This window comes from Panthera pardus, unplaced genomic scaffold, assembly GCF_024362965.1.
Source record: "Panthera pardus isolate Hobbes unplaced genomic scaffold, ASM2436296v1 HiC_scaffold_13, whole genome shotgun sequence".
NCBI lineage: Eukaryota > Metazoa > Chordata > Mammalia > Carnivora > Felidae > Panthera > Panthera pardus.
In genome coordinates, this window is record NW_026526688.1 from 30,921,816 (window position 1) to 31,065,994 (window position 144,179).

Here is a 144,179-nt window from a genome sequence, read left to right on the forward strand (position 1 = left end):
ATGTCTGGAGAGGATAAATCAAAGTATAGAGAAAACAGTAGAATAAAACAGAAAAGCCAGTGTTTGTTTAGAATGGGTAAATGCTACTCTCAGAGGCCCGAGGTAAAAGTCCTAGCTGCACATTCAGTTACTTTCTGTCACAAGAATTAATAAGAATGAACATAAGAATTAATAATCATCATAATATTTGTTATAATTACTATCTAAATTCCATCGATCTAAGTGTTCTATTGTCAAAAGCAAGCCTAAATTGATGACAGAATAAGTATCCTTCTCTGAGTTAAACCTAAAATTATTTTGGCATTGTCAAACTACTCAGCTTCCTTTCAAATCCATGTTTAATCCAAAAAAAAAAAAAAAAAAAAGTAAAAGAAAACAAAACAAAACAAATCCATGTTTAATCTTGTCATTGATATACTTATCTAAGCTCTTTTGGAATCCACTTATCTCACAAAGAGTTCAGGTAATTCAATTGAGAACACAAATATGTTTAGCTTTTTTGATAAAAATTTCTCACTGATATTTTGTTGTTCTCAGAGCGTATGTATACTGTCCAGTTGCCACAGCTGAATTATTTTCCTTACAGAGATGATTACTTTCAAGTGAGAGCTAAACATTGTCTCTAGATAGCTTTATGTTGCTGCTACCTTTAGTTTATATTCAAACAAAAGGAACAAATAACTTTCCTAAAGATAGTGCTACTATCACTAACTTCCATTTACTAATATCTTTCCTTAACTAATTAGTATTTAACTGGTGAATAAATACCTAGTTAAAACAATTACAATAGGCTCATCGTGCCATCTAGTGGACAATCTTCAAAATATCGTCCCATGGGCCATTTTCTTTCTATCCTTCAAAATGTCATCATTATTCTTGAAGAAGTAATCCAAACTACTAGCTAAGAATTATTGGTTAGTATCGCTGAACCCTCAGACAGAGCCATGATAGCATTTCCAACACTGGTGAAGTCTTAGGGAAAATTAACTTACCATCTTGTGTGCTCCGCTCCTTATCTGTTCAATGGATGGAACCAATGCCACTGGCAAAAAGGAGAGTTGCCCCAGTAGTAATTCAATGCACTGAGTTCATCCTCAGTAACAACAGTATCTTAGGTAGCTCCTGCTTCCCATCTGGAAGATAAAAGCATAATCTCTGTTGGCTTGAATATAAATTATATATATAACTTTTTTATATAAAAATTTTACAATTTCATCTAATCTTAACAGCTACTTTGTGAATATGGGGGAATGTACTCATATTACACTTGAAGGAATTAAAGTTATTGAAAAGTGGGGCGCTTGGGTGGCTCAGTCAGTTAAGGTTCTGATTCTTGATTTGGCTCAGGTCATGATCTCATGGTTTGTGGGTTCAAGCCCCGCCATCAGGCTCTGTGCTGGCAGTGCAGAGCCTGCTTGGGACTCTTTCTCTCTCTCCCTCTCTCTCTGCCCCTCCCCTGCTCATGATCTCTCTCTCTCTCTAAAAACAGATAAATAAACATTAAAAAAAATTGTAAATAAAGTTAATCAAAAGTAAGTGACTTGACCAGAGTCAAATACCTACAGAAAGCTCAAATTCAATCACAGATTTTCAAAATCTCAATGACTCTTTCAATAAGCCAGCAGTATATTAGAAGAGTGGCATTTTATGACAAAGGAGACCTTTTCTCAGAAATGAAGGTTAAATACATGCTTATCGATTAACGTGATTGATTCACAACTTTAGCAGATACAAAAGGAAAAATATGTGGTTATCTCAACAGATGCTTAAAAAGCATTTGATCAAATCCAACTCACATTCTCAATGATAACAGAAGTCTTAAGAGGTAGGAAGAGAATGCTTCCATAGCTTGATAAAGATTACATATAAGAATCCTACCATTATCGTCATATTTAATGGTGAAGCATCATAATTCTTTCCAATTACATTCAGTAATAAGGCTAGTGTTTCTGCTATTATTGCTTTAATTCATCAATGTACTTGAAGCCTGAGGCTATGCCATAAGACAAGATAAAGATATAATATATTGGTTGTTTGCCATGAAAACCCAAAAGAATTTAAAAAAATCAGGATTTATAAAATAGTTATGAAACAGTGCCAAATGCAAGATAAACATAAAGTAATAACCTTCCTATACAATTAGAAAATGTAATAGGAAAAAAAAACTATGACATGTATAACAGGAAAATAAAAACACACAGAAAGCAAATAAAACAAAGTGAACAAACTGAAAATACTTAGAGTAAACCAAATGAGAAATGTGCAAGGTTTATATAAATAGGAGTTGATTTTATTGAACGCTTTTTTAGCATCTATTGATATGATTATATATATTTTTTTAAATTTTGGATTTGCTTATGCAAATGTAGGGAAGTTTTATGACCATATACAATTTTGAAATGGAATACCATATAAATTTTACAAGAAAGAGACTGAGAAAAGTATTTGCAACTATTTAGTTCAAATATAATTTCCTCAAAGAAGCCACCTTTTATATCCCTATCTTCATGATATTTCTTCATTATTCCCTATTAATTATTATTCTCATTATTCAGAATCTTACTTTGGAATAATACGTTAATTACTGTGATTATTCTGTTAATTTTTCAGTCAATCTTTCCTCCTTTAGGAAAATATGAGTTCCATGAAAACATGAATCCTGTTTTTCTCACCAAGCACATATTTTAGAAAATAACGGGCTCAATAAGTGTTTGTTAAGTGAATAAATGAAAATAAATCTATGTAGAACAATTACAATTAAGAAGAAAAAGTAAAGAACTCCACAAGCATATGAAAAGACTATGAACATGTAATTCCTAGAAGAAGGATATCAACCAATAAACCCATGAAAAATTTTTGTCTCAATATAAGAGAAATAACATTTTTAGATCTCTTCATTTCTTTCCTGGTATCTCATGATCCCAGAAAAGGGAGTGGTCAGGCAAATGACAATGTTGTAGAAAGGAAGTGAATTACCATGTCAAGAAAACAGTCAGATAAGAAGAGAAATGGAATGGAATGCCCATTTTTGCCATTCCCATGTGGTAAGGCAGGAGTAGACTGGACAGGAGGAAGCAAGCCCCAGAAAAGTATGTTATACTGAAATCCTACTGAAATCCCAGAAGTCATAATGCTAGTTTACCTGAAAAGTAGAACTAAAGCAGAAGAGCTTTTGTGTCCCATACACAATTTGGAAATCTATATATGGTGGTAATAAGGGCAGGTCAAGTGTAATGAGGAATATTTTCTCACAAGGCAATATTGCTTGATCATATCAGAGTTCAAATAGTTACAGAGATAGAGACAGAGACAGAGACAGAGAAACAGAGCACCAGAGTTACAACACTGAATTACTCTCTGATCCCATGAGACTAGGAAATCTTACAGATGTGCTGACATAGTTGTAAAAGGTTGTTGATAAGGCATGTTGGAGATCTTGATGGTATGGGTTGGAGTTGTTGTGGCCAGAAGGGAGTTCTGGGTTGCAAGGCAACAACCCAGGGCAGGGATCTCTTGGGGGATCTCAGAAAACCTCGGGAATATTGATTAAGTTCCAGGCAGAGCTGTGGTGGGGCTGAATTATCTGTGAAGAAGTACAGACCATGACAAAATCAAGAAAACAGACTACATGCATTCATGAGTTGCCAAATTCATCCTCAGTCCATGAGTCAGAGTAGTCAGTCTTAAGCAGAGATCAATGAGAATTTAGAAGATAATGCAAGGGTCCAAAGACCTTTCTCTCCACTACTGTGAGGTTGGGTAAGCCTATCTCTGTAGCTTTTATTTACGGAAAACTATCTTTTGTCAGAGAAGGGGAAAGAGGAAAAATAGCCCTGCTAGAGACTTAACATTTTAATTTCCCAGATAACTGTTACCTAAAATTAGAATGTCTTCAACCAGAAAATACATTAATTTGCAAATTTGAGTTAGGTTTCTCATAAGGAACATAAAATATGTTATAGAAAATAAAGGAGTATAAAGAGAAGTTACATTATTATATTATATTTCACCCAGCAGATTGGCAAAGATGAAAAAGATTGTTATTATTTGTTGTTGGTTAAAGTGCAAAGAAACAGGTAATCTAAAATACTCAATTGAAGTAACGTACATCACAAAGTGTTTCTGAGGGCAGTTTGACACTATTGACCCCAATTTAAATAATATACCCCACATCCAGCAATTCCATTTCTGGATATCAAATTCAATTATTAGAAAATCTACATCAGAAAATCTACATTAGAAAATCTACAAATTAAGATTAGAAAATCTTAAATTGAATTAGATACTAAGAATAACTTATTGGCACAATCAAGGACAAGTCCACAGATAGTTCAGGCTTCAGGCAGGGTACAATCAAGACTCTAAAATTGTTTCTTTCCAAGTACCAGCTTTCTATTTGTTCTGGTGTTCCTAATCTTCAAAAAAATGGCTACAAGCAGAAACCAGGATTACCAGCTTCTTCATTTACATCCAGGGGAGAGAAAGTGTTTCCCCATTCAAAAAAGAACAAAAAAAATTATTTTAAGTTTATTTTGAGAGAGACAAAGATAGCACAAATGGGGGAGGGTCAGAAGGGGAGACAGAGAATCCCAAGAAGGCTCAACGCTGCCAGCATGGAGCCTGATGCAGGGTTCGAACTCATGAAATTATGAGGTCATGATCTGAGCCGAAACCAAGAGTCAGATGCTTAACTGACTGACCCATTCAGGTGCCCCAAAAAGGAATAAAATTCTTGACCCTACTCCACTTGGACCATTTTAGGCTACATAGGTGTATCAGTAGCAATCACTTAGCATAAGAAAAGGAGGATTCTGATAGGCTAAGCCAAATTAAAACTGACTCAAAGGGTTAGAAGTAGAGTCAACCCTACCAATAATACATGGCTGCTATAAAAAGTACATTTGAATATGTACCTACATGTGAATAGTGGGATGCTATTTTGAGATATTAAGCTATTTCCCCCCATTGTTTCTGTACCCCACTGACCTTCTCCCTGCCTAGGCTGCTAGGGCATCTCATCTTCACTGCCACAAGGGAGGAATGATGTGACAGAGCACAGGCTAAAAGAGTGAAATCTTCTTGGCTTTTGAGTTCAGAAGATTTGGTGGAACACGATTAGCTAGAGAAATATTCCTCCTGAAGTGGGAGAATAGAAGTATCAGAGAAACAAGGTAACCAGGTTACATATTCGCTGAGACAAGAACCTTTTGCCACATCAGAGCTGAAGGAGAGAGGAGAACAGAAATGATAGACACTCTAGCAATAACTGAGGAATTCAAGAGCAGAGTAATCCTGGTCTACTTTCTACAGACCTTCCCAAGTAGTTCCTAAAGCAAGTCCACTGAGCTCCCCCTGATTCAAGAGGGTGCTGGAAATGCTTGGGTGGTAAAGGGCCTTAAGGAACTCCACCTGAGTTCCTGCTGCATCCCAAGGGATGCTCAGGAATTGTGGAATGATTTTAAATCTGCTTTTGAGGAATGCAGGAGTACCTAAGAGAGACCCAGATCTGGAGAGGCCTAGCTGTCAGTAACAGTAATCCTTACAAATAAGGATTAGATGGAGCATGGATATCTTTGGATGGAGGTCCTTATAGGTCCCCATAATGTAGTACCTGGGATCCTCTGTGGAACCTACATACAACTCAAGAAAAGGTGTCAAGAAAATGTGGAATTAAAAAATGAATGTTTCTGCCATCCTAAAAACCACGACCCATTAAGTTCAGTTATAGAAAAAAAAATGTATGGGGCACTTGGGTGGCTCAGTCGGTTGAGCGTCCGACTTCGGCTCAGATCATGACCTCACGGTTCCTGAGTTCGAGCCCCGCCACGGGCTCTGTGCTGACAGCTCAGAGCCTGGAGCCCGCTTCAGATTCTGTGTCCCCCTCTTTCTCTGCCCCACCCCTGCTTGTGCTCTGTCTCTCTCTGTCTTTCAAAAATGAATAAACATCAAAAAAATTTAAAAAAAAATGGACACTTCATGGAGTAAGACTCACACCTGCTACTTATGCATGTGAATGAACATGCAAATGATCGGATAAAGTTCTGGACAGATAAATGAACAAAGGTTAACAGAGGCAGGGATGTCTCATATAATTGTACCATTCACATAGATATTTTAATTCTGTATTATTCTATATTAATGAGAAATACTATAATATAGAGGTTAAGAGTTCCAGCTCTGGGGACAGTTTGGGCAAGTTCCTTAACTTCTTTGTACCCTGGTTTCCTAAGCAAAATGCAAATAATAATATTATCTACCTCATGGAATTATTATAAGTATTAAATACATGTAAAGCTCTTTTTTAAATACTTAACATATAACAAGTACGCAACAATGTTTTTATTATTTTGCATTTTGATGAAAATGTATTTGTATGTTACTTGTATCAATTTTTAAATGATCTTATAATAAAAGCGAAAAGAAAATTAACAACCCAAAGTAGAATATTGAAGATACCAATGCAAAGTAATACACAAATGGTATCAAATATATAGCTGGCCCTTACGTTAAGAGGACAAGAATGTGTCAATGAGGATACTTAGATTTGCTGTGATTAGAGAGAATTTCAGAAGGATATAGAATTTGGATTGAGTCTTGAAGATTAGGTAGGATTTGGATTCGGGTGAAACATGCTTTATTGTTAAAAGAATGTGGCTGGTGAAGAAAGAGGTCCAAATGTCAAAGTTGTGTTTGGGAGATGGATGTCAATTGTTTGTAGTGAATGTTTTTAGATACTAGCTTGAGTTTACTGTTGGAAGAGTAGATTCTGCTAGATCACTCACTGAAAGTATATATCCAGAAGATTAGCTAGATGATAGATAGATAGATACATACATACATACATACATACATACATACATACATACACAGATATTCTGGAGGTGATGCGTGAGCCACTGATGGTCTTTGAGCAGGGTTTACCAAGAATAATCAGCAGTTGGGGCACCTGGGTGGCTCAGTCACTTAAGCATCTGACTTTAGCTCAGGTCATGATCTTGCAGTTCATGAGTTCAAGCCCCACGCTGGGTTCTGTGCTGACAGCTCAGAGCCTGGAACCTGCTTCAGATTCTGTGTCTCCCTCTCTCTCTGCCCCTCCCCCACTTACACTCTGTCTCTCTCTCGCTCAAGAATAAATAAACACTAAAAAAAAATTTTTTTTAAAAAGAATGATCAGCAGTGAAGCAGCAATGGCTCAGAAGTGAGCAGACATGGGTCTAGAAGGAACTTTATCAAGCTTGAAGACGAATCACATGGTTTTCTATTAACATAAGAATAAAAACAAAGGCAGAAGTTCATTTTCTTCAGAAAAAACAACAAAAAAATTAAATCTCTACGGACTCTTCATGCCCAGGATCTCTGTGCCAATGTCTGTTTGTGGTTGGGCTCTTCTGTAAGGGCTCCTGATGGCTTCCGTCTTTGTCTGTGTTCTCTCTCTCCCTCAAGACAGGGACTGTGTCTACTGTTGACAGGTCACCATTTCACTTAACGTCCTGCCCAAACTGGACACACAATAACTCTGAAGGCCTTACTGACTTAAAACCCAGTGAAATAATGTGGGGATTTGAAATGTAGTTTTACCTTGGTAGATCTTTTACCCTGGGTCTCACGCCTTTTGATTTTATCCAGGTTCCCAGGACCTTGTTTTCATTTGCTATCAGAGGTGATAACCTCACTGTTAGTTCTTCTGTATTTACTCCAAAGTATAACTGAAAAGCTGAACAATAGCCTATAGGAAGAAGGGATGCAACAAATCTCACAGATGGCTGGGCTCACAAACTGAAATTGTATTCAGAAAGGGAATATTTGAGTATAATTGTCTGTTCCTTGGGAAGAACAGTGAGGACTCATATAAACTCACTTTGCGTGGTTATTTTTGGAAAACATAAACCAAGCCAAGTGGATACTGTGCAATTGCTTTAGTATTTAATATTGTATTTAATATGATCTAAAAAAAATTTTTTTTAGTGTCTTATTTATTCTTGAGAGAGACAGAGACAGAGCACAGGGGAGGGGCAGAGAGAGGGAGACACAGAATCTGAAGCAGGTTTCAGGCTCTGAGCTGTCAGCACAGAGCCCGACAGGCGGGACTCAAACTCATGAGCCTGTGAGACCATGAACTGAGCTGAAGCCAGACGCTTAACCGACTGAGCCATCCAGGTGCCCCTATTTAATATGATTTTAGTACATTAATAATGCTTGTTTATTAAAAAGTTTTGAAAAGACAACCAAGAAAAAGAAACCATAATATTAGTAACCATAATACAACCATTATTAACATACTGTTATATATCCTTTCAGAATTTTTATGCATAATTTTGCAAAAAGAAAAGTATACATAACTTGTACATATACTATTTATATTCTCCTCTTTAGACTACTTTTGCCACTTCAAATAGGTGAAGACCTTTCAAATATTATTATTCTTTAAAATTGCAGTGTATGGGCACCTGGGTGGTTCAGTTGGTTGAGCATCCAACTTCGGCTCAGGTCATGATCTCACAGTTCATGAGTTCAAGCCCCACGTCGGGCTCTGTGCTGACAGCTCAGAGCCTGGAACGTGCTTTGGATTCTGTGTGTGTCTCTCTCTCTCTGCCCCCCCTCCTCTGTTTGCACACTGTCTCTCTGTCTCTGTCTCTAACTCTGTCTCTCCCTCAAAAATAAAATAAACATTAGAAAAAAACTTAAAAAAAATAAATAATAACTGCAGTGTAATTTATTATCCCTCTAAATAAATCTTTCTGGCAAATACACAATTATTCCTAATTTTTTATTTGTATGCAAAATATACATTGAACATTTTTTTGTGTGAAGGTGTTCACACTTATTAAAATTTATGCTTGAGGTAGATACTTCAAAATCAGAATTACTGAATCCATGGCATACATATTTTATAGCTTATACCTAGAAAGGTTATACCAATTAGCAGTGCCAACAATACTACGTGAGAGTCATTTTGTTGATGTCGGGGCTGCTCTATGCAGAATTTATGGATATTTCTACACGCTGCCTTCACAATGTCGAGTCAACTGGGACTCTGGAATAAGCCAGTGATTTTTACTCTTGTATATGAAACACAACCACCTATGAATTTCCTCTCTTCTTCCTTCCATCCTAAATACAGACTTCAACAAACTCCCAGGCTACTTAGGATCCCTAACTGAAGTGTTGAGCCATGGTGGAAGATGGCTTCCAAAGATGGCCACCAGCAATTCCTCCTCTCATTCTGCGCATCTGCCACACCTACCATACAAAGGTAGAATCTACTTCCCCTGCTTTTGTATCTGGGGTAACTTTGTGACTTGCTTTGACCAGTAGTGTGGTAGAAGTAGCACTGTGAGTTCTAGGTCTCGGCTTTAGAGGCCTGGCAGTTCGTACCCACCCTCTTGGAACTGGGAGTCACCATACAGAGACTTGGCTATCCTGAAGGAGGAAGGGGAGACTGCAGCCTTCTAGACATCTCAGTGTTCCCTACCAAGACGTGTGTGCAAAGCTTTCTTGGATATTCCAGTGCCAACCAAGCTCTCATCTGAAATCAGCCTCATGGGTGATCCCAGCAGACACCATATAGATCAGAAAAACAATCTAACTGAGTATAACCAAGCATGGAATTGTGGGAAATGAGAAAATATTGTTATTTCAAATCACTAAGTCTTGGGGTGGTTGTTACATGGCAATAGGTAATTGAAACACCGGTTATCAGTAGTTTTAAAAGCTATAGATTTGACTTGCATGCATAGCTGTGGAAAAGATTACTACACTCCTACCTTAATGTCTATTCCTAATTATTTTCTTAGTAATAGACCCCCTGCTTTTTAGCGGGTTATATGGCTATCCAGAATAAAAAGTATATTCCCCAGTCTTCCTTGTGTCCAGTGTGACAATGTGACTAAGTTCTAGCCAAGAAACATAAGCAGCATTATCATGTGGGACTTCTAAAGAAGTTTCTTAAGTATCTTTAAAGGGAGGGGTACATTCTTCTCTCTTCCCTGCTTCAATATTTTTTTTTTCCTGCTTGCTGGAATACTAAAATAATGACTGAGGCTCAAGCACCATGTGAGACCCTAAGGCACATAAAAATGCTGTAAAGCAAAAAATAAAAAATAATTTGGCCCTTGATGATACTGGAGCAGCCATGAAAGGCCTGGACTGACTACATTCTGACTTTTATTGGAGAGCGAAACAAACTTCTACTTTTTTTCAATCTACTGGGTCTTGTTGTGTTGTTGTTGTTGTTGTTGTTGCTGCTGCTGTTTAATCCATTCAGTCATTCTTTATCTTTTGGTGGGCATTTAATCTATTTACATTTAGAGTAATTACTGATAGGGAAGGATATACAATTGCCATTTTGTTTTCTCTTAGTCCTGTTCTTTTTTTTTTTCTGCTATTCCTTCTCCTAGTATCTTCTGTGTTTTGTTAAATTTTTGTATTGATTTGCTTTGATTCTCTTCTCTTTTTTTCTTTTATGTAGCTTCTATAGAGGGTGTGTGTGTGTGGGGGGGGGCGTGTATATGGTTACCCTGGGGTTTATTTTAAGCTAATTATCGCTTAAATTCAATCACAAAGACTATACATTTTAACACTCCCCCCCCACACACACACACACACACTTCGTTATCATTGTCATAATTTATATTTTCTGATTCTCACTAAGGGAACTGTCCTTGAGCTATTGCTGAATTGCGTTTGTGGGAGGGTCTGGGGCTGCCTACTTAGCCATCTTGTTGATGTTACTTCAAGCCAGTTCTCATCTTTATTCAAATATTTATCATTTATTTTCTCTTAACCCTATTGTAACATGACTATAGTTTTCTTGGAGTGTTCTGATATTTAATATAGCACAATAGGATTTTTTTAGGCAGCACTTTAGCCATTAAATTTGCTGCAAATGCACCTAAATGTATACACTTAAAAGAACTGGAAGTCAAGAAAAGTACTAAAGGGGGGGCGCCTGGGTGGATCAGTCAGTTAAGCATCCCACTTCCCCTCAGGTCATGATCTCGCAGTTCATGAGTTCGAGCCAGCTCAGAGCCTGGAGTCCGCTTCAGATTCTGTGTCTCCCTCTCTCTCCACCCCTCCCCTACTTGTGTGCGCTCGCACTCTGTCTCTCTCCTCGCTCAAGAATAAATAAACATTAAAAAAAAAAAAAGATAAGAAAAGTACTAAAGGAAGTCTATCTGTCCATAATATAAATTAAGGAGTCTTGACAACTGACCAAGGCTTGAAAAAGTCCTCCTTGGGTTCTTCAGGATGTTAGCCCATGGTGTTCTGATTCATATTTAATGATCAGCTCTCCAAGCTTGGGGAAACAATTCTTGAGGGTGTTTGCTAATTCCTATTGCATAAATAGTCCCACCTAGGTTGACTCAAACTACTAATGTGTTGTCACTGAACAGGAGTTTGGAAGATCTGTGAAGGTTTGTACATGACTTGTTCTCAAGGAATCCCCTCAGTACGCTTCAATCCCACCACCCTCTTTTTTTTTTTCCTTTTACTCTCTGATTCAGCCAGTTAGAAATATATTTCTTTGTGCAAATGTTTTGCTCTTAATATTATTATTTACACCTTTATGTGTGTTTATACATGCGTTTATCTTTCTGTTTATTGAAAACAATGGACAAAACCTTTTAAAGAACACAAGATGTTTTGCAAAGCCAAACTTATATATTAATGTGCATCTGACCTATGTTTCTCTCAATGTTTATTTAGACAGGTATGGGCATGTTAGATAGGAAATGATATAAGGTTTTGACGGGATATTTGGGTATAAAAGGATACATTCCTTAGAAAATATTTATCAATACCCATCAACATATAGTAATCCATTGGCTCAAAGGAGAACAAGAGGAGAAATTCACCTACATTCATTTTAGGTGAAATCAGCATAACAGAAAGGTAAGGCACTGAGAAAATGTTTCTACTGTCCTCTGGTCTCCATGTATATAATTAATAGATATTTGAGAATGATCTGTGCCTTTATTTCTCCTTCTTCTCCTCCTCACAGTGCTGCTGTAAAACTCAGCAGGTATTTAAAAAAAAAAAAAAAACACAACTCAGCAGGTATAGCTAAGTGGATAAACATTATTTTATATTAAAATTAATTTATAATTTTAAATACAAGAGGAAAGGCAAAATAAAAAGTGAAATGCTAGAGATTATCCCATTTTATGTAAAATATGAGACTGCAATTAATTTTTGTGTTTGCCACTAGTCACATCAAATTATACACTAGGTTGGTGGTTAAGGGACAAGGGCTAATATATTCCCATTTCTCTCCTGCTAGAGGTACTTCCATGGAAAATTTTTAACAGCACTGCTGTGGTAAAACATTGCCCTCCTGCAATTGCTCCGTTCTGCTTTTAAGGACCACTCCACTGCAGACGCCCAGAGGGACGGGGGGTCTCTCTTAGTGTTTGCTTTCTTTGAAGTGTCTCTTAGTCCCTTTGTTCTGTTTGATTTTCTGTAGCTGAATCCTTTGGTGATTTCTGGGGGATTTCCCCTGGAGTCATTTTGTAGAAATAAAAGTGTCCTGTAGAAGATTTGTTCTTCCTTTGCCTGTTTTAATATCTCCTAGCATCTTTCCTGTTTTAGGACAAGAAAGCATCAATTCAAAGAGGTCAACTGATGTGTTCGAGGTTACAGACCCAAATCAGTAGCTCAGTGTGACGAGAGAGCAGGACCCTGGATATCCAGAGAAAGAGTTTGCCGTCATCTTATCACTGAACTTGGGGTGGGGTCCCGGTCTCAAGTGGGGAAATGAGTGACTATGATGAGACCGTGTATTTTAACATGTTTGAGCCTCTGTCTCCTCATGTGTAAAATGGGAAGGATGTGGACTACACATTGCTTTTCAACCTGCAGTGGTATTTCAGTAACCTCAGAGACAAGGGAAGAAGGGGTTCTAGGCTCTTTACTCCCAATTCAACCACAGTTGGGAAAATGTTTGTATTACTTTTAACTGTGATGTGCATTGAGGTCATGAAAATATGAAAAGAATAATTGCATATATATACATGCATACATATGTATGTGTATATGTATGTGTATACCTGTGTGCATGCACATATATATATATGTACATATATAAATACACACACTCACACACATATGCAAATGCTCTACTCCCTGAGCTATACCCCCATCACACACATATATACTGTACTGTACCATTACATTTCTTAAATTTGATACATTTATCAATAAAATTATGAAACTTGCTTGCATTTGCTTTTAGGAAGACTTTAAATCCCCCCAATAATAGTTACTTTGATGGCCATGGTAGTATAATTCAATACTAGATGTGAAAGACAAAAAAATGCTGGCATGTCAGTTATATCGGAAAAATGTCATTATTAATCTATATGTGTGCATCATCATTAAAACCTGAAAAAGCAGTGATACGGAATTTTTAATAAATGACCCAAGGAAAGTCCTCACCAGAATTTTTCCCTTCATTTAAGTCAAAGTGTCCCAATCACGGCAATCAGTGAGTTCTAGACTCCTCCATTCCTTTTAAGCCCTTTTCAGACCTCGTGGCTGGAAGTACTTCATGCAACTGAAGAGAATCTAGTCCACGTTCGAGTTCAGCTCTAGTGAGAAGGAGCAAGGTCTATAGAGCTCCTCAAAAGCTTCTCCAAGAGCTAGGCAACACAAGGAACGTTTTTTTAAAATTTATTACATAGATTGTTTTCTTTTCTTTCTCTTTGCAAATGTTTTTCTGGATTAAAAAAACAAACAAAAAAAAAACAGTCACTTGTTTCTCTACTGGATTGTATTCAGTTTTAATCCTTGAGACCAACTGTCCCCATATACCAAAAAAAAAAAAAAAAAAAAGGTAAATCTTAACAAAAGCTTATATTGCTTTCTGCACTTAAGTTAGTTTATGACAAATTAAAGTGAACGTTTCTTTCTCTACTTGGAATTTTTCATCTACTACGTAGATCATTTGTAGATCTGTCTCTGGAATCTTCTTCCCCTTCACTAATGACATTTTATATGCCAGACAATTCACATTACTGTAAACAACAGGGATGGATCTCTACTCCATCCATCTCTTAATTATTGTGTTTTGCCTATTTAAATTATTCCTGTTATGTATGATACGTGTCAAAAGAAATTTTTTAGGTCTGGGGAAAAATTAATGGTTAATATTATTGCAAGTATGATCTGCAAATTTTCTACATTAGTTTCAAGAAAAGAGGTCATCAAAACACTGTTTGCAAAGATTCAAAAGACAAGTACTGCACAGTGTGCTCATATTACTAAAAACATCATCACTCGTACAAAATATACCATAGGACAATGGCTAGGACATTATGGTGTGATTTCATCAATAATTAATACTACAGTACTCTTGCCGAGATACAAAGTTAATTTGGAGAAGCCTGGAATCACAGATCTCATATCTAGAAATGAGCTTCAAGCCACTGAAACAACGGCTTGTTATTACAACTAATTTTATAGTTGAGGACGCTGAAGCCCGCACAGGCAACTTTGGAGGTCATACAGAAATTTACTGGTAGATCTGGGGCAATGATCCAGGGATATGTTTTTGCTTAAAAGTATTCAATCGGAAGAAAGGACATAATTACATTACTTCCTTGCATTGTTGTGAGGATCATTGGAAGTTAAGTTGACCCTTGAACAGCATGAGGGTTTGGGGCATTGACCCGTGTGCAGTTGAAAATCCGCATGTAGGGGCACTTGGGTGCCTTAGTCGGTTAAGCTTCTGGCTCTTGGTTTTGGCTCAGGTCATGATCTCACAGGTTGTGAGTTCAAGCCTCACACTGGACTCCATAATGACAGCAGAGCCTGCTTGAGATTCTCTCTCTTTCCCTCTCTCTCTGCCCCAACCCTTCTGTCTCTCACTCTCTCTCAAAAATATATAAATAAACTTAAAAAAAAAAAAAAAGAATATCCACATACAACTTTTGAACTCTCCCCCAAATTTAACTACTAATAGCCTACGGTCGACTGGAAGCCTCGTCATTAACATAAACAATTAACACATATTTCTATGTTACATGTATTATATACTGCATTCTTACAATTTAAAGTAAGCTACCCAAAAGAAAATGTTATTAAGAAAATCATAAGAAAGAGAAAATACATTTACAACACTGAGCCGTATTTATATATATAAAAAAAAAAAATCTGCGTGTAAGTGCACCTGCGCAGATCAATTCTGTGTTGTTCAAGGGTCGATGTAATTGTGTGAAAGCACTCTACAAATATAGTGACTGCGGTGTAACTAGCAGAATACTAATATATGTTCTGGTATCTAAAACGGAGCTGCTGCTAATGAGCTCTGCAAGAAACCAGCATGTCGTGGTGCCCCTATTAGGGAGCACTTACTTTACTTCTTACCAAGATTAAAAATGACTGATACGGATATCCCCTTGGTTCCTCGGATTGCCTTAAAAACAGGAAATTGGTTCTTGCAAATCAATACTTACTCTAGCTCTAACTATAACTTTAACAGCTGTTTCATCTATCTTAAATAGAGCTAGCTATACCACTGAAATCTGAGCATACTCCATGTGACTGACAGTTTTTTCCTAAAGCTATAACTGAGCATGTTGGATAAAGGTTAATTGCTAACTGCGGAGTGCTAATGATACCATATTGATGAAATTACGGGATCACTGATAGAGAAACGGCTCCTAAAGCAGTGGAAGCTAGAGGGAAACTCTAAATAATAGTTATTGATTTGTTTCTCTGAAAGCAACTAAGTAGCACGAACTACTCAGAAGAATAAAAATTATCCACAGAGTTTCCATTCTTTTATAATGCATTTCTTTGCTTCCAATTTTCGACCTGCCAATAGCCAATTACAATCTTAATAATTATGTGGCTCAAAATAAATACTTTATACCTTGGAGAAAGAAATACTACAAATTACTTTATTCTCTTTTATTGAGTTTCATCTCTTCTGTTGAGTGTGTTGTAAAGCATAACAATCAGGCAGTAGCTCTTAAACCTATGGCTTTCGGACAAATGAAGCACCAAAGGAGTGGTGGATTGAAAGTACTTAAAAATAGTTAACTTCAGAAAATGCCTCATGACCCTTTATTCCCAACCTAGGCCCCGCTCTTGCCTGAATACGGCCCTAGAATTTATTTCCATGGTTTGTCCCAAATGTCAGTAGATCAACTGCCTCCCCAGAGGGTGCTCCCCTCCCACATCATTTTCACTGTTGTTGGCATATGTTGACAGAGTTCTCAAAACGGACTCTGTTGGATTTTATATGCATGTGGTATTTAATTGTCTACCTTAAGAACTTGGTATTACCTCCTTTTGAGAGCAGAAAAAACTGGAAATCAGGAGGTTAATAAGGTCCCTTAAGCTCATAGAGTTGTCAGTGTCAGAGCCGGAAGTGGACTTCTCCATCCATTCAGGATATACAGGGCTGCAGTATGGGAAATTCCTGCTTTCCATCTGTCTAGCTCCTTCTCCAGGCATCCCAGACTTCTCAGAGCAAGACAGTCATTTTCCTATGAAACTTGTTTCATCCAACAGCGAGATCCCTACCAAGTTCTCTATGTGCTTTTATTTTTTGATAATTTTTTAAATGTTTATTTATTTTTGAGAGGGAGAGAGCATGCGCGCGCGCGCGCACACACACACACACACACACACACACACACACACACGTGGGGGAGGGGCAGAGAAAGAGGGAGACAGAGGACTCCAAGCAGGCTCCGCACTGACAGCACAAAGCCCAACGTGGGGCTCGAACCCAGGAACTGTGAGATAATGACCTTAGCCGAAGTCGGACACCTAACTGACTGAGCCACCCGAGCACCCCTCTGTGTGCTTTTAGTACATATTTTAATCTACCCAATAATTTCAGTGGTATAAATTTAGATCACATATTATCTAAGATTGCTCATTTACACCTAGAAATATGCTAAAGGATGATGGCGAAAAGAGCAATGATTTTTTAGGATCAAAAAAATAAGAAATAGTTGTGATTTAAGAGAATCAAAGCGTTCTTCACAAAGGAGGTGAGGTTTAAACTTCGGACATATGTATCCAAAGGATCCAAATCTTTTCTATCGTCTAACTCACTCCCGAGCTCCAGAATTGAAAGATTAAAAAAAAAAAAAAAAAAAAAAAAGTTTGTAGGGAAACAAAAAGGGTGCCTGGGTGGCTCAGTTGGTTGAACATATGACTTCGGCTCAGGTCATGATCTCACTGTTCATGGGCTCGAACCCCACGTTGGGCTCTGTGCTGACAGCTCAGAGCCTGGAGCTTGCTTCGGATTCTGTGTTTCCCTCTCTCTCTGCCCTTCCCCTACTCACGTTCTGTCTCTCTCTTTCTCAAAAATAAATAAACATTAAAAAAATTTTTTTAAAAACCCACCAAAATGATCTGAACATTCCAAACAAACAAACCAAAAAAGTCTATGTCAAATTAATTAAAAGGTCACTGTAAAAAGGAGCCAAATTTCATCAATTTATTTTTGATCTGAGACTTCAGTGGTCTAGAAGAACAGAGATGTGGTCTGTGGCAATGACTGGAGCAGAAAGAGTAGAAAACAAAAGTCAGAGTTCTCAAGGTGAAGGCATTTTATAATGTAGAGCTTCACCCTAATGAAATTAGACAATAGGTAACTAAGTCTACACACGCGCAGTCACATACATACACTTTAGCGAACTAATGGTTTCTAAGGGTCTCCCCTGTTCTTCTCAGTCATTGTGGCACCAGTGAGCAGAACACAATCACTGCAGGCATGGAAACACAGAATTCCCGCACTAGGTGGGGCTTTATGTTTAACCTAGTTTAACGCCATTCTCGTATGTGACAAAGGACACGAAGGCCTAGTGACTTTACACACTCAGTGCTCCTTCACCTTGCTCTCCATCACCTTCTGTCCTCTTGTAGTTCAGGACAGGAAACTGAAACCGTGTCTTCCCTTTCTCCTGCAAGACGTCATCTAAGCAAGGTGAGCAGGAGATCGTTTTTGTACCATGGGTCAATTTTATTCACCTTCATATTGCCACTTTTATAGCCGATGCTTCACCGAAAAACACGCGTCTCGCAAAATGATCTCTGCCTGTAGACTGAGAAACCTGGCTGGTGAGTTTCCATAGAAACCATTTCTGAAAACGAAAAATATGACTTAAAGTATGGCTGTCAGACTGCATGTATCCTCATACTTCTCACAGGGCTGCCGGGCCCTCCAGGCACTACTGTAAATGCCCTTTTCCTGGGGTCTCAGGTGCCAGTTATCATCATCCTCAGCTTGCTCCTCCTTCTACCACATCCCAGGTCCTTCAGAAGGAAATTACAAGGGGTGTGATCAGAAGAGATTTGAGACTCCTTTTCCCGCCCAGCAATGCAGAAGCCCCATGTGAGTGCCACCATTAGCTTTATCTTATTTTGCTGAATTTAGAGGCTGGACTCTCACTGACTTTTATATTCTTCTCCACTTAAAGAAACCTCTAACTAAGACTTTATTGGTTCCAAAGGCTGCGTCCTGGCCCGGCTGAGCATACCTGGCTACTTTGGGTCACCGCCGTGCTTCCCCTAAGTCATTTCTTAGAGAATGGCCTCTGGGAACAGCTGAGGTACTTATTAGAAAAGCAAATATCAGGTCTACCAAATCAAACTTTGCATTTTTTCCACGTTCCTTGGGTGATTCTAATGCGGCCCAAACTTTGAGACCCTCTGCTCCAAAGATAGCAAGTGCAGAAGTGGGCCAAGCTTTGTGGGTAAAGCCTCACTTCTGAATCTGTGGTCAGCGTCAACTGGGAGCTCCTTAGAAATGCAGAATCTTCCGTCCCCACCCAAAACCTACTAAATTAGAACCTGCATTTTAACAGGACCCCCGGGCGATTCTCTGCATGAGAAAAATTGAGAAGCACTGCTGTAAGAAATTTTTGCCTGAAAAGTTAGGTAATGAAGATCAAATTCATTTCTCTTGCTTGAATCACTTGGATAATTGCCACTATCTTCCTTGCCTTTATAAGAGAGAGCTTTAGGCAAAAGCTATCTTTGATTAGAGGATTTCAAGAGATGCCAGGTTCCCTAGGGCTGCCCAAGGAGCTTCTGTTTTAAGGCAAATTCTCGAGTGAGCTGACAAAGAAGACGGCCTCCGGCCATTGCAGATAGCAGCTGCAGGAAAGAGAGTTTGCCTGCAGAAAGGCCAAGCACTAACTCCTTACTGAAAATCCTTGACTCTGGTTGAAGGTTGACGAGGTAAAACTCTATTCTGTTTTATTTTCCTGTTTAATTCATTGAAAATCTTGGGTAGATTCTGAGTATTAATCCCAATTAAGAGTCATGAATGGATCTAAGGTAGATCTAGATCCTGTTGTGCAACACAGCATGCCCAGGCTTGGGTGTTCTCCTGTTAAGAAGCAATTTCACATTCTTCCGTGAAATCAGTCAGTAACCACCTTGGCCAACTGCATTTCCTTTGACTCTTCCTATTTTCTATCGTATGGTGGAGATAACTGGACTTTGGATCATATATCCTATCTTATTTATTGGTTTCATTGAGAGGACCTGAGCAAATAATTTAACTTCTGTAGGTCTTTTGTTTTTTGTTGTGAGGGCGATAATAACTATCAGGGATTGATGATTGATTCATTGATTGATGGATTGATTTTAAGGAGAAAGGGAAAATCTTTCTGAAGTCACATTTTAAAGCTCCAAGGTGTTTCATAAATGTGATTTTTTTTTAATGCCCAATTGATGAGCTTCGAGTCATAGCTCACAGATTTCTATTTTTCAAATATTCCTGGACTTTCTGCTTTTCCCCTTCCTGTGATCCACTAATATCAAATGTGGACCTTAGGCTAGCTAGCACCTGTGGTGCCCCTCCAGACCCCACTCCTGCCGTCCTTTATCTTGCATCTTCCAAGCGGACTTCTGAAACACAACACCACTTGTGCCAATGCAGTCACCGACAGGGCGTTTTGCACATGAGATCCTTTGGGATGCTAAATCAGATATCGCCCTGAAGTCTAGACATATTCCAGGGAGGCTGCCCTTTCATTATTTATGTATGGGTCTGCCAGTTAGTCACCCAAGCTTCTGAAGATAAAAGCTTGCTTTTCCACCCCCTTTAGGTGGCATAGATGAACAAACAGGCAGGATCTCATTTTGATTTTCATGAAAAACAAACAAACAAACAAACAAACAAACAAACAAACAAACGAGATCTACAGGGTAGGGATGTTTGAACCATTATGTAAACCTAGAAACAACTTGCCCCCAAATCACCAGCTAATAAATAATAGATGGGGATTAAACCCAAATCAAGCTCTGACCATGATCTCTGAATATCTTACAGCCTGAAGGAGAGCCAGGTGAGTTGTCGAGCAGAAAGTGGAGTAGAAAGAGGGACCCCTACCCCTCAGTATCAACTCTTTCCAAACGTTCTCTCTCTTTCTCCCTCCCTCCTTCTCTGCCTCCCCCCTCCCCCACTCCTTCTCCCAGTCTCCCCTCACCTTGCTCCCAGAATGCTATTTTTATATTTTCAGTTTTGTACTTAACACACTTTGTAATCTCTTCTGATGGATCTTTTCTGGTATCTTGGCTCCTGGAGGGAAGGTAACATAGCCTCTTTATAACTCGTAGCTCCAGAACCTTACAATATCTGGCACTTAGTTTCATGCAATACATGTTTGCTGAACGAATTTCAAGAGTTCATGTGTAGGCACTGAAAATAGAACAAAGACACTATACATGATGTTCTTCATTGTACTCTCGTACAGGAATCCACTGTAAAGGTGGACCTGCTGCATTAACATCAATTACCACCCCAAGTCCTTAGAAAGGGCATCCTTTCATCTAGACAAATCACGGAAGCTAAGACTGCAGATGAACCCAGACTACCTGGATTTGAACCCTGGCTCCACTAGCTAAGTGTCCCTGAACAAGTTACCTTGCCTCTCTGTGCCTGAGTTTCCTTAGGTATAAAATGAGAAGAAATGATATTACTTCTTGGGATGAGGAGGATTAAATGATCTCATATTTATAGAGCAATTAAGCATACTAATACGTATTTATTAATATCACTGGAGTCACCATTTCTCATTTCATTTTGGCATTAGGGCCAACAACTTTCAAACTGGTCCATTTTTAATATTAATATTATATGTAAGATAATACCAAATTTTATCTCTGTTCTTTCCCCATTGTCATCAAATGATGCCAAATCAGCAAATAATTTTGTCTATGCATCCATACATCATACAAATTTTTTTTAATTTTATTTATTTTTGAGAGAGACAGAGACAGCATAGAGGAGGAGGGGCAGAGAGAGAGGGAGAGAAAGAGAATCCCAAGCAGGCTCCACACTGTCAGCACAGAGCCTGACATGTGACTCAAAACCCACAAATGATGAGATCCTGACTTAAGCTGAAACCAAGAGCTGTATGCTCAACCAACTGAGCCGCCCAGGCACCCCCAACTGTTTATTTAGCACCTACTATTTGCCTGACACTATTCTGGACTCTAGTATTACACTTTCTAATACAGTGTGTGACTATATCAATTTACATTTTAAATTAATTAAAAGTAAATTGTTGGGAAAATGATAAAGTTTTATACCATAAAATGGCCCACGGGACTAAAACAAGCTCTGGTCTCTTGGAGACCCCTCTTCTGGGTTCTTCTTGCCCTGTTTGCCGCGCGTGTGAAAACCTGCCACAAATATGGAAGCTGACAACTATAAATTACCCTTCCCCCCTTCATTCGGGGCTCAGATCTTTGGAGAAATGGTCTCCTCTGAGCCCACCGGTATTGAATAAATCTCCGATCCACCAAGATCTCTGAGTGCCACTTGGTTTTTCCGCCTGGTTCCGTAACAAAGTAAATTTTAAAATTCAGTTCTTCAGTTGCACTGGCCACATTTTAAGTACTCAATCACTACCTGTGGCTAGTGGCTACAATATTGGACAGTACAAATACAAAAAACTTCCTTCAGGGCAGAACGTTCTTTACATAGAGTGTCACTACAGAAATAGAAGTAGAAGCTAACATTCTACTAGGGGAGATAGATAAGAGATAAATACATAATAATTACTAATTAGTGTTTTTCTATGAAGAAACACATTATGTTCAGTTACTGAAACGTAGTGTTAGAAAAATTAATTCTGATACAAAATTCCTGAATGAACTGCTATGTAATTCTATTAAAATTATAACTAGTTCAGGGGCGCCTGGATGGCTCAGTCTGTTAAATGTCTGACTCTTGATTTCCGCTCAAGTCACCATCTCGCCGTGCATGAATTTAAGCCTGGCACCGGGTTTGTGCTGACAGCATGGAGTCTGCTTAGGATTCTCTCTTTCCGTCTCTCCTACTTGTGTGTGCATGCTCTAAATAAATAAATAAATAAATAAATAAATAATCATAACTGCTTTACCAATTATAAAAGTAAAATATATTTATTGTAGAAAATTTAGAAAACACAGAAAATTATAAAAAAGAGAATACACATAATAGCATTTCATGAAAGATCCAGACACATATGTACTCTGACTTTTTAATGTCCTATTTCTAGATCAAGCATTTTATCATGTTAGTCTTCAAAATACTATTTTCACTGTCTATGTAATAGTCCAAGGTGAATGTACTGTTATTTATTTTATCACTGCCTCATTGGAATTCAAGTTGTTTTAAATTCTTTTATTCTAATATCTAAATGGGGGTGCCTAGGTGGCTCAGTCGGTTGGGCGGCTGACTTCAGCTCAGGCCATGATCTCACAGTCTGTGGGTTCGAGCCCCACATCGGGCTCTGTGCTGGCAGCTCAGAGCCTGGAGCCTGCTTCCGATTCTGTGTCTCCCTCTCTCTCTCTGCCCCTCCCCTGCTTGCTCTCTGTCTCTTTCTCAAATAATAAACATTAAAAAAAATTTAATATCTATATTAACATTCACATATATAACTTCTTGTCTGCCTTTTTATTATTTCATCACAAATCCTTAAGATACCATTTCTAGAACAAAGTTATTAAACATTTTTAGACTCTTAACTCATACTGAGAAAAGACATTTCAATTCTAGTGTAAGCTCTGCACTCTGCATTTGGAAGAATGCCTGACGTACAATGAATGCTCAACAAATATTTGATAAATAAAAGGGTGAATTAATGAAATATTTGACTAATACTGATAAGCAATAGCCTCATTCTTTTTCCTGCAGATGGAAGTCATTCCTCCCAATCATTTGAATATAACCTGGAGCTAGAAGAAAAATTTGGCATTAGTATTGATTTTTCTGATGGTAGCACACTCTTTATCTGGGGAATTCCCACAGCATAGTGGCTTCCTGAATGAAGCCTCTAACAAAGCCCATGATTCTGTATTTTCCACATCCACATCCCTCCCACAGATTCAATGCTTTTTGTTAGTTGGATTTTTTTTTTTAATGGTGACTTTACCCATTAGTTAGTAAGTGGTTAAAATCCATATCCCCCTCTTAGTATCTACCTGGTCTCTTCTGTCCTTTTTCTTCTATATTAATTTTGAGCATACATGACAAAAAGGATAGTTGAAGGTCTGTGGCATGAGGCATAAGAAATAAAAAAAAATGTTTCCTGCTTCTCAATATTTTATCATTAAATCATAATGATACAAATTATATTTGGGAGGAAAGGAATAAGTCTATGTATACATAGGCAAATAAACCTGTTTCCCTTAAATATCTGTAGAGGTGGCCACGTGCGTTCATTACACCTGCTGCTCCCCAACGGTATCCACATATCCTGTTCACAATGAACCACATGCCATTGCCCAGATGGGTTCTTCTCTCCTGTTTTCCTCTTTAGGGCACATACAATTCCATAATCCTGGTATGTCCTGGCCAGCTTTGAGCTTTGCCTGCCAAACACTTGTCCTTCAAATTTCACTGGCAACGTTACCTCCTCTGTCAAGTTGTCCTGATTTATTTATGTTGAATTAGGCCCTTATGTCTCTTCCTCACCATAACACTGTGCAAATTTACTTGATAACGTTTAAAACGTTGTTTTCAATAACTTCTTTTTCTGACCTTTTCATTTTTTTAACAAAACCAGCAAGCTTTATTTTATAGGGAGAGAACATTGTACCTCATAAACAATTATGTATAGTCTTTTAAAAATTTATTTATTTGAATTCAAGTTAGTTAACATACAGCTACTGGTTTCAGGAGGAGAACCCAGTGCTTCATCACTTACATATAACACCCGGTGCTCATCCCAACAAGTGCCCTCCTTAATGCCCGTCCCCACCATGCACCTCCCCTCCAGCAACCCGCAGTCTGTTCTCTGTATTTAGGAGTCTCTTATGGTTTGCCTCCCTCTCTGTTTTTATCTTATTTATCCTTCCCTTCCCCCATGTTCATCTGTTCTTTTTCTTAAATTCCACATACAAGTGAAATCATATGATATTTGTCTTCCTCTGACTTAGTTTTGCTTAGCAGAACACACTCTAGTTCCAACTAATGTTGTTGCAAATGGTAAGATTTCATTTTTTTTTTTTTTTTTGATTGCCGGGTAGTATTCCATTGTGTGTGTGTGTGTGTGTGTGTGTGTGTGTGTGTGTACCACATTTTCTTTAACCATTCATCAGTGGATGGACATTTGGGCCTTTTCCATAATGTGTCTGTTGTTGATAATGCTGCTATAAACATTGCAGTGCATGTGCCTCTTCAAATCACCATTTTTGCATCCTTTGGATAAATACCTAGTAGTGCATTTGCTGGGTCATAGGGTAGTTCTATTTTTCATTTTTTGAGGAACCTCCACCCTGTTTGCCAGAGTGGCTGCAGCAGTTTGCATTCCCACCAAAAGTGCAGAAGGGTTTCCCTTTCTCTGCACCCTCACCAACATCTGTTGTTTCCTGAATTGTTAATTTATGCCATTCTGACTGGTGTGAGGTGGTATCTCATTGTGGTTTTGATTTGTATTTCCCTGATGATGAGTGATGTTGAGCCTCTTTTCATGTTTGTTAGCCATCTGGATGCCTTCTTTGAAAAAATTTCTATTCATCTCTTCTGCCCATTTCTTCACTGGATTATTTGTTTTTTGGGTGTTGAGTTTAATTAGTTCTTTATAGACTTTGGATACTAACTCTTTATCTGATATGTCATTTGCAAATATCTTCTCCCATTCCATCAGTTGCCTTTTACTTTCGTTGATTGTTTCCTTCGCTGTGCAGAAACTTTTTATCTAGATGAGGTCCCAAAAGTTCATTTTTGCTTTTATTTTCCTTGCTTCCAGAAACATGTCAAGTAAGAAGTTGCTGTGGCTGTTCTCTCCTGTACGATTTTGATGGTTTCCTATCTCACTTTTAGGTCTTTCATCCATTTTGAATTTATTTCTGTGTATGGTGTTAAGAAAGTAGTCCAATTTCATTCTTCTGCTTGTTGCTGTCCAGCTTTCCCAGTGCCATTTGCTGAAGAGACTGTCTTTTTTCCATTTGATATTCTTTCCACTCTGTCGAAGATTAGTTGCCCATACATTTGTGGGTCCATTTCTGGGTTCTCTATTCTGTTCCACTGACCTACGTGTCTATTTTTGTGCCAGTACCATATTGTCTTGATGATTACAGCTTTGTAATACAGCTTACGGTCCAGAATTGTGATGCCTTCAGCCTTGGTTTTCTTTTTCAACGTTACTTTGGCCTTGGGGGGGGGGGGGGTAGGGAGGGGTCTTTTGTGGTTCCATACAAATTTTACATTTTTTTAATTTTTCGCAAAAAAATTTTTTTAATGTTTTTATTTATTTGAGAGAGAGAGAGAGAGAGAGAGAGAGACCGAGCAAGTAGGAGAGGGCAGAGAGAGAGAGAGGGAGACACAGAATCTGAAGCAGGCTCCAGGCTCCAAGCTGTCAGCACAGAGCCCAGCACAGGGCTCAAACTTACAAGCTGTGAGATCATGACCTGAGCCGAAGTCAGACACTCAATCAACTGAGCCACCCAGGTACCCCTAAAAAAATTTTTTTTAACGTTTACTTATTTTTGAGAGAGAGAAAGAGTGTGAGCAGGGGAGGAGCAGAGAGAGAGAGGGAGACACAGAATCCAAGGCAGGCGCCAGGCTCTGAGCTGTCAGTACAAATAAGGTAAGGAAACAGGCATCCAATTCCAAGAGGTACAGAGAACTCCCTTCAAAATCAATAAAAACAGGTCAATACCATGGCATATCATAGTGAAACTGGAAAAATATAAAGATAAAAAGAATTCTGAAAGCAGCTAGGGACAAAAGGTCCTTAACCTACAAGGGTAGACACATAAGGTTAGTAGCAGACCTCTCCACTGAAACTTGGCAGGCCAGAAGCAAGTGGTAGGAAATATTCAATGTGCTGAATAGGAAAAATATGCAGCCAAGAATCCTTTATCCAGCAAGGCTCTCATTCCCAGATTAGGGAAGTTCTTAGCTATAATTTGCTCAAATAAACCTGCCCCTTTCTTGTTCTTCTTCTTCCAGGACTCCTATGATACAGATACTGTTTCATTTCATAGAACCACTTAATTCTCTAATTTTCCTCTCATGATCTAGTAATTTTTTCCCTCTTTTTTTCAGCTTCAGTATTTTCCATAGTTTTATCTTCTATTTCACCTATTCTCTCCTCTGCTTCTTCAATCCTTACTGTAACTGTATCCAGTTTATTTTGCATCTCAGTTATAGCATTTTTTAAATTCTTTGGGACTATTTCTTAGGTCTTTGATCTCTGCAGCAAGGCTTTCTCTGGTGTCTCCTATGCTTTTTTCAAGCTCAGCTAGTAGTCTTATGACTGTTATTCTAAATTCTTGTTCAGATATATGGTTTTTGTGTTTTGAGCAATTCTCTGGCTGTGATTCCTTCTTGACCTTTCTTTTGGGAAGAATTCCTCTATCTTGTCATTTTGGCTAAGTTTCTGTCTTTTGCATGTTTTAAAAGCTTGTTGTTTCCTGCACCTGACAGCACCACTGTCCAGGGCCTGGCATTCCAAGAAGTGTTTCTGGTGTGTGCTGTGTGCCCTCTGCTGTTGTGTTTTGGCTGCTCTATCCCACTGGTCAGTCCTCTGCAGAGCTCTTCCTTGCTTGCAGTGGGGAGTGTTTGGACTTTTAACTGGTTGTGCTTTGATTTGTTTGTTGAAATAACCCTGGATAAAAAGGGGAGGGGAGCCTGATCCCATAAAAAAAAAGAAAAGGAAAGGGAACAAAAAAAGAGAGAATCAAAACACTATAAGGCTGATTCCACAGAGAAAGAAAGGGGGAAAAAAAGAAAAAAGAAAGCAGAAGAAAAAAGAAGGAAAAAGAAGTTAAAAAAAGCCTGATCAATGGGGTGCCTGGGTGGCTCAGTTGGTTGAGTGTCTGGCTTCGGTTCAGGTCATGATCTCACCATTCGTGAGTTCGAGCCCCACGTCGGGCTCTGTGCTGACAGCTCAGAGCCTGGAGCCGGCTTCGGCTTCTGTGTCCCCCTCTCTCTCCACCCCACCCCTGCTTGTGCTCTGTCTCTGTCTTTCAAAAATGAATAAACATAAAAAAAATTTTTTAATAATTAAAAAATGCCTTATCAAAAAAAAGAGAGAGAGAGAGAAAAGGAAATGACAAGAAAGAAAGAAAGAAAGAAAGAAAGAAAGAAAGAAAGAAAGAAAGAAAAAGAAACTATGAGACTGATTCCAAAAGAATAAAAGAAGAAGGAGTTAAAAAAGAAAAAAAGAGTTGTCTTTTGGTGTCTGAGAGTGCTGGCTGTGCTGGACTGGAGGAGAGGTTGGCTACATTGTCTCAGCATCAGTCTTTCCGCAGTGAATAAGCAGTTGCCAGGCATGAGGGGCGGGGTTTGGTGTAAGCTTGTCCTGTCTCCACTGGGGGCCATTGTATGCTCTCTGAAGTCCCACCATGTTGGTGCTGGGGGGAGAATGGTGCCACCTCACTCTCATTCCCAGACTGGGGATCTCAACCACTGCTGTTCATGTAGCCCTCACAAAATAGCGAGGGCCATCAGTTAACCCTGCACCACAACTCTCCTGTGTTTTTTCTTTGGTGCATGGCTGGAATTCCAAACCTGAAGTCTTAAGGACTCAGCACAGTATGGATCCTCTCCCCTCCTCCAGAGTAGAGCCTCTTCACCCTGCTTATGAAAGGCCTTTGGCTGCCACCTGCAGGGTCTTTTGTCCTTGGAGAGGCAATAAACCCCTTTACAAAAGTACTCCAGGAAGGAGAATGTTCTTTTGCAGTGTGCCCCAGAGACCTCTACACAATGCTATGCACTCTGGGGCCAGCTCCTTCCTCCCCAGGAGCATGGGCCACAGCTCCACTCTGGACAAAGTCATGCATTTCCGAAACCTCAGAGTTTGAGCTGCAAACGCTGTTTGCAAAAATGAACTGGGACACTCAATACTTCTTACTTCCCAGTCCATGGTCCAGAGAGGTTTTCCTCTTGTGCTAACTCAATGCTGATGCTGCATTATCTCAACACCTCTCTCTTTCCCTTTTGTCTCTCCACAGAAGGGGTTCCTTCCCCTCCAGGGTGCCACCATTTTTCTCTCCCCCAATTCACATCCACATACCTTGCACCTACCAAGATGTCTCCCTCCAACTTTGGAGATCCTTCTGCTGCTCTGCAGTTCGATTCCCTGAGTGTTCCAAGTAATCTGACCTTAATACAGCTGTGTTTGAGGGACATGGAAAGCCCAGGGTGCCCCTATTCCTCTGCCTTCTTAACTCTTCCCCTACCTTTTAATTTTTAATTATACATTCATAGGAACGTTCAAAGGTAGTGCAGAGGAGCTTCTTGTAACCTTCATCCAGTTTCTCCCAATGGTTACATCTTATATAATTATGGTATAATATCAACAAAGGAAACTGACATTGATACAACGTCTATGCTATTTTATCACATCTGTAGACTCATGAAACCATCACCTAGTCAAATTACATATCAATTCTAGCACCACAATGACTTCCTTCATGCTACGCATTTGTATAGTCACACCCACCCACCACCCCTACCATCCTGAAGCCATGGCAACCACTACTTTCCTGTTCATCACTATAAATTTTCATTTTGAAAATGTTATATAAATGGAATTATACAGTATGTGACCTTTCAAGATAAGCTTTTTTCCCCACTCAGCATAATGCTTTTGAAATATCATTGGTATACCAGGGATTGTGTCTGCCATTTTGCTTTTTAATTTTCTGTTTATCTGTGGTTTTGCTTGTTTGTTTCAGTTTTCATTTATTTTTTTCCTGAATTCGTAAAGGTTACTTGTACATTTTTTGAGTTCCATTTTGGTTTACCTAGAGTGTTTTTAGGTATATACCTTTGTATGGTTTTTTGTAATTGCTTTAGGTACTATATTATATTTACATTAATCACAATCTACCACTGTCAACATTTTGCCATCAAATGATGTATAGAAATCTTACCTCTCTTTACATTCCTTACCCTCTCCCATTCATAATATAACTGTCTAAAACATTTCCTCTACATACATTGAGAACTACATCATATAGTGTTATAAATTTTGTTTTAGCCATGAAATACAATCTAGAAAACTAAAGAGCAGAAAAGCCTACTATATTTACCCTCAGTTCTACTCTTTCTTTTTTATAACACTTTTTTGTTTTTGTTTTTGTTTTTTGGGTTTTTTTTTTAATTTATTTTTGAGACAGGGAGAGACAGAGCATGAACAGGGGAGGGTCAGAGAGAGGGAGACACAGAATCGGAAACAGGCTCCAGGCTCTGAGCTGTCAGCACAGAGCCCGATGCGGGGCTCGAACTCACGGACCGCGAGATCATGACCTGAGCCGAAGTCGGCCGCCCAACCAACTGAGCCACCCAGGCGACCCAGTTTTACTCTTTCTATTGTGCTTTCTTCCTTCCAACTTTTCTTCTTTTTAATTTCCTTTCTGTTTCCAGAACTCCCTGAAGCCATTATTTCAGGGTAGATCTGCTGGCAACAAATTCTTTTAGTTTTCCTTCTGAGAATGTCTTGATTTCCCCTTTATTCCCCAAGGTTATTTCCACTGGTTACAGAGCTCTGGGCTGACAGTTCTTCTCTTTCAGCCTTTGAAAAACATTGTGCCACTTTCTTCTGGCCTCCATGTTTCTAATAAATCTTGTATCATTTGAATTGTTTTCCTCCTATAGCTAAGGTATGATTTTTCTCTGCTTGTTTTCAAGAGTTTTCTTTGTCTTTAGCTTTCAGAAGTTTGATTATGCTGTGTCTTGGCATGAATTTCTTTGGGTTCATCCTGTATGGGTTTTTCCCAGCTTCTTGAATCTGTAGGTTTATATCTTTCACCAAATTTGGAAATTTTTCAGCCATTCTTTATTTTTTCAAGCCTGCACTCTTCCTCCTCTTTCTGGCAAATGAACATCAGATATTTTGTTAGATTCCCCTACATTTCTCAAGCTGTGTCTTTTTTTTTTTTTTTCCTTCCACTCTATTTTCTCTCTGTCATTCAGACTGGGTAATTTCTATTTTTCTGTATTCAAATTTGCTGAAACATTCCTTCGTCCTTTTCATTTTGCTTTGGAGCTCATCAATTGAGTTTTTAAGTTGTAGCATTTCCATTTCTTATTTATTATATATTCAACTTCTTTGCCGAGATTATTTTTTTTTCCAATTGCACTCATAAATGCTCATTAAAGCATTTTTATCGTGGCCACTTTAGAATCCCTGTCAGATAATTATAGTGTCTGTGTCATCTTGGTGTTAGCATCTGTTAATTGTCTTTACTTATTCAAGTTGAGATTTCCATGGTTCTTTTTTTTTTTTTTTTTTTTTGGTAAGATGAGCTTTTTTATTTGAAACTTAGATATTTGGGGAATTGTGTTGCAATACAACATAATGCCAGACCTCCTACAAATCCCTCTGTAAGAATTCTTAATCTATCCTAAAAGATAACTCTTTGTGTGTAAAAATCATAAACATAATACCATCATTACAGGTTAATGATATAAACTTTCCTTTATATTCCTTAAAATCCTGGTAATATTTACATTTATATAATTGTCTTAAACATTCTTTTTAAGTATTTGACTCAGGATTTAAGTAAGATCCATATGTTTCTTTTTTTTTTTTTTTAATTTTTTTTTTAACGTTTATTTACTTTCAAGACAGAGAGACACAGAGCATGAATGGGGGAGGGTCAGAGAGAGAGGGAGACACAGAATCCGAAACAGGCTCCAGGCTCTGAGCTGTCAGCACAGAGCCCGACGTGGGGCTCGAACTCACGGACCGGGAGATCATGACCTGAACCAAAGTCGGCCGCTTAACTGACTGAGCCACCCAGGCGCCCCAAGATCCATATGTTTCAAGTAATCGAAGTATCTATTTTAGTTTATTAATTGCCCCTCCATCTTTCTCCCCTTCCTTGTAATGTTTTGTTGAAAAAAAAAAAAAAACACAATCTGCTAGTTGCATCCATACTATAATCCATAGGATCCTTTAAAACAATCTTCTTTCTGTGTCTTATGTAAATTGATAGATCTAGAGATTTGACCAGATTCAAGTACAATGTTTTTATAAGCTGATAAAGCTATAAACTGATTTACTACCTGACATTCGTTCTGAATAGGTAAGGCAGCAAAAATGCTTGGCTCTATCTATTTATTACTAGTTTCAGAGTTATAATTTGGATATCATTTAGCAAAGGTGGTCAATGGGGCCAATGGGTTTGATTGATTGATTGATTGATATCACATGAACTCATTTAACGTAATATGTTTTAATTCATCGTGATTGTTATCTTTATTGGTAACTAAACTGTCCCATCTTTGGGTGGTGGAAACCTATCCAAGTTGGCTTCTATGTCACTTTGACATGATACATGTAGTCATTGATAATTTTTTTGCTTTCTCTTATGGCAAGATATTCTAGGTTCATATTGTGCATTTCCAGCCTCAGACCTGAAATCTGAATTTTCCCACAGAGTTTGGATATTTTTTTTAGCAGAAAATGATATTTAGAAACTACTACTTAGGCACAAGGAGTTCACTGCTAGTAGTTTGTCATGATTTCCAGGCCTTTTCAAGATACCAGATAGGAAATATGTTATTTTTCTTAAAACTACATCATGATTTCACACTTTCAGTCAAATTCAAGATTGTATCTGTATTTTTCTCCCATACTGAAAATCTTGGTTCACTGACTTAAACGTTTATTCAGTGTATCCCGCATCACATTCACAGAAATGTTAGAAAATACGACCACTACCACTAACAATATGTTTACCTAAAACAGTGTAAGATTTTGGGAGGGAGAGTTGGAGGGGCAGGTTTTTGTGTTTTATTTTTGTACCAAGCTACATATTGTTTTCCCTCTAGGGATGTACAAATGACTTGTTTTAAAGCTTCGTGAGTTATTCTATGTAGTTATGCCACCAATAGGCTGTACGTTTAAACTTAGCTCTTTTATTTCACTTTTGATTTTTTAGGACTTGGTTTTTTATTTAATTTTGACTTTTAATTATGTAAAATATTTAATGGATTGTCAATCAAAGGTATATTCATAGAAATCTAACTTCAATATCTACCCCTTCCATACTTCTTCCTTTATAGGTAACAATTTTTTTAAAAAGCACAGGTTATAGGGGCGCCTGGGTGGCTCAGTCGGTTGGGTGTCCAACTTCAGCTTAGGTCATGATCTCATGGCTGGTGAGTTTGAGCCCCATGTCGGGCTCTGTGCTGACAGCTCAGAGCCTGGAGCCTGCTTCAGATTCTGTGTCTCCCTCTCTCTCTCTGCCCCTCTCCCACTCATGTTCGGTCTGTCTCTCTCTCTCTCAAAAATAAATAAACATTAAAAAAAATTTAAAAAGCATAGGTTATGCATTTAAAAAAATATAAACAAATATTCATATAACCTCCTTCTTAGTCAATTGCTTGCCTCTTATATACATTTTCTCCACTCTGCCTTTTCACTTATTATGTTGGATATATTAAGATATAGAGATATTCCTCACTCCCTTTTCTAGCTGTGTGATACTCTATTGAGTATATGTATTATGGTTTATATTCAACAAGGCCAATCTATAGCCTTGTCTGTATAATCTTTTTTTGTACTTTTTGCCAGTATAGCTTTGGGCTAGAGTGTGCAAAGGAAAATTCATATGTAAATTTGCTAGATACCACCAACTACTCTCCATGAGTGGTGTAACAATTTGTAATCTCTACAGAAATGTATTAAAGTACTTGTTAACCCAGAATTTCATCAAATGCATTGTTGAATATGTAGATTTTAGTCAATCTAATGGTTGAGATATTGTATCTCAACATAGATTTAATTTGTGTATCCTTTAATCTGAGCAAGTTGAAGCATTTTTAACATTTTGGCTAAGAGCCATTTGCATTTATTTTTTGGTGAACTATCTATGCTCTGCTTGTTTTTCTGTCAGGTTGGCTTTTCTACACTGTTTTCAATAGTGTTTTATATATTGGGGTTATTAAACTATTTTATGTAAAATAAGCTACAAAATTCTTCTTCATAACAAGTATTTATTGGACATTTACTGCATCAGGACTTTTTGTGTTACAAGTTACAACAGCAACAAAAAAGTAACATATACTGATTCTTAAAAAGGTAGGAAATATATAACTGAAGAGTCCAGAAGTAGAACTGGCTTCAGATAAGACTCGGACTGTGGGCCTTTCATATATGGCCTTTATGATGTTGAGGTATGTTCCTACCATCCTTACCTTCTTGAGGGTTGCTGGAGGGCAGGTGGGTGGGGGGATGGGGAAACTGAGAGATGGGCATTAAAGGGGCACTTGCTGGGTGAGCACTGGGTGTTACATGTAAGAGATGCATCACTGGGTTCTATTCCTGAAACCAACGCTACACTGTATGTTAACTAACTTGAATTTAAATAAATAAAAACAAAAATAAACAAACAAGAAAGACAGGACTCAGGCCATGGGCTCACACAAAAACGAGTTGATGTCACAAAGACTAGTTCCCCTCTCTCCCTTCATGCTCTCCTAATAATAGCAAAGTGGCTGCAGCAGTTCCAGCCTTCACATCCTCACAGGGCCCCATCCAAGACAAGTGTAAGTGCATCTACTGGTAGTTCCAAGAGGAAATAAAATTTCCTCCTGCCAAATCCTAGCAAATTTCTCCCTGGTTTTCTTTAGCTTCGATTGACTTACATGCCCATTCATGGCCACTTGCCCTGACAAGGGAAATAGGATACTGAAAAGATAAATCATGAGCATCTACCCCTGGAGCAAAAGGGTGGTTGGGACTCCTTCTCACCCAAATAATATGGCTGAGAGGGGGTTAGGGGTGGTTTCCCAAAGACCATTTGGAGCCCTCCTTTTAAATGGGGAATGATTAGTAAATGGCCAAAAAGGAATAATTCCATTTAGGCTAGGAGGTGTTGAGCACAGTACCAAGCTCTGAGGAACAAAGCTAAAACAGCTCTTCTAGCCTCTTTAGCTACACCCATTAACAAATTTACCTTACCTGAGGACTCTCCTCCCCGTGGATGTCTCAAGCTTGTTTTCACATTCTTTACATTTACTTCCATTCTTTACATTTACGATTCTAACATCTCACTATCTCCAAAAACAAATTTAAACAAAGCAATATGCAATGTGTTCTCAAAAAGCGTGGGGACTGGAGTAAGAATCCAGCTTTGAGTTTTCAACATGAGTAATTACATGACCTTGATCAAGCACATAACTTCTCAAAACCTCAGTGTCTTCACCAGAAAAGGAAACAATGACTATCATCATCATTATTATTACAGATAACATTAAAAGGCCCTTGCTATGTGCCAGGCTCTGTTTTAAGTACTTAAAATGTCCTAATTCATTTAGGCCTCACAGCAACCCTTTCAACAAGAACTATTAATAGATCCACTGTATATGTGAGGAAACTTGCCCAAGGCCTCCTAGCTTATAAGCAGCAGGGCCGAGATCTGAACCAGGCACTCTGGCTCCAATTAAATTGTATAAACAGGTAAAAGTTCTTAGCATAGAGAAATTGCTTTATATATGTTACTCTCCCTGAATCTAAATAATAATTTTACTTCAAAGGATGGGTATAAAGCTCAAATTTGATAAAGTCTGTAGAAGTGTTTCATAAAAGGTAATTTGTCGTACAAATATAATAGATTATAATTCTTACTATCCTGTTTCCTTTTTTCCTAAATCTTTCCAGACCTTTGGTTAATGTCTCATATAGATATTCTGTAGGGATATTCAGTCAGTCTCATATTTAACTAGAGCTTCTGTATCTCCAATTAACACAGCTTGTCTTTTGTAAACCTTTTTTCATGTTAAATCCTTTAGAATCCCCTTCTTAATTCTTCCTTAATGCTCATTTCTACTCTTGCTGTCAACCTTTTCTCTGAGGAGGCAGGCATTCCCAGATTTTATGATAATTAGCACATCCTGGCCATATTTGCTGTATTCCATTACTTTATTAAGATGGTATATGTCACTTTCAGACCTGGGTTAATAGTTTCAGGAAACTTCTTTCATTTTTTTTTCCCTTCTAGAAATGGTATAATCTTCCAATGCTTCTGCAAGTCTCTAAGTTGTTGTATAGGGCTTTAGTTTCCTTTTTGTAGGTATGATTTGGGGTGGTTTTACAATTTTCTTTAGCATGGTTATTAAGAATTAGTTCAACAAATATTTATTTAATTCATGCTACATGACAAATGCTATACAAGATGCTGAGTTTAACAGATTAGTTTCATAAACCTCTCAAAATTATCAGTAGTAACTTTTATGGTTGCTACCGAGCTGTCAGTCCTTGCAAAAGAAACTTGAGTTGGTAACTCTCCTGCATCTTTTTTTCTTTTCTTCATTTTAGAGACCAGACTTTGAAGAGTTTGTGTGTCTGTGCGAATGCAGCCTGCAACTTAATATTATGAAACATTTCAGGGCACCTGAGTGGCTCCGTCGGTTAAGCGTCCAACTCCTGGTTTCAGCTCAGGTCATAATTTCATGGTTCATGAGATTGAGCCCCACATCAGGCTCTGCACTGACAGTACAGAGCCTGGTTAGGATTCTATCTCTCTCTCTCTCTCTCTCTCTCTGCACCTACCTCTCTCTCTCTCTCTCAAAATAAATAAATAAACATTAAAAAATATTATAAAACATTAGAAGAATTCCAGCTAAAAAAAGGCATTGTAATCAATAATCAAAACAGGTATTTGCTCATATGAGTATTTTATTGAAGAACTTAGTAAAAAGTTTAAAATATGAAAAAAAGAGCTAAAAAAAGTTTAAAATATGTACATTGAGTAGTTTAAGGAAATAAACAAAAGCATAACTGCCATCTTAAAAAAAAATTTTTAATGTTTATTTATTTTCAGAGAGATAGAGAGAGACACAGAGTGAGCAGGGGAGAGGCAGAGAGAGGGAGACACAGAATCCAAAGCAGACTCCAGGCTCTGAGCTGTCAGCACAGAGCCTGATGAGGGGCTTGAACCCATGAGCTATGAGATCATGACCTGAGCCAAAGTTGGACGCTTAACTGACTGAGCCACTCAGGCACCCCCATAATTGCCATCTTGAAAAGAACATAACATTTTGAAACAGAGGCAGAAATGAAACAAAATCATGTGAATCAATTGATTTCAACAATAAGTTAAATAATTTAAACATCAAACTTATAGTAATCATTGAAAATTTAAAATTGCAGGGGCGCCTGGGTGGCTCAGGCGGTTGAGCGTCCAACTTCGGCTCAGGTCATGATCTCACAGTTTGTGGGTTCAAGCCCCGCATCAGGCTCTGTGCTGACTGCTTGCTCAGAGCCTGGAGCCTGCTTCAGATTCTGTCTCCTTCTCTCTCTGCCCCTCCCCTGCTCACGCTTTGTCTCACTCTGTTTCTCAAAAATGAATAAAATGTAAAAAAAAAAAAAAAAATTAAAAAAAAAAATTTAAAATTGCAAAAGATGGGATAAATGCTAGGTTGGATTCCATAAAGGAGATCATTGGTGAATTTGGAAAATACCTCTGAGATGCCGATCCAGAATGCAGTATAGAAAGTAAAGAGAAAAAAATAGAGATGAGACACAAAGGAAAGATTGAAAGCCCAATATCTAATGCTTAATAGAAACTGCAGAAGGAGAGAATGAAAGGAATGGTAGTAGGCTACATTTGAAGAGTTAATTGGCAAAAAACATTCCAGAATATCGATTAAAAGAATCAAGCAGGAAATAAAAATAAATTAAAATATAATAAAAAATAGATTCACACCTGATCACATAGTGAAAATGCATAACATCAAGAATAAAGAGAAAGCATAAAAACCAGGGGCACTTGGGGGGCTCAGTCGGTTAAGCATTTGACTCTTGATTTAGGCTCAGGTTCGGCTCAGGTTGATATCACAGTTCACGGGTTCAAGCCCCAGGTCAGGCTCTGTGCTGACAGCTTGGAGCCTGCTTGGGATTCTCTCTCTCTCTCAAAGTAAAAAAATAAAATATATATTTTATATAATATATATTTATATTATATATATATGTTTATATATAAATATATATATTATTTATATAATATAAATATATATATAAAACAGCAAGGAAAAGCATGGCTACAATGATAGCAAACTTATCAACAACAAAGGCCAGAAAACAACAGAGTGGAATCACCCAACTGCTGCATGAGAATAACTGCCAATCTAGAATTTTATATTCAGTCAATGTTCTTTAATATATAGAGCAAAATCTCATGCAAAAAAAACCCAGAAAAACTATACACTGACATTTTGGCTTTTTCAGTAGATACCACATTCATATGATAACAAATTCCCAGTGTATACAGGGTTTACCACAAGTAGTCTTCTTGTCACCCCTGTTCATTTGGTTCCTTCCCAAGATACCAGTGTTTCCAGCTTCTTGTTTTCCAAGGACAGATTTATGATGAGTGCATATGTATATTTAGAAAGAGATTTTCTGCAGATGGTCAGAGCACACTATATGTCCTTTTCTACACTTTTTTTTCCCCAAGCACACATGACCTGAGCATGGATAGGAGGTGATATTTTACACTCAATTTTTCTTTCAATGAGTCCTACATATAGGAGAGACTAAAAAATTGGAAAGTACCTAACCTAAATGACCTTGAAAGTTACTTCAACTTCTGCTCACCTCCCAACTAACTGGTCTTCCATGTACAGCCCCTTATGTTCAAGTAAACTACTCCAGAGGTTAAAAAATAACTATCAGGGTAGTCCCTAGGTGATGTTATAATAATAGATAATCATAATTTATCCATTTTATACGGTCATTTTTAAATCAACAAATCATTTTTTTTTGACACAATTGTTAACCTAACAGAATAATCTCTAGTGATTGGCAATATTCAGAGGCTAAATTTTCTGAAGAAAAGTTGAAAAACTGCAGGGAGTGGGGGAATGTTAATTTTTTTCGTATGAGAGTTGGAAAACCATGTTATCTTCCACTATAAAAGGGAAAGGGTCTTGGTTTCAGAAATGGAGCTCATTCCTTTTTCCAAAAAAATCTCAGAAGCTGGAGACACATGGCTGGCAATGTAGTCACAGCAAACTAGTGTGCTGAGTATCTCAGGGTGTTGTTTTGTCATTTCGTTTTCTGAGGGCTTTTCCCCTTCTTTTCCCACCTGTACAGAACCTCAAAGGGCCAATTTACTATGGGATACACATTGCTTACCTTAGCTGAGGACTTCCAGTTAATTTGAGGGAGAATTTTTGTGGGAACCCAGAGGCCCTGCGAACTCAAATATCTGTGAGATTCCTTCTTTTTGACACAAACTCAACCATTTCTGTTGGCTGTAAGTGTCTGTCGGGCTTTCTGAATAAAAGGTTCTTAACATTGCTGATTCTTACTGATAAAACTCTGGAAAATAAGCCTACTGAGAGTTTTGTCTGCCAATAGTGTCCTAATCTTCCCTAGTTAGTCATATCTAGGAACTGAGTTGGCCAACTTGGTTCTGGAAAATTTGGAGTATCTCTTAGTTAAAGAAATAGATTTCCCCCCCACTGTTTGCAAAGCAATGTCTAAAATTCAAAAGAAGAAAAACAAAAAGGCATCTCTATGTATGGTGGGCTTTAAGTAAGCAACAACAAATCAGTAATGGTCTCTAAAACCTAGGTGGTCTCCAAGGACTTGGAGATGGCAAATTGTTTGAATCTCCCATGCCAGCCCCTATTGGTTAGCAGTGACTCCCTGGAATGCTGTGCTAAAAATAACCGTGGAACTTCACGCATGCTCCATGGAAAACAGTGTGAGTATTCATAAGCAATGTCTGCCATGAGCAGAGAAAGAGGAATCGTGGCTTGTATGTCATGAAGTTACCATTCCCATGCGTAGGGTTCAATTTTAGCAATAACTGCTGAAGAAACTCACTACACTGGAAACTTCATGTCTGAAACTATGACTATAGTAGCTCCAAATAAATATATAACAATAAAAATAAGGAGAAAATTTGCTCATTTTAATAGGTAGTATTTATAAGGTGACATTCCTGTAATGATTTTTTTAATGAATATTGTTGTTCTTAATTGATGACTGATTAATTAAAAAATGAGCTTTTTAAGCCCAAACCAACAATGTCAGGGCTGGTGTGGCTGACTGCTGATCATCCTTCAAAGCCTGTTTCTCCTTCCATAGTAGAAATTTAGCACAGCATGGCTCAGCTCAACTATACTTTTCATAGCCTCCCTTGTGACTAGTTGTGGTAATATGACTAATTCCATTTCTTTCCAGTGGAATGTGAATGAAAATTGTATGTGCAAATTCTGTATCACTTGCTTCAAAGGCAATTGTTTGCCCCCACTTCTGCTGTTTCTCCTTCACGTGGGCTGGAATGTCAATATGACAGTGATGTTGCTTCAACTCTACAGTCAAGAGCAATTGGGGCGCCTGGGTGGCTCAGTCGGTTGAGCATCCGACTTCGGCTCGGGTCATGATCTCGCAGTCCATGGGTTTGAGCCCAGCTTCAGGCTCTGTGCTGACAGCTCAGAGCCTGGAGCCTGCTTCAGATTCTCTCTCTCTCTCTCTCTCTCTCTGGCCCTCTCCCACTCATGCTCTGTCTCTATCTGTCAAAAATAAACATTAAACAAAAAAAGAGCAATACCCAGAAGGTGTTAGTTAATTAACATAATTAATTAATATAAATGGAACAGGCACAGATCCCTGAATGGGTGCATAGAGAAGAGCTGTCCTACCATTCTGGACCATTTCCTCCTGGGCTGTTATTTTAGAGTGAAATAAAATTCTATTTTGCTTAAGCCTCTATGTTTTGGGGTCTCTTTATTATAAGAGCTTTAGCCCAAAGTTAACTTGAGTGGTAATCAACAGGCAATAGGGTGTGTATGCAAATGGTCAAGCAGATGGTAACGGAGACGTCTAGTATACCTAGCAAGGTCCCCCTGTGGCCCCTGGGGCCCAGGAGCAAGATGCAAAGCCCTGTCTGGCCTTAAGGGATAAAAAGGACCCGCATCTGAAATAATGTTAAACACAAGTCAAGTAACTAACTCAGAACCTTGAGGAAAGAAGATGAGAAATGGAACCAATTACTTGCTCAGAGTAGGAGAAGCAGGGAGGCTGACTTGGGGCTGCCTAAATCATTTTTAAAATTCTTCCCTACTTAAAACATGCACTGGTCTCAGAGATTGGGCACGGATAAAGCTACACGTGGGAGTTAAGATATCTCAACTGCAAAGGTTGCAGGATCTTGTGTCAGGGAGTCAAGCATGGTACTATGTACATTCTTCTGGAATTTCCACTTTTGTCCATATCCTTAAATCCTCTGTCTTAACTTCTCAGCCCACCACTACTGGGCCTGCCCTCTGACTTCTAGTTCAAATATCCTTTCCAGTCCCAGGACCTTTTGAGCCAACATGGACCCAAAGTTAATCAACCCAAAGTTTCTTCAGATGGTCCCGTAAGTTAACTTTCCCTTAGCTTCTACCTTAATTTCAGTTAGAAACTCTCTATGAAAGAATTTCCATTGAAAAAATATTTTTAGGGGCTCCTGGGTGGCCCAGTCGGTTAAGCGTCTGACTTCAGCCCAGGTCGTGATCTCACGGTTCGTGAGTCTGAGCCCGCATCAGGCTCGGTGCTGACAGTGCAGAGCTCACTTTGGATCCTCTGTCTCCCTTGCTCTCTGTCCCTCTCCTGCTCTCTCTCTGTCTCTCAAAAGTAAATAAACACTGTCGGGGCACCTGGGTGGCTCAGTTGGTTGAATGTCTGACTTCAGCTCAGGTCATGATCTCACGGTTCATGAATTCATGCCCTGCATCAGGCTCTGTGCTGACAGCTCAGAGCCTGGAGCCTGCTTCACATTCTGTGTCTCCCTCTCTTTCTGCCCCTCGCCCACTCACACTCTGTCTCTGTCTCTCTCAAAAATAAATAAAAAACATTTAAAAAATTTTAAATAAATCAACATTTTTTAAAAAAAGAAAAATGTTTTTAAGCATGTATTTCATTGCAAACATGCTTCTTCTATCCCGTTTTATTTCTCTCAATGACATCATACATTCCAGAGTCTTCCTTCTTTTTTTCCCCTGACCCTATTATTCCACTTCGAAAATAACCTCTCAAGCAATCCTCTCTGACCCTATTTAGATCAGACTTTATAAGAACTCTTAATTTTTCTCCCTGGCTCAAGTCCCTCCGTAGTCTAGCTTATTTTATACCTACCAGATAATTCTTCATAAAATACAGATCTGGTCCTACTACTGCTAATCACCTCTCCCCCTCCCCCCCCCCCCCCCGAAACCTCACATAACTGCCCATTGATTTCAGAAGTATAGAGTCAAAAGTTTAAAACCTGGATTTCAAGGCCTCCAAAGACCTTTCTAGCTTTGGTTCCCATCATTTACTCACAAGATGGACACAAAGGGCAGTGTCGGCCAGTCTCCTGACTTCAGACTCCAAACAAGGGAGAAAAGAATTAGGTTGGCTTCATTTTCTGGCCTTCTGGAGAGCTCACTGTAGCCTTAATATTTTACAAGGAAGTTCTTCTATTGTTAGATACGAAATTATAAGAAATAATGGCAGAGACTTCTGCCTTGTATTATATTAGTAAATGTGCCCAAAGCCTATGAAGAAATTTGATACTTGCAATAATATTCTCCATTACTGCACAGAGTTATTTTCCTAAGGCTTTATAGCAGGGAGTCTTTTATTGGATATTTTCAGTGTCACAGGGTGTTATGATATTATTCTGCCATGTTGGCTGTATCATATACTGTTTTCAGGCTCCTCTTTCTATCACTTCTCTTATCTTTATGGCTCTTAATCTTTGTAACCAGTCTCCATCAATGAAATCAAGCTGCAGAAAATAAACTACAGATAAAGCTCACTGATGTGATAATGGGGTTTTCACTGTTTCCCTTGAATTTTCTTTTTCAATAATTCTTGCTGCCAGAAATTTCCTTTTGATCCTTAAGTCAGAAAATCCTTTGATGTGAATGGCAACTTATGACATTAAAATATAAACAGTAGCAACTTATTAGCACCTAATTCTTCCTTTGGATTTTACTGCCTTTCACATATCAGTAATTTTTATCTTGCAATTACTCTTTGTACTTATGTAGTTAAGGTGTATTCTTTGTTCTATTATTTGTTCTTATCAATAACTTATTTCACCTGTTTGAAGGCTCATTACGTTTTTCTTCCCGCCATACTATCAAGAACACACTATAAATTGAATCCAAAATGTATGCAGTAGGACAATGCTGGTTCCTTTTTATTAATAGCTTCAATAAATTTAAGCTTGGTCTTAAATTTTCCATCTACTCTCACTTCCTATGTCACCTGTATTCCCTTAGATGGCTAAGGATTGAGATAAGCAACAGAATTGCTAAGTTTGTGTGTTTACAAAAGTCTTCCTCGGCTGAAGTTGGCCGTTGCTTGATGTCAGGTACAGCCGAGGGAACTACACCTGTCAGGTTACCTCACCTCCAATATCACCAATTCCGAGTCCTCTCTAGCAATCCAGTGTGAAGGCCCTCGATTCACTTCAAATCCACTAAGTCCCTCATCAAACTTTCTGTTCTCTTCCATTATATATCTGTTCTACCTCTTAGCCTCTCTATTCTTATTAATCTCACCCTAAACTCCAATCTCCAGAGAATAAGTGCTCCTTAGACTGGTATTCAAACCCATCTCCAATCTGGTCACACCTGCATTTGCAACCTCATTTCCCATTCTGCCCCTCATATACCATGCGCTCCAGTCAAACCAAACCATTTAGTTTTCTCCTTTCACATCTATTTCTTAGTTCTAGTCTCTTGCTACACCTTTAGAAAGTAATGATGTTGTCTTTCCCCCATTTTTATATGTCGAAATCTTATTCATTCTTAAAATGTGAGTTCAAATGCCTCATGAAAAATAATGTGTCCTGTAATCCTAAAAGTATTCTCTGTCCTCCAAACTCCCATGGCATTTTATCTGTGTTTCCTACATGCATGCCTCTTTCTTCTTTAACTTTGGGCGATTTTATGAAAGTACCTTACATCTCTTACCTGACTGCAACTTCTTGTGGACCTGATCCACTTCCTTATAAAGTCATCTTTTTTTTTTTTTTATGATGCACAATTTCTGACAAGTGCCTTACACAGAGAAGGGAGGTGTTTTCATACATTTTCTTAATTACTTCATGTCATGACGCTATAAGGTCATATTATTTGGGGTAAGGAAATTATCATCAGAGAAGTAACTTGCCCTTGAATGCTTTAATAGATACTTAACTATACTGAATAATGACAGAGCAAATAGGTCACCTCACATGAGGTTTAGAGGGATTTTATACTGAAGGAAAGATGTGCCTCATCAGCCAAGTGTTCACAGACACAACTGAGAAAAGGGTCTGAGAAAAGGGAACTGCTTCCATGAAGTGGGGAAATGAAGTCACCATGCTTGCCTATCACTTGCTCCTGTGAGGAGACAAGTGTCACAAAAACACCTACTGTGCCAGTAGGGACTGGTAGAGGCATAAGTTTACATTTGCAACCATGCTTCCAGGAATGGTTAGATACCATTCTTTTCAGCCATGGTCTTCTGGGGAAGCACGAACGGCCAGTACAAAAAAGAGGCAAACTCTGTTTTTCTGGAAAAATGGATGAATCTTCCTACAATGACTTAGGAACCTTCCAGATGATTGCAGGGGGTGAATTTACTGATGATGAGGCTTGAATTCAACTTGACGAATGGGAAGCTGATGTTTACCATCACACCTGGCTTTCTGTGTACATATGCCAAACAGGGAAGTTTCCCCACTTTCACCTTAAAAAAAAAAAAAAAAGAGTTGCCTACAGTGACGGAAGAAGTGAAGGGCCTGTTACCTAGCAAGGGAAAATACTGTCTTCTTAGCTACCCCAGTGAGGAGTGTGGCCAAGAGGATGGCCCATCTGGTCCTGGTCCTTGGGCTGGTTGTCGCAGCTACAAGAGATCTGTGAATTTGTTTGGTCTGATCCTATCATTTTACCACCGGAGAAGCTAAGATAAACTGATGTACCCAAGATTATAAGGAACACAGGCTCCAATGTTGCCTCCAAGAATATAAAGTGGAGGAAAGTTGAAGAAGCTGCTATGTTAACTGTAAGAGGAAGAGCAGGAAATCAGCCAAGCTCAAACCCAATGTCAGGGATCCTTACCATGTCTTCTAAGGAAAACAGCATGAATTTTGACCTGAGAAATATAATAAATTTTCTGGTTCTGCCATTTACTAGCTGTGTATACTTAAGCAAAGCAGCTTCCTCATTTGTGGAATGTGAGTTTTATAATTATTTCCTTTACAGGGTTGTAATGAGGATTGCAAGAGACAAAATATTTAGATAAAGTCTGGCACATAGTAAACAATCATTAAGTGTTGGTTCTACGTTCAGTAAGTTTAACACTGAAATTCAAAAAAATAAAATTAGGGAATTAAAAGGGAAAAGTAAAGCCAAGAAATGTCTATTTCAATCAGTAGAGGCCTGTAAAGACAATCTGAATCATATTTAGTCTCTTGGACAAGTAACAGAGGATATAAGGAATTAATATAATGTAATTTTTCATTAAGTGTTTAAGACATATGGACAATCCAAACCTGGACGTTTTCCCTTTGCCCAGAAAACATTCTAGCCACAATAAAACTTGGAGCATGATCAATCTAATATCTTCAATAGAGTTTCTGGTGTGTGCATACTTTCACATAACTTCGTCTGAAGGGCTCTCCGTGGAGTCTCTCACCACCTTCCCTAATGGGCAGCAGCTGCCTGGAAGCAATCCTTCCATATTACTCACCTTATCAGGCCACAGTAAAACATCTTTCCTCATTCTACCCTGGGAAGACTATCTGTTCTTCTTGCTATTTGTAATGTTGACAGTCCCTTGTAGGGTAGTTTTTCCTACACCAGGTGGTTCTGCCTTTTTAGCGTTTTTCACCGAATAGCTAATTCCTTTCTCAGTCTATTTGAACTTTGGTTTGTTTCTTTATGAACACCACATTTGGATTTTCTACTCTCTCCTGGACTCCTAGTTGGCAGCAATAACGAGAAACAGCTGTCCACCCTGGGAATTGGCATGAAGATACTGGTGTCATCATCATGGTTCAAAGCTTGTCATACCCACCCAGATCAACCCTCTCCTTATGTTGTTTTGCAGTTGGATTTCTGATTCAAAGTCCAATTTTTGTACTGACAGGTACCATTGTTTTTTTCTTCTGCTGTTCTCCCATTGTATATCCTTTATAAGATATAGAGGAAAAGAGGTAAATGATGTGGGCCTGATCTCCATAGTTTTTTAATTTCTAGAAACTTCACCTTCCATCATATCTATTGACCAACTGATCTATCTATGGATATAGCTATGCCTCTTTCCAATTCCTCAAGTTCCAGAATGATTATAATAAATCTCTGAGCCAATCTGATAAATAAATAATGCTAGAAGAAAAATTTGGAAGAAGTGGCAGAGGTGATTATAAAGAGATCTGAATATCTGATGTCTTTATGGCTCTAACTGAAGTGTTTTTTTGAGATATTCACTACCCACTATGGGAATTTTTTTTTTTTAATTTTTTTTAACGTTTACTTATTTTTGAGACAGAGAGAGACCGAGCATGAACAGGGGAGGGGCAGAGAGAGAGGGAGACACAGAATCTGAAACAGGCTTCAGTCTCTGAGCTGTCAGCACAGAGCCCGACACGGGGCTCGAACTCACGGACCATGAGATCATGACCTGAGCCGAAGTCAGACGCTTAACCGACCAAGCCACCCAGGCGCCCCCCCACTATTGGAATTTAAAGTAGAGATGATAATAGGGGCTTCTGGGTGGCTCAGTCAGTTAAGCGTTTGACTCTTGGTTTCCGCTCAGATCATGATCTCATGGTTTTGTGAGTTCAAGCCCCACATGGGGCTCTGTGCAGATGGCATGGAGCCTGCTTGGGATTTTCTCTCTCTCCCTCTCTCTCTGCCCCTCCCCCACTCATGCTGTCTCTGTCCCTCTCAAAAATAAACTTAAAAAAATTTTAAAGTAGAGATGATAATGATCAACGTGTTGACTCATGGACCTTTTGTCTTCTCTGTAAATTGGAGGTTGAAGTACAGATCTTCCTTGACTTCAGTGGGTTTACATCTTAATACACCCATCATAAGGTAAAGATATCATAAGCCAAAAATGTATTTAATATACCTAATCCACCAGAGACCATAATTTAGTCTAGCCTATCTTAAATGTGCTCAGAACACTTACATTAGCCTACAGAGGGGTGAAACCATCTACCACAAAGCGTATTTATAATAAAGTGTTAAATATCTCATGTAACGTATGACTACTGTACTGAAAGTCAAAAACAGAATTGTGAGTGCACAGTTGTTGTAGAACTATTGGCTGTTTGCCCAAATGATCACATCGCTGACTGGGACTGGAGGCAGCTGCTATCCAGCATCATCAGAGTCATCGTGCATATCACTATCCCAAGAAAAGATCCAAACTCAAAATTCTAAGCACAGTTTCTACTGAATGCATATTGCTTTTACACCGTTATAAAGCTAAAATGTTGTAAGTTGAGAAACCATCATAAGTCGAGGACTGCCTGTATAATAAAATGAAATCATTTAGTGGACTCAAAGTTATAAATCCTGGTTTCAAGTTCTGGATATGCTTCTCTGTGACCTTGAATTACACACACATATATATACACACATGTTTTATGTGTGTGTGCGTGTGTGTGTGTGTGTATGTATAATACACAAACAAATTTAAGAAAGATATTTTAGATATAAATTGGAATAATTTAAGAAACGCACATGTGAGAAATCACAAGTAATGCAATAAAGGCAAAAGTAATAAAAAAAATTTTAATACTATTAAAAGAGTTGGATAGCGGCACTTGGGTGGCTCAGTCGGTTGAGCATCTGACTCTGGACTTCAACTCAGGTTATGGTATCAGGGTCATGGAATTGAGCCCTGCGTCAGGCTCCATGCTAAAGACGGAGCCTGCTTAAGATTCTCTCTCTCTCTCTGCCCTTCTCTCCCACTCACACTCCCTCTCTTTCTCTCTCAAATATTAAAAAATAAATAAAAACTTAAAATTAAAATAAAATAAAATAGTTGGACCGTTGTATGTGTGGAGAGACTACCTAGCTAGTCACCAAGTCCAATTTCTCCTCTTCTTGCACTCAAAGACAGACTGTATCTCCCACCTTCCTGCAGTTAGATATGCTGTGTGACTGAGTTGAGGCCAATAGCCTGTGAATGGAGGGGAGGTGCTGCACTTCCAGGCTTGACCCATAAAAACGTATTCGTGAATCCTTTATTCTCATATCCCTTGCAGTGAGGACAGCCAACTTGGAAAGCACATGTTGCAGATCCAGGAAGCCTGAGTCCTAGCAACAACGCCTATGAGATACTACCTGTCACAGCACTGTTCAGAGCGACATGGACAAGAAATATACTTCTTATTGGATTAAGCCTAAAATTTTGAGATGTATCTATTAAAGCAGTGAAAGTGACAGATGGCAGACTCAAGGGGCAGGTTGCTGAGCTGCTGGAAGTGAAATTAGTCTCATTTTAATTGGGAAGAGCCCAATGCTGACAGTTAACTATGAAAACAGGGTCTGTATGAGGCCCAGTCAATGACTGGTCAAAACATAATCTGGTCAAATTAGCAGTGCCAGCAGGAACAAATTTTGAAGTCCTTAAAGGAGACTTCTGCCAATCCTGCCAATTAAAGTTTTCTGAACCATAGGCAAGTATCTCAGAGGGTCCTGCTTATCCCTTTCCAAAATGTTTGCTCATCGATATGTCCACTGTGGAAATACATTCCTGTGAATTCCAAATTAGATGAAATTTGAATACCTGGAACTATCAAGAATAGCGGGTCTCACACAGTCTCCTTTGATTTGGACTCAATTTTTATTTATATTTCTGTGAAGCCTTAATTAACCACGGAACTGAAATCATATACAGCTACTGGTCAGCCTTTTGGTTTACATTCTAAAACCATTGATAATAAATTGAAAAACTCCAAGACAAAAATTGTAAAAATAATGTCCAGTTTAAATGGTATTCACATGGCAGCTAGTGGTCATAAGTCTAAACAGAAACCTGAGATGAGAAAATAGTCTTCTCCAAAATAAACTCTTCCAGATCTGGTTCCCTGTGTCGCAACACTGTAAAATGCTCTTTCATATTTTCCACCTCATTATAGCCAAATGTGAGGCCCACAGAACTTGTATTCAGTGAATTCCTAGGAAGTTATTTGTTTTATTACAAATTCAGCAGCTGGAGGTGGAGCTCTTTTCTTCCTCTGTCTAAGCTGTTGTATGTTTTAATAACTCATGCATCATTCCCCATGCCAGATTATTAGAGATCTGAGCCTCTGGCAGGGACAAGCCCATAAAGATTATAGCTAAATTAACGGAAAGACCAGAGACACAACCTAGTGCTTCTGGTATGGCTGTCTGGTTATTGCACAGACCCTCTACCTAATGTTGCTGAAACATCACACTACCCACAGGCATAAAGTAACAGCAATGAAACCCAATTAATAAGATCAGAGAAAATTGAGGCATACCAAATATGTAATTAGTAGCATAACTAATAACACCCAGGTCTCACTTGTTTACTCAAAAACTAGTCCAATTGGAGAATCTGAAATTATTCTAACCATACCTTATTATTACTGCCATACATATTCTGTCTGCTAAAGTCACAACTCCAGTAAGGACATTGGCAATGAGACCTGTCCCGACATCTCTCTGCATCACACCCCGCCCCATACACACAGAGTCGATATGTATTTTAGAGTTCATTGGACTTCCTAAGGTTAAATGTGAGGCATATATTATTTAGTGTTTTTATGTTTCCTAAATAAGTTACTGTGCATCTATATAAAAAAATCATTTCATTTTACTCCCTAAGAATCATTTTTGTAACAAGTGCCCCAAACTGGGAAATGTTTTTTCTCCATCAAGGTAAAAAGGAGCATACATTTTTGACTCAGATTACAACAGGCCCAAACTTTACACTGAACAAATTCTGGATAACAAGTAACTTTTACTTTTTGATCAAGGCAAGACTTATTTTAAATAGCACCCCTAAAAGAAAAAAAAAGACAGTATGTGCTATAAGAAAGCATACAAAAAAGATCCTCCCTCATCTTTTTAAACTCAAAAAAAAACTGGCCACATAATCAGATCTCCAAACAATGCATGATATATGCACAACGTTCACCTCTAAAACAGTTTTTTTTGTAAATTTAACAAATCATCTCTTGCCAACGTCCCCATTTGTGATTCAAGTTTTCTAAAAAGAAGTTCAGGTTAGAATAAATACATCCTACTGAATTACATGATTAAGTGATTAAAACAATCTTATATCTGAAACAAATAATGTCTTACATTTGCAGAGCTGATCGAGACAGTCTGCCACTTAATGTCAGTTCTTCACAGATTTAAAATTTTTGTGGCCATAGTGGATATACATTTACATGATCACAGGATCTCTTTCCTGAAGAACCTTCTAATTTGTAAGAGTTCTTCATTTTGCTATATACAAATTGTTTTAAATGAATATGATAAAAAGAAAACTCTATTCTAAGCCTTATTATCCTTTCAAATATTTTCTATGTTAATACCACAGGTTAAATTCAATGTTCATACAACATCTATTATTCCACATGTACTCTACTTCTGATTAAGATAGAGAAAGTTGTGAAAGAGTATTGTTTCCATGGTAAATACTCCTTTGCAGCTCCCCATTTATCTGCAACCTAGAATTCAGGTTGAGGTCCACCCAAGAGAAACTTGGCTGGTCTGTGTTAAACAGAATCTCACTAGGATCTCCGGTCAACTCTGAATTCACAAATGACCAAGCTGAGGACCATGTTCTTGCAACTATGGCGTGGTCTTCTACTCTTAGACATGGATCCTGACTATGGCATTACCATTGTCCTTTTATTCCTGACAATTCTCTGCCTACTCCCTCTTCCTCTGAGTCCCTTTTCTCAGTATGGTTCAACTTCCAGCATATAGGCCAAAAGAACCAATCAAGGCACAGAAATTGGTAGGTATTTGTGCCTTTAGGACCTGTAGATACCCAGCTCAGGTACAATGCTTTCTGAGATTTCCTCACCAAATCCCACTCGTTTTTATTAGTAACATCAGCAAGTCCACTGGAACATTTCCACTAACTGAGCACTGGAGACAGATCCATATCTTCCATGTAGTTCTTCCCAACTCAGTACCCTGAAGTCAATTCTCAAACCTGAGGGACATGATCAGCACTAGTCTTTTGATGGGAACATATTCCATCTTTTACCAACTAGACTAGCCTTGCTTTATCAAATGGAAATGGAAAATGAACATTATAAGAGTGGAGGTGCTTACAGCTGAGCATCCCTTAAAATGGTCCCCGAAAGAAATAGGATAATTCGTATCAGAACTAACTCATTCAAGTCTGCAATACATGAGGATATGCTCTGTGACACATACATGGATAAATAATTACAGCCAAAGGTATATGATCTTATGGAAAGTGCTTCCCTTGGGCCCTATGGAGATGGTACCATTGAGCGAAATGGATTTTTATAGAACTTTTAAAACTTATGTTACAATATGCCTGCACTTGTTTTTACTACTGTGTAACAGATTATTGTACATTTAGTGGCTTAAAACAAGACCGATTTATTAACTCACAGTTCTGAGGTCAAAATCTATACAGCATGACTAGGTTTTCTGCTCAGGATTTTACAAGGCATAATCAAGATGTTGGTTGCCTATGTTTTCATCTGGAACTATGGGTTCTCGTCAAGGTTGTTTTTTTTTTAATTTTTTAATTTTTATTTTTGAGAGAGAGAGAGACAGACAGAGTGTGAGTGGGGGAGGGGCAGAGAGAGAGGGAGACACAGAATCTGAAGGCTCCAGGCTCTGAGCTGTCAACACAGAGCCTGACGTGGGGCTCAAACCTCATGACCTGAGCTGAAGTCAGACACTTAACTGACTGAGCCACCCAGGCGCCCCTCTTCAAGCTTATTCGTGTTGTTGGCAGAGTACATTTCCTGTGGTTGTAAGACTAAAGTCTCTATTTCCTCATTGGCTATTAGCTGGGATCAGTCTCAGCCCTTGGAGACTGCCCCCCATCTTACAACAAGCAATGGACCCCCTCTTCAGAGCCAGTAATGGGTCCTTTCCCCAGTGTTACATTTCTCTCATTCTTTGAATTTCTTCTCCTCATCCCTTTTAAGAGCTCACCTGATTACAACAGACCCACAGAGGATGATCTCCTATTTTACAGTCAATAGGTATGGGACCTTAATTACATCCACAAAATCCTTTTGCAGCGGTACCCAGAGTAACTGGGAAAGTGTGTATACACCAGGAATCTTGGAGGCTATCTTAGAATTCTGACCACCACAGTAGCCGAATGCATATTTTCAAATAATATTTTCCTAGAGGAAATTGCTCAACACAAATATTTCCTATACTACCTTCCTGTATACTTATAATATTAGTTTTTTATTGCTATATTACGAATTCCCCAAAACTGGTGACTTACACATTACAAATACATTATCTTATAGTTCTGTAGGTCAAAAGTCTGACACAGTTCTTGCTGGGATAAAACCAAGATAATGCAGGATTATGTTCCTTTCTGGAGGCCTTTTCCAGCTTTTAGAGGCTGCCCACCTCCCTTCACTCATGGTCCTCTTCCCCCATCTTCTATGTTAATAACAGTAGGCTGAGTCCTTCTCATACCACCTTCTCTCTGGTCGTCTGACCCAAAGAAATGTTCTCTACTTTTCAGCACTCAAGTGATTAGGTTGGGGCTACGTGAATAATCCAAAATAATTTCCCCATCTCAAGATCCTTCACTTAATCACATCGGCAAAATCCCTTTGCCATATAAAGCAACACTCACAAATTCCAAGAATTACAGCATGAATGTCTTTGGAGGTCACTAATCTGTCTACCTTGTCTACCTTTTGAAAATAGAGGACTATGGATTAGGTTTGTCACTCAAATCATATCTCAAGAGACTGTAGAACTATGGCTTAGAGAGCATGTGATATACATACCTAATGGACAGTATTTCCTGGAAGAGTGGATATTGAGTATTACATAATGACATGCGTCACATGTCAATATAGACCAACAGCCAAGAATACAAACTTCCAATTATAAGACAAATAGGTTCTGAGGATAATGTATAGCATGAGGATTATAGTTAATACTACTACATTATATACTGGGAAGTTACTTAGAGAGTAGCTATTACATGTTCTCACCACAAAAAAATAAATAGTAATTATGTGACACAGTGGAGGTGTTAGCTGATGCTATGGTGGTAGTCATTTCACAATATGTGAGTATATTAAATCAACCTGTTGTGCAAGGTCAACTTACACAATGTTATATGTCAGCTCATTCCTTCAAAAAAAGCTGCAAAAAAGACAAAAGTTGTCCTTACGAGGAAGAAAAAAAAAGTCAACAACATGTGCAAATAAAATTGGGACCTCCAGTTTTTCCCAAAACATGTGCCGTGAGAATCAAATTACTATAGTCATTTATAGTTGTTACACAAAGAATCACAAGCACATACATTTGGGAAATGTCAAGTTAAAATTAAACCGATTCCTTCTGAGTCCTGAATATGCTAATGTGCATTGTAAATCTATAAGAGAGCAACATGTATTCTTATTATATATAAAAAAAAGTTTTTAATTTTTTTTTAGTGTTTATTTATTTTTGAGGGAGAGAGAGAGAGACAGAGCATGAGAGAGGGTGGGCAGAGAGACAGGGAGACACAGAATCTGAAGCAGGCTCTGGGCTCTGAGCTGTCAGCACAGAGCCCAACGTGGGGCTCGAACTCACAACCATGAGATCATGACCTAAGCTGAAATCAGACGCTTAACCAACTGAGCCACCCAGGCACCTCCCCCCGCCACCCAAAAAAATGTTTTTAAAGGGCTTATAAAACCTTAGGAACTGATAGTATCCATTCACTGTGCTGCAGCCATAGTTTTCAACTGGCTCTTCCTTCGTTGTGTCTCTTCTTTTTTCTGTCCTTCCTTCCTTGTTTTTTATCCTGCTGTCTTACTTCCTACCTTTATTCTTTCTCTTCTCTTTTAACCTACAGTCATCCCTTCATGTAAATGTGACTTAAAATGCCTGGAGTTGCAAAAAAGACTTGGTCTGGAAAATGAGTGGCATTGAGGAGGGCACATGTTGGGATGAGCACTGGGTGTTGTATGTAAGCAGTGAATCACGGCAATCTACTCTCGAAGCCAACAGCACACTGTATAAACTGTCCATTAGCCAACTTGACAATAAATTATATTTAAAAAGTTAGAAAAACAGCTGTTGTTAAAAAAAGCAAATGGGGAAAGCAATATGAGTAAGTTATAGAGAGAATGGTGCTTTTATTGAATCTTGATATTTTGATTGTGCTTCCCTGATTTATTGAACACCATTAGGCTAAAAAATTCCTGAACAAAGGATTAGGGATTGATTTCTTTTGTTTTACCTCCTGTTCTTTTTTATGTTCATAATCTTTCCAAGTTTGTCATCCATTCACTCCCAGTTATTCTTTGGAGGGGACTCAAGAATCCAAATAAATATACCACTAAGCTATAATAAGGTTTCTTTACATACTATCACCAGGCAATAAGCAATTCTGATTTATTGAATATTCCAATATAGTATAATCCTAACCATATACACTAACATTTGCTTTTCAATTTAGTAGTTTTTAGTCCACTATAAAATTTATCCCACAATTCCTACATGACTAAAGACATGTTTGCTGTTTTTGAAACAAAATATCATGATATAATAAAATTCAAATGCATGTTTATGGGATGAGGACAGGCGTAAGGCTATTTGACACTATGCTGAATATATTCGCCAAAATACTGTGTTTTCCCATTTGGCCCAAGTGTTTCCTCTTCCCATCCTATTTTCTGTTCTGTTACACCATCTGCTTTTGAAGCCATCCACTCTGCTTTGATTACTCTTATTTGATCAGCCCTATTTTAAATATCATCAGAATCTATTTATTTACTAGACTTTTCCCCTTTCCCTACCCACAAATTTAACTCTCTTATGGTTTAATAAAAACCCTCAATTAATATTCTTTTAATCTACCAGCGTATCGTCCTCTTTTCTTTACAGCTTGCTATCTGAGAAACCTTACTACATGCTTTACACGTTTTATTTCATGTAACCCACATAATAATCCTATGGTGAAGAATTTATCATTAGACTCAGTGGAATACTGCAACTCACAGAACTTCATAATAGATGGTGGTGGAATTCAAACCCAGATATAGCAGACTTCAAAGCCAGTATGTAGCTTCTCAATGGATACCAATGGCTTCCTAATTGTTAAATACAACAGCTATTTCTTTACCCTCTTCTTTCAGGAGCAATTTGGATTGTTGATCACACTCTTTTTGAAACAATGTTGTACTGTAAGATTTATTCTCTGCTGACTAGCCCTAAAGTGCTGGTCTTAACATACATTGTTTTTCTTTTAATCTTAGAGAAAGTATAATTTGGGGTAGTGTGAGAGATTTTATGAATGCTATAATATAACAGGGTCTAAGAATTTTTACAATATTTCATTGCCTGGTCTCCTTCTGTAATTCTTTGGGAAACTGACAGCAATTATTAGTCCTTTGCCAAAACTAGCAATGAATTCCAGCCACTTGTATTGAGTAGTCCAATGGTTCATCTTCCGGCTTTCCTTCTATTCTAAATCATGCCAAATCTTTATTTAATTAATAGGCCCAAAAGACACAGTTTGTTAGATTAAGTTGTGCTGATATACGTGGTAATTCCTAAAATAAATGATATTTTCTGCATTGAAATTTTCTGATTGAACTTTCTGAAAGTCACCTTTTCAAACCACACTTTATTGACAGATTGCAACCAATTCTCTTTCCCTAACATACAGTTCTATCTAAAATGCTTCTACTTAACTACCCTACAACCCAGCAGTAGCACTACTAGGAATTTATCCAAAGGATACAGGAGTGCTGATTCATAGGGGCACATGTACCCCAATGTTTATAGCAGTACTTTCAATAATAGCCCAATTATGGAAAGAGCCTAAATGTCCATCAACTGATGAATGAATAAAGAAAACGTGGTTTATATATACAATGGAACACTACTTGGCGATGAGAAAAAATGAAATCCTGCCATTTGCAGCAACATGGATGGAACTGGAGTATATTATGCTAAGTGAAATAAGTCAGTCAGAGTTTTCACTCATATGTGGATCTTGAGAAACTTAACAGAAGACCATGGGGGAAAGGAAGGAGGAAAAATAGTTACAAACAGAGAGGGAGGGAGGCAAACCATAAGAGACTCTTAAATACAGAGAACAAACTGGGGGGGGGTGGGTATTGAGGAGGGCACTCGTTAGGATGAACACCGGGTGTTGTATGTAAGCGATGAATCACGGGAATCTATCCCAAAACCAAGAGCACACCATATACAATGTATGTTAGCCAACTTGACAATAAATTATATTGAAATAAAGAAATAAATTTTAAAAATGCTTTTACCTGAAGGTAAGAATTTGTGTGTGTGTTTCTTTGATTATTAATCTTTCTGATAAGAATTCAGTTCTTGTACATAGTGGTAAAATACCACTTACAGTAAGTTTAATTTAAAACCTATTAGCTAAAAACATGTTTGCTGGCAGGTAACATTTTCTCAAAAAGAAGATAATCTCTTATTTAATTACTTGCAAAAATAGTTATTCACATACTTTCTAATGAGAATTTTAACAGCAGTTAACTGACAACTCACCGAAGGAAAACAGATCCAATTTTAGTAATAATTATCCAAGAAGAAGAAACATTAAAAACAGGTTTTGAGTCTAATATATGCCCAGAGTTTCATCTTTTTTTAGGTGTCCTAATTAAGTGGAAGAAATATTGATCAATGGCAAATAAGCGGAAGAGGAAAAGGAGCATAAACTAATGGTCATATGAACTTGAACTTGGGTTTAAATCCTACCTCTGATACATAGTAACCACTTGACCTTGGGCTATAACCTATAAAACTAGTAGTAGTAGTAATATCCTACAAGACTATCAGGTTGATGCTATTATATGTGAGCTTAATTCACAGTACCTTTAAAAAAAAAATTTTTTTTAATGTTTATTTATTTTTGAGACAGAGAGAGACAGAGCATGAACAGGGGAGGGCCAGAGAGAGAGGGAGACACAGAATCTGAAACAGGCTCCAGGCTCCGAGCTGTCAACACAGAGCCCGATGTGGGACTCGAACCCACGGACCGCGAGATCATGACCTGGGCCGAAGTCGGACGCTCAACCGACTGAGCCACCCAGGCGCCCCTCACAGTACCTTTTTAACCACAGCTATTATTGGTAAAAAGAATAAAGCAGCTGCTTAGTTTGTAAGAAAAAATACAAAGGTATTCTCTTTGGTGATAGGAACTTATTGTGAGAGAAAGTAGAAATCATCTCAGCAACCTATGTAGTCACTCTGGACTCTGCTATATTTAAGACTGGGATGTGTATCAGGCCTCATGCAAAACTAAAATTATAGCTCAGTCTTTTTTTTAAAATTTTCTTAATGTTCATTTAATTATTTTTTTTTAATTTTTTAATGTTTATCTATTTTGAGGGCGAGAGACAGAGGGCAAGCAGGGGAGGGGCAGAGAGAGAGAGAGGGAGACACAGAATCTGAAGCAGGCCGAGGCTCTGAGCTGTCAGCACAGAGCCTGACACAGGGCTCGAACCTACAAACTGTGAGATCATGACCTGAGCCGAAGTCGATGCCCAACTGACTAAGCCATCCAGGTGCCCCTCATTTAATTATTTTTGAGAGAGAGAGAGAGGCAGGGAGAGAGGGAGACAGAGAAACCCAAGCAGGCTCTGCACTGATAGTGCAGAGAGGCTATCAGTGCAGAGCCCAACGCAGGGCTCAAACCCACGAACCGTGAGATTATGACCTGAGCAGAAACCAAGAATCTGACGCTTAACAAACTGAGCCACCCAGGTACCCCAATAGCTCGGTCTTTTAAGACACAACCTGAGTTCCAGGAGTCCTCCTGTTTTGTGAGCATCTATGCTTTCCAAGAGGAAATATCTGAACAGCTCAATTAGTTACTATCCAGTATGAAGCACAACCTGGAGTCAAAGTTCTTGACAAGCAACACCTTTATTTTCTACCTGAGCATGAAACCTCATCCTTGGCCCAGTCAGTCAAAACCAGAGAATGACATAGCTTCACTGATTAATCATCATACACACTCTACAATGGCAATTTTAGGCAGAAAGAAGGGGAGAATCCTATTTGCCCCAGCAAAAGGATGTTGGCATGGGCAGCATACAAATCTTCATGAAAATATCTCTAGTACAAAAGTCCCACTGGAAAATTTACAAATGTAACTACAAAGTTTAGGAATTGACTGTAATCAGTCCACATGGGTTCTGTCTTCCTGCACAGTGGCCTAAAACTCTAAGATGTAAGCTGGGGCAATCACAGGGCTCAGATCATTTGTTTGCCTTCTCTTAGGGACCACTGTTTCCTGCTGCCTGATGTCCAATGTCTGAATACCATTGTTTCACATATTTTGTTGTTCTTTTTTAAAGGATAGTCAAGAAGATAAATGTGGTCCTTGTTACTCCATGCTGTCTAAAAGCAGAGCTCAGCCCTGTATATTTGATCAATATGTTTTGAAAAATATAAAATCCCAAAAGTATGGGGGGTGGGGTGGGGAAAGGAGGCCTGAGTGGATGTTGAAATTCTCAAAGGAGGTTAAATTTTAGATAAATTTGTCTTAGACAAATTGGTTCAAGGCAAAACAATCTGTTTCTGTTTCATTTAAGCTATTATTTTTCTATCTGAAAATGATGGTAGCATCCCAAGAAGTGGTAAAGGGCTAACTGGAACTTCAGTCACACCATGAAAAATAGCAGCCCACCTCCATGGTCAACTGAATGCTTCATTTTTCCAGGTCCTTCTCAGACAGGGCCCAAGAAAGATGGATTGTAGGTGTCAGTCTAATGGCAAGCCTCTACGAATCTTTTTTTACCAAACATGTAGATTAGACCACAGGACAGAAAGAAGAAAGGAGAGGGTACTAATAACCCGAAGAAATTCACTGAAGTGACAGAATTCCATACAAGTAAAAGCTTCTATAAACTTTAACTGTCATTGACTTCAGAGACACAAATCTAGACAAAATCTACCTCGACAGAAGAGCCTACAGAAATTCTACTGACATTTAGTTTCTAGAGGCAAAATACTAGTAATATTCAACCTGCTAGAGGGTAAAAAGAAGTGTCCACAGGTCACAGAGCCATCGTTTCATTTCTTCCCAGGGGACAAACTGTTCTGCACAGGAGCCATAGCCTTCACTATGATCCCGTACTCCCAGTCACTATCAGACCCTGTGCTACATGCTGGAGATACAATTACAACCAAGACATTCCTCACATATTTTTTGTTTCTCCTCAAGCCCATGGGGAGAATGAGCCTGCCAAGCCTGCCTGATAAAACTAATTCCTAGAGCTTATTGAGAAGAAATTAAGTCCTATGTAATTCAGGTAATTTTTTTTTTTTTTGAGTCTTGCTTGAAAGAATAAAAGGCTACTGAAAGTCTAAGTATTACCCTGCAACTGCCCACCCCAACCAGTTTCAACCAGTCAACTTGGAAATGTTCAGTACCTATTACTGGACAGCTGCCCATCCCCTGTACTTATTCCTGGTGACCAGTGGTGAGGGTACTTCCTCAAAGGCGGTTTGCTGAGCTTTCTCATCTAATTAATGCCTTCCTTATCCAGATCCTTTTTGCCCTACTCTTAAGGAAACTTCACATCTTTGTGTCACTGTATCTCTTGCCCTAAATAGAAAACTGTCATATTTGGGTCACCTGGGTGGCTCAGTTGGTTAAGCATCTGACTCTTGATTTTGGCTCAGGTCATAATCTCATGGTTCACAGATTCAAGCCCCATATTGGGCTCTGCACGGACAGCACAGAGCCTGCTTGGGATTCTCTCTCTCTTCCTCTCTCTCTCCCCCTCCCCCACTGTGCTCACTCTCTCTCCCTCTCAAAATAAATAAGTAAATTTTAAAAAAAGAAAACCGTCACATTTATTTTAGCTTTAGTTTTTTATTTGTATTAGAATTACAACTTTATTGTTTTCGATTATTTTATATAGCAAATATCACTTCACTTACATTTTGGGTTAAATGAGCTCAATAGGTTACTCCTGTGCCTGAGTCGATGGTAAAACCTATCCTAAGTTTCCAAACCATAATTCACAAATGAACAGAAGCCAAGCTGAGGATGTACTGTGATGTTCTGTATCTATATATACAACCTTCCTTATATATTTTGTGTGTGCTTGTCCTGTGTGTCTCATGAATATGTGGAAGGATGCAATACGGTCAGGTCAAGAAGGGAACACACAGGCATGCCTGAAAGAATGAATGCTTTGTAAAGGAATCTTGTACACTTAAATTCTGAAACTTTGAGCAAAATAATTCAGAGAGCCTCCAAATGAATGGCCTCCTTCAATGAAACAAATTATAAAATGCCTAAGGTTATAGAAGTGAAATGCTCTAGAAAAAAGATCTTCAGGTGAGAGGAATTACAATTTAAATAAGCCCTGAGTTTCTCACCTCAGGTTATTTTCCCTTTTGAGCTGTGCTGTTTCACAGTGTAGTCACTAGATACCTGTGGCTGTTTAAGTTAAATAAAATATAAAATTTAGTTCCTCAGGCAAGCTAGTCACATTTCAAATGCTTAATAGCCAGTGGTTAGCTGCTACCATATCAGACAGAACAGATAAGGCATGTTTCCATTGTCAGGGAAAGTTCTGTTGGACAGCAATGCTCTAGAATTCTTATTGGATTACCAACTTCCATGAGTTCACCAAGTGTCTAGAAGGGACAAAATTACTTAGCAGAGACAAGAAAATGATATCAAGAGAATGTCATTCAAAAATAAAGGAAAAGTGAAAAATTATTCTAGACAGTAACAAAGGACTGAAAATAGTCACATTCAGAGTAGAGGTTTCTGATATTCCAAGTAAAAAAAAAAAAAAAAAAAAAAACAAACCAACTTCACAGATCTTGACTTCCATTCCTACCCTGAAGATTGAGTCCCATCTTCCTGGGCCCCTCAAAGCTAATTTATAGCAAAACTTTTCTTCTTACTCCTACATAACCACAGGTTAATTTCTTACAGCCTCTGCATTTTTCCTGAAATATCACAGACAACTGACAAAAAAGCCTTACAAGTCAGTTTTAAGTTTATCTACCTGTAGTGCATGACCTCATCCTCAGTTTTATTTGAATGTTATCCACTGAGGTTATTAAAGCTCTAACCTAGTGATCCTTAATCTTATTTCAGCCTTAACACAAACAAGGAAAAGCACGCCCTTCTAGTAAGAAAGAATCATCACAAAGATGACTCTCAACCCAGGGGGATGGGACCACCAAACCTTTATAAATAAAGTTGTTGCATATTTTCAGAAATCCACCCGAGTAATTCTGATATGCTTGTCTGGGAGGGGAAGTACCCAACTTCATTAAGAATGACTATTACAGGGGCACCTGGGTGGCTCATTCGGTTAAGCGTCCAGCTCTTGGTTGCAGCTGAGGTCATGATCTCACGGTTTGTACCCATGTTACGCTCTGCACTGACAGCACGGAGCCTGCTTGGGATTCTCTCTCTCCCCCACCCACCCCTCCTTTGCTCATGCTCTCTCTCTCTCTCTCTAAAAATGAATAAATAAACTTAAAAAAAAAAAAGAATTACTATTGCAAAGTTTCTCGTAACAGAACTCTGGCAAGTTCTGACCCTTCCCACCATTCTTAGATTATCAGTTTTTCCCTACAATATTGTGTAAGCATATTCATATAAAAGTCCTATACTTGCTTACAAGAAATTAGTCCTATACATTAATAGCTCCATGTATAATAACAAAATCACCATAGAATAAGTAATTTTCTTTTAAAGTAAAAATCATTTCAATACTCACATACGGATAAATAATAAGATGTCTTTCACATATCTCTGGTCTTTCTGAATCCCTTCCTGCAATAATTTTGCAACGACCCACAGTTTTATACTACACTGAATGCCAGGCGTAAGTCAATGGATGGCAAGGGGCCAAATGAGGTAAAGAAAAACCACAAAGACTAGAAGACAGACTAGTGGTAGATGAGTGTATCTCGGTAAGCCCGAGGAGAATCATGTGAAATTGTTTCTGCTACATCGAGCCAGCTGTAATGAGAACATTCCCTTATCAAACAGGACATGTGTTGGCACCAATATGAAGAAAGTGATGGTATACTCTACTGTAAATGAGTAACATTAACAGAGCATTAACTGAATGAATATCATTAACAGTGTTCACTGTGTTTTATACATGTCACTGAAGGAACACACATGACATATTCATGTCCTTTGAAGTTTACTACTGACAAGGTGGTAGTAAATCTTTATATCACCTTTTTCCCCGTATATTAATTAACAGGAATTAACGAGGACACCATGCCAAAGAATTGAATATGGGCCAAAGCTAAAAAAAAAAAAAAAAAAAAAAAGTCCTTTTCAAAGCTTCTCTTGAGACATTTATGTAGCTAAAGGTGACAACAGGAATTCCCAAATTTCTCTGTCTAGAAGATCAAGGAAACAGAGCTCTAGCCCCATGTCTAGCCACCACCTGCAGACAGAAGATGGGCACTGAGATTCTTCTGTGTGAGAATATGACACACTGTCTCCAAAGTGGAGATAACGGGTAGGGCAATCTATACTGAGTATGCTGTGTTTAGAAAATGTGTCTCTTCATCTCTTCATTATTGTGGAGTTAGGCTGAATTGTTTCAAGAATTATTGTTTGCCTCTAGGAGATGTGTATGATTGATTTCATTTACCTAACACTCCAGGAGTAAAAAAATTGTGACGGAGAGTAGATCAAAGGTTGCCAAGGATTAGGTTCGGGGGAGAGTGCGACTGCAAAGTGGGAGCACAAGGGAGTTTCTCTGGGGCGATGGAAGTTTGGTATCCCAATTGTGTATACACACAAGATTTTGTAGAACCGTATATTAAAAACTGCATATAAGAACTAGTGAAACACAAATAAGGTTTGCAGTTTTGCAAATAGTTCATACCAGTGTTCTAGTTTTGATAATTATGCTGTGGTTTTGTAAGTTATGGTCACTGAGAGAAGATGGGTGAAAGATATACGGGAACTCTATTTTTGCGACTTCTACGTGAGGCTGAAATTACTTCCAAAACAATTTTTCTTAGGAAGGTTTAAAAAGAAAAAAACCTAAACCAAGAGTATATAAATATGTACATAGGAGTATATAGGAATTTCTTGCAAATTTTCTGTCAGTTTTAAGTTATATGAAAATTTACAAGTTAACAAAAAGGGTGTTGGGTCGCTTATATAATCTCCAGAGAACCAGGCGCTGGGGCCGCGCAGCCAGGCTTTATGCCCAAATAAACGCCACAGAACTGGTCTAAGACATCACTGCTCCTGTCACCAAACATAGCACTGCATCTCCCTGGAGCCACAGACAGCAGACACCTACTCTTGCTGCAAGCACAGTGGCATGGTTGTCTCCAGCAGTTGCCTCCACAGATCCCAGAAGAGCTTCTGAAGGGTGCTGACTTCGTCGCAGAAGTAGTTTCGGACTCAGTCTGTCTATCCGATGGATGGCGCTCAGGCCATGTGATAAAGCCCTAGCTGCAAAGGGTCACGAGAATGTCTGGTACACTTTCAGAGTAAAAAGCAAGCTTTGCCTCAAGAGGTGGGGTGATTTCTCCAACATTGCAATGAGGGTCCAAGACTGGGTCATCAAAAAGAATGACAAAGACCTACTACAAATAATAAATGGAAGCACGGCTTTTCCACATCATTCTCCTGCTAAGGCCAGGTGAGCCATAGTCTTAACGCTACTGAGAAGTTAATTCAGGGTAACTAATGATGCCAGAAGCATAGGGTACAGCAGCAGGCAAGGCTCTCCCAACAGGAATAACTCAGGGTTGAATACGGGACTAATCTCTTTTCTTTACCAAAAAAACTTGAGAAGACTGTTGATTCTTAAGGGGAAGGGAGCTAACACGGGTGTTTTTTGGGTTTATAAATGTGTGTCAGACAGGCTGAAGAGGAAATTTATTTTCTCACCCTCAAGTTAACACAAACAAAATTTTCCGATCTCTAGTGCAGAGTCAGACTTACCTCAATATTTTTTTTTTTTTCCTTTTTGCTGCTTGGATAATTGGTAGCAAGTATACTCATGAAATGATAAGAAATGAGATGGCCAGAAATGAAGACGTGAGGGAGAAAAGGAAAAAGAAAAGTTTAAGAGGCTAAGACGTAAAGGGGTAAGAAATAATACTGATAATGGTAGAAAGGAGGCAAAATCATTGAAGGGATAGGGTCTGTTTTACAAATACAAATGGCCCATATGAAAACTATTCAGACTTAGTAACACAGAAATGAAAAAACAGGAGTCTAAGTCCCACTGAGTTTCATGAGAATCATGTACACTTTCAGTCACCATCGATCCCTAATACACGTATGACCTCACTTAGTGCAAACAGTCTAATACTGGCGTATTCAACAATGACTACGTTGTCATTGATAAATAACTTGAAGAGCCACTGTTCTTAATTATTTCATGCAAATAAGTGAACTTCACCAAAATGATGATTAGCCACCATTGGCATCCATTGTCAAATAATTAATATTGTGCCACAACTTGTCTCTTCTTTCTGAGACCAAAGGTAGTACCCCATTGTGAAACTGAGGGGACTTTTGACATTCAGAGAAAATATGTTTCCATCCTGAGAACATAATTAAATAATATACAAATCAACTTTCAAATTCATTTAATGCAATAGTGATATCTACATATATTTTGTCTTTTGTTTTGAAATTTCTCAAGAATATTTGCCTTAGGCATTTGTTTCTTTGATTTAAAAAAAATATGTTCTGTTATTGCTAGTGGATCATAAAGTGAAAAAAACCATTACTTAAATTACAGAACTATCAGGCAACACATAAATTTTAGGATATCCAAGATACTTTGATTACTATTTTTTAAATTTTTTTCAATTTCTATTTCTTTTTTTTTAAGTTCATTCATTTCGAGAGAGACAGAGATAGAGTCACATAACCTTGTGATTATTTAATTTAACTTTTGGAAAAAATTATGTTTGCCAATTGTCATAAATATCAAGTTTCTGTGCAGCCTGAGTACAAAATCGGGAGATTTTTAACAAGATGCTTGACGTGTTACTGAGGGAAGGCTCATGGCTAAATAGAGGCCAGGTGGCCAGCCCACAAAAGCAGTTGGAATTAAATTTTGTGGTCCACCACACTCTGCAAGGTATTGTGGGGTCTCCCAACTGACCACTGGAAGCAAAGCCACGGTCCACGGTGTTGGATGATGGGATTAAGAAACTAATTCAGTGAGTGAGCTGCCTTCCCTGGAGGGGAGGCAGGTCCTTAAAATCCAAACTTCCAAGGCTAGAAGCAAGAACTAACTTGAGTCTAATGCAGAAGGTGAAAGGACATGGCAACGGAATGCTCTAAAAAACCTCTAGAGTTTCTCAGGTATTCTTAGAGATATGTCTAGAAATATTCAGCCACCAGTTTGGAGTCCTGGTGACCAAGCTCCCCAGCAAGGACTAGGACATTAGCCAATAGAGTTCAGGTTCAAGGTTAAACCCCTGTTCCAGTGATAAACTGGTATTGGGAACCAATAATGGTAATTAGGTCCGACTATCAGCAGCCCAGAGACATGAATGCAGTGCAAGAAAGCAGAACTGAGTAAGAAATGATTTGGATCTCAGATGGGCACACATAAGGCTTATCCAAAATATGCCAGGCGTAAAATTCTAGATATTAATATGCCAACAGGCCTGGTTCTTATTGATTCGTGAACTGACTGATTTTCATGGCTAGTAAAAAAGGCAGGCATTTGTGACCTAGTATTCTAGTCATTCACATTACAAGAGCATTTAACAAATATTTTAAAATATGAAAAAAGAAAATAAATATCTCATAATTCTACAATACAAAGATGAGACAAGTACCATTAAAGTTTATTTTTTAGTATGTTTAATGTTCTACATGCACACATACACATATACCATTATTTCAAAATAGGAGTCTCTATTATACACTCTGTGAAATGATCACATTATTGTAATTGCTTAGTTGTTTGTCTTCTCTGTCAAACAGGCAGAGGCAGTATCTTACTTGCCGTCATTGTCTTTCTATCCAGCGTAACACCTAGCACAGGAAGCCAGACATTATATGATAATGCATACTTCTATGGTTTTTTAAATAAATATGCCAAACTGACCTTGTGACAGGTGTACCACAAGCAATTATGAGAGGTTCATTTCCCTTCATTCTTAACAAAACAGCATCTTTTCACTTTTTAAGAATCTTTGCCATTTTGATGGGATGAATTTGCCTCTCAATTTTCTATATTGGCATTTCTAAGCTATGGAGCTCGAATAATTTTCATATGGGTCATCAGTATTTGCTAAATAAACACTACCCTTTCAATGATTTTGCCTCAATTCTGCCACCACTAATATTCATTGCCTCTTGAAAACTGAGTTAACAGTTTTATTTGTCCCTTGTTCAGTCTCCCCTAAAACTAATGGGACTTTTCAGGAAGTACCATTGAAGAGGAATCCTTCCTGCCCCTGGATGTTAAAGCAACATCTTGGAGAGGAAAATCATAGGTACCAGTGACAAACAGATTTGAATTCGAATGCTGGCTTCTCTACTGATTCATTTGAGTGACCTTAAACAAGACAATCAACCCCTATGAACTTCAAGTTCCTCATTTAGGAGAAATAATGCCAATGTGTCTTGCATAGTTGCTACAAAGACCAAATGATATAAAAATATGTAAAAGCACTATATAAATATAGGTTATGTTACTCTGGCTACTACTTTCCTTGAGGATAAATATTACATCCATCATCTGTTTTGAGACAAATTGGCAAAGACAGCTTTCTTGTCAAGGCTAAAAATAAAACACAAGAGAGACTTGGTGTTGCCCAGGAGAGTGTATATGGCTATTGAAGTTTGCACTTTCTAAGGAAGCTAATAAAACTAAATAAGAACTTATTCCACTGACACCTTAATGTCATTCTCTGTAGTAACCCAATTTGCTCTACTTGTCTTTCTACAGAAGTGGAAATTTGTGCTCCAAAGAGAAGCACATTCAGCTTCCTCTCAGGGGTTATTTGAATGGCGCGGGTGTGGGAGGCAGCACTGACTGACATGAAGGTGCCTAGAGCTGAGAGAATGACTGGGAAGGAATCCTAAATGAGCTAGGACAATTGCCAGCCTGGCTTTCCTGTTTAATAATTTTAGACAGCAAACAAAGAAACTTAAAAAAGGCTCTTGGATCCAGTCTTCCTCTACAGGCTTTACACAGTCTAGACAAGAGCTACTAACAATCATTCTTACCCTTGGCTTCCTTACCATTTGGGGAAGTCTCAATTGTCTCAAACAGTGGTGCATAGGTCCTCCAAATGGTTAAATACAGGTTATGTTTATTTCACATTCACTTTAAAATACTTAAATATATTCCTTACAATAATTTTGGAGGAAATAAGAGTATTCTGAAATCACGCTGTGGTACATATTCCTCCTTAAACGAGATGGGGGAAATCACTCCAAATAAAGTTTATAATAGAATGGGGAGGAACCACCTAGCTCCCTGTTTCCAAATTATGGTCCTCAGAGTCTTAGAATCATATCAACTATTTTAAATGTTTCGAAAAGGAGAGTGGAGATTTTATATTTACGTGCCATTACACTTCTCCCAAAGATCTTAGCAGAACCTTTCTGTCCATATCATATCAGTTACTCCACTTTGACCAAAGATAATCAACCCCTCTGTTTGGCAGGCACAGTTAGTTATTGCAAAAATGAATAGTTATGATTTTATAAACAAAAAGGTTGGTAAACAAATGACTTAAAATGAGTTCTTGCTGGCTAACGTGTTGGGGAAAACAATCTAGATCACTGACCTAATGTTACAGATGAGACTCAATATTACACATTGGGTTGGTGCAGCCCACGACTGGCACTTAGATACCCTGACTCATAATCTAACGCTTGTCCCTCCAATCCAAAATCAGTATTTGCATGGAGTTGAAAGGGGGCTACCTAAATAGCAATAATTAAAGAAGACCCTGGGTCTTTATTTATACATTCAATAGCCAGTTCCTGGCCTTACTATGAGCATGCTGTGGCCATGCTTGCCTTTGTTGGGGGATACAAAGGTGAGTGAAACAAATTCCTTGCCCTTAAAGAATTTAAAACCCAAAGGAAATAATGTATTTGCATAAATAAGGAGTGAAAAGAATAAAATGGTAGTGTCTGTCAAAAAGATAAAGATGCTGCACTATCGAGGTTAAAGAAAATATGCGAATTAGACCATCTGGGTTTCAGGTCAAAAAATGCGTTAACATATTAAAAGGCATGTCCCATTCAAAATGCCCAGCTATACCAAATATTGGTCCCTGTTCACCCTTGAATGCAAATCCTTCTCTTTCTATCCTTTTAATTCCTGACATAAAAATCTTGTGTATCCTTAAAGTTCAGTTTCAAATATCAGCTGCTCTATGTGTTTTTCGTAATCATCTTGGTTATAAGCAACCTCTACAAACTCATGGAGCACTGAGCATTCCCACCTCATACACGGCACGTTATTATCTAAAGTCTACTATTGCAGTTATTCATTTATAAGTATTTTGGTCCTGCCCACCTTTCTGACTTCATATCTTAGAACTTTATCATATTCTGTCTGCATTGAGCCCAAAATAAATAAACAGTTTGAATTTCACAAGTATCTTATTTCCCATTTTCTTGCCTTTGTTCCTAATGTTCTTTCTTTCTAGAATGTCTTTCCTCCCCTTCACTTTCTCAGCATTATTTCCTCCAGCAAACCCTTCCTAAGATCCTACACAATTCCCCAATTTCCCTACCATGTCAGATGGGGTCTGACAGGAGGCAGAGCTGGCTGGTTGGTTGCACAAGGGCCAGGAACCCAGAGACAGATTTCCTCTTACCATTGCCACCATGAGTGAAAGGGAGAACAGGAGGTCACGCACCACAGGTAAATTCTGGAGTCAAAACGGAAATAAGTAGATAATGGGATGATCATTATAGAGGAGCAGGCAGAAAGAAGAAACCAAGAAACAGAGCTGAAGTGGGTGGTATAGAAAACTAGTAAGCCCAAGAGGAGGAATAGCAAAGTGAGCAAATGGTAAGTACCATGAGGTAAGAGCTTGAAGAACCTCTAGAAATGGTTTTCCAGTTTTCAGAATGAACAGTGTGCTTAAGTAGGAGAACTAAATGGCATGTGCCCTTTTTATATCCTTAATCCAGGTTCTAGATGAGGATAACATAATCCTATAGCAATCTTTGGAATTCTAGAGTTTCTCCCAGAGATTCTTGGATCACAACTCTTTTATCAGCATTGGCTAACTTTTATGGCATGACAGATACCAGCAGGGAAAATAGCTGGAAGAAAGTTGTTGCTGCTGTGACCAAGGAGGTATGGGGTTGCCCAGGGGTGTCCATGCAGTAAGTGGGAATAAGCAAAGTTTGTAGTTTTGAAGTAGGTGAGCAATGGAGTTTTGGTGACAAATGGAGGTTTTTCACAAAAATGACTTTAAGTCATCAAATTAGAAGGATTAGATTTCTATGATGCACAGTGGAAATGACATCAGCATTTCTTATTGAAAAATCTAGAAGATCAAGTAAAATCCTTCTTTTTAAGTAGCTCAGCTCAAGCAAGGTAAATATCTTTCCAGTATCAGAAAACCAAGACATTATATTCAGACTAAGTATCCTTCGATGCTATGCAAAACCAAAGGTTAAAGACAAGGCAGGAAGATATTTAAATTCCAATCTGTAATTCATAATTAATTTGTAGAGAAAAGTGGCATTATTAGAAATGCTTCTAAAAATTTATCTGCTTAAAGAAGGTGGCTACATGGTATAAATGAGAGTGAACAGGAAATTATTCCAGGTTCAAATGCTTCCCAAGGCTGCCTCAGCCATTTTCAAGTTGTATTGGTTTTCTGTCAAATAAAACTAATGTGTGTTCATAAAAAGAATGACCTGCTTACTTGGTTACTGTTGTTAAATTCAACAGCATTAATAAAAGAGCTTGTGTGTGTAGACTAAAACTCTGCTATTTCAATCAGCTAAATTCAATCTACTCATTAATTCCCTCAACATCTGTTGAGAATTCACCATGAGCCATGTCCTTACATCCAGCATGCATAAATTCAGACGAATAGTTATTACATTTGTCTTAAGCTTTGTTGAGTGGGATTCAATGGAAGGTTGACAAACAGACTCAACTTAGGTGGGACACAATTCAAGAATTAACTCATTCAACAATACATTCACCAAATATGTACTGAGAACCTACCATGGGCCAGGCATTGTATTAACTAACAAGGATACATCAGTGGATAGGATAGGCCTGATCCCTGCTTCAGTGGCATTTACATCTGAATGTGGGGGTGTGAGGGTGGGGGGAGTGAGACAGAAATAAAGTAAAAAGAAAACCAAATGAATAAATGCAAACTGTGATAAGTGAGATAAAAGCAAAAAAAACCCACACAGGTGTCTGTGAAATCATAGGAGGGGCAACTAGCCTAGAGGGAGTGGTCAAGAAAATTTGCCCTGCAGAAGTATCCCTTCAACTGAGTCCTGAGAATGAAACAGAACCTGAGGGAGAGATTTGGATATGGCGAGAATGAATACTTCTGGCAGGTAGAAATATGGCCAGTCACTGGCAGAGAAAGCAGTCTTGAGATTTATCATGAACAGAGAGAGGGACAGAGATCAGATGTTTAGGGCTTGGTTATCAGACAGGAATCCAGCTACCGAAACTCTAAGCCAGGACAGAAGGCCAATTCTGGTTACAGATTCTGTGAGCTTTTGCTTGATCAGAAACTTGAAATAATGAAAAGGCTCTGGTCTTCCTCTAAAGACAGCTTCCCTGGATAGGCCTTCCTTGACATTAAAGAGACCAATTCTATTAACAGTTTGATGCCCTCTATCTGAAATCCTGTCCTCAACCACCCAGAGGTTCTGAGAGCCCAAGTTGGCCAGGAGCATTACATCCCCTCTGCAGACGTGAAGCACACCTGGAGAATTCAAGTCCTTTGCAGGCTGGGAAAAGCTGGTCTTCCAGTAGCATGGTCCCTTTTCCACTGGTCTTTCCTTGGAGCCCACCATTAACTTTCTCCTTTTCCCTCTAGGATCTTGGGCAGAGGTTCTGACAATAGGGCACTCAGTACAGTCTTGTCAGACTAAAGAAAAAGAAAGCTCTGCAGGCTGACATTGCAAAACTCTAAAGCAGCACAAATATGACAAGCCCACAAAATGGCATATCAAGTACCTGCATATTTCAATAAGGGTTATTTTAAAGCATTCTGCACAAACAAATGGGTGACACTGGATGTGTTTATATGAGGAGAAGGAGAAATTTACTGTATTTAAATATGCCACTTTTGGCTTAACTAAGCACCGGAGCACACTCTCTCATGCTATATTTAGGCAGTGGGTTTCCATGTTTAAGGAATTATGAATTATTGAAAAGTACTTTGCAAAAATTTGGCAGCAATCCCTGAGCCACAGTCTGAATCAGATTTTGAAAGTTCTAATATTTCTTCAGTGTAAGTGAAAGAGTGCTCAAGAGATCAGGACACTAAATGAAGATTTTGTAATTAAATAATCAAGCCTCGTGAAATATGGAAGGAATATCAGATTAGAAGTGAAAAGACATGTATTCTTTTTCCAACTTTATCACATCGAAGACATAAAACCTTGGGTAGCAATTAATCCACTGAATCTCATTTTTCTCATTTATAAAGTGGAGAAAACAATGTCTACTCTTCCCAGACTGTTGGCCAGGATAATTACAAGAAATGAATGTGAGAGAGGGAGAGAGAAAAAGAGAGAATACATAGAAGCTGTAATGCATCAAAAATGTAGAGGATGATAACAGGGGTGCTATGAAGAGAGTATCAAAGACATAGTTCCTTTAATTTAATATTTTTAACTTCAGAGACAGTAACCCCTTCACACTGCTCTTCAGCTGATTTCAGGTGTACCCTCTGGGCATGGCAGTGCCTAAAGCAAATTACTTCTCTTGTAAACTCTTTCTTGAGTTCCACAAAAGTCTGCTTTTCTGGTAATCTCTCTTTGTTCCTTTCTTGACCCGTGTAAATCCATCTTTAATTCCAGAGTTTGACTTGAAATGTTTTCTGTGGGACCTGAGAATTCTACCTTCACTTCCAACTTCTTGGTGCAGGGACTTTCTGTCACTCTAGGTATCTGGACAAGTTCTGGGAAGCAGGTAGTTCCTTCGCAACATAACAACTTTCTCCCAGTTCTACCACCAAGGAAGTCTGCGCTTGTCTCTTGGCCTCGGTGTTTCCCAAGTTAGAGGTCAGACCTACTCCACTCTTCCTCTCAGCCATCTGGGGAGTGAAGTGGGGTGTCACACGTAAGGTCCATGGGTGGCTGCCTGCAAGTCTCCTTCACCAGTTGAGAGACATGCTGTATAGCCTTAATTTTCTTTAGAGAGACCTTCTCCTCCAAAAATCTTCCCTCATCATTTTGTAGTCCCAAACTAAGTCAAAGGGATTCAGCTGTTGAAGAACTGGGACTTGAGATCTCCATTGTTAAACACAGCATGTATGTATTTGTTTTCCATTCCCTTTTGTATCTGATTTTATGTCACTGCTGTCTCATTCCAATATCCTATCTCAGATGAAAAGGACCATCCAAGATTTATCTCTGCATTAGATATACCATCATGGCACTATGACATTTAGATTTATATTCTTGTTCCATATTCATGATTGTTTTCCATATGAGCACTCAAATAGTGCTATTAATGGTCATTGTCAACCTGATTTTAAAGACAAGAAACTGTGATTGGCTGAAGATCACACGTCTTACATCCGTCACAGAGGTAACTGTGTCCTTGATTATGTCTCACTGTTCATGTCCTAAATATAAAAATATCTGATCAGTTTAAAAGACACTAGATAGGACCGAATTCCAAGACTATAATTTTGAAGAAAATGGTTGTTTTTTCATTAAACTCCCTTTTCCCTCTCTCCCCAACACTCCTCACATATGCATGCACTGATTTCATCAATTCCACTTTTAAAATCAGTCAAATCTGGTCCAGAAACAAAACAATGAATTGAACCTGAATCAAATCAAGCCTCTACATCTAACTTCCAAATTACAAGAAATACAGGGAACTGAAGACATGTTACAGGAACTTACTGAGATGCAATCAACAAAACCAGTGTGGGATTCACAGGACAAAAGACCTGGTTTTTTCAACAAGGATAACAAAAAGCAAGGATAAAAACAGACACATTGAGATGAACCTACAGAGTGAAAGAGATTTGAAGAGGTATGTCAAACGATTGCAAGATACGATTGCAAGATAAAGTCAAACGATTGCGAGACTTTATTTACAGCCTGATTCAAGCAAACAGACTGTAAAAAAAAAAGTGAGACAATTAGAAAAATTTGAACACTGCTTGATATTTGGTAACATTAAGAAAATATTAATATCTGAAGGGTGATCATTTTTCTTGTGATTATATTTTTAAAAGCAGCCTTATCCTTTAAAGATTTCTACTGATATATTGATGGGTATAATTACACAATGTTTGCTATTTGCTTCCTAATTATACAGCAATAGGGTGGAAATGGTAGGGTTAGAGGAAAAATGGCCATGATCTGATCATTGTGGAAGCTGGATGCTTATACAAGAGTGTTTATTATACTATTGCTCATATTTTTAGACATTTGAAATTTTCCACGTTAAAAGTTTTTGAAAGCCAGCGTAATAATTTGCTAACCAGAGGACTAAATAAACATTCAGCATTTCAGCTGTCTGTGATGATGTAATGTAGACCTGGGTTGAACACGATATTTGATTTATTCTTTCCCTTATTTACCAAGAGCATAAAAACAGAAAGACCCACAGGTGTAATGCTAATGGAAGCCTTGCAGGATCTACACGCCACAGAAGGTATTTGCTTTGTGCTACACTACAAAGTGAGTGGAGAAGAGGCATACCACTGCCCTTTGATTTGAACAAGGGAGCTTACTTTCTTCTCTGTAAGAGGGACAAAGAAAAACGCAGCATAAAGATCCACCCTTGCTTTGAAGTATGATGGCTTTGCTCTTGCTCTTTTCAACAAGAGTTTGACTTGAAATGTTTTCTGCTGGACCTGAGAATTCTACCTTCACTTCCAACTTCTTGGTGCAGGGACTTTCTGTCACTCTAGGTATCTGGACAAGTTCTGGGAAGCAGAACTGTGAGGAAGGGTGAGGGATCCTCCACACTAAGGGAAGATAAACTATTTCTAGAATTTATTAGAATGCCGTCTAAACAATTGAAATAGGAAGGGATATGAAGGGAACCTCCACAGTTTCTGTAATACTTTGTGTCTTTTAAAAAGCCTGGTAGGTCATGAAGGGGAAAGAAATGAAGAGTATCAACATTCCCTTCCTTCTCCTTCTCTCCAACCAGCTCTTAGCAGCTACCACTTGTCTAAGTCCAACCACACAACATTAAGCATTTGGGCTTTTTTTTTTTTTTTTTTAGTTACTCTGGGTCCGAGAATTACTGCATGCCTCTGGCTGAGGTAGCAGACTGAGATTTTAGAGGAGGGTTCCTCTGAAACTCTGTGCAATTTTTGGTTGGTATATGGTGTATTGTTGGTATACAATCTATTACTTCTTACGTTTGGGAATCTACTACTTTCACACACAGTAATCCAGTTTTTAGAAATTGTGGTGAAATATACATCATTTACGAGTTCAACCATTTTTGAGTATACAATTTAGGGGCATTAAATGCATTAACATTGTTGTGTAACCATCACCCAGTCACCTGTTTTTATCCTAGGCACTAATGGGACGTTTCTAAGAGGAAACTGTAACGAGGTAGGAATAAAAAGGAAGTTAGAATATTTTTGACACAATAAATCTTCCCCTTGTCAGTATATGTTTTTAAAAACATCTATCGCTAACATATTACCATCTATAAAATTTTGTATGTCCACTAAAATTGTCCGGAAGCAAATGGTCTGGAATTTACAAAAATTATGACAGACCTGGTACCTGAAGCTTGTTTGCAAGTGAATGTCTTTCTATAAAGCTACCTTTCAAACGTGGCCCATATGTGTTTTGTCTACTAATATAAAAGGATGAATCTATTTTTATACAATAATAAAAAATAGCTAAGAAGAAAAAAGTCTGATAGGATAAAACTTTAGTATTGGTATTGTTACATTTTTCTCCATTTTCCTTTTATGTTTTAATACTTTATTATAAAACAACATGTAGGACTTCCTGAATTTGGTTTTACATGTAGCTTGAGAAGTAGAACCAATAAATAGCACTGGTATAACTCTGCACTCTGGAAGCCAGGGACAGACTTTGACATGTATTGTGATTGACAATACCATGGAGAAGCTTCTTTCTCTCTCCTCTTACACTACCCATAGCACTGGATAGGCCCAAAAAAATACCAAAGATGTAATCAGATGAGTAAGTGTCATGTCTTAAAATGCAAACACTTGTGGAGAGTTAAGATATTTACTGCCACTCAGCTCTGTATAAGGAGATGTATTCTTTCTATGGCCAAGCTCATTCATTCCAAACATGAGGACCATTGACTCTTTGGGGGCCACAAAAGTCAATTTTCAATAAATCTGTGTCTACACTAAGCCTTGAATGTAGAGTGAATAAATAGAATGTCTCAAAAACATATGTGCTACCGTATTTCAAATATATATAGATAGATAACATTGAGATGGACAAAATGTGAATTTGTTTAAAACCCAATGGAATCCAAAATGTCTTTGGTCATCATATATTTTTTTCTCTTTTTTTTTTAATGTTTATTTATTTTTTTGAGAGAGAGGGACAGAGTGCAAGTGAGGGAGGAGCAGAGAGGGAGACACAGAATCCGAAGCAGGATCCAGGCCCCAATCTGTCAGCACAGAGCTCAACGTGGGGCTCAAACTCACAAACCACAAGATCATGACTTGAGCCAAAGTTGGACGCTCAACCAGAGCCACTAAGGCACCCCAGTCATCATATATTTTCTTAATTGATGAATTAATAAAAGTATAAAACCCTTCATGAAGGATGTCAAAATTTGGAAATTCCTTCTAATCATCTGGGAAGGTTGCACCTCACTCCTTTTACTGGTTGCATAATGTTCCATGATACGGATATACTGCATTTTAACCAGCCACTTCCATATTGGTAAGCTTTCTCTTTGGCCATTTGACCAAAGTTCCCTTGGGCAGTGCAAACAATGGTACAATAAACATCCCCCAGCACACGACCTTACAAATGGGCAATTTTTTTTTTCTTTGAGGTAGATTCCCAGGAGTGGAATTTCTGAGTTAAAGGGGAAGTGCATTTTAGGTTTTAATAGATGTTGCTCTGTTGCCTTTTAGAAAGATAGTGAAGCTCGAAAGTCCCACACACAGTGTATAAGAGAACCCTATTCCCCACATCCCTACCAGCAGTGGGTTTTATGTTGCCAATCCAATAGATACAAAGTCATATTTCATCTTTATTTTCATTTGAATTTCTTTTACTGAACATGAATTCGAGCATCTTTTCATTATGTTTGTTGACCACTAGGCTTTTGTTTTCTTGTGATTTTTTTTTTAATTCTAATCTTCTCTGCATTTTTCTATTGAACTGTTTGTCTTTTTCTTGTCACGCTATAAGAAGTCTCCACGTTACAGAATTGTCCCGTGTCTGACGTTGCTCACTCCTACCTCTCAACTCACTCTCTGTCATATTAATCTTTTCTTTTCTCCACAGTAATTACCACTGTTTGAAATTATTTTGTTAGCTGTTTGTTTCTTGTCTGTCTCTCTCAACATAAATCTCATGAAAACAGAAAATGTCTCCTTTGCTCTTCTGTATCCTTTGTCGATGACAGAGCATAACACAGGATAGGCCCTCAACAATATTTGTTGGCAAAACAAATAAATGAATGGTGGCCAAAGAGTTATTCATAGATTCATACAACATAATGCTTGATTCGAGGTACTATGGAATTGAGAGAAGAGTAAAATGAATTGTGAATTGGAAGATAGGTGGTGATTAGGTGGTAGAAATCTTACATGTTAAGTGAAGGAATTTTCACATTTTTTTACAGGAAATGTGGAGTCATCAAAAGCTTTTCAGCACGGGGGTGACACAATGAAATTTATGATATAGGAAGAACACTCTAGTGGCAATGCCATGAATTAATTATAAGGGGAAGAGAAGTTTTATTAGTAATGGTCCTTCTCACAGCTCTAAAATAACTTGTGCCAAACCAGTCCAAGTGTATTTTACAGACAGCATCTTTAATAGAACTAGCAGAGTCAGCACACATTTCCCAAATCAGATGACAGAACAGACACTCTAAATTTTATCCATTATTTTTTGCTGCCCCAATTCTTTATGCTAAAGGATAAAAATCATATGAGTTGCATTAATTTCCTCAATAAAGTGGATGCTTAAATTGATTGAGAGTTATGCTCATTTTCTGCCAAATTATATCAGCCTCCTCTCATAATCCAAAATTTCTGAAAATGTTTCTGAGGAATTTTGTGTGCCAAGTACTGTGCTTGACCTATCCCTAAAGTGTGTTTAAGACTAATTAGCTAGATTGGTATTAGGAAATACCATCACCTGGTCTTAGCCTGTCACCTTCCCTAGCAAGGGTCAATGTATATGCATGGTAAAGTTTTACCTGTATTAAGCCAAGACAAGGGAAGATACTTGTCTTCTTCTTTTGTTAGTTTAATAAATCTCAGAGAATACTCTTTGCCGTGAATTTTCCAATCTGAACTGGATATTGATCAACTAAAGTGGTTATTTGGCACATCTCCCTTTGGACAGGTGGTAGTGCTATCTTCAAGCATCATTTGATTCTCCTTGCATGATTAAAGAATGGCTCCTCTGATGAGGTGAACCACACTTTATTGACAGACTATAATATAGTTAAAAGGACATGGCTTTGGCGTCAGATATAACTAAATTCAAATCTCCACTGTGCTACTTACTAGTTGAGTAATATTCATTCAGTAAATGTTTGGGAACTATTTTATACCGATTATTGGTCTAGACTCTAGAGTTTGAAAAACTCTGACTGTAAGGACCCAGCAGTTTAGCAGGAGGGATAGACAAGGAAATAAACCTTGTATAATAGAGGAAGGAACTAGGAGCAAAAAGATGATCAGAGAGGGCAGGTGAAAGAAAAGGCACCCAGACCAAAGCAACATAAGGAACAAAAGTATAAATGCATGCCTAAGAATGATACGCTTGGTGACCCAAAACACTGAAATATGGCATATTTATATATAAAACTCTGTGAGAACAAACAACTTGTTTGTTTTCACCACTGTAATTCCTGGCACCCAGGGCAGAGCCTGATACATACTTGCAGCACAATAAATATTCAGTGAAAAAATAAATCTCCGTGGGGCACCTGCGTGGCTCAGTCGGTTGAGCATCTGACTTTGGCTCAGATCATGATCTCATGGCTCCTGCGTTTGAGCCCCGTGTCAAACTCTGTGCTGACAGCTCTGAGCCTGGAGCCTGCTTCAGATTCTGTGTCTCCCTCTCTCTCTCTGCCCCTCTCCTGCTCATGCTCTGTCTCTCTCTCAAAAATAAATAAACATTAAATTAAAAAAATTTTAACATATATATAATTTTTAAATATATATTTATATATATAAATCTTTAAATATAATATATACACAGTATATGTATATACCATATATATGGTAAAAGATGTGTTGGAAAGTGGTGAGAGATAAAGGTAGAGAAACAGGCACCAGGCAGATTATGGTTGGGGTTGTATTCCAAGATGAGAAATGTTAATTTTTATTCTATACCCAAGTATTTTCCAAACTTGGTTAAGAATTAGAGTCATCTGGGCTAACAGACACATGAAAAAAATGCTCAACATCACTCATCATCAGAGAAATACAAATTAAAACCATAATGAGATACCACCTTACACCTATCAGAATGGTTGATATTAACAACTCAGGCAACAACAGATGTTGGCGAGGATGCGGAGAAAGAGGATCTCTTTTGCACTGCTGTTGGGAATGCAAACTGGTGCAGCCACTCTGGAAAATAGTATGGAGGTTCCTCAAAAAATTAAAAATGGAATTACCCTATGACCCAGCAACTGCACTATTGGTATTTATCCAAGTGATACAGGTATGCTGTTTCAAAGGGGCACATGTACCCCAATGTTTATAGCAGCACTATCAACAATAGCCAAAGTATGGAAAGAGCCCAAATGTCCATCGATGGATGAATGGATAAAGAAGATGTGGTATATATATGCAATGGAGTATTACTCGGGAATCAAAAAGAATGAAATCTTGCCATTTGCAGCTATGTGGATGGAACTAGAGGGTATTATGCTAAGTGAAATTAGTCAGAGAAAGACAAATATCATATGACTTCACTCATATGAGGACTTTAAGACACAGAACAGATGAACACAAGAGAAGGGAAGCAAAAATAATATAAAAACAGGGAGGGGGACAAAACATAAGAGAGACTCTTAAATATGGTGACCAAACTGAGGGTTGCTGGAGGGGCAGTGGGAGGGGGGATGGGCTAAATGGGTAAAGGGCAATAAGGAAGATATTTGTTGGGATGAGCACTGGGTGTTATACACAGGATATGAATCACTGGAATATACTCCTGAAATAATTATTGTACTATATGCTAACTAACTTGGATGTAAATTAAAAAAAAAAAAAAAAAGCATTAGTCATCTGAATTCTGGATCACTGGTAAAAATACAGATTCCAGTCCTCTTCTCATAACCAAACCTAAATCTCTAGAAAAGAGGTCAGGAAATCTGTATTGTAGTTAGTACTGATGTGATTCTAATGATTATGTGTTTGAGGACACTGAGTAAGGCAAAAGAGCATGAGGGTCTGATCCAAGACTACAGGATTCATAGAGGAAATGAGGAAACAAATATATCATATGCTGATTAGTTTGACTTGTCAAAACCCAGTGATCATTCGAGAATAGTAATGAGAGAGGCATCTAAGTTTCCAATTTGGGTCCCTGGATTAAGTTGTTGTCAAGAAATAGAGTAAAGAATGCCAGAAGAAAAACTGGTTTGGAAGAGAAGATAATTTTAGACAAGTTAAATTTGAAGTGCTTGTTGTAAAACTGGGGGTAAGGTCCATAAGGTATGAGATAAATGGAACTGGATCTTAAGAGAAAAATCTGAGCTTAAGTTATACAATGGGAGAGATCAGTTTTTAGAAGATGTAATGTCATCATCTGTTCAGATTGTCCCAATAATTCATGCTATGAAATCTTGCCATATGGCATGGCTCCAATGGTGTCCTGGCAAATGTATCAACTGGCTTTCAAGGGTGGGGGGTGGGGAAGCCCTAATTTGTAGCATTTGTCAATTTTTCATGTTGTGAATACCCCCACCATGGAAGTTTTCAAGCTAGCAAACACATCACTGAATATGAGATTGGGAAGGGATGTGCACAGTTGGTTCTCATCAGTCAGGAGAAATGGATTTCAGCACACAATTGCATAGTCCCTTTGCCCCCTCCCCCAGAAATGCACCCTAATGAGTCCTTACTCTAGTAAAAAAAAAAATTCCATCCTAGCAATAAACAGAATTCAATAAGAAGTCAAGCTCAGTACATTCAAGTAAAGTGATTTCTTCCCAAACATCCCATCTGTTCTTCACAACCCTTCCTAGGTTGCCACACTCTGCTCAGTGCCAGCTGGCACTCCCAAACAGCTGGGTAAAATCATTACTCATTGTCCAGATGTGTCGTAATTCAGTCAGATCTGGCTCCTAACTCTATGGCACCTCCAACCTTCATCAGAGGAATTAGCTTAAGTGACCATTCTAGATCCACTGATTTAGGGCTCAAGTTCCAGGACTGTTGGATTCCAACGGCTAGCTACTGGTTAGGCTTACAACTCCTAGGTTCCCCTCACCTGCCTCACTCATTTTCCCATCACTATTTGGCTGAGAAAGTTCCACATCATTCATTTCCCTCCTACCAAGCCCTTTGGTAAAGAAGCCTTTGTAATCACTTCCTGAAGGTGGAGGGGGGTAGATTGAGAGGAGACAAAAGTTCAATAACTGGCTCTGCTTGTAATTAGTTCATGCTTTATAAAGAGACTGCAATTCTCTCTGATGTTATCTGTCAGGCAGGCAGAACATGTCTGATGTTTACCAAAATCTCATATCACAGTATCTCCACACTGTTTGTCTTTAGGACACAGCTAACAGATTATCTTTGCTTGGGTGCTTGTTGTGTGATATACTGTAATTTTCTTTCAGCATTTTAGAGATAGAATTCCTTTTTTTTAAATCTCAGGTGTATCATTTCTTTTAAGACATCAGCTGACAGACTATTGATTCTTTTAAAGCATCATTTCTTTTGGTAGCTACTTTTAAGGCTTTCTCTTTGTGATTATTTCAGCAGCCTTATTGTGATGCGTCTCTGTGTGGTTTTCTTGGTATTTATCATATGGTGGTTCATAGTACTTCTTGAATCTATGGCTTGACTTTTTGCATCAGTTTTGAGAAATTCTCAGCCATTATCTTTTCAAATATTGCTTCTTTTTATCCCTTTCTTTTTCTCCTCCTGCACGTGACTCCAGTTATACTTGTGTGAGACTGTTTTACTGTCCCACATATTACTTATGCACTTTTTGTAATTTTCATGTTTTTTTCTCTATGTTTTAGTCTGGATACTTTCCTTCTGACCTTTCTTCCAGTTAATTAACTCACTCTTCAGCCCTTTCTAACCTAATATTAAACTCGTCTATTAAGTCCTTGGCTTCTATTATTGTATTTTGCAATTTTGTAACATCAGTTTATTTAATTTTTTATTAATTCCTGTTATCTGCTGAAATTCTCCACTTTGACATCTATATTCATGAACATCCATATCAGATAATTCTAATAATTATAAGTCTGTTCATATTGTATGCTTTGATTTTAGTCATATCTTGGTTTCCTAAGTAATTTTTTATTGAATGCACATTATTGGTCACATTTTATTGAATGGCATTATGTCTTAAAAAACTGTTATCTTCTTCCCAAGAGGATTTATGTTCACTTTGGGCAAAAAGAGTAGCAACAGCCTATCTTGATCTGATCAGGAATTAAACATACTCAAAGCTGGATTTCAGACGTTGAAAAGTCTTATCTAATTTGGGTTCTCTATTACTGCTAAGATGTAGCCATTTGGGAGCTTTGACTAAAAGCTTAATATGTTTACAAGAGCTCGGAACCCTATATATTGCCTTCCTAGCACTATGAGACTGCAAAAAGTAACTGCTTGGCTTCATAGCCTCTCAGCCTTCGACCTCTCATGAAAAGACAAATACGTTGGTGTGAAAAAGCAATATGGAATATCAGATTCACTCTTCTGTGTTTCTCTTCACTCTGGGGTCTTGAGTCATCCAATCCTTATATTGAAACTCCAATATATGTATGTCTCTCTGCCCTATGAAACTGAGGAAAGTTCTAATCAACTTCTTTGCCTTTGGGTACAACTTCCTGAGCTTCATAGCTTTTTCTGCCATGCAGTTTATGAATCAACAAATAAGAGGAATAATGGCACGAAATTTTGGACTTGCCTCAGTATATTCTCTTCTCTCTGAGAAATTAGCCACTCAAGTCCTTGATTTATTAATAGCTCTTTGGTGCCTTCAAATTGATTTTCTGCTCTGCTTTATCCAGGTTTTTTTTATGTTTATTTATTTAATTTGAGAGGGAGAGAACACAAGCAGGGGAGGGGAAGAAAGAGGGGGAGAGAGAGAATCCCATGCAGGCTCTGTGCTGTCAGCTCAGAGCCCAATGTGGGGCTTGAACTCACAAATCGTGAGATCGTGATCTGAGCTAAAATCAAGAGTCTGACACTTAACCGACTGAGCCACCTAGGTGCCCCTTATCCAGGTTTTCTAGTTGTTCTTTGAAGAAGGTTGTTTGGCTATAAGGTAGTTCATAATAAGCAGAAATCCAAGATAGTGAAAAGTAGCGTGAAAACAAAGGACTTTCTCTTTCACATGAAATGAGGTATGAGAGTTGAATTAACGATTTGGCCTGAGCTACAAGAAGGACTGTGTTACAGGTTATGGGTTTGGAAAGAGCACATGAAAAGAAGGGTTGGCAGGGGACTATCAGGAGTAAATTTTGAGATGGTAGCTAAAAAAAATTGAGTGGCTATCCAAGAAGGATTTTGGAGTATGAGTCTGGAGTTCAGAGAAGAGGTACAGCCTGGAGATATAGATTTGGAAATCATGAGCATATGGATGGCATTTAAAACCAAGAAAGTAGGTGAGGTCACCAAATGTATGAGTGTTGATAGAAAAGAAAAAAGATCTAAAGAGTAAGTCTGGGGAATACTAACATTTATGTAGGTGTCAGGGAGATGACAAGAAACCAGCGAAGGAAAATAAGAACTTAAAACAAGAGAGATTAAAGAAAACCCAGGTGAGCGAGATGTCCTGGAATCCAAATAGAGAAGCTATTTCAAGGAAAGGATAATAAATAGTATGTCAAATACTACTGAAAAACCAAATCAGATGACTGAAAAGTAACCTTTGGATCAACAACATGAAGTCATTGCTGACACTATGGGAGTCATTGGAAAGGTGGGAGTAAAAGTCTAATTACAATAAAATCAAGATAAAAACGGTGACAATGGGAAATTAATTCTTGCTTTCTATTTTATTGGACTTTCCAAAATAATCTCATCTAAAATTCGTCTTATTTCTTAGAACAGATTACATGATTCGTGTATTCACAAGGCACTGATTCTTTAAGCATACCTCCTTCAATGTAATCTTCAATACCTGTTCATGGCTGAAGACATGTTTTGCCCTAAAATAGTTAACAATCACATGTATGATGTAAAGATTTTCTATGGTTTCCAAATTCCCCAAGCTATTATCTGGGCCCTTGGGCAATACTGAACAGTAATGAAAAGAAAGTTACTTCTAGAACATGTACTACAACAAATACTTGTCCCATGAGGCTCTTCAACAGTTGCCTCTGCTTTCTCAATTCTAGACTTGCCCACACACAAATAACTCTTTTGAACTTTGGGGAAAAAGATGGAATGTCCTTGAACCTAACAATTCTGACACATGCATCATACTCTTCCCTTCTTCCTCTAGATAATATTTATTTTCTCAAATAAACAAAAATGAGGAGTGGTAAACTCACCGATTTCTTTTCACGTTCACCCTTCAAATATCCACCGCTAAGATAAGCCCCTAGAAGACCATGAAAATTTATCCTCCTTCTAAACGTCTGACTCAATATTTTAAACTCATTCAGGGTTCAAGGTTATTCTGGAGATCAGAATGAGAAACTGCCTTCATTCCATCTCTAACAACAAAGATGCCATTTTATGTGATTACTCCCTATCATACTTTCCATTAATTGTCTCCACAATATATGATGAGGTATATTGCTCAGGATATGCTAACCACTGGAACAAACATACCCCAAGTCACTGAATGTTATCAAGTATTTTCTTGCTTAAATAAATTCCAAGGTGGACATTCCTGGTCAGGTGGTTCTCCTGGGCAGCTTTTCTCCAAGCAGCATCTCAGAAACCCAGGCTGCTTCCATCTTGTGGCTTTAAGGTACCCTTGACATCTTTAGTCAGCAGATAAAGGGAAAAGAGAAAGGTTTGCACATAGAGTTTTGTGGCCAGTCCTGGAAATAACATGCATCACTTCCACAACATACTATTGCCCAAATATTGGTCACGTGATTTTAAACTAAGTTCAAGGGAAATGGAGAAACACATTTTTTCTTGTGTACTCAAGAAAAGGAAATATGATTGCTGAGCATTTAGTCAGTCTCTACTATAGACTTCCTTCTGGCCATTAAATTCTTATCATACTCTTCCTTTTATCTGCAAAGTACACTCACCCCCTCGCTAATAGGAACAACCCAAAGTCACACTCCATCATTACGTCTAGTTTAGAGTTCAGGATCTCCAGATGATGCACAGTCCTTCCAGCAGAACTAGTTATGGCTCCCCATGCTCTGGTAACCTATGAATTAAAAGATAAGCTTTCTGTCCACCACCACCACACACACATACACACACACACACAGCCAATATGCAATGTTGGAACTGAGGCACTGTAACAGTAATAAACACCCCCATTTACAAAAGGAACAAATGGAAAAGCCTAGAAGTCAAGTCCTTTGGGTAGAAAATGTGAAGGACCTGAAATGGTGATAGGAAAAGATGTTTGGTAAGCTTTTTCTCATGTTTTCTAAGTGGAATGTCCCTTCCCTGTCCATCCTCTGTGGCTCTGACCCCATCCTTTGTGAGCTTCACCTTGTCCACTATTCTCTTCGGCCACATGTGAAGGGGGAGAGAGGGGGCATGCCATTTGGGAGCACCGGAAGTCAGCCTAAAGTTTATGGAAATGTGGAGCTCCAATGGTTGTTTGAAGTCTGAAATGGCCAAAACTGATGTTTTTGTTTGTTTAGTTTGTGGTTTACTTGGAAATATAAATTTCTCAAAAGCTTAATAGTCTTCTGATCAATTTGCTTCCCAGCAGTTGTATGTGCCAGAAACCACCTTCAAAGATTTCCCCTAGACATAATTCTCAAATACGTTTTATCTCTCTGCTTTTTGCCACCATTCTGATCTCTCTCAATTTAATAATAGGCTATCTTGAGACTATAACTTTTGAATGGAGAATATCCATCCTTAAATTGATCTTTTTTGTGAATCACTTGATTCACCTGAAAATATTGACTGAGCTGCAAGTGTTCAAAATTTGTTTTTTTCTTTTAAATTCCATTTCCCACAGTTCAGATTCTACAAACAGCTGACTTTTCAACTTTGCAGAACTGCATTTCCAGACTCTCTCTATTCCCTTTCATTTATGCTTACAAACTTAGACATTTCTTTTTCAAGCTTTTTCTTGGCCAAACACAGCCAATAAAAACCCCACACCACTAGAGTTATGTTTCTCATTCCTTCTCCTGGAGTTCAATTCCAATAGGCACATGTTCTACCTTCCAAGCATTCATAGGGAAAAGTTTTACAAAATGTCTTACCACTGCATAATAAGATTACCATTTTTCCAGCTGCCAATTTCAGTTTCCTTACTGACCATGGCCAATTGCTAAGCCAATAACATATAGTTCAAATTTTTCTTATGAAAGAACACCACTTCAACATATAAACATTTGTATTTGAATAGGTTAACTGCTATAGCAAATGCCCCAAAATCTTACTGGCTTAATGTAATAAAAATATTTTTAAGTCCACTGTGAGTACTCTTGGTTGGGTGGTTCTCTTGAGTGGTTATCCTGCAAACTGATTTAGTAATCAAGTGCTTCTATCTCATGGCTTTGCCATTTTACAAGTTCAAGGTAATCCTGGAATAATCTGGGCAGTAGATTGGGGAGGTAAGAGTAATGTAAAAAGAGGATTTATGACCATGCCTAAAAATTATATACATAAATTCTGTACACATTTATTTTTCCAGAACTCTGTCACGTAGCCCCAACACAGCATCCAAGAATTCTGGAAAATAACATCTTACCATGTGCCCAGGAAGAGGTAACAGGATTGGTGAGCATGTAGCCAGCTTTGAAGCATATGTAGCTAAAACCACAGATTAGTCCAATATTGGCAAGCAAGGATTATCCAATTCTAAAATATACAGCAGAGACATACAGAAAACTCAGCCCGAACCCTGAAAATGTATTTAATTAATATATTAGCTAAATGCATTGAGAATAGAGGCACATGGGTGGCTCAGTAGGGTAAGCATCTGACTCTTGATTTCGTCTCAGGTCATGATCTTACGGTTGTGAGATGGAGCGTGGCACAGAACCTACTTAAGATTCTGTTTCTCTCTCTCCTTCTGCCCTTTCCCCACTCGCTCACATGTGCTCTCTCTCTCCCAAAAAAAGAAAGGAAGAAAGAAAGAAAGGAAGAAAGAAATAAAGAGAAAAGAAAAAGGAAAGAAAAGAAAAGAAAAGAAAAGAAAAAAGAAAAGAAAAGAAAAAGAAAAGAAATGCATTGAGAATGTACTATTTTCCAGGATTCTTCCAATTCTTTTATACTTGATCACTGGTTCTTAAAATAATCCTGTCAGATGGTTGTATTATTATACACATTGCATAGATGAAGAAACTGAGGCACAAATGGATCAGGCCTCACAGCTAATAAGTGGCAGGAGCAGAATTTGACTCAAGCAGCCTGGTTCTAGAGCACAGAATCATCCATTATAATATTCAGCCCTTTCTGATTTATTCATGAACTTCTCAGTTAGTAAGTTTAATACACTATTGACTAATGGCATATTGTCTCTTCTCCTCTCTGACCTAGAGAGCCATTTTCAGCCTTGTCTGTCTATTTGTTTGCACTGATTCTCTAGGACCTAGTCTTTTTTTTTTTTTTTAAGGTCTATTGATTTATTTTTTAAAGTGCAGGGGGCGGGGAGGAAGAGAGAGAGTGGAAGAGGTGCAGAGAGAGAGGGAGATAGAGAATCTGAAGCAGGCTCTGCGCTGTCAGCTCAGAGCCTGATGTGGGGCTCAAACTCATGAACTGTGAGATCATGACCTGAGCTGAAGTTGGACGCTTAATGAACTGAGCCACCCAGGTGCCTGTAGGACCTAGTCTTAATGCGTTTCTGTACTGTCCTACAACTCTGTTAGTGGAAATTTTGGGAATAGAGATTATCATCAAGTCTATAGAGTGGAAAAGGAAGAGGATAAAGGGAAAATACAAGCAGCACGTTCATTTACAGGGTAGTAAGGAGAAAAATCCAGCCCACACCTAACATTCGTCAGGCCTAGGACAAGAATACAAACAAAGGCCCACATTCCACGTCTAATACTTAAAAGTTATGAATTAAGCCAACACAATGGTAAATGAAACACACTTTATCCTTCTACCTTGAAAAATATATTATCATAACATTCTGGAATGCTAAATTGAATTTAGAATTTTGGGACTCAGAATTCCATGCTAGAATATGGTGCTTTGGAAAGGAGCTGGAGCCTGTGCCCCACCTTCTTTCTTTTCTCACCCTTGGATCTATCCTATACTACAAGAAACTGCTTGAGCACACAGTTGGGTCCCCTAGCATGCACATTTGAGCTTTGTCCATATCACCGTAGCAAACTCACCCCTGTGTCCATCAAAAGGATGATCCAGGAATAGAAGTCTGGATGGGAAGTCAGCCTGTGATAGTTAAATAGAAAACTCCTGGGTCCCGAGTATCCAGACTAGGTAGAGGTGGTAGAGGTGGAACATAGATTCCAAGTGAGTACATCCCCTTGGCCCGAGTGAACCTTCACACTATGGCGAAGGGTATACCATAGAAGGGCCAGAACAAGACTCTGAAGAGTAGGACTGAAATCCCTGATTTTCCCTCTGACCACAAAAAAGTAATAGGGATTTGATTTATTTTCCTGCTTCTGGCGGAGGCTTGAATTACAAATAATGTTAAAGAAGTTCTTTAGGCATAGGAAAATGATACCAGATGATAACTTAGAACTACACTAAGGAGTGTAGCACCTGGGTGGCTCAATCAGTTAAGCATTCAACTCTTGATTTTGGCTCAGCTCATGATCTGGTGGTTTGTGAGTTCAAGCCTCACGTCGGGCTCTATGCTGATGGTGCAGAGCCTGCTTGGGATTCTCTCTCTCTCCCTCTCTGTCCCTCCCTTGCCTGTGCTCTCTCTCTCTCTCTCTCTCAAAATAAATAAAATAAACATTAAAAAAAGAACTACACAAAGAAATGAATAATACCAGAAATAATAAATATGTGGGAAAATATAAAATATATTTTTCTCATATTTAGTTCCTTGAAATAGAATTGACTATTTATAGATATACAATGAATACATTAATCTACAAAAAGCTAGAGTGGTTATTTTATTTTATTTATTTTTTTATTTTTTTTAATTTTTTAATGTTTATTTCTGAGACAGAGACAGAGCATGAGTGGGGGAGGGGCAGAGAGAGAGGGGGACACAGAATCCGAAGCAGGCTCCAGGCTCTGAGCTGTCAGCACAGAGCCCTACGCGGGGCTCGAAGTCACAGACTGCGAGATCATGACCTGAGCCGAAGCCGGCTGCTCAACCGACTGAGCCACCCAGGCGCCCCTAGAGTGGTTATTTTAATAACAGACAAAGATTTCAAAACAAAAAAATATTTTCAGGAATAAAGAGAAATATTTCATAATACTAAAGGCACTAATTTACCCAGAGGACATAATAATCCTAAACTTAATGCACATACTAACAGAGCTTCAAAATACATAAAACAAAGTTGGCAGGACTGAGAAAGAAAAACAAACAAATTCACAATAATAGAATTGAAAAGGGAAATAAACAAAATCAGTATCACAGTAGCAGTTCGCAATGCTCTTCTATCAATACCGATAAACAAGTAGATGAAAAATTTAAAGGGACTAAAATTACACAAAGTATGTTCTCTGATTATAACAGAATTAAACTAAAAATGACTAGCAAAAAGATATCTGGAAAAAATTCTCAAATAACAGAAATTAAATAATCTCTAAACAACACACGGGCCAAGAAAAAAATCATGAGAGAAATTAGAAAATATTTTAAACTGAATAAAAATGCAAATATACAAAAATGTATGAGGTACAGCTCAAACAGCATTTAGAAAGAATTTTAGCATTAAATGTTTATATTAGAAAAGAATGTGTGTCAAATAATCTAAGATTCCATTTTTTAAAAACTAGAAAAAGACAGTTCAGTGAAACAGAATAGATGCCAGAAATAAACCCACAAATTCTTGGTCAATTGATTTTTGACAAAGGGCCAAGGTAGTGCAATTTGGAAAGGATAGAATTTTCACCAGATGGAGCTAGAACAATTGGATATATGTGCATCTATATCTATATCTATATCTATGTCTATGTCTATCTATATATTTCTATATCTATATCTATATCTATGTCTATCTATATATTTCTATATCTATATCTATGTCTATCTATATCTTTCTATCTACCTATATCTATATCTATATCTATACCTATATCTATATATCTCACAATCCTCAACTCCCATTGAAATAAACCATACACCTAAATGTTAGATCTAAGACTACAAAACTTCTAGAAGAAAATGTAAGAGAAAAATCTTATATCTAGAATATTTACAAACTCTTACAAATCAATAAAATAAAGAAAACAACCACTTTTTTAAATGGGCAAAAGATCTGAACAGAAACACTGTCAAAGAAGAATGACACGTGCACATAAGAGGGTGCTCAACTTCATTAATCATCAGGGAAATGCTAAGTAAAACCACAAAGAGTTGCCACAACACATTCACTAGATCAAAAAGGCTGAGTACTGGCAAGAAATGTGGGGAGATGGGAGCTCTCATAGATTGCTCACAAACGCAAGATGATATCAACCACTTTGGGAAACTGTTTATCATTTTCTTACAAACATCCACTCACCATATGATTCAAGTATCTTTTTGAAGATATTTACTTACCTACTTTCAGATATTTACTCCAGAAGAATAAAAAACATGTCCACACAAGGACAAGAGTTTACAGCATTTGTTCATAATAGCTCAAAACTGGAAACAACATAAATGTTCACTGCCTGGCATTTGAATAAAAATAACCTTATGCTACTCAGCTATAGAATATAACAACTGATGGGAAACAATATAGATGAATCTCAAAACCACTATGCTAAGTGAAAGAAGCCAGATACAATCTTTTGCTTAAATACTGTATAGTTTCCATTTATATACAATTTAAAAAGATAAAACTATGACAGAAAGTTTAATTGTTGCCAAGGACCAAGAGAAGGGGGAAAAGATTGATTCCAAAGAGGCACAAGGACATTTTGGGCATGATGGAAATGTTCTATATCATGATCATGGTGGTGGTCACACGTCTCTATATATATTATCAAACCTTATCAAATTGTACTCTGATCATTAATGAATGTTATTGTACATATATTATATCTTAATATAACTGATATTTTAAAATGTGCAGATGAAGCCCAGGGAAAAGATCCCTCTTGCCTAAGGGCAAGCAATGAAAATAGTCTAAGGGCAAGTCTAGGGCAATTGCCTCAAGTCTAAGGGCAGCAGTGAAAATAAAAACTAGTAAAAGAAGCTAAAAATGTATAATTTGTAAGGTGAATAGAGACCCTGATCACTGTGTTCATAAAAGCCTAGGAATAACAACCGCCATTACATATCAATAACATGTAACATTGAATGAGGGTTTCTGTTTGTATTTGTTTTTGAGATGGTCAGTCAAGCAGAGCCACAGGAAGAGACAGAGGAGAGGCTCAGGAAAACAGAGTTTGTAATACTCACAGGTCCTAGAGACAGGAGACAGAGCACACCACCCAGCACCATTATGGAGAAACTCCAGAGTAGTCAGGAGGCAGCAGACAAGAAGTGGGGAGCACTTAGGCCATGGCCTCCATTGGGGTTTCTGCAGGAAAGGTGAAGAATGGTAAATAGTTTAGGACTGGCCAATTTAAATCATTGTAATGGGCTTGGGGCAATAGGGGTGGTCTCTACTTATCTAGTACCTGGCTCTGGGATAATTAAGGGAGAGGAATATTGCCTCCTGTGTGCAGGGACCAGATGCAGGAGGTGTGGCTCTGGGTTGGTTTATATATCAAGGCCATGCTCTTTACTGGGCCCTCGGTGACCTGTAAGAATTGGTTAGCCCAGGGAGAAGCAGTCTCTCCCCAGCCAGGAAGGTTTTATTATTAAGATGTCAAAACAGGATACCATGCAGAAATAAAATACATACATATTTTCTATACCATGAACACTCTTCAACTTCTTGAATTAACTCTTTTAATCTTGATAACAACCATGATAGTGAGTCAAGTTCTTTAATGAGGGCACGGGCAGCAAGATGAAGCCCACAGTGGCCTACGGTTTTGTGCTAATGCAGGTGTTTAGCTATTGGAAGGGTACAATTGAAGCCAGATTGCTGTCCATTAAGAATGAACTAGGAGTAGTGAAGAAGCAAAAACGAAGACTTTCTAGCAGACAAAGGCTGCTCCTTCAGAGATGTTGGCTATGAAGAAACCCAGTGATACAGAATTGTAATCAAAGAAGATTTGTTTCTTTAGGTTCTGAAGGTACTGAGATATTTTTAAAAAGAAATTTTAATGTTTATTTTTGATAGAGAGAGAGAGAGAGAGAATGACAGAGCATGAGCAGGGGAGGGACAGAGAGAGAGGGAGACACAGAATCTGAAGCAGGCTCCAGGCTCTGGGTTGTCAGCACAGAGCCCGACGTGGGGCTCAAACCCATGAACCATGAGATCATGACCTAAGCCAAAGTCAGACACTTAACCAACAGAGCCACCCAGGTGCCCCTAGGTTCTGAGATTTTTAACATGTTTATATAATAAGAGAAGGAAGCTGGGAAGATACAGATATTGAAAATATAGGTGGTTTGGGGGATATTTGATGAAAAAGGATACCTTAACCTATTTCTTGATCTGCAAAAAATAGTAAGCATAATCCTAACTGCAAAAATTTTGAAGATTAAATGCAATAAACTATGGCACATTTCACATATATTTCAGCATAAAGCATTGTTCAATAAATGACCATTTTATTTATTCCACCTTTTTTTCTTTTAATATCACACCACTACATGCTCCTTGAAGCTCAAACCAGCTGCAAAATGTAAACTGGCTATAACTTTGCCTCTTCAAGTTTTTCTATGAATCCTTTTAAAAACAGTAGGGGCTGGGGGAGCCAGAGAACTTTCAAGTAAGTTCTTGACAACCTGATAGGTGTCAATGGCCACATCCAGATGCTGAATAGAAAATGAAGGATGGGAACAAATGCAATGCTTTTTGGGAATAAAGAGAAAGAGAGGAAAAGAAACTGAAATAAGAGAACACTACATTAAGCCCAAGGAAGAGAATTTATTGAGTTTGCTATTGGAAGAGAATAACCGATACTTTCATCTCAGATGATTATAACATTAAACTAAACAGGCAAAATGTTGTGAGCATCCCTGATTGCCTTCCATAAGTGGCATAAGCGATGTAAATCAACAAAGCAGATGAACTAGGTGGGATTAACTGAACTATAAAAATGAGGGTAAGAGTGAATATTGGATTTTTATTTTTAAATTTAAATTACAGTAATAGCCTCAGGGACATATAAAAGCAGTCAGGAAATGTCAAAGATAAAAATGTTAATTAGAACAGGTGGTTTGTTCTTAAAGTAGGCTGCAATGCTGTCTCTTTCTTGACATTTGGAAACCTGAAATTCTTCTCTACCATTCACCCTTGACTAATATACGCCTTTGTTTAAAGAACAAAATCAGTTAAGGTAATGTTTATTTTTTAGAGTTTAAAGATTATGTCCTCTCTGGGGGTAGGCATCATGGAATCCAGCTCTGTAATTCAACCAAAGGTAAAATCTGTAAAAATATTTGCTTAAAATCCCCTGGAGAATATTCCATACCCCTCAGAGTAATATGCTGGAAGTCACTTTATTGCTCCCTGTATTAGCTGTATTAGCATGGATGTGAGAAAGGGAGCTAGAGTTGCTAGTATGGGAACGTGTGTCATGAAGCACAGAGAGGGCACATTTCACAGAATGCAGGTCTGTGCATGGGTCCCATGCATAAGCAACATGGACTTACATGCCCCTCGCACATGGAAAGCATGCATACACAGGTGTGTGCGTGTCTGTGTGCAGTGTGTGCATAAACATGTTTGGAAGATCTAGTGAAAATACAAATTCTAGCTGCACCCATCTCAGTCCCCCTCTCTGTTCAACTTTATTAAGGGGCACCTGGGTGGCTGGGTTGGTTAAGTGTCTGACTTCGGCTCAGGTCATGATCTCACAGCCCATGAGTTCAAGTCCCATGTCGGGCTCTGCGCCGACAGCTCGGAGCCTGGAGCCTGCTTCCGATTCTGTGTCTCCCTCTCTCTCTGCCCCTCCCCCACTCACGCTCTGTCTCTCTCTCTCTCTATCTCGAAAATAAATAACCATTAAAAGAATTTTTTTTAAAAAAAGGTCTAGTGGTGATACCAGGAGTATACATTTTTAACTATCACCTCCAAGTAATTTTTATGCAAGGGGTCTGAGGACCATACTTACAAAAACACTATTATAGAGCAATTTTCTTTTTTTTTTTTTTTTAATTTTTTTTTTTCAACGTTTTTTATTTATTTTTGGGACAGAGAGAGACAGAGCATGAACGGGGGAGGGGCAGAGAGAGAGGGAGACACAGAATCGGAAACAGGCTCCAGGCTCTGAGCTGTCAGCACAGAGCCCGATGCGGGGCTCGAACTCACGGACCGCGAGATCGTGACCTGGCTGAAGTCAGACGCTTAACGGACTGCACCACCCAGGCGCCCCTATAGAGCAATTTTCAAGTTACTCACAATGAGGAAAAGAATGATATTGTATGAGTACCTTTATCTAAGCTACTAAGCAGAGTAAGGTAACCTAAGTGATCTGACTTCTGGGCCTCTGGGTTCCTTGAGGTGACACAGTCATTCTGTAATTAGAGGTCATATGAAATAGCCTCTTTCTCTACAGAAGTAATGTGTTGATTTAAATTCACATTCAGAGTAAAAATACCAACACCTGCATAGTCGGCACTTCCTATTTCTCGTGTGCTGGAGATAGATGTAAAGCTATTGAACACAGCCCTCCAAAGGGCTTGGCATCGACATTTCTTGATCTGTTTCATCACTAGTGACCTTCACCTCCGCTACACTTTATTATTCCACTCCCGTGACCACATCCTACACAGTTTAGCTTCACCAAGCATGCTGGAACTCTGAAATCTTCCAATTACATATCCCCACGGTGACCGCAAAGCTCTGTCCTTCCACTCTGGGCTTCGCTGGGACCTCTGCTCCAGGACTTATTTTTCTTTGCCTCATTAGACTCCTCCTGCCTTCACTTCTTTTCTTTTTCATTTTGGAGTTCATCATTTCAAAATCTTTGACACCAAAGCTATTACCTCTCTAGCTTTCATACTTCAAAAACACAGACCCTACACCAACCCAACTGAGCATTTTGTCAGTGCTAACACTGGGATATTGGCCTCAGTTAGAGACATTTGAAAAACAATGCCGACAGTGGCTACAATAAGTTCATGATTTATAAATGTCAGCTGGGTTCTCATACTTCTCCAAAAGCTTTCTTTGTTTTCTTAGTGCACACTCTCTCCCATTGTGCACTGTAGCTATTTCCCATCTTTGCCACTCTCTTCAAACTTCTTGACCCCTCACTCTCAGGGTGACTATTCACCTCCTATTTCATAGAGAAAATAGAACACACCAGACAAGAACCACTAAACTTTCTATTCCCAAACAACACATATGCCTACACCTGGTCCTGTTTTAAAAGGATTAAATATCCCTTCTTCTGTCCCCAGAGAATCCATCATTGTGTTCTATATGCCTTTTACTTCCATTATTTTGCAAAGTATTATCTGTGAAACACCAGCATTATTATCATCTTGGGGGCTTGACAAGATACAGGAGCTTCCATCTAGACCTGGGAATCAGCATCTCTAGATTTGGCATCAAAGAATTATGCATTTTTTAAATTTTTAGGTGATGTCTCTCTCAAATAGGAGAATGACTGACCTCTAGCCTCATCAGAGACCTACGATATTTATTTCCCCTCATCCCTAGGTCTTCAGTATCTCCCATCAGTACTGAAATTGGCATAGTTCTCTCATAAATTTTGGCTGCCTGCCTCCCCCCAAGCACTGGGACTCTTATTTTTCTCTTCTGTTTCACAGACATGTTTCTTGAAACATTTGCTTACTTTCCACACTTTCTAAACTAACATTCTCTTTTCAATCAGCTGCCCCCACTACCAACCAACATTCCTATCTACTTGAACTATGTTGAAAGTCACTAATCACCATATTGCTAAATCCAGGAAGTGTGTTTCTGTCCCTATCTTACTTGAGCTGTTGGTAGCATTTGGTTCAAAGGACTGCCTTCCCTGGACTTCCCTGACATGATAGCCAATTCTTCTCTGCCCATCTCTTAAATTAGAGTGATACACACACACACACACACACACACACACACACACACACACATATTTCTGGGGAAATTCCATCCATTTCTATTGTCTCTAAATGTCATATATAATCTGATGAATAGAAAATCTTTATTCTAAGTCATATTTCTCTCTTGAGCTGCAATTCTACATTTCTACCTCACTCCCACACATTCACCAAGTCTATTCCTGTTCTGTTCTCTACCTGAATCACACCTGAGTATCACTTTTGACTCCTATTCCTCCATCACCTCCACATCTGATGAATCACCAAGTCCTATTTATTCTATCTCCTAATCTTTCTCAGATCTATTCATTTGTTCCCCTACATCTCACCCTGCTCTTCTCTTCCCTTCCTGAATAATCAGTACAAAAGCCATTAGGTGGGGCCAAGGAAGGTATGCAACAACATCAACATGTGGGCGGGCGGGCATGGAAGAAAGCTGCAGTGGCCCAGGGTGCCAGAGCAGGAGTGAAATGAAAACAACAGGGAGCTTCCGGCAGGGAAAGAGAGAAAACTAGATTGAACCCCTGACATGTTGGATTAGGAATCGGAGGTATACAGGTGTGGATTTAGGATTTTTAATATATACAGATATATGAAGAAATAAATATGAATGTAATACACACACATATAGGCATGTGTTTATGTCTAAACTTTAGTACTATTGACTACGAGGATCTTGGGGCATGATGTAGATGGTTATATCATGGTCATGTAGAAAAATGTCTTTGTTTGTAGTAAATATACCCTAACGTGATCAAGGATGGTGGAACATTAAATAAGCAACTTATTCTCAAATAGTTAAGGAGAGAAAAAATCATTTGACTATATTTGGAACTTTTCTGTAAGCTTAAGATTGCTTCTAGATAAAAATAAAGCAAATTAAAACAATAAAAATAAAGCAAATTAAAACAACAATGAGATGATGCTACACACCTACTACAATGTCTAAAATCTAGAGGATCATACATTTCAAAAAACCTATCCTTTTTATGTTAGTAATTAATAGATCTAACAGACAGAAAATCAATAATGATACAGTTGAACTGAATAGCAACACTGATCAACTAAATCTGACATTTTTTAAATACTTCACAAACAATATCAGGATACACGTTCTTCTCAAGTTTGCATGGAGCATTTGCCAAGGTAGACCACATACTGGGCTGTAAAAATACACCTTAACAAATCTAAAAGAACAGATATCATACAAATTGTGCACTCAGACCACAGCGGAATTAAACTAGAAGTCAATGACAGGAAGACAACTGGAAAACCCAAAATATTTGGGAATTAAACAACATGGCTTTAAGTAACACATAGGTCAAAGAAAAAGCTTCAGGAACAATCTTAAAATTTTTTTTAACTAGTTGAAAATGAAAGTAAAATGTCAAAATCTGTGGAATGCAGCAAAAGCAGTGCTTAGAGGACAGTGTATAGCATTTAATGCATATGGTAGAAAAGAAGACAAATCTAAACTCAATAATCTAAGCTTCTGTGTGGGAAACTAGAACAAGAAGAGCATATTAAATCCAAATTAAATAGAATAAGAGAAATAATAAAAATAGAGCAAACACCAATGAGGTTGAAAGCAAAAAATTAACAGAGAAAATCAATGAAATCAAAAGCTATGTCTTTGAAAAGATCAACAAAATGGATAAATCTCTAATGAGACTAACAATGAATAAAAGATAGAAGACACAAGTTACTATTATTAAAAATGAAGGGGCGCCTGGGTGGCTTGGTCGGTTAAGCGTCCGACTTCGGCTCAGGTCATGATCTCACGGTCTGTGAGTTCGAGCCCTGCGTCGGGCTCTGTGCTGACAGCTCAGAGCCTGGAGCCTGTTTCAGATTCTGTGTCTCCCTCTCTCTCTGCTCCTCCCCTGTTCATCCTCTGTCTCTCTCTGTCTCAAAAATAAATAAACGTTAAAAAAAATTAAAAATAAAATAAAATAAAATAAAATAAAATAAAAATGAAACGGGGGCCATCACTACAGATCCCATGGGCATTAGAAGGATAATAAAAGACGTACTTGGCTGGCTCAGTCCATGAAGCATGCAACTCTTGATTTCAGGATCATGAATTTGAGCCCCATGTTGGGCATAGAGCTTACTTTAAAATAAAAAAAGGGGGGGGGGGTCATGTGTGTGGCTTAGTCGGTTAAGTGGATGACTCTTGATTTTGGCTCAGGTTGTGATCTCATGGTTCTCAGGTTGTGATCGAGCCCTGAGACAGGCTGTGCACTAAAAGCACACAGTCTGCTTGAGACTCTCTCTCTCCCTCTCTCTCAGCCTCTACCCACTTGTGCTCTCTCTCTCTCAAAGTAAATAAATAAACCTAAAACAATTATAAAGGGGGTGCCTGGGTGGCTCAATCAGTTAAAGCATCTGACTTTGGCTCAGGTCATGATCTCACAGTTCATGGGTTTGAGCCCCACATCAGGCTCTGTGCTGACAGCTCAGAGCCTAGAGCCTACTTCGGATTCTGTGTTTCCCTCTCTCTCTGCTTCTCCCCCATTCATGCTCTATCTCTCTCTGTTTCTCAAAAATAAATAAAAGTTAAAAAAATTTTTTTTAAATTTTAAAGAATATTATATACAGCTGTATTCCCATAAATTTGATAACCTAGATGAAATGCACCAAGTCTTTGAAAGGTACAGTCTGCCAAAACTCACACAAGGAGAAATAGATAAACTCAATAGGCCTCCATTAGAGAAACTGAATCAATAATTAATAACCTCCCAAAACAGAAAACACCAGGCCCAGATGGTTTCACTGTTGAATTCTACCGAAGAAGAATTTAAAGAAGAAAATAATAGGCTGTCTTCAATCTGTTCCAGAAAATAGAAGCAGAGGGAATAAAATTATTCCAATACCAAAAGTAGACAAAGACAATACAAACAAGGAAAATTATAGACCAACATCTCTCATGAACATAGATGCAAAACTCCTCAAGAAAATATTAGCAAATCGAAAACAACATTGCATAAAAAGAGTATATACAATGACCAAGTGGGATTTATCCTAGATATGCAAGTCTGGTTTAGCATTTGAAAAACAATTAATGTGATCCATCATCCCATTAACAGGTTAAAAAAGAAAGACCATATCACATGATGGTATCAATAGATACTGAAAAAGTATTTGGCAAAACCCAATACTCATTCATGACAAAACTTTCTGCAAACTATGAAAAGAGTATTTCCTCAACTTAATTAAAAAAATTTTTTTTTGACAAAAACCCTACAGCTAACATCTACTTGATGGTTCATATACAGAAGTCAATTGCTTTCCTATATGTCAGTAATGAATAATTGGAATTTGAAATTAAAAACACAACACCATTTACATCAGCACTCCCAAACATAAAATACTTCGGCATAAATTTAACAAAATATATATAAGATCTGTATGAGAAAAACTATTAAACTCTGATGAAGGATACAAAGATCTAAAGAAATGAAGAGAGAAGATGGTGGAGTAGTAGGGGAACCCTAGACTTACCTTGCCCCTTAAACACAACTACATTAACATCAAATCATTTTGAACACCTAGGAAATCGAGCTGAGGATTAAGAGAAAAATCTGCACAATTAAAAGAAAAGAACGTGGCAAGTATGGGGTGCAAAGACACGAAGTAGGGGAAAGAAAAGCTGCGGTGCCATGGAGAGGAGGGAGCCCTTTTTGTGGACAAAGGAGAGAGAGAAAAAGAGAGGGGGAGACAGAGCCATGTGCTGGGTTCACACAAGAAAAACTCTTCCCCAAAACCAGTGACTGGGGAATCGAGAGGAAGTGACTATCACAAGTTTTTATAAACAGTGGAACTCAAATTCTGAGGTTTGAGAAGTCCGTGCCATTTGCCAGAGTCAATCAGGGCTGACAGTGGCAATCCCAGGAAGAAGAGTGGAGGCCTGGAAGCCTTCACAGCATCGTGAAGGGATCCCCTGGGTCACCCTGGGAAAGAATGTTCCCCTTCCTGGAGCACGTTTGTAAGAGGGTCTATTGCCTCTTCGAGAACAAAAGAGTCAGTGTGAGCCACTGAGCAGCCATTCATCAGCAAAGGACAGAAGCACGTACAGAGGGCGTATAACCTGCTCACTGCTTTTCCCTGTGCTTCACCATAAACTCCAAGCACCTGCACAGCCATGCGACTGCTTTTCTGAGACAAAATAGCACCAGACACAATGAGGCAAGGCTCTCCTCTGGAGGAGGGAAGTGGGTCCAAGCCATGCTGGGTCCTTTAAGATTTAGAGTTTTGAATCCCAGCCAAGCACCAGAGATAAAACACAGGAGAACTGTGGTACCAGGCATGGCAATAGCCTGAGCACAGACAGGGGGAGAGCAAGGATCTGACAGAAGCCTGGGACACAAGAAGGGAGATTGTTTGCTTTTCTGTGAGGGCTTCCTGAACAGCAGCACATGCGAGCTCCCCTCTCTGGAGACAAGAGAGTGGGGTGATACCATCTTCCCCCACCCACCAGCAGGGTCAGACTTCAGTGCACAACACAGCACCCCCAGTGGAGGCTGGAGCTGCTTTCGCCAAACCCCGCACCCTTGAGCCCCACATTCCTGAGTTAAGGTGTGGGGGACCACTTATCATGCAAATGGACATCAAGAGAAAGCTGGAGCAGCCATACTTATATCAGAGAAACTAGATTTTAAACCAAATACTGTAATAAGAGATAAAGAAGGGCACTATATCCTAATAAAGGGGACTATCTAACAAGATATAACAATTATAAATATTTATGCCCCCAATATTAGGACACCCAAATATATAAAACAATTAATAAAAAAACATAACTTATTGACAACAATACAATGATAATAGAAGACTTTAACACCCTACTTACACCGATGGACAGATCATCTAAGCAGGAAATCAATAAGGAAACAATGGCTTTGAAAGACACACTGTACCAGCTGGAATTAACAGATATATTCAGTGCATTTTTTCCCAAAGCAGCAGAAAACACATTCTTTTTGAGCGCACATGGAACATTCTCTGGAATAGATCACATACTGGGTCACAAATCAGGCCTCAACCAATATAAAAAGACTGAGATCATACCATGTATATTTTCAGACCACAATACTATGAAACTTGAAGTCAACCACAAGAAAAAATTTGAAAAGACCACAAATACATGGAGGTTAAAGAACACCCTACTCAAGAATGAATGGGTTAACCAGGAAATTAAAGAAGAAATTAAAAAAAATACATGGAAGGATATGAAAATGCAAACACGACAGTCCAAAACCTTTGGGATACAGCAAAAGCAGTCATAAGAGGGATGTATATAGCAATACAAGCCTTCATCAAAAAGCAAGAAAAGTCTCAAATACACAACTTAACTTTATACCTAAAGGAGCTGGAAAAAGGTCAGCAAATAAAGCCTAAAGCTAGCATAAGAAGGGAAATAATAAAGATTAGAGCAGAAATAAACAATATGGGGGGAACAATAACAGTAAACAGATCAATGAAACTTGGAGCTGATTCTTTGAAAGAATTAATGAAACTGATAAACCCCTAGCCAGATTTATCAAAAAGAAAAGAGAAAGGACCCAAATGAACAAAATTACAAATGAAAGAGGAGAGATCAAAACCAACATTGTAGAAATGCAATTACAGGAGAATATTATAAGCAGTTATATGCCAACAAATTGGGCAATCTGGAAGAAATGGATAAATTCCTAGAAACATACAAACTACCAAAACTGAAATGGGAAGAAATAGAAAATATGAACAGGCCCATAACCAGCAAAGAAATTGAATCAGTAATCAAAATCTCCAAACAAACAAGAGTCTAGAGCCAGACGGCTTCCCAGGAGAATTCTACCAAACATTTAAAGAAGAGTTAATACCTATTTTTCTGAAACTGTCCCAAAAAATAGAAGTGGAAGGATAACTTCCAAATTTATTCTATGAGGCCAGCATTACCTTGATTCCAAAACCAGACAAAGACCCCACTAAAAAGGAGAACTATAGACCAATATCCCTGATGAATATGGATGGAGAAATTCTCAACAAGATACTAGCAATCAAATCCAACAGTACATTCAAAGAATTATTCACCATGATCAAGTGGGATTTATTCTTGGACTGCAGGGGTGGTTCAATACCTTTAAATCAATCAATATGATATACCACATTAATAAAAGAAAGGATAAGAACCATATGATCCTGTCAATAGATGCAGAAAAAAAGCATTTGACAAAATACAGCATCCATTCTTGATAAAAACCCTCAATAAGGTAGGGATAGATGGAACATATCCCAACATCATAAAGGCAATATACGAAAGACCCACAGCTAATGTTATCCTCAATGGGGAAAAACAGAACTTTTCCCCTAAAGTCAGGAACAAGATAAGGATTCTACTTCTCACCATTGCTATTTAGCATAGTACTGGAAGTCTTTGCCTCAGCAATCTGACAACAAAACTAAACAAAAGGCCTCCAAATAGGCAAGGAAGAAGTCAAAATTTCACTCTGAGAAGACATGATACTCTATGTAGAAAACCCAAAAGACTCCACCAAAAAATTGCTAGAACTGATACATTAATTCAGCAACATCACAGGATATAAAATCAATGTACAAAAATCTGTTGCATTTCTACACACTAACAGTGAAGCAACAGAAAGAGAAATCAAGGAATCAATCCCATTTACAATTGCATCAAAACCCATAAGATACCTAGGAATAAACCTAACCAAAGAGGTGAAAGATCTGTACTCTGGGGGTGCCTGGGTGGCTCAGTGGTTGGGTATCCGATTCTTGATTTCAACTCAGGTCATGACCGCAGGGTCATGGGATCGAGTCCTGCATCAGGTTGAGCACAGAGCCTGCTTGAGACACTCTCTTTCCCTCTTCCTCTGCCCCTCCCCTGTGCTGTGCATTCATGCTTTCTCTCTCTCACTCTCAAAAAAAAAAAAAAAAAAAAGAAAAAAGAAAAAAAAAGATCTGTACTCTGAAACACTTATGAAAGAAATTGAAGAAGACACAAAGAAATAGAAAAATATTCCGTGTTTGTGGATTAGAAGAACAAACACTGTTAAAATGTCTGTACTACCAGAAGCAATCTACACATTCAAATCCCTATCAAAATAACACCCATGTTCTTCACAGAGCTAGAACAAACAATTCTAAAATTTATATAGAACCAGGAAAGACCCCGAATAGCCAAAGTAATGTTGAAACAGAAAACCAAATTTGAAGAAATCACAGTTCCAGACTTCAAACTGTATTACAAAGCTGTAATCACTAAGACAGTATGGAACTGGCACAAAAACAGACACACAGATCAATGGAACAGAATAGAGAACCCAGAAATAGACCTCCAACTAAATGGTCAATTAATCTTCAACAAAGCAGGAAAGAATATCCAATGGATAAAAGACAGTCACTTTAACAAATGGTGTTGGGAAAACTGGACAGTGACATGTAGAAGAATGAAACTAGACTACTTTCTTACACCACACACAAAAATAAATTCAAAATGGATGAAAAACCTAAATGTGAAACAGGAAACTATCAAAATCCTAAAGGAGAAAAATAAGCAGCAACCTCTTTGACCTCAGCTGTAGCAACTGCTTACTAGACATGTCTCCGGAGGCAAAAGAAACAAGCAAAATGAACTATTGGGACTTCATCAAGATAAAAGCTTCTGCACAGCAAAGGAAACAATCAACAAAACTAAAAGGTAACTGATGGAATTGGAGAAGATACCTGCAAATGACACATTAAAGGGCTAGTATCCAAATTTGATAAGGAACTTATCAAACTCAACACCCAGAAAATTAATAATCCAGTTAAGAAATGGGCAGAAGACACGAAAGACACTTCTCCAAAGAAGACACACAAATGACTAACAGACACATGAAAAAATGCTCAACATCACTCATCATCAAGGAAATACAAACCAAAACCACAATGAGATACCAGCTCACACCTGTCAGAATGGCTAAAAATTAACAATTCAGGGAACAACAAGTGTTGGCAAGGATAAGGAGAAAAGAGAACTTCTCCTCTCACGCTGTTGGTGGGAATGCAAGCTGGTGCAGCCACTCTGGAAAACAGTATGGAGGTTCATCAAAACTTTTAAAGTAGAACTACCCTACAATGCAGCAATTGCACTATTAGATATTTACCCAAAGGATACAAAAATACTGATTTGAAGAGGCACATGCACCCCCCATGTTTATAGCAGCACTATCAACAATAGCCAAAGTATGGAAAGAGCCCAAATGTCCATCACTGATGAATGGATACAGAAGATGTCATATATAAATACAATGGAATATTATTCCGTCATCAAAAAGAATGACATCTTGCCATTTGTGACGTGGGTGGAAGTAGAATGTATTCTGCTAAGCAAAATGAGTCAGTTGAGAAAGACGTGTACCGTATGATTTCACTTATATGTGGAATTTAAGAAAAAAAAAACACAGATGGGTGGTTCAGTCTGTTAAGCATTTGACTTTGGCTCAGGTTATGATGTCATGGTTTGTGAGTTTGACCTCTGTATTGGGCTCTGTGCTGTCAGCCTGGAGCCTGCTTTGGATCCTCTGTCTCCCTCTCTCTCTACCCCTTCCCATGCTTGTGCTCGCTCTCTCTCTCAAAAATAAACACTTTTTAAAAAGATAGCATATCTTTAAAAAAAAAAAAGGAAAGAAAGAAAACAGAAGAACATAGCGGAAGGGAGGGAAAATAAAATAAGATAAAAACAGAGAGGGAGGCAAACCACAAAAGACTCTTTTTTTAAGTTTATTTATTTTTTTACTTTGAAAGAATGTGAGTGGGGGAGGGGCAGAGAGAGAGGAAGAGAGAGAATCCAAAGCATCTCCACACTGTCAGTGCAGAGCTCTATGTAGGGCTTGAACCCAGGAACTGTAAGATTATGACCCGAGACGAAATCAAGACTCAGATATTTAACCAACTGAACCACCCAGGTGCCCCAAATTACAAGAGACTCTTAAAGACAGAGAACAAATTGACGGTTGATGGAGGTGACGCAGGTGATGGGCATTAAGGAGGGCACTTGTTAGGATATATTATATGTAAGTGAGGAATCACTACATTCTACTCCTGAAACCAATATTACACTGTATGTTAACCAATTTGAATTTAGATAAAAATTTGGAAGAAAAAAAATAAAGAAATGAAGAGATAGTTCATGTTTGTGGATAGGAAAACTAAATATTCTTGAGATACCAGTTCTTCCCAAGTTGGTCTGTAGATTCGATGCAATATCAGTGAAAATCCCAGAAAGTTATTTTGTGGATATTGACAGACTGACTGAAGTTTGTATAGAAAGTCAAAAGACCCAGATTAGCCAACACCGTATTGAAGGAAAAGAACAAAGTCAGAGGACTGACATTACCCAACTTATTGTAAAACTACAGTGATCAAGACAGTATGATGTTGGTGAAAGAACAGACAAAAGTATCAGTGAAACGGAAGAGAGAGTCCAGAAATACGCCTGCACAAATATAGTCAACGAGGAGCAAATGCAATTCAATACAAAAAGAATTGCCTTTTGAACCAATAGTGCCGAAACAACTGGACATCCATACACGAGAAAATTAATATAGACAAGCCCTTATATCTTTCATAAAAAATTAACTGGAAGTGGGTACATGACCTAAATGTAAAACACAAAACTGCGAAACGCCTAGAATGTAGGAGAAAATCTAGTTGACTTTGGGTCTGATGATGACCTTTTACATACAGCACCAAAAGCATAACCCATTAAAGAAAAAAATGACAAGCTGGACTTCATTAAAATAAAAAAAAAAAAACCTGCTCTGCAAAAGACACTATCGGGAGAATGAAGATACAATCTACAGTCTGGGAAAGAACCTTTGTAAAACACACATCTAGTGAAGTACTAGAACCCACAATAGAAAGAATTTTTAAAACGACAATAAAAAAAACAACCTCATTTTAACATGGGCCAAGTATATGAACAGATATCTCACCAAAGAAGAGCCACAGATGTTAAATAAGCATATGAAAAGATTTTCAATACCATATATCATTAGGAAATTTCAAACTGACACAATGAAATACTACCACGCACCTATTAGAATGGCTAAAATCCAAGACACTGAGAGCACCAAATGCTGGCAAAGATTTGGAAGAACAAGGACTCTTATTCATTGCTGGTGGAAACGCAAAATGGTATAGCCACTTTGGATGACAGTTTGCTAGTCTCTTACAAAATTAAACATACGATACAATCCGGCAATCACACTACTTGTATTTACTCAAAAGAACTGAGAACTTATGTCACACAAATACCCACACATGTATATTTATAGCCACTCTATTCATAATTGCAAAAATTAGAAGTAACCAAGATGTCCTTCAGTATGTGAATACATAAACTGTGGTACATCCATACAATGCAATGTTCAGTGATTTAAAAAATAAAAAAGGCACTATCAAGCTAGAAAAAGACATGGGGGAACCTTAAGTGCACGCTGCTATGTGAAAGAAGCCAGCTGAAAAAGTTGTATGTGCTGTGTGAGTCCAACTGTATTACATTCTGGAAAGGCAGACTGTAAGACAATATACAGATCATTGGCTTCCACAGTTTTAGGGGGAAGAGGGATGAGTAGGTGGAGCACAGGGGATATTTAGGGCAGTGAAACTATTCTGTATAATATTTCGGTGGTAAATGCATGATATTATGCATCTGTCAAAACCCATAGAACCGTATGACACGAAGAAAAAACCCTAATGCAAACAACAGAATTTAGGTAATAATCATTTATCAATAAGCTTATCCATTGTAACAAATGTACCACACTAAGGGTAAGATGTTAATAAAAAGGGAAACTGTATACACATGAAGGGGGGGTGGGGGGCAGGGAGAGCTGGTGTATGGAACTCTGGACCATCTTTTTGTAAACCTAAAACTGTTTTTAAAAATAAAGTCTATTTAAAAGATAATGATTAATAAATAAGATAAAGTCTATTAAAAACATATCTCCACTTTCCTTAACGTAATTTCCATATTTTTATTCAAGCTACGTTCATCTTTTGCTTCCTGCCCGCCTTCAAATCTCCCCTGCAGCAAAAAGAAGTTCATTCAGCAGCAAAAGGAAGATTTTTTTTTTTTTATTTTATTTTGAAGTAATCTCTGCACCCAACGTGGGGCTCGAACTCACAACCCCGAGATCAAGAGTCAGTCACAGGCTCCTCAGACTGAGCCAGCTAAGCGCCCCAACAAGGATTCTTTTTGATAAAAACAGTTGTCTTCTCTTTACCTTTAAATACTTCTGCCGTTCCCCACCTCCTTCAGGGAACAATTCTGAACCCTTCACATGAGCCCCCAAGCCCGCCATGGCCTGCTCTCTGTGCTCCCCTCTCAGCTCTTGCCCACAAAACCTACCCAGGGGAAGGGCTGCTGAGCTGTCCGCAGCTTCCCAAGTGCACCCGGTCTTCTCTCCACTCCACTGCCCACCCTCCTCCCCCACCCTCTGCTCAGAGGAGACCTACTTCTCCTCTGCTCTCGCCTGAAACATCTTTTCCTCCAGGAAGCCATACCAGTTCGAACCAAAATGGGCCCTGACAACCTCAAGTTTAGAAACAGACTTTTATGGATTTCTAATCGATACGTCTGATAACTCACCTTACGACATCTTGGTAAGAGCCTCAAAAATGCATCCCAGACTCGATTTCAGCTTTAACGGATGAAACGAAAACATCTGAGGGGAAAAAAAAAAAAAACCCACCACTCAGCCATATGTGTGTGATCAGCTTTCCAAGTGCAAATGTATCTGGGCTGGATATCAGCCTGGATCCCGGTGAGGACTCCCAGGCTCCGATCCCATGTCATAACCAAAACAAAGTTACAGTGACCCCCGGGAAAGTTGACAGGTCATCACAGCTGTTCTGGTGTGGATTCGGGCAGATTACTCTAGGTGATAGTGACTATTACTATACGAATAGCTCTGGAGTATTAAACAGGCATTAAAAAATAATCCAGCCGCACATAAAGAGTCACTGAGGCCTGGGAGGGTGAAGGGAAGAGTCAAAGCTAAGGTTAAGGTTTAAATTAAGAACACGCTTGGCCCTCAAGAGTTCAAGCAGGAGAAGAGGCAAACATTTTATCAAACACTGGAGCCTAAAGCAGGGAGAAGAGATGGAAATACTTTTTCTGAACAAAATTCATTAAAGTGGCCGGCACGTCTGCTGGAGGTGATGATGCCTGCATCCCCTCTAAGTCGCTGGGCCTGCCTTTGTCAAAAACTTGTAGATGGCAGGCTCAGATGTTAATTCTTTGAAACCCGAGTTGAGAGGCAGAGATCCAGACGAGAAATGGAAACGGGAAAGTGGTAACTGAAGAATGTCAGGCAATGTAGGCAACTAGAGAAGGTGATAATAGTCCTCCTCCTCAGTCTCCCCAGGCAGCAGCATGGCCTGAAGCTCCATCAAGTGCAGGGGGGTGGGGGGGCGTGCTGACCTCATTGTGCAAGAGACCATACCCACCTGGCCACTCCTACTGATGCCTGGACACATTTATCTGCCCTCTGCTTTGGACCCTCCAATACCTTTTCTGTACCCTCTCTGTAGCACTGGTTCACTCATTCATTTATTCTTTCATTCATCATTCTTTCAATAATATAGGGACCAGGCACTATAGATACAGTGATAAACAGAACAGACAACATCCTCGATCTCATTAAGCGAACATTCTAGCTAGAGAGATAGACAAAAATAGACAGACAGACACGTACAAAATACTACCAGGGAGTAGTAAGTACTGTGAAGGAAAACAAAACTAGGGTAAGAGAACAGAGGGTGCTGTTTTAGATACAGTGGCTCAGAAAAGCCTCCTAGGAATAATACGACCATATGTGATTTTCATATGGCAATTCTATTTTTAAATTTTGTTGAGAAGCCACCATGCCATTTCCACAGCAAATGCACACCATTTTACATTGCTGGAGTTCTGAAGGATCATTCGGGCCGCTGAGTAGAAAATAGATCGTAGAGGGGCAGGAATGGAATCAGGGAACCCAGTGAGGGGCCATTACAGTATTGCAGGCAGTCAGTAAAATGTTGACTAGAATGCCTTGCTGGCCAAGGGGCTTAGAAAACTAACGATGGCACCAATCATGTTGCTGCTGGGCTTGGTATTAGACCATCAACAGGAGCACAGTGAGCTCTGGGCATGAGTGGCTGATTCAGTTCACACTCTGCTCAGTCAACAGTCTCCATGGGAACACTGCTGAATTGGCTGGAGACTGAGGTATGACTGATACCACAACAACATCTCACACGCGAATACCCAGCAAAAGAAAGTGGGAAGCAAGGCAGACACCTCCTTTTGGAAACTGATTTGCAAAGGAAGACAGGAAACTAAGAGCCCTGGAAACGCATCACTAGTTACAGATTCGGCTCTTCCTTTTGCCGTTAACTGTAACTTCAAGGCCAGACTAAAGAATGCAGTTTGTTCTCTTTAAGAAGAAACTGTCACTTCTTATTTGTGTTTAGGTACAGGAGCCTGGAAGGATTTGGAGATAGACAGAACTGTGATTTCTCAACCTCACGGTTGTTTCTAACAATGTTCAGTTATTTTATTTCTGAGGGAAACCTGCATACATTTCCCTCAGTAGATCTAAATACTCATCAAGATTGTTTGGTTAATGATGACATTTAACGAATGGCTTCCGTTTCACCTTTTCAGACTATGATCCACAAATCCTTCCCGAGACCTAAAGAGTTCTTGAACTTTTAAAATGACAGGTATTTCATTTAAAATTACTGACCTAAAACACTTTAGATAATAAGAGGAGGTTATTTATTTTAATACAGTGATCTATTTTAGTCTAAGAGTACAATACGGGCAGTTACAGGAGTTAAGCCTTGATGAAAAATAAGACCAGTCTAATTCCCTGCCAACCAATTAACAGCTTTTCATTTGCAGAGAGTTAATATTCCATGCCTCTAGAAGAGTCTTCGAACCAAAACCACAAAATCTTATCACTGGTTGTCTACTGAAATTCACTCTCCTGTTGGATTGTACATAATCCCAGAGGCTCAGTTGAGAGAGGGTGGATGAGGAACTCTCTCAAAAAGGTTACCAATGCATAAATGCATAGATTGAGTGGCTGCGAAAAAACTGGGGAGGACCTGTAAGGTTTTTGGAAGCATTTCCTCACCAAAGTACTTGTTTTTTATCATAAAATATTTCCTAACACATTCATATGTTTCCAGACTTGTCGATATAACAATTGCAATAATCATTTGTGTTTCATTGTTTAGTTTACAGAAATTTCCTTACACATCCTCTTGTTTAAGATGGAAAAGACCTCTATGAGGTAGGTGGCCCCATTTTCTAGTGTTAAAAATTTAAGTGTCTTACTTAAATCTCACACCTTTTTTTTTTTTAATGTTTATTTATTTTAGAGACAGCGAGACAGAAAGTGAGTGGGGGAGGGGAAGAGAGATAGGGAGACACAGAATCCCAAGCAGGCTCCAGGCTCTGAGCTGTCAGCACACAGCCCAACACAGGGCCCACAAGATCATGACCTGAGCTGAAGTCGGACGCTAAACCAACTTGAGCCACCCAGGCACCCCAAATCGCACACCTTTTTATCTTAAACATTGGGGGCAACAAGTTACCTCAGAAGATACTTGTGTAAATGATTTTGTTTCAGTTTTAGGGACATGGAGAGGAGGATTTTTTTTCTTTTAATGAAGACAGTATTTTTATTCAAAGAAAAAGAATCTTAAGAGTGTGCATGTTATAACTTGAGAATGTGGTGCTTAGGCATGCTTTGTGGCTCAAAGGAAAGGCAGCATAGTATAATGGTTTATGCTCAAGTTCAGGTATTAATGGCCCTGGCTGCTGCTCCTGATTCACCTTGTGACCTCAGGGAAGCTCAATAACTGAAGCCTGAGTTTTACTAGCAGGCAATGTGGAAAAAATAGTAGCGCTATGGGAACTACTGAATATAATATGGCACATATAATATGGTACCCAGTGACTGGCACACAGTAGGTACCTCATGAGAAGTGGCCCTTGCGAGGACTCCTGTTCATACCCCAGAACTCCTAAAAGCTAGTGGGCTGTGAGGTGACACAGTCCAAATGGAGCCGCCAACTTTGAGCTCAGGGGGTCTACTTACTGCCACATGATAGGCATGAGGGGCTTAGAATTCAGAACAGGGCTATGGCAAGGAAGCAGGTTGGCACAGATCGGAGAAATACAGGAAACAGATTTTTCTCTTCCTGGCCTCGTAAAGACTGCTACTGGCAAACACCTTCTTGAACTCACGGAGCACGCCCCACCTGACTGTATCCCTCTGGCTCACCATTAGTGAGATCGTTTTTGAGAAGCAAGTACTCACTCTTTATCCATTCCATTGCCTAACCTATTTTTAGAACTCAAGAACTCTTTGGGGGGTTTTTTAATCAAATTTTATTTTATCATTTTTTTAAATCACTTCTCCTATCCTAAAAGCAAGGTATAACTCATGGTTTATCTTTAATTCTGAGGATTTCAAGTTCATCTTACTCTAAAACTTTGATATCTTTTGATGTTTTCTATATACTAGTGGCACTAGAATAGAAGCTGTTTCAGGAACCCACTAAATGTTGATTCAATAAATGAATGCGAGGCATATAAAGCTGTAGGAAAGTTTAAAATGACCAGCTAAGGAACATATGCTGGCCCATGCACTTGAAATGTCTGCTTACGAGGTGTCCATAATGATAAAGTTGTACCGTTAAGAAGAGTGAAAGTGGCCCCACAGCGGGTGTGACCTTAGGACTTTTATATATACCCCACCACGCAGAAGTATTTTCTACCTCTCTTTCTCTTGTACTTTCCCCACCCCCCTCCTCCACTCCCACAGATATCACCGAGAGAGTATACTCGTATCAGGAAAACCAGCGACCTGCCAAAACAATTTCGTTAGGGGAGACTTTCAGGGGTTCTCAAATAGTGCCCTTGTTTGCAAAACTTCTGAACCAATTAAGAAGTAAGGCAAAGGAGAATGGCAGATGGCAGGCCAAAATGTTACATGTACTACTTACTGGTTGTACAGATATCACTAATTGCCCCCAAATTTGCTCTTTTTCTTTGGGATCACATTTCCCAGGCACCCTTACAGCTAGATCACATTACCCGCATGGCTCTGTTCTCTACAATGGAATGTGAATGGATGTGATGTCCCTACTTGCAGACCAGGCTCATATGACTTCCCATTCATGCTCCTTCATTCTCTTTGCCCTTCTTGTGGGCAAGTATGGAGATACTCGGGGAGACTCTAGAAGGCACATGTTGAGGAGATCAGAACCAGAACGACTGCATGAAGAAGTGCCATCCCACCGACCTGAATACCAGCCATGTGCTGTTAGGAGACAAAGAAATAAACCACTTGTCCTTTGGTCACTAAACGTTTGACGTCTTCTATTACTGTAGCTGAACTTACCTTAGCTAATGAGAAACTGACTTTAAAGACTGTATCGTTCATCCACGCACAAGCAAATTCGAGCATCAAGCAGTCTTTTCCACCCTGAACCTCTGACCAGGGTTTTCCCCATGATCTTCCAACCCTTGCCTCACATGCTGGCAGGAGCCCAGCAGAAATCCTGCCCCAGTGATCCTCACTGGAATTACAAGTAATTCCTCTCTGGATAGCTGCTTCTGGAAAACACTTTTGAACGGTTACTTATAGAAGAATAGAAGGAATAGGATCGGGGAATGGAGATAAAAGGGAACAAACAAGTAAAACAAGAAGGAGTGGGGGAATAAGCTCTTTCGTATTAGCCTGGACTCTAATCCTGATCCATTCCCAGCTCTACTTCTGCTCCATGGACTCAATTTTGGCATCTTGTCCACACGTCCCCCAGCATCCAATCTTGGCTTGCCCTGGAATGATCTTTCCTTTTCCATCTCAGCCCACGCAGCTGGGAATTCTGCAGCAGCATAAGTCTGCCAAAAACAATAGCCTTCCTAAATGTCCAACAACAAGGGAATTGGTCTATAAATTATGAAGCATCCAGTCAATGGAGTATTATTCAATCATTAAACATGATAAACAGAAAGTCTTTGGAACAACAGGGAAAATGGCCCTGAAATAAATGTCACTGAAGTTTTCCTCTCCTAAAAGCAGGCCCTGCAATTGCATATGCAATATGGCAACAACATTAAAAAATTGTCCATATGGGAATAAAGCTATGGATTTTTTTTAAATATATGAAATTTATTGTCAAACTGGTTTCCATACAACACCCAGTGCTCATCCCAAAAGATGCCCTCTTCAATACCCATCACCCATCCTCCCCTCCCTCCCACTCCCCAACAGCCCTCAGTTTGTTCTCATTTTTTAAGAGTCTCTTATGAATAAAGCTATGGATTAAACTTGAAGAAAGAAAAGCAATTGTTGGGTTAGAATAGTGGGATTCAACAAATTTTTTTATTGTTTAATTACAGCTATTCTATGTCTAAATGATAAGATGTTCAGCCTTTGCCATCCTACGAGGAGAGGAGAGGAGAGGAGAGGAGAGGAGAGGAGAGGAGAGGAGAGGAGAGTCCTCCCACCTCTCCTTGCCTTCAGCGGGAATCACTGCAGTGGAGAACAGAGGGTAGCCACGCAGAGGCTCCAGGAGGCGCCTAACTCCGGACACCCCATGCTCTGCACCGATTCGGAGTCTGAGCACAAGTCCTGCGGTTGCTTCCATATGTCCTTGCTTTATTTTTAAATGTTTTAAGATTGGAAGCATTTTGCATTCTGATGGTGGTGTTGTCTCCCTTGGTAACTCAGACACCCAAATAGAAATACGGTCAGACTCCCTCCCTTCTGATGAGCCCAGTTAATGTGACATTGTTTTATAGGAGTAATGGGAAATCAATCTCCTTAGATCATCTGAACGGATTAACATAACCCTGTTGACAAAACTTGTGAATGTGGGATTTGCATTCCTGTCATAGTTCAAGAAGGTAATGGGGTCAACTTTTAACTGTTTCTGTCACCTTCTTGAAATGTACACAGAGAATGCCTACGTGAAAAGCATTCAGGGGTGCCCGGGTGGCTCAGTTGGTTAAGCATCCAACTCTTGATCTCGGCTCACAGTTCGTGAGATCGAGCCCTATGTGGGGCTCTACAACGACAGCTCGGAGTCTGCTTGGGATTCTCTCTCTCTTTCTCTCTCTCTGTCTCTCTCTCTCTCCCTCCCTCTGTCTTCCCTTCCTCTCTCTTTCAAAATAAATTAATAAATAAATAAGCATTCAGTACCAGTAGGATGCAAATTAATGCACATTGCACATGTTTCTTACTTCAAAATATCTCAAAAAGCTTAACAGTTTATCACCACCCTCCCCATCTCTATCCCAGTGGCTCTGTCCTCTCAGGTAAGGGAAAAAGGCAATGTATCATTGTCATTCCTGCACCAAGCCCTTATCTTGGCTTCCCTAATGTGAAGTCTGTGAGAGGAACCTTCCTGGGAGACGAACTCCTGGCTCCAGGCTTTGCAGAATGCCCATGCAGTTAATGTAACTTCAGACAAGGCACTAAGACAAAGGATCGAGAAACCCATGCTGGGAGCACGTTAGGGCAGAAGAATAGAGAGTGACAGCTGAACAAACCGTAGGTATTCTTGCTCAGGGGGATGAAGACTGAAAAAACTGTAATCAGCCACTGGACGAGGTTAATGAATTTTTGCCTGGGGAATCTGACCCTAAAACTCATTTCTCAGTTCAGTGGGGGAAGGAACAAATCCTGGGCAGCTGACAGATGTACGGAACATGCTGTGTGCAGTGCCCACCGAAGAGAGGACGGCCCAGGACAGCAGTCTTCCCTGTGATCTCACACCCAGCGTCTGCTCAAGGCTGGCTAGAGCTGGTCCGGGCACCAGAAAACCACTTAACCCCTTTTCCAATCTCTTATCACTGCCAGCCCTCTTTTCTGATCTTGTCTTGTGTTGCCTATAGTTTCCCAAAGCACTACCGCCTTCTTTTTTTTTTTTTCTTTTAAATGTTTATTTATTTTTGAGAGAGAGCACGAGTGGGGGAGGGGCAGAGAGAGGGAGACACAGAATCGGAAGCAGGCTCCAGGCTCTGAGCTGTCAGCACAGGGCCGGACGTGGGGCTCGAACCCACAGACCGTGAGATCATGACCCGAGCTGAAGTCGGATGCTCAACCCACTGAGCCACCCAGGTGCCCAGTGAAGCTTAATTTATAAGTTAGGCACAGTAAGCTATTAACAGTAACTAATAACAAAATAGAACAATTACAATAATGCTCTAGAATAAAAGTTATATGAATGTGGTCTCTCTCAAAATATCGTCCTATGCGGCACTCACCCTACTTGTTGCCGTGGTGTTTGTCGTCAGACGATAAAATGCCCCCACGATGAGAGGAAGCGACGTGAACGCGGTAGGCACTGTGACCTAGGCACTGTGACGTAACCACTGTGACGTAGCCTTCCGCGGCTCTTGACGTTATGACGCTACTGCGTCAAAAGGAGGGGCATCTGCTTCTGGAGGGAGGTTGACCCTCCCGGGAACTGAAACCGTGCAAAGCAAAACCAAGCTAAAACCCTCCACAAGGGGGGACCGCTGCGTTTGTTCACCGCTCTAGTCCAGTTCCCAGCAAACACAAGCATCCATCCGGTAAGGACGGATTGAGAACTCAACGTCCTCAAACGTTCTTTAAACGTTATCTTTAAAACGTTCTTCCCAGAGATGCCGGACTCCTGCAACCTCCTGGAAGCATTTCCCCTCTCCAGCAACCGCAGGTGGGAGAGAGGCGGAGCTATGAAGTTATTCTGCACAAGAAATAATCTTTTTTTTATGTTGATTTATTTTTGAGAGAGAGAGAGAGAGAGAGAGAGAGAGAGAGAGAGAGAGAGAGAGAGAGACAGAATCCGAAGCAGGCTCCAGGCTCCGAGCTGGCGGCACAGAGCCGCAGGGCTCGAACCCACAAACCCTGAGATCATGACCTGAGCCAAAGTGGGACGCTAAACCGATCGAGCCACCCGGGCGCCCAAGAAATCATCTTTTTAATTACCCCCTGCGATGGTTCTGATTCTCGGTGGCATGCTGTGGGGTTTGAGCAGCAAACACAGGACATGGTGGCATTTTGGAGGGATAAACCCATCTAGGAGGCTCCAGCGTGTGATGCGGAGCCTGACACCGAATCAAATAACAGCTCGTGTTACTAAATCTGAACGTCCCCATGCCAAGCAAAGATGGAGACGCTCACTACCGGCTACAATGAGCTGGGAAGATTTAACAGGAGCCCCAAGCTGCTTTCTGCACGTGACCGCCACACCCCCTTAACTTAACTTTTATTTTTCCCTCATTGAAATGGAAAATTCTTATCTTGTACTTGGAAATGCGGCATTTTCTTCGGAATTCATTAAGATTTTGTAGTGATACTAATTCTGGTTTACGATTTATGAATCTAATTAGGAAAAGCTTCCTCCTGCCTTTCATGTTGAGTTAATGAAATGAAATGTCAAAACGCACACTGAGAAATTTTTTAAATCCTCCAGTTAACTTCTGTCACCATACATAGTTACAAATTTTTTTTTTCTTGTGATGAGAACTTTAAATATCTACCTCTTAGGAATTTTCAAATACACAATACGGTATCATTGACTATAGTCATCGTGCAGTACATTACATTCTCATGATTTATTTCTTTTATAACAAAAAAAAAAAAATTCCTCTAATCAAACCCTGATTTCACCAAAGAAATGCTGCTAAGATACTTAGAAATTCAGAAGTAAGAATTAACACTATGAATTTTGCCTCTTTTCAGGATGCAATGCTTTTGCTGTATTTGTGAGTTAAATTCAAACAAGCTCTTACCAAGAAAGCAAGCTGTGTCAGTATAGAGGCTGGACAAAGAAGAAAGTAATGAGCTATGAAAAAGTCCTGGTGTGTCAAAAGTAAGAGGTCTTAAAATTCACTGGTAGACCTTGAAGCCTCTGTTTCTGTTTCCAGCAGATGATTATCAATATTTTAAAATTCAACTGAAGTGAATATTGCAGAACTCAAAAGAGCCAATAAAGTCTGGGCAATTAAAGGAAAAAAACCCAGGCTTCAGAAGTTTACAAATTTGGCCTCACTAGTAGGGTGACCCAACTGCCCTGGTTTGCATGGAACCGAGGGAGGGCTTTTTCAGGATCCAGGATTTTGGTGCTAAATCCAGGGCAATCGCAGCAGACTGGGATAGCTGGTCACCTACTTTCTAGTTCTGGAAGTTCCTAGCTGAAAAACTTCATTCCAATTACTTCCCCCAACTACACTTTCCTCCCCTCTAAAATGGAAATAATGGGTTGTTTTGAAAATTTTAAATATAAGTATAATTTCTGGGACATTTAAATGAGACTTGGCACTCCATCTTGCTGATAGACATTTTCAGCAAGAAGACCAGAATTTCACCCAAACTTTATATTTAATCTTTTATCAATTGAATAAGGAATTTTGTATTATTTTACTACATTCTTTTTCACGTAGCCAAGTATACACTTCACATTTCAAAATGTTTTTCAGTTTGAAATTATAAATCCTGTCTAATGTTTAGAATCCGAATATAGTCATGGATTTCTTTTAAAATTCTTTCCAAAATTGATTTTATATTGATTTCAGAGAAGAGAAAATGTTCCCTCTTTCCGCATGCGTATTCTGAGAACTCATTAAAAAGCCTGAAGCAGGCTAATATAGGAACGAACATTCACCGTCTTTGATCATAGTAAACTACAGACAAATCTAGAGTGATGTCAATATATAAAGACTGTGATGGGGCAGGGAGCAGGACTGTGGGCCACCAACAGTTCTGTCACATGCATGTCTGACTTGTAAACAAAGCAAATCCTTGGGGTCAGTGTGAGAGGTGTTGAGAGGTAGGTCCCGTTCGGAAAGGAAATTTCAAGAATTGCATAAAGGTACTTCAGGAATTGGCTGCAGTCCTAATAAGGAACTGGAGCGGGAATCAGAAGAAACACAATGTTCTTGAGACAAAGTAGTCAGGAGGGAGCAGGCTGTTACTATGGCAGCAGGTTGGGACAGGCCAGGGACTAACATCATGGGATCAGGTGGCTACTGAAATCTGATGTTTTCAAAAGACTTTCTTTAAAACCAAACTTAGTTATTTTTAATCAATTAATCAATTTATGGGAGGCCTTTTCCGCCCCATGTCTACTATTTTTTAAAAAATTTTTGTGTGGGGTGCACCTGGGTGGCTCAGTCGGTTAAGCATCCAACTTCAGCTCAGGTCATGAGCTTGCAGTTTGTGAGTCTGAGCTCCGCATCAGGCTCTGTGCTGACAACTCAGAGCCTGGAGCCTGCTTCGGATTCTGTGTCTCCCTCGCTCTCTGCCCTTCCCCCGCTCATGCTCTGTCTCTCTCTCCAAAATAAATAAACATTTTAAAAATCAATAATAAAAAAATAATAAAATAAAATTTTTGTGTGTGGAAGAATATGTGCTTCCTAACCAACCTCCTTCCCATGCATGTGGGAAAACAAGCTGAATGAAGAAGAAAGTTCTAAGCAACTTCTTCCACCATAATTCATACCTGATATAGAAAGCATGAAGATGATTCATAAGAGAGGGCAGATTTTTTTTAAGTTGTATTCTGGTAATAAAATTACAAGTGATCCCAATAAGAAACAAAGAGAGGGCAGAGCTAAAGAGACCAATGTCCTTCAATAGTGAAGTCACTAGAAAGTCACATTTCAGGAGGCAAGGGCAAAAGAGAAGGGTCAGCGGGAGATATCATACAGAGGAAAAAGAGAGAAGGAATTGGTTTGAATCTCTAAAAATGATGTTAAAATACTGAAAACTTTCAAAGAGCTGAAAAATGTCGAGCATGCTAAGAGAGCAAACAAACGTTTTTTGTTATATTAAAAGTAAATAGATTAACAAATTTATTTACCAGCTGCCTGGTCTCCTGATGTAGTATTAACAGATGATGGTAAGATAGAAAGCAGCTCAATTTGGATTTTACATTAGACTACGTCATCAGCAAGCTTGATTTTTATTCTGGAAAGGGTAGGATAAATATTGATAGATGGGTAAGGTATAATAAAGCAGCACCGGGCATCTTTGAAGTGGTCTGGTTCCCTGAGTGTAAAAAACACATATTGTGGTGTGTGTTCCTTAAGAATTTGTAGTACTTTGTGGAATTATGGAGACTGGATAAATATGTTCCTGCTTATCTAAAAACAGATGCAGATGGAGCTTGTCATTTATGGACTAGTGAGCTTGACATGAAATCTAGGCAAATTTCTGGGGTAGAATATTAACAGGTTGAGTTGTGAGCACATACAAGGGGATGTGGAGAATACTAGAAGATCCCACGGGACCCATCAAGAACAAATCATGCCCAACTGATTTCTCTCTCTCTCTCTCTCTCTCTCTCTCTTTCTCTCGCTCTCTCTCTCTCTCTCACACACACACACACACACACACACACACACACACACTAGATTAGTTGATGAAATAAATGCTTCAGATGAATCTGAATTGCAAGAAAGCTTTGCACAAGGTCTCATGATATCCTTGTAGAAGAAATAGAAATGTCTAGAGAGAGTCTGAGGGCAAACTCCCACTCACTGAATGACCTTACCAAAGGAGTACAAGTTAATGCATTTTGTTTGCATTGGGGAGGTCTTTTCAACAGTTTAATTAATAACAAATGGTACCATTTTGATCAGATGTGTGAACTACATGGAAAGGGGAGGGATGCCTAATACATTAAAATGACAGCTTCTTGAAATCGTTTTAAAGGGAAAGTAGCTAGAAATTTTTTTTTTTTTAAAAAAAAGCTAATTTAACAATTTTACTTGCACTGTGGAGCACTATTAGACAGGTAGCATAAAATGCAAATGTGTTAAAAAAATATGTTACATCTTGAGAAAAGTCTATCAATTAATTTGTTCTGTGAATTGATAAGCAAGCACATGAATTAATTTTAGAAGCATAGTCTGGACAATTCCAGGTTCAACTGGAGCATAGTCTGAAAAGCATTGTATTGTACTTGGTAGTAGGTTGCTTATTTATTTATTTATTTACTTACTTACTTACTTACTCATTTATTTTAGAATGAAGACTTTAGAAGAATTTCAAAGGATGAGAAGTATCCAGTTATAGGAAGGATAAGGTATGTCTGAACAGTATAGACAGGATCTGGATTTTCACTAACCAAGTATTAAACATTAATATTAGCGTTGTGAGAGAGATGCCAGAATTTCAAGTATGAACTTAGGCCCTGTTGAAGGAATACATTAATTCATGGAACAAAGGGTATGATGGTACCCTCAATATCATACTGATTTGTTTTGTTCTGAGAACCACATGCCATGAAGGGTATGAATGAACTGGAGTGTATCCAGCAGAGGAGGTCTCAACTTTTTGATAAATCTTTTGGTAAAGAGACTAAATGCTAAGGTCACATGAACGACAATTGGTTAGCCTACGGGCAGGGAGATCATTGCCTTCAATCACTTGAAAGCTGAACTTACAGAAAAGGGATCAACACTACTGTACTCTCAACATGGCCCAACATGCATGTAACCAGTGAAGCTAGGAAAAGCTAGTGAGGCCCACAGCCAAGGTGGAATAATCTCAAAGATGACCACTCTCAGAGCTGGCACATATATTTTTTTTAAGTGCGCAAAGTCCTAGGTTGCAGGTTTTTTTGTTTTGTTTTTTTAAAGAAAGAAGATGGTAGAGCCAAGACACAAAGCCACAATAATCAGAGAGAACCAGAAAGCCAATGAGCAAGGGGTAGCAAAACAGTCAGAAAATGGGAGTGATAAAGTCAGAGGAATTTTAGAGCCACCAGATGACATATGATTCCCCGGGGCCATACTCATGGATATGCCCTGTGCATTCTAAGGGACTAAAAATAAAAACACTGATCAACCCAACCTCCCTGCAGGCAAGTGAGAAGAGATTAGGGAGCTTCTTATCCATAGTTTCAGCACATGGAACAGATGAGAAAAGTTTTGAAGTCTTGACCGAAGAGGGAATCAATTTCCAATTTAGAATATTTTGGGGAAAACAACAACAGAAACAACAAGCAGAGAGGTACCAAAATCAAGCAGCCACATGAAAAGTAGAAACCAAGATTTAAAGTCAAAATGAGAGGAGAATCCAGAAGAGCTATGGGCAAAGAGGATGACAGTGAACAGTAGAGTGAAGGGAGATAAGCTTGAAAGAATGAGGAATCACCGTACCAATACCTATGGTGGATGGATTTTTATGTGGTTTCCCTGTCATTTGGATGGAAAAGCCATGTGCATTTAAAGGGGACAAAATTCTCAGGGGAGAGATTTTCCTGAGGGGAGTCACCTTTAGAACCACCCATTTCCAGGAGAGAACATCAGCCCTCCAACTGTATCTGCTTGACATGTTTGATGAGGTCCAATTACATGAGAAAGAAGGCCAGGCCCATCTGGGATAGCCTGATATGATCCTATTCCAACAGCTTTAAGCTGTCATAGTCTCAGCACCTCTGCAAGGCATGCAAGATCTCAATGTAATGTCCCCACAACTTCTCAGAAAATAATTTGTTGACTGTTAACTCCCATTCCTGAAGAGTACAATTAATTTGATTGAAAGGAGCCAAGAATGGCAGGCTCAGATCCCAAGGCCACTGCAATAAGCCCTGCCCAGGAGACTAGGATCCTTTTCAGTGTAACTGGTGTTGGTGTTGTCTGGGTCTGGGGAAAGCAGGTCAAGTCAGAAGTGAACAAGACCTTCAGCTTCAGAAACAGATATGTTTCTCCTGTTTTTCTTGAAATTAGTTACCAAGCCTATTTAGAGCATAACAGTGGGGAATAAATCACCAGTAGTTTCTAGCCATCTTTGATTATTCTGGAGAGTGAGTCTCACAGCAAAATCACTAACATTTTATCTAATCTCAAGAAGTTACATTTCCTATACTCAATGTCATGTTTTGGGGCTTCCAAACTCACATTCCTTGGGATTTTCCCAAAGAGAATGCTATGTAAACGTCAATGTTTATTCAAGGAATGATTTAACATAATATCCAAACAGATAAGGATCTCTCTGCCCATGAGGTCACGTCAGATCAGATTCATAATCATAGGAAAGTATACGAGAACAGCACAACCTGAAGAGCATTACTCTTTCTGAGTTTCTACTTCTGGAAGGTTGCTTTCTACCCAACACTCTGATTGCTCTCTATAAGCCTGTGGGTACCTAAAAGCATCAACTTCCTTAAAAGCTGTTCATTAAGAGGCACTAGACTAGAAAATGGGGAAGCAGCAAGAGAAGGTAGCAATCCAAAATGATTAAGGTGTACTTATTTATATAGGGCTTTGTTTAGAGCACAAAAAGGGAGCATATATGCTTTTCACGGAACCAAGCGTCAGTTACTAAACTCACACGGCTGTACTTCCACTGCATCCTGGTAAGAAAACATCTGCCCCTGGATGACCAATCTGGATTGCCTGAGAAAGATGTGATGGAACAAGGTAGGAGACAGGTCTCCTGAAGCAGGCTGACAGGGACAGAGCTAGTGCTGGTGGTAGGATTCTGAGGTTCGGTGGGAAGCATGGATCTTGGTAAGAAAGAGGACCTAGTTTGAGGCAGAAGAGAACAAAGAGTGGGGGAAACATGGAGAGTGAAAAACAGCAGTAGACTCTATCATGTTTTTCAAGCACAATTCATAGGAAGTAGTCTGTGCCTCACCCAACAGAGGCTGCTCTAGCAGCAGCCATGACCTTGGTTTATGTAAATGTCTGGGCCTACCAGACCAAATCTGAACCTCAGAACTTGCCAGAAGCTCCATAATTTTCATGCTTGAGCTGAATATCGTGTCATTTCTATAGGGAGGCAGAATGCTCTCTTCCCCTTCTTGGCAATGAACAGGGTGCGTTGGAAAGTGAGTTTAACCTTGCTGGCAGTCTGGGTGGTGACCAGCCATGATGATTATACCTGGTATCTCAGGTGATTATGAGGAAAATGGCTTGTTCGGTCAAAATACACCAAATGATATCTGAGAGACATGCTATACCCTCACTTAAAGAGATGGTAATACTGTCCCCTGAGGTTCTTAAGAAATTAGCCCCATGAAATAGGACTATTTATTCAAGCCAAAGAGCTATAACAAAGGCCTATTGGCTTCCAACGATACTCTCTTGGAGCTGATATATGGTAGAATTGGCTCATCGTGGTAGACAATTTCTACACCTTCCTGCATAGAATTGCAAGGGGTAGAGGGCAGTGCCTACCTTTGCATCCAGGAGAAACTTATTTGCATGTATGAATGTCATTTGGAGAAAAGGTACTAAAATACGAAACAGGTACCATCATAACAAGAAATACAAGATTGGTGATCTCTAAAAGTTCTTCTAATATTAACACCAATTTATACATATACTTTCCTTTTAAAAAATGTAATTTATTTAAACAAAAACAAAAACAGTTCACCCGTTTCTCCCACCCCTCCTACCCTGCCTCTGGCAACCACAAATCTGTTCTCTGTTCCCATGAGCTTGCTCCACTTATAAGAGAGATCATATGGTATTTGTTTTTCTCTGTCCGACCTATTTCACTTAGCATAATGTTCTCGTTTCATCCATGTTGTCACAAATGGCAAAACCTCATTCTTTTTATGGCCAAATACTATTATTATATATGTATGTGGTGTATATGTGTGTATATGTGTGTGTGTATGTATGTCACAATTTCTTGATTCATTCATCCATCAGTGGACACTTAGGTTGTTTCCATATCTTAGAATATGGATAATAATGTAAATAATGCTGTGATGACCATGAGTATGCGTATATCTTTTCAAGTTAGTGTTTTCATTTTCTTTGAATAAATATCCAGAAGTAGAGTTGCTGGATCATATGGTAATTCTGTTTTTAATTTTTTGAGGAACTTCTATACTGTTTTCCATAGCGGTTGCACCAATTTACATTCCCACCAACAATGCTCAAGTGTTCCTTTTCTCCGCATCCTTGCCAACATTTCTTATTTCTTATATTTTTGATACCAGCCATTCTGACAGGTGTGAAGTGATATCTCATTGTGGTTTTGATGTGCACTTCCCTGATGATTAGTGATGCTGAGTACCTTTTGATGTACCTGTTGGCCATATGTATGACTTCTTTGGAAAATGTCCATTCAGATGTTTTGCCCAATTTTTTTTTTTTTTTTAGAGAAAGAGAGAGCACATACGAGTGGGGGAGAGGGACAGAGGGAGAGAGAGAGGGAAACTTAAGCAGGCTCCACACTCAGCACACTCAAGGTGGGGCTTGATCCCATGCCCCCGGGATCATGACCTGAGCTGAAATCAAGAATGGGACACTCAGCCCACTGAGCCACCTAGGCACCTCATTCTGCCCAACTTTTAATCGGATTGTTTTGGATTTTGCTATTGAGTTGTATGAATTATTTATATATTTTGGATATTACTCTCCCACTGGAATATGATTTGCAAATACTTTCTCCCATTCAGTAAGTTACCTTTTCATTTTGTTGGTTTCCTTTGCTGGGCAGAAGCTTTATAGTTTGATGTAGTCCCACTTGTTTGTTTATTTTTGCTTTTGTTGCTTTTTGCTTTTGATGTCAGATTCAAAAAATCATCGCTGAAACCTGTGTCAAGGAAAGTAGTACCTTTGTTTTCTTCTAGGAGTTTTATGGCTTCAGGTCTTACAGTCAGGTATTTAATCTACTCAGGGTAAATTTTGTGTATGGTGGAAGATAGGGGTCGAGTTCCATTCCTTTGCAGGTGACTGTCCAGTTTTCCCAACACTATTTATTGAAGAGACTATCCTTTCCCAATTGTGTATTCTTGACTCCTTTGTTGTAAGTTAATTGGCCATATATGCGTGGAATTATTTCTGGGCTCTCTATTCTGTTCCACTGATCTATGTGTCTATTTTTTTAAGCCAATACCTTACTACTTTAGTTACTATAGCTTTGTAATATAGTTTGAAATCAAGGAACATGAAGCCTCCAGCTTTGTTCTTCTTTCTCAAGAATACTTTGTCTATTCAGTCTTTTGTGGTTCTATACACATTTTAGGGTTTGTTTTTCTATTTTTGTGAAATCTTTTACTTTCATCTCTGAATTTTTAAAAAAATGCTTATTAATCTAAATACATCTCTAATTTGTAAAATTTCAGGCAGTGCATTAAAATGAAGGGGGAATTGGTTAATTTTTAGACATAGTACAGTAATAGTCTCTTGGGCAGAGGTTGATCATTACTTTAAATATTTACATACACGCATGCACATTTACATGTATCTACACCAAGATTCTAAAGGACATACAGAACGATGTTTCTACCCTGCCCTTTGCCCAGGTAGGTGGGCTTTTAGTAACTAGAAGAATAATCTGGTTCTTAGCCTTGGAGATAATGGAAGTACCTTGGCAAAAGACAAAAAGAAAAGAAAACTTTTGTTCTTCTAGAGCAATTGCTCTCAAGCAAGTATACAGCAGAATCACCAGGGAAACACACTAAAAATACAGACCTCAGAGCCCCACTCCCACATATTTTGGGCTCAACAGCTAATTTGTGTCATTATAGGCCCGTAGAGAACTGTCTTTTCCAGTGGTTCCCAAACTTTACACATAGCAGAATCACCAGGAAGTCTTGTTAAATACAGCTTGCTGGGCCCAATCCATTTCTGATCAGTAGGTCTAGGGTAGGACTCAAGAATTTGTATATCCAGTAAGTTCCCTGGTGGTACTCATGCTGTTGGTCTGAGAACTACATTTCGAGAACCATTGCTCCATTTACATCACCAATCAGCTCTCCTAATTTCTGCCTTTTCGCTAAGGGATTAGAGCTCTGATTCAACAGGTGTCACTCACAGATTTGAATTTGTAGTAAATTTCCCAGGTATTTCCTATCAAGGGCTATGCTAAGAAATGCCAATTTATGTCCTTTATTTTTTAATTATATTTATAGTATTAATTTCCTGGTACATCATGTGCACACTTGTGATGCCAGAAATAGTTGTAGTATCAGAACCCTGTTGCAGATTATCCCTACTCTCTGAAGCCCCATTAAAATCTGATTTCCTCCCTGCTCCTTGCCCCTGCTTGCTTAAAATTGCATAATCCATGCCTAGACTGAGCAATGATTTTGAGTGAGCGTCCTCCAATTCCACCATTACTGCAAAATAACTAAATCTAACTATAGAAACTAGTTGGAATCTCCATTGGCTTAGCACCAACATTGATTTCAAGATTGACCCTTGAAGGGTGGATGGCAGGCCAGTAATCATTGGACACCACAGGGATGACAGCGCTCAGGGAGTTCAGTCCACTGAGCTGTGCTGCAACCTAACTTTAACTGAGCCAGAAGGCATTTCTTTAAGAGTAAAGGGGTCTTTTCTTGCTTACATGTCAGGTGGCTGATACATATTTCCTTATTCCTCTCCTTCAAGGAATAACCCATCCAACTATGTGGCCTGTGGTTGGCCCATGCACATCTTCCAGGTCTCATTTGTGGGAAGAATGAAGAAATCTAGTAGGTAAAACTCTGTTGAGAAGTATAGGTGCCCCAATAATGGCAGAAGCAGCAGCTGAGCACTGAGCAGGCAAAGTTTTGGGTTCACTGTTGGAGAGTTGAGCCCCTAGGGTGACCGCCATTAAATAAACTGGTTATCTCTAGATGTACACCTTCCTACCTTGTCCTTTAAAGTAAAAAAGACACTACTCTTTATCCCTGCAAAATCTGGTTTAATGCCACCACATCACACTCTGCTATCTGATTCCTTTCAGCCAATGGGATGCATTTTCAAAATGGTGGGCTTCAAGTAAGGGATTTTATCTGAGGTCTGGTAACAATCAACATATAGCCAAGCTAACCAACCACCCTCTGCCAAACTAAAATCTTAAATTAAAGAACATTTAATAAATTCACAAGCCCATTAAATGGTTTCATAAATTTATCTGCTTTCTCCTCTAAGAAGAAAGCATAGAGTTTGAATCCTGGCTCTACCCGTTACTAGTAATGGCTTTGGGCAAGCTAAACTTCTTTGAGCCTCAATCTCATTGCTTAACAAGTAAAAAGCAATGTTAGTACCTTCCTCATAGGATGTTGTGAGGACTCAATGTAATAGATAAATATAGTAAAATTATGTATACAATGTATTTATACAAATAAAGGTAATAAATGTAAAGTACCTCTAACAGTATCTGAAATTTAGTAACCATTCAGTAAGTATTTTATTTATTAACTCAAAATTTTCTATAAATGATACTTCTTTACAGAGACTTGTCCATAATTATTACCAGTGGCCTCCAGGAAGGGAAGTTCTTAAGGGACTCAGTAAACGGCTGACACTGATGTGTAACTCAGTATCAGGCAACTCACTGCTTTATCAAGCACTGCAGAATGGAAAAGTTATGCTGCCTCATTTTCATCACTTAAATACAAATACAAGTATCTGTGCCTCCTCTGTGAGAATCCTAAAAACTGGAAAACCCCAATGACCATATATAATAAAAGGTAGAAGTGACTCAACTAGAAATCTAGGAACTCTCAATCTGAAGTGTTCTGGGAAGACCTGAATATTCCCAGCTCTCCATATTCAGGGGCTTTCCTTATACTCCCTGACCCGTTTATAGAAAATAAATGGCAGCTTTGCCCTTTCAGCTACTCAATGTATCCCTTAAAAATTTCCACTCAGGGTCCAGTATCAATTATTTACCAAGTTCCTAGGTGACACTGTGACATCATCTCCAGGTGTGCCCAAACACCATCACAGGCATAGTGATTACAGGAAGTAATCGATTTTGACTGTGCCTAGAAATGGATGTCCTCTTTCCAATCAATACTATGGATAATGATTTTTTTTTCTCATTTAAAATTGCCAATGAGTTTCACTCAATTCTAGTTGCTCAATTCCACTTTGGATTATTCTGAGAAGCTTTTTCACATAAGCGTAAGTGTGAAATATCTTGTTAGAGCGGTCTTGCTACATGACCTTCAAATGACTTAACTCAGAGGACAATAGGGTGTTTACTAATAAGACTTGCAAATTCTTGGAGACTTAAGTTGGATGAGAGCAATAGTAGCTTGTCTCCTCCTGAAAAATTCCTGGTGAATTGACATCATCTAACTCTGCCCAGCCAGCTGTCTGTGGATAACTCATAGACCCTGAGGCATTGTGGGTAGTAAGTTTGTATTAAGTAATTACCTGGAATTGAGCCTATTTGAAATAGTATTTCCATTGCCACTTTTATCCATCTATTTCTGTTGACATGAGCATTTTAAGTTTCATCTTTTATTTTTGCACTTCATGTACACGTTGGAACGAATGGCTCTGGGGGCATTGGTTATACTGTAGGCCCAAAAGAATCCTCATTCCTCATTATATACTTTGCTCATTTTGATAGTGTAAATCCATCCTCCTTAAATCATTTCCCTAACAGGTGCCCAATTTCTGATACTAGCCATCGACGTGTGAACAATACTGCCACCCTCAGGGAGTCCTGGAAAATGCCTTTGGACATGAAAAGTTGTTTACATTGGTATGAGGCTGAGGAACCCGCAAGAAATAAATGAAACAATATTTGTTTGAGCTGCAAACTGGGAAAGAAAGGACTATATTGTTGAGATGTCCCAACAATTATGAGAGGGAATTTTAGTTGTTTTAACAACAGCTAAATGAAAGCAGGCATTTTATGAGAGCTTTTGGGGGTTTCCAGGAGAGTGGGATCAATGCATCCCCTCCAAATACTTGAGCAGCGACTCACTGATGAAATGTCAGCTGGTCACAGTCTGCTCATTGTGTGACACCCTTGCCTGGGGTACATGTTTCACTGCGGAAGTCCCTTTTGTCACCAAGGTCACTTTGAGATCCCTCCCTCCCCGGTTTTCTTTTGTGGTTGAATGTCACCAGTGTTCTGATGACCACATGTTGGTATGTGATCAAAAGACATTTTTAACCCACTCAGTTGGTTTGCAAATTAACAGCAGCCCAGAGAAGCATAGAAGAAAAATCTCTTTAGAGAAAAATCTTGATATTCAAAATCTGGAGGAAGGGTTCTTCCCTTTGATCTCTGAGCAGCCAAAGACTCCAATACCCAAAGAAGGCTCTTGATCTATATAAGGAGCACCCTTTCAGGTCAGCTGCAGCAAGATGAGATGACATCCGTTAGGCAAGTTGGGCCGGTTTCCATGTTGTCAGACGACCGGGCACAGCGTCCAGGAAAGCGGGTTACTAGCAGTTTCCCTTGCCACACGCTGCTGGCTCCCTCCTCTTTCAACTACCATGGAAAATATGAAAAATATTTAGGCAAGGCCAGCACCACCCCTAAACAGCAGTAAGAACCAGCCTACCCCACACCCACCTTCGCCCACACCCACCTTCAGTTCTGTGCTGGAAATTTCACCAATAAAGAGGATGAGCTTTCATTTTTACCACTTGGCTACATTGTTTTCAAGGTTTTGTTTACCAAGCTGTACTTGAGTAACAATTTTTCATCCTTTTGTACATCAAAGATTAATAGAAATTCCAAGCAAGACTTCTGTTTTGTTTAGCTCATGTAGCATTATCACAGGCAAACATTCTTTCATCTTTTGATTTTGAAACTGCCTTTGCTGAGCGCAAGAAGCCCAGAAACCCTAGAGTGCTATAAGGTATCAGGAGTCATGAATTCTTTTTAGGTTGTCACGAGCTCCTTTCAGAACCATTCTTGAAAGCAAGCTTTACATCAGCATGAAGAAGACCAAAGGACTCCAGAGTCCTAGTGTGCTGGGCAGGGAATTTCTGAAAATCAGCGAAGGCAGTTATGGAAGAACTGAGGCAGAGATAAAGGGACAGAGGACCAAAGACAAACTTCACTAGCTACACATTCATCACAGGACATTCTACTCACAGATCTTAATCTCAGTGGCAATGGGTATTCAGAAAGTCGACAATATCAGTGTCTAGAATGGTGCCCGACTCGTCATCAGTGCTCAATATTTACAGGTGTATAAACTTTGGGTGGGGCCAGGCAGGGCAGGAAGGTGGAGAAGAGAAGAGTGACTTGTTGGTTCTTATATTTGATGTTTTATGTTCTCTAAATTTGCCATAATAGAAAAATAATAAACTTTGTTTAAAAAAAACAAAACAAGAGAGAAAGAAACTAATGTGGCTGTTTAATTAGCAGGAGAGCCCAGGACCCTGGCAGCAGGGCATAAAATGACTTTTCCAAAGCAGAGGTTCAGCCCCACACAGCAATGAGCCCAGGCAACCCGATTATCAACCCAGATCATCGTTATTTGTCTTTCATCATTTTTTTCATCTGTGGAAATCACTGATGCTCCCATGAAAAAGTATGTTGCAAAGCTATTAGAGAACAGAATACGATCTTATGATGCCAAATAATTAGCTTGAAATATGTCTGATACAGCATTTTAGCTGAAGAATTAAGTGTCATTCTGGAGAATTATAGCATGCAGTAACGCTTAGAGTTGCAAAACAAAATGACACAGTGGAGAAAAAAAAACGTTTCTTTCTTCCTTTATTACATTTGGCTCAGCATATATATTGAGTGCTTGATGTGTTTACTTATCCTAATGATCACACTGAATCCCCTCAGAAGGCATAATTTGAAGCCTTGCGTTTTAAATGTAACTGACCGAGGTCTCTTAATTCAGTTATTCAGAATGACAACGAGTCCTCTGTCTGTCGAGTGCTGAACAGAACCCTGGTCATACAGGTGCCCAGCTCACATGAAGCTGAAGGTGGAGGTTACTTGTCAACTGACATCTGGATGAACATGAGCAAATGAAAGGCACCCAGAAAACCGAGGCTGAACGCTTCATATTACATAAAATATGGTATGTAAAAGTGATGCATATGGATTAGCTGTTGTGTTGTTATTTTAAACCCCTTGACCAATGATCATTATAGAAGTGAGAAAGAGTATCAGAAAATGAGAAAACAGATGGACTTAGGGCCAAATGTTAACTCTACTCTCCTTGGCTGCTGTCTTTCTTCCATTCATTCATCCATCCATCCATCCATCCATCCAATCGCACCAGTTATTCATAAATTCTGCAGATATTTATGGCACAGTACAATGAGTTGGTTTCTAGAGACAGAATGATGACAGTGCAGTTAGAAGGCTTTTCTCTTCCTTGTCAGAGGTAAAGATTCTGGCGGCTAGTAAGAAACCAGATTTGAGGGGCATCTGGGTGGCTCAGTCGGTTGAGCGTTCGACTTCGGCTCAGGTCATGATCTCATGGTACGTGAGTTTGAGCCCCGCATCAGACTCTGTGCTGACAGCTCGGAGCCTGGAGACTTGCTTTGGATTCTGTGTCTCTTTCTCTCTCTGCCCCTCCCCCACTCATGTGCGTGCTCTCTCTCTCTCTCTCTCTCTCTCTCTCTCTCTCTCTCAAAAATAAATAAACATGAAAAAATTTCAAAAACAAGAAAACAGATTTGGAAGGTTGATCCATTTCTGTAAATGAACTGGGGCCACAGCTATGCTTTCATGAACTCCCATTTTAGGATCTGTGAAGTTTTCCTATATGAAAAATAGTAGGAATCTACTTTTATTCTCTGAAGGGTATTATGTTTGAAATATTTCTTAGGCTGTATCTTAGACTGAAAGCTGTAAAGGGCTATAAACTCCGTGACTGACACTGCAGGTCCTTAGGAATTGACACGCCAGCCCCTTCTCTAACTGACCTGCACAGATTCCCACTGACTCTCCGTGACCACGTGACCACTGCTGCCGCCTTTGAGTAAATGGCTTTGGACTTTTCCCAGATGGGCAACTTGTGTCTCCTGCCTTAGGTTCAGATGCCATGGGGAAACACATGAGGAGCTCGAAAGCACCACTCCCCCTCAGCTTGTAGTCCCAGTAATCTTAGCTGCATTGAGAATTTGCCCATGACAGTATTTGAGCTCTCCATCCCCTGCTTTTTATCAGAGCAAACCCAACACTCAACAGGACTACAAGTTCATCTTCATGGACTGTCTATGTCGGCTGCTCTCTTATAATCTTGATGTAGCTTTCTGTTATTATGCTATTCTAAACTGCCATTATTTCTTGTATTTCTTGTATTTTCTTTATCCTGAAAATAGAATGCATTTTTCTCCTATCTTCTCTGATTGTATATGGTGGAACTATATTTGACCATTTGGTGTAGTCCACTAACCTAATATGTACAATATTGAGGAAAATTGGAAAGCTTTTCAGATTTATAGGTGTTAGAGCAATATGATGACAGAATTTCAGAAATAGCCTCTTCCCATTTATGGGGCTCAAGATGGAATTAGTTTTCAGAGCTGTGACACATATTGGCTTTTATGAGAAGACATCCCACGATTTATGGTCTTGAAGAAAAAATATTGACTGAGGTGAAGACAAGGTCAGTATTTACACCAAAGAAATATGCCTGAGGATATACATTTCTGTGGTATTTTCTCCATTCAAGAGTGTGACGATAATACCATAATTGTGGGTTTGGTTTCCTTTTTGGTTATATTGAGCTCAAGGACCGAAGGACAGGGAGGAAGAGGAGAGGGAAGGGGAAGGAGGATGAGTTTTCACAGATTCTATATATTGAAGGCAGTAGTTAATAATATATGCCTTATAGTTACCCATTGACTCCATATGTATTTATAGAATCTACTCTATTCCAGGTCCTATGTTAGGTGCTAGAGATAAAATAGTGAATGAAGCAGACATAACCTCTTTTTCTTATGAAGGGCTCAGCGTAGTGAGAAAGAAAAACATAGAACAAATTATAAATGGGAAGCTAATTATGAAAAAGGAAGTATAGGTAACTGCTACAGGAATATTTGATGTAGGTCCTGACCTAGTTGGAAGGGAGAGGCAGAGAAAGGGGGAAAATAGGAAACAACCTCTCATGGAACTGAAGTTATAGTTGAGGTATGAAGAGTCAGTCCTAGTTCAGCCAGGCAAAGGGTGGATTGAGTCTGGGAGTGATGGAGCAAAGACAGAAAAGTCTCCACAGATGGAGAAAGACCAGACAGCATGTCCTTGTAGTCCTTTAGTCTAGTACACAGGTCAGCATACTTTGGTCTGTAGGCCAAATTGATCCTGTGTCTGTTTTTATAAGTTTTATTGGAACCCAGCCATGCCTAGTCACTAATGTATGGCCTAAGGCCATTTTCACATTGCAGGACGAGAGTTGAATAGTTGCACAAAAGAGACTGTGTGGCCTGCAAAACCTAACATATTTATGACATAGTCTGAAAAAAAAAATGCCAACCTCTAGTCTAGAGTAAGCGATTTAGTCATGCATAGTAATACTAGGTGCTGTAACAAACCACTCCAAAGTCTCAGGTACTCATTTGATAAAAGTTTTTCTCTTATATCACAGCTTTGTGAGCAGCTGACCTAGGTAGCTGTTGTCTGACTAGTGAAGCAGGGATGTTATCTTGAGGTTTGGCCCTCTGCTCTCCAAGGGTCCTATACATCCAGCTGTGCAGATGGGGGGGCAGAAAATGTAGTCAAGGATGTGAAATGCTTTAGTTGCCAGGTCTGGGGGTATTGTACATCACTCTTCATGCCCATTAGTCATGTAGTCCCACCCAAATCCAGGGAAGGCTGACAAAGTAAGTTTTCTGTGTGCTTGGGACGGAGAGAAGATGTGCTGGGGAATACAGAGTGGTGCTTCTGCCACAGCGAACAAGACATGTTTAAGGAACTGGATAAAAGGACTCCTGCGTGACTGAATTTGGATGGCGTGAGATGAGGCTGATAGACAGGCAGAGGCCAGATTGTGTGGGGCCCTGCGAACCATGTCAAAGATTTTAACTCAGTTCTGAATTATCAGCTGTATTACTCTGATGAGTTATGCCACCCAGCAGATCTGATCCTCTGCTTCTTCATCAGTGAAACTTACGTTATAGACTTGGGTAGATGCAAAGGGATAAAATAAGTCCAGCTCTTAGAGTATCACGTAGCACACAATAAGCATGCAATAAATTATAGTAGTTACCATCAAAGCAGAGGAAACTTCCACCTCCCTTCCCCCGAACCGAACTTTTCCACCCCAAATTGCAGAAGTCCCTGAACTGCAGAAGACTCTTTGCTGAATATCACCAAGCCTTATCCCATAAGAAAGATAATTGAAGCACTCTGAATCATTTTTCTACCATTCCATTGGCTTCTGCAGATTAGCAACCATCTTTTCAAGGACACATCGGCCTAGAGAAAAATCAGATTCCCTCTACCCAGAGTTACTATTCTGTGAACTAAAATAACTGCTTTCCCAAATCCTTTACCATTCCTGGATCCAGAAAAGATGTCAACTGAAGCCCAGAAAAATATGTATATTTGTACATGTACACACACACACATACACACACACACACATACACACACACACACACACACACACACACACACACACACACCTGAAAAAGGCAAAGCTAGAGTGACAAGACCCAGCTCATCACATGTACTCAACATCCTACCTCTGTCCCCATCCTAAGGTTATTTTTTTGTTTATCAGCTTCAGAATCCATTTTGAGCTCTGTATTTCCTGCATCACTTAAAAGGAATGCTCCTGGCCTCAGGTCTCCTTACTCTGAAGGAAGAAGGGTTTTTCCAAAGTCAGGAAAACACACTGAAAACAAAAAAGGAAAGATAGAATAATGTGGAGAAATAGCAACAATTTTGAAAAATAAGAGTAATGGGAAGGGATGGGTCAAACATATTAAAAGATGTTATGGAATAATGGTGTGGTACTGACACAAGAATGGGTAAGCATCAATTGAAAAAAACATGAAAGTAAGCCTTTAATATTTGCAACATAATTCAATGAGGAAAGGGAAGATAATAAATTATAGTAGATTATAGTAGTATAAATCATTAGCAATTTGGAGGAAAACATACTCTCACTCATAACACACACACACACACACACACACACACACACACACACACACACACACAGCAGGAGAATGTTGTGATTAAGACGGCAGCATCTATAGCCAGCATGTCCTGGATTAAACACCAGATCTAATCTGTTTAGCTGTGTTATTTAATCTTGCAAATTACACAATCTCTTTGGTCCTAGTTTTCCTTCTATACACAGTGGGGGCGATAACAGAATTTACCTTCCAGGGTTGTTATGAGGATTGAGTGAATTAAAACATGCAAAGCACTTAGAACAGTTTCCAACATACAATAAGCATTCAATATATGTTAATCATTGTGATGGAGGGAAAATCATAATTTAAAAAAAGTCACTTTCATTTCAATGTATTCAACATTCATTTCATTGTATACTGCAAATGAGGCTCTAAGTAATAAAACAAAATGGCTAAGACGTGGCCCTGTCCTCAGAGACAGGAGCTTACAACCTAATATCAGTTAGGAGTGTGTCTGCTCATCTTATCCTTCCTTCCTCATCCTTCTCCAAGGAGAATTCTTGGGCAGAATTAGAGTTGCCCAGCACAGCTTGAACATATTGCAGACCTAATTTCTTGTTCATGTCACTGAAAATACATCCTGCAATAAATTCATTTTGTTCTGTATATATGTTGTCATTCATCATTGCAGTACTATACTTAAGGGAAAACAGATTATGAATAGTGTAATAACTATGACTAATAATAAACAAGGCTATTTGTTTCTTGCTCTAAGGGAAATAAATCAGGCAGAAGTTGCATTCCCTGCTCTACCCTCAACCCCCAAAAGAGAGTTATCTGTTACTGGAAAGTATCTACAGTTTCAAAAATGCAACTGTGTCTCCCAAAACCAGGACAAATTACATCAACACTACAGAAAATTTCCAAATATTTCAGTATCTTTGCAGAGAATGTAGGATATGTCCCAATGCCAGCTTCGTAATTCATCAGGATATATTCATAGCAAGTAACACTCGGAGAAGTCTTCCTTCTGGCTTTAAATCTCTTTCACCACCCCCCTCTTTAGAGCCCATCACACAGTAACTTAACTAGACCAGTTGTTCCTTTAGCATTAGGGAAATGACACTTCCCGTATTCTCAGAATTTTCCTGTGTGATGAGTCTGCGAATCACATCACCTGTCTTTCTGTACTTGCTTCTCCATCAGGTTTATGCTCCTTCCTTGAGGACTCCGAGTAGTGACATAGAGATGTGGAGGGAGTGGTAGGCTACAAGTCACAGGTCTAGTGGGGAAGAATTTGCCTCTTACCCAGCTCAGAATTCTCTGGGACTTGGCATCCTTGTGGTAAAAGAAAAGGGTATAATACAATGCTCTTTAAAGTCATTTCCAAATGTAACTCTCCGCGATATGAATTTCCTGTACGTTTTCATCCTTGGCCTGAGCCTGGGTCAATCATTAGTCTAGCTATTTGCTTTGGAAGCCTTATCCTCACCCCAGTCCACTTCTTCCAATCTGAGTGAAAGTTTGTCCAAGAATTCACCTCTCCCAGACACCATGGTCCTCACGTATTCCCTTGCGTCCTATTCTGCGTATCTGGATATTTCTCCATTCACTGTGGAATGGCTGCAACCCAGACACTAAGTCACCATTCTGGATAACTAGTAACGTTCAGCTAATCACTAAACAACTTTTCTGAGACTACTCTGTTTTCTTACTTGGAAATAAAGATATCATGATCTATTCTTAGTTCACAGGATTATTGTGACTTGGGGAGAAAATGGAATGAATTGTGAAAACTGCTACCCAAATGGAAATGAAATGGGGACTATTATTAGAATTCCTTTCCCTGAAAAATAAGACATCTATCAGCCACATGAGGGTAACTTCAATATTATTATCACTATCACAGAATTAATGATATTAAATTCTTGGTGATCTTAGAGTTTGAAAACTTATTTTACACTTTGGGCATTGGAAATCTAGAAACCCTATGGCTTGACATTGACTAAGTGTGCCCTATTGCTTTCCTATACCAATCTTCTGAGTGGTTGGCCACACTCAAAGAGAATTGCCTCTGCCTTTTAATGTAATTACAGTGCGATTACAAAAGCGCATATAATATTGCTAAGGCTGACCTTGTAAATTAAACATCAATTTTTTATTTGCAGTAAAGAAACTAAACAAAACATACCAAAAATATAGCATGACTCTGATTCCAATGCACTGTTGATGGAAATCTCATCTCTCACGTTTTTAGTGGTCACCTTTCATCAGGCCATATACATTTATCACTCTCTCTTTGTTTACATCTTCTTCCTGTCGTTCACAGACTTACTGCACTCTTTCCATACTGTAGGATTAATTTCTTCCTTTCAACCTAGGAAGAAGTGAGTTGATGCAAACTTATCAATGAAATAAAATAATATTTTCAAAAGAATGTATATGCTTCACTGAATTGCAATTAATTTAACATTAACTTTCCCCATCTCTCTCCTCTTTGCTGCCACACTCCTTCAAAGAGTATTCTGTAAGAGCAGCTCCAGTTCTTCTCGGAGAGGTCTCACTCAGAGGTCACCAATGACCACGAATTGACAGATTTAATGACCCTGTAATACCTACCCTCTATGACCTGCAATTTTTTAGATGAATGACTATCCCTTCATTCTGAAACTTTAACCTCTCTTGGCTTTCGTAACAGACATCCTCCCTACCTAACATCCATTCTGCCTCACCCTCTTTGGTTAGCAGCCTTGCACTCTGTGAGACAAAAGAAGGATCAATGAGTTCCCAATCTCTACTTTCTATGATAGTGATCAGTTCAGAAACCCAAGCCTAATGCAAGCAGCATACGGAATTCTCCTGGCCAGAGGGATTGGTTCAAGAACAGGTACGTCAAGCCAATAAAATGGAAGGGCAAGATTGGTAGGAATTGGGGATAAGACGTTTCCTCACTTTTGAGAGAAAAACCACTGGAAGAAAGACCTTGGTCTTATGTGGATGGGGAGTCCAGAACTGCTTTAGCCATTTTCCCAGCAGTCATCTCTGATGAACGCAGCACCCAGAGAAGGGCATTTCTGAGAGAATCAGAAAGAAATGGATTTGTGATTAAAATACCCATTCTCTGTCTGCTCTAGTTACCCCTGGAGGTTTTTGTTGTTGTCATTGTTGTCACATGAGCAGATAAGTCCCTCTATCACTATACTCATTTTGAGTGTGACTGTTAATTACAGCTAAAGGCATTGTAACTAACATGATTTCCACAACACTGTTCTCATCGTACCCTTCTTACCATACAAATAATTCTTTTTGACCATGTCTTATGCTGATTCCTCTCTCCCAACCATCCCTTAAATATAGTATGTCCCAGCATTCTGTTCTTAGACCTCTCTACTTTCTCTATTCCCCTTCCTTGCTTCAATTTTTACCTACTTTAAGAACTCCATAATCAGTAACACCAGCTCGGACTTTTCTTCTGAGCTTAAGACATGGATTTTCAATTATTTCCTATATATCTTGTCTTTAAATGTGCCATCATGAGTAAGCTGAATATGTCTAACACTACATGCAAGCTTTGTTCCTACCACCCTTTTCATGTATTTCATAGCCTAGTTATATGGCACCACCATGACTTACCTTCAAAACCAGAAACTTCATTTTCCCCCTTGGCTGCTCCCTGTCTCCTATCCCTCACAACCATAAGGTCCTGCCAGTTCTAACCTCATAAATATCCCCTCCTTCTTTGTAAGGCACACTCTTCATTGGTCTAACCCATTACTTCACCATTTTCATCTGAACTTGCTTCCTTCCAGCCTATCCTCCACAGTGCAACCAGTTATTTCTCTCAAATATAGACCCATGTGAAAGTGTAAAATGCCATTTCCCTGCTTAACATTATGTAATAGCTTCCCATTATCTATAAAGTTTATGCAACTTAGCTGTCTCTATAAAGCCTTCCCCAACTATATGAGAGCTTACCTATTCATTCCTACCTTCAATCACTCCCTAACAGTCCTTACCATCCCCCAAGTAAACACAAACCTGTATGCTTCTATCTAGAAGTAGAGTATTTCCCTTTACCTTGAATACTTTTCCCTTGTTTCTGAAGCTGGTGCTATTTTTGCTCATTTTTCATGACCCAGATAAAAACATGAAATTTTTATTCCTGACCACCCAGGCAAATTTCACTATTCCCTTATCTTTTGTAACTCTGGGAACATAACTATAGTACAACGTAACATATGCTCTGACAGATTAATGTTTATTAATGTGTGCTGAATGTCCCCTAGTTTGTTCTTTCGTAAGGCTATGAATCAAGGCTTTTGATTTTTAATTCGTTAAGAGCTACTGCATGATCTGACACATAAAAGATGCTCAAAAATTATTTTTCAATTGAAAGAATGAAGAAAAGCAAGGAAAATCACAGGATTTGTAGTTAGCTATTGTTTCCTCATCTGTAAAATGATACAAGTTTAGATGAGCCTGTATGTTTCTTCCTGCTTTAAAAAACTTTCCATGATTTCATGAAAATATTACCAGCAGCAACCCAGTAATTCTCTCATAATATAGTAACCTAATACTACATTTCACAAACCACACTTTGGTCAGTCAAGTAGGAATTCAAAGATGGAAATATTTTTCTTTTTCTTAAAATGTGTTCTCCAATTGTTGGATAAAATGTATTAGTTCTGGAAAGAAGCCAATACTAGTCTTGGAGAAGAGTTAAGAGCCAATAGAGACATTATTTCTAATTATATTAAAAGCATCTTGTAAATTTCCATCAGTTTTACCTTAATTTCTCTCCATTAATCACTGAAGGGCAAGTGTTTGGTCTGTTGTGGCTAAAATCTGGATGTAGAATATATCTTAATCTCCTCAAGCCTTTGTCAATCAAAGACATTCACATTTCCAAACATGCAAATACACACACATCCACACACATCCACACAAACACATTCATCCAAAGATAGGATTTGAAATTAAAAAGTAGCTTAATGTAAGAGGGAAAAAGGTAAGCATACACTTTGGGGTAAGGGATCCAAGTCGATGATAGATGGTGACCGTAGGAACCGAAATAGTCTCCACGTTTCTTCTCTGGGGCCAGGCAAGGGGAGGATATCATTGTTAGACTGAAAAATCAAGTCATAAGGTCTAATTCTGGCTCTGCCATTAACATATTCTGTGACCTTGGTTAAGTCGATTATTCCCTAGGATCTATTCTTGGACCAGGTTAGCCACTCAAAATCTACCTATTTATTGCAGTGTGGTTCCTTCCAAAGTTAACCTTCACTGACTTTGCTTTTAATATTATGCCCTTGGTTTTTATGAAGGGCCATTTCAAAAAACAATAACAAAAATTATTTTTATTCTAATTCTTATAATAATATGAATTATTCTACTTCCAATATAAGTATAAATTTTATACATGAGAAGGCACTAGAGATGATATTTATTTCCTTCTTATGAAATTCCATATGAAAAAATGCTCATAGAATTTAATTACAGGAAAACTGCCTCCTCTTTCTCAATCTTATCATAACAGGTATATGTTAATACATTTCATATTTTCCCTGCTACCAGAATACCCAAAACCTCTCTTCTCTTTCTATTTTGACTTTAACTCTAATTACAAAAATAATATAAGCTTATTATATATACATACATACACACACACACACACACACACACACACACACAATTCTGTAGCCCAAAGTTAATCATTTTAATATTTTAATAGATACCACTCAAATTTTCTTCTAGGTAACTTTTTACCTAAGTGAGATCAAACGCTGTGTGCAATTTTGTGTACCTTTTTTTGGAATAACATTATTTTAGCACTTTCCCATGTCATTAGCAAAATTGCTTCAAATATGCCATTATTAAAGATAGTCAAAACGATAATAACAGCTTCCATGGTGAGCATTATGCTCTTTTCCCCTTTCTCCAAAATCCACCTTTTGTGGTAAGTGACTTTAAATATTTCATGAAAGCAGCCTCGGAAATATCCTAATTGCAATGATTATCTTATTCTAATATCTTCTACCATGTGTACAAACTCCAGAGAGAAGGTATAAAAAGTGTTTTATTTCCGTTGTGATCAACTTGTTAACTACTTTGATTAAGTCCTCATACATAGTTTTTTATTAGGAATGACTTAGAAATACATAAATAAAAGAAGATTCATTTGACTTGACTCTTTAATGAATCCATAGGGGCTCCTCAGGAGGACTTCTTTCTTTTCCAAGTGTTATAAACCATGTATTCAATATGCTGTTGTAGATATTTCCTCCCCTGTACATGACTTCTGAAATCTTTCTTTTTCTTCCTTTTGTTTATCTTTACTCTTCTAGCATATCTTCGGCTTTTTAATTTCTCAAAGATCAGTAAGAATAGTTGTATAGTCCTTTCATTATCTTTTAGAGCAATCAGCATTCTTGATTAAAAAAAAACAAAATCCATTCTAGCTCATTTGGCAGAAATTTATTAAAGAGTACTTACTAATTGAATTTGTTTTTTTTTTTAATTTTTTTTAATGTTTATTCATTTTTGAGAGACAGAGCATGAGCGGAGAAGGGGCAGAGACAGAGAGGGAGACACAGAACCTGAAGCAGGCTCCAGGCTCTGAGCTATCGGCACAGAGCCTGACACGGGGCCCGAACTCACGAACTGGGAGATCATGACCTGAGCCAGAGTCGGATGCTCAACTGACTGAGCCACCCAGATGCCCCAATTAATTGAATCTGTTAAAAGGAGCTTTTAGAATTTTTATAAGGGTTAGAGAAATGGGTGTGGAAGCTAAGCAGACCACAACAATATGCAAATAGTTGGGGGCAGCAAGGGAAACGGTGCTGGGAAGGCTGTTGGTTATCTAATGACATTTTTTGTACCATTATACATCTTATTGCAGTGACTAGAAACTTGGGTTTATATATCCCAAGAAACATGGGTTTATATATGATTTTGCTTTTACGAACTTTGTATCTAGACACACAAATATACACATACACACACACAGACAAAAGTATTTCATATAATATATATAGCTTATAAGTTGTGTATTTACAAGTTGTTCACATACAACATACGTTACTGTGTATGTCATACTTATTATATTTATAGATAATAAATGGAGAAGTGGTTTGGGAAGTGCATAGTGCCCAAAGGCAACGATTTTAAGTCATTACTTGTGGGCTTATTTAAGTTCAAAGCCAGGGTAACTAGTTCTTGTCAAGGTGATCAAATAATCTAGGCGTACAGCAGGAACCAATTGCTGGTATAGTGGGTGGAATCCTAGCAACTGAAAATGCTCAAGACTAAGAGGGTAGCCAATAGAAGGTGGCCTAGAACCCAAGACAGATCAAAGCCTTAGGTGGCTTCTAATACAGCTGCCATGCAGAATTATGTGAGTTCTCTAGAGAAGCTTTCAAGATCAAACCATTATTTTATGCCTAATAATATCAGGAAATTTATCCAAAGCTTTAAATTAAGGCAAAACCATATGTGGCATATCCTTTCAATATCATATGGGACAAAGGACACCTACAGATTGCCTAGGAGAATATATTTAGCTCATCTCATTTTTCACTACAGATTAAAATTTCCAGACTTGGAAAATTTTGTTAATTTGTTATTAACTTGGAAAAGTTACTTGTTAATTTTTTATTTTTGTTCGTTAGAAATGCAAATAATTCTGTCTGGTGGAAGAGATAATCCCAAAGATTTTTGCTAATTGAAAATTGAACAGATTTATATTTAACGCTGCGATTTTACTCTAATATTTTCTCACTAAATTGTGCATAAATAGCTAAGTTTCCTAAACGTTTGTCAAAGTGGTTATAATAGCTCACTGACTCCATCATTAACTAATGAGTTACTTAATAGTAACAAAAGCTTAAGTCCTCCCCTTAGAGGCTTTTAGGCAACAGGCTTGAGCAAAGGAAACTTGATCAAGGCAAAAGCACCCCAGCTGGCTGAATACACACAGGCCCATCAGGCAACCCACCTCAAAATACCCATAAGCCCTAAATGACCAATGGGTTACTCACAACCAGGCACAGTTACCAAAAAAGGGAAAATTCCATATTGTCACCATACTGCCTCACCATCTCCCTTTAAAAACAGCCCAACCCACTGCCTCATTGCAGACAGTCTTTCCTCTGCCGGCTGTTCCCTTGGGATATACTTGACAAACTTTTATCTCTTTTGTTCTGCTGAGGTTTTGGGGTGATGGTGGGGGGGGGGGGGTCCAGATCTGATGACCAAGAAAGAATTCTTGAAGACATCTTTGCAGAGACAAGACCCATGGGCAGAAAGAGCTGCGCTGGAGTTGTGAAGAATGGCTGGTTTTATACTATGGAGATGGGAAGGTAAAGACAAAAGGGAGGTCTCCAGGAGGACTTTGATATGCTAAAGAGGACTCCTAAGATAATTGAGGCCTTGCTATTGTCAAGCTAAGGTTGTTTTCTCTCTAGTAAGGCATTAGGACTGGAGGGGGTTCCTGGGGAAAGGTATACTCTATTTGTCAGTGAGCTGCAAGTTATGAGGAAATTTAATTTTACCTGCCATTTCCTTCTTGCCTTTGTTCTCCATATCACTATGGAGGGGTGATGTTGGGGCTCCAGGAAACTGAGTCTATAGGTTTCTGGAGATTGGGCTATTGATAAGATTGCCTTTTCATTGTAATTTACTAAGCTATTTGTAAACTAATGGAGACCCCTGTCTTGTATGACTGTGATCTCTATCAGTTGGCCATTTGTTTTCTTTCCTTTCCTTTGTCCTTGGGCAGCCCAGAGTGCCTGAGGAATATCACACACATATGGGTGGGTGGGGGTTGCTAGCTTGTACTTTGTCCTCAGCCCGCCCCAAGACCCCCACGCCCCATGATCCCTCATCACTGCCTTGGGTGAATCCTTTTACTGCCCGCACCACTGGCTTCCACCCAATCGTCACCCCATATTTGGGGCCCCCATCCAATCAAGAGAGACACTACACTCCCCACCCAATTCCATTTGACCTAATTCTCCCCAACATACTTTCTTGGACTCCCTATGGCATGCTTTCGTTTTCACAAATGGATTCCATATGTCCCTTTTCTGTATGTGGGCCTGGTTCTCAGCTGCACTCCTCCAGTTTACCTTTAGCCGTCTCCCAACCAGCCTGCTCAGGTGACTTTTGATGTTCCTCAAGTGTTGCCCCGAGCACAGGACATGGGTTCAACCATTAACTCCCAAAACAAAGCCGAGACCAAAGTTGTCACCACCCAGTAAGCTTTGAGTGAAAGCTGGGAGAAGGCATAAGGGAGCTACAGCATGCACGTGTGTGCATGCACGTGCACACACACATACTCACACACGTACACACACACACACACCTTGCTGAAACATCTTTTTCTTTTGCCCCTACCTCCCAAAATACCAGCACTAGGCAACCAGCACTTTCTCTTGGGAGTTGTGGGTCCCACAGGCCCCTCCTCCCAACTCAAAGACCCCAGCACCAGCCCATCAACAGCCCCTCCTCAGAGTCTGTATTTCATCTCCACGGGGCTCCCTCCTCAATAACTTGAATTTGAACTATTCCAGTGTCTGAGGTGATGGCTGCTTCCTTCCACTGCTACCTCTGTGATGCTTTTTAGTCACCTAGTTAACAACTTGTTGCCTCATTAATAATTCTTTGTATTAAATTCTCTTGTTCGAGTACCTATTGTTCTGCCTCCTGACTGGGTTCCGACTGCTACAATGGCAGAGCTGAGATTCAAACCCAGGCAGGCTGGCGTCAGAGGCTCTGGCCCGCACCAC

The 144,179-nt window shown here is 38.9% G+C and overlaps 1 long non-coding RNA gene across 1 annotated transcript; it reads right to left on the minus strand.

Moving 5' to 3' along the window:
- Positions 1-1,009: 1,009 nt before the first annotated feature.
- On the minus strand, positions 1,010-107,291 carry LOC109277286 (uncharacterized). Its single transcript, XR_002085084.2, has 3 exons — positions 107,215-107,291; positions 90,867-90,987; positions 1,010-1,133 (listed from the first exon to the last, which is right to left on the minus strand). It is a non-coding gene; the product is annotated as an uncharacterized LOC109277286 (long non-coding RNA).
- Positions 107,292-144,179: the final 36,888 nt, after the last annotated feature.